General features: G+C 52.4%; 3 protein-coding genes across 9 annotated transcripts; 2 read left to right on the top strand and 1 right to left on the bottom strand.

Moving 5' to 3' along the window:
• Positions 1-34,010: 34,010 nt before the first annotated feature.
• On the top strand, positions 34,011-70,212 carry MTCL2 (microtubule crosslinking factor 2). Of its 4 annotated transcripts, none has more exons than XM_062588843.1 (15): positions 34,011-34,368; positions 44,440-44,664; positions 47,080-47,238; positions 51,268-51,330; positions 56,372-57,607; positions 58,839-58,964; positions 60,459-60,584; positions 61,022-61,252; positions 61,974-62,081; positions 62,524-62,691; positions 64,574-64,825; positions 65,007-65,078; positions 65,604-65,674; positions 66,095-67,538; positions 67,908-70,212. In XM_062588843.1, exons 1-15 carry the CDS (start codon positions 34,237-34,239, stop codon positions 68,055-68,057), a joined length of 4,563 nt encoding a protein of 1,520 aa, XP_062444827.1. In that variant the 5' UTR covers positions 34,011-34,236; the 3' UTR covers positions 68,058-70,212. The 4 variants fall into 4 exon arrangements, with proteins under 4 accessions (XP_062444827.1, XP_062444826.1, XP_062444829.1 ...); XM_062588842.1 differs by having other exon boundaries at positions 34,148-34,368; positions 58,842-58,964; XM_062588845.1 differs by lacking the exon at positions 58,839-58,964 and having other exon boundaries at positions 34,148-34,368.
• A 13,123-nt stretch (positions 70,213-83,335) lies between these two features.
• ACSS2 (acyl-CoA synthetase short chain family member 2) lies at positions 83,336-120,719 on the top strand. Of its 2 annotated transcripts, XM_062589451.1 has the most exons (19): positions 83,336-83,482; positions 83,729-83,924; positions 102,319-102,410; positions 103,211-103,314; positions 103,671-103,743; positions 104,552-104,627; positions 107,350-107,464; positions 109,066-109,104; positions 111,837-111,974; positions 112,232-112,402; positions 113,327-113,460; positions 114,035-114,167; positions 114,639-114,695; positions 115,026-115,106; positions 115,813-115,921; positions 116,065-116,133; positions 117,411-117,587; positions 118,604-118,678; positions 118,857-120,719. In XM_062589451.1, the coding sequence occupies exons 1-19, from the start codon at positions 83,359-83,361 to the stop codon at positions 118,982-118,984; spliced, it is 2,091 nt and encodes a 696-aa protein (XP_062445435.1). In that variant the 5' UTR covers positions 83,336-83,358; the 3' UTR covers positions 118,985-120,719. The 2 variants fall into 2 exon arrangements, with proteins under 2 accessions (XP_062445435.1, XP_062445436.1); XM_062589452.1 differs by lacking the exon at positions 109,066-109,104.
• Positions 120,720-122,526: 1,807 nt separating this feature from the next.
• Positions 122,527-138,703, bottom strand: GSS (glutathione synthetase). 3 transcript variants are annotated; one of them, XM_062589456.1, is made up of 13 exons: positions 138,666-138,703; positions 136,517-136,653; positions 135,485-135,630; positions 133,676-133,751; positions 132,923-133,062; positions 132,660-132,776; positions 132,063-132,143; positions 130,581-130,658; positions 128,699-128,765; positions 126,785-126,979; positions 126,447-126,528; positions 125,668-125,857; positions 122,527-124,898 (listed from the first exon to the last, which is right to left on the bottom strand). In XM_062589456.1, the coding sequence occupies exons 2-13, from the start codon at positions 136,643-136,645 to the stop codon at positions 124,775-124,777; spliced, it is 1,425 nt and encodes a 474-aa protein (XP_062445440.1). In that variant the 5' UTR covers positions 136,646-136,653; positions 138,666-138,703; the 3' UTR covers positions 122,527-124,774. The 3 variants fall into 3 exon arrangements, with proteins under 3 accessions (XP_062445440.1, XP_062445438.1, XP_062445439.1); XM_062589454.1 differs by having other exon boundaries at positions 138,651-138,697; XM_062589455.1 differs by lacking the exon at positions 138,666-138,703 and adding an exon at positions 137,914-138,086.
• Positions 138,704-139,381: the final 678 nt, after the last annotated feature.

Genomic DNA, 139,381 nt, shown 5'->3' with positions numbered 1-139,381 from the left:
GAGTGACAAATGCACTTGTAATTATAGCCTCACTTTTGCACCCACTCCTGGTCCTGAAATACTTTAATAGTAAAGGGCAGCCAGGAAATGCTGGTTTCGTTTAGCGATGATTAACCAAACCGGGTTAATCCCGCGGAGGCTGCGGCCTCCCGGCCGCTGTACGTTCGACACCAGTTTGGGTTTTTCAGCGAACTCGCAGAAATCGAACCCGCTCCCTAGCTAACGGGCGAGCCGCTCGCCCCGGGGTCCCGCGCCGCGGCTGCCGTATTTCCCGCAGCCCCCCCAAAACGGCTTCGCGCTTCGGCTGTGCCGCAGCCCTCTGCAGCGCTGTCGTTCTCGGGTGATGCTCGGGCCGCGCAGGATTCGGCCGCACGTTCTGCTGCTTTCGCTAGCAAAAGCATCTCTCAGCTCAGGCAGAGCGGTTCGTGCGCCATGATTCAGATCAGACGAACTAGCGTGGCCTTTTAGAGCAGCTCGGTCTTATCTGTGCTATATTTTGACCAGTTTCTAAGAGAGGGTGGAAAAGCATCCTCAGGTGTTACCGTCTTGGCTAAAAATAATTGACTGAGGATTTTAGGAGTGTATAAAGGATGCCTGATTTTAAGCATCTAATTTGGAAGACTTTATTCAGCCTTGTGGGTCTGTTAAACCATCCTGGAGATACATCAACAATGTATTTTTGGGGAGGGGGTTAGAAAATGCAGCTACCGGCTGCCTGTCCCCGCTGTCAGCCTGAACGGAAACGATCCTGCGGACAGCAGAACAGCAGCAGCTGCGGAAAGGCGCAGCTCGGATGTCTCCCCGCATCCCCGCAGAGATTTGCACCCCTCCCCCCCCATTTCACGTGGCCTTGCCTGGGTCGGCCCTCAGCCCCCAGCGCTTCGCCCCATCCCGCCCTCGTCGGCTGCGTTTTCGAACGCGCCGCGGAGGCTGCTGCCGCGGAGGCTCGTGCCGTGGAGGCTCGTGACGCGGAGGCTGCCGCCACGGAGGCTGCTGCCATGGAGGCTCGTGCCGCGGAGGCTCGCGCTCTGGAGGCTCGTGCCGCGGAGGCTCGTGCTGCGGAGGCAGCCGCCATGGAGTCTCACGCCGCAGAGGCTCGTGCCACGGATGCTCGTGCCACGGAGGCTCGTGCCGCGGAGGCTGCCGCCACGGAGGCTCATGCTGTGGAGGCTCGTGCCGCAGAGGCTCGTGCTGTGGAGGCTTGTGCTGCGGAGGCTGCTGCCGTGGAGGCTCGTGCTGCAGAGGCTGCCGCCACAGAGGCTGCCACCACGGAGGCTCGTGCCGCGGAGGCTCGTGCCGCGGAGGCTCGTGCTGCGGAGGCTGCCGCCGCAGAGGCTGCGCTGCGAGCCCGCCTCTCAGACGCGCAGCCGCGGGATCAGCACTGCCTCCTCCTCCCTCCCGAAAGCCTTCAAGAGCCATATAATACCCTCTTTAGAGCGGCTCATCACGAATGTATCACCTGAGGATCTATTTCTAACCAAGATTCACACTGAATAAGCATTATACTTGATAGAATTTTTCATGCATTAGATTGGAGGCGAGCATTGATCAACGCAAGTTAAAATAACACTGAGCTACATAAATATAGAGCTCTATTTTGTAGTTGTTTGCACCACTTGACTATAAGCTTGAAAATAACATTTCTTATCTCGTCAAGTGTGACCTTCTCTATCTGACAAACATGAAGTGACTTTTCTACAGGGGTTTCCCACTCCCCTGCAGGCAAGCAGCCCCAGCCATCGGCAGGAGAGGGCATGATTTGGGGCGCAGGCAATATAGCCACCACTTCTAGACTGCAGAAGAAAGGGGAGCTGCAGTAATTAGACACTGTACCCCCAATCAAAATAAATTTCAATCAGGTTTATAGCACTAGGTAAAATCTGGCTCACTCTCATCGTTGGTGGAGGGCCCAGAGCAAGGTACTCAAAGATCAGTGGTGGCAAATATAAGAGACATGCAACTTTTCCCATATCGGGGAGGGTTGGGGACAGCTCAGCTGCACATGGCCACCAGGAAAACCTCTTTAGCACCTCTGTCTTCAACTGCCCCGATCACAGCTCTGCGGTGGCTGAGGCGGTGACCCCAGCTGCTTTGCTATCGTTGAGGCTGACTTGGTATTATTCTAACGCTACTACCTAAAACATTTTGCACACTACCTCCTATACTGGTAATTGAGACATTCTTTTTCCTCTGTGGATTTACTTTTTCTTCAGCTGGCTCATGGCTAGCTGACAGATTCTCTCATCTTCCCAGGAAAACTTCCAGTTCATTAGAATCCTTTTTTTTTTTTTTCTTTTGCTTTTTGTAATTAATGTGAGTCAGGGAATATTTTATATTTGGAATGATGTTATTTGTAGACAGTAGTCAAACGTGTTTGGTTAGCAGCCAGATGCTAGGCATATGCAGCAGAGGCGTGAGATAAAAGGATGTAGGTAAACAGTGAAGACGCATGCTGATCGCTGGGAGAGCAGACCAACCCCCCCCAGCTCCTACACCGCTGTGCTTGCTAAAACAGATGCCAATGTTCAAGCAATCCGAAAGGTAAATGAAAGCCAAATTCGGATGGAAACCAGAAGTAATTTGGAGGATAAATTTTTAATTAAAAAAGCAGTGTGCAATAGCAAGTTTAGAAAGATTGGTCCGAAAAGCTTAGAGCTCTGTTTTCCAGCCCTCTGTGTTTAGCTTGTTTTATTGATGTAGAAATAGGAAAGAAAGAGGTCTTTTTTGGATGCCTTGTTGGAAAGCACTGTTCATGCCATGAGCATCTTTGTCATTTCTATCCAGTTATTATTGCCATGCTCCTTGAAAGACTATAAAAACTACAAATAGAGCAGAAAGCTATTTGTTTGCCAAATGATGTATTTTGAGCAGGGAGCACTTGGATCTGGAGCTGTAATAGTTTCTAATTATCTTGCAGGGGCAATTTAAATTAGTTTGATTCTTATTTATGGGTATGACATTTATTTCTTTGTATTGCAGCCATTCTTGAATGCCTTAAAAAGGATCAATATCGCTTTGTATCATGCCAGACCTGTGCAACCTGCTGCTCCCCAGAAATCATCTGTTTTGCTATCCAGGCCATTTTGCTTGACCCACCTGCAAGCAAAGAGAAGGCTTGGGCCCAGCAAGAAGGTCTTTGCTTCCCAGTCCACTGCTATTCACCTCCACGTGGCTCCTGGCTTCTGGTGACCCCGCAGGCAATCGCAGAATGGTGCCACCACCCCACACAGCCTGAGAGGACAAGAGCGTTACTGGGTACCCCAGCACGTAGGGTACGGAGAAAGTGGGGCGCTAGGAATACTGCTGTATATAAGCCAAAAAAAAATCCCTATGTTATGCAGTTTTTGCAAATTCACAAGGCATGTATATATGAGAGTCAGTGTGTTTCAAACACTTTCTTTCCCTTAAAGACAGGCTTGTTGTTCCAGTAAACCAGCCTAAGAGATAAAACCAGCCAAGAAGCATTTACACGGTGATCTGCATATTGTCTCTCTGGAGGGATCATTCTGCTTTGCAAACCACTTCTGCGCTTGGTTTGAAAAGTTTATGCCTTTGATTTGCTGTGTGTAGCCCCAAGTGGATGAGTTTAACAAAATGGAGGTAACTCCATGCCATCATCTGATAGAGGTACTGTATCTCAGCAAAGGCCAAAAGGAAGTGTAACTAAAGGTTATGGTAGGAGAATAATTTGAAATCTGGTGTTCCCTGATGTATGTGGTGTTGGAGACTGGAAGCCATTGGGTGTGTGAATCAGATACGTAGTGAAAAATCTTTTCGCAAGAGTTTGCTAGATCAAGGCATCACTCTGCAAAATGTTCAAGATTAGAAAGCTGTAATATAGCAATAATGTAATTAGTTGATGTTTTTAATCATTGGTATCTGTACAGGCAGAGTTGAAGCAGCCAGGGTCCACCACTTTGAACCAAAGAAGAGCTACAGCTTTATCCATTTTCCACTTATTTTCAAAGCACGCAGACCTAAGTGAATACATACATCACTGTTTGCATTATTTTTCTCCATCATTTGCCTCTGATTCAGTATATGGCCAGATATACACATGCTCATGAAACTTTTTGGACCAGATTCATGCTAAGGTATCTCCATTACCTTCCAAGAGGTTAGGTCAGAAGTGAGTTCAGACCGTCCTGTAGCAAACACTCAAGTCAAGACCATTACTATTGGAGAATACTTGTGAATGTACTTGATACTGCACAGAATATGCTCAACTTAACAGTGTGGAGTTCACAGTCTGTTCACAGGAAAACGTTGGGGATGGAAAAGATACAGCTCCAGCACAGAGGTTACTCAGTTTTGCTGAAACTGCCTTTAATTTTGCAAACTGGCCCACCAGTTACTGAATGCCAGGTTGGACCTATCTACAAACATCACTAGACAAGCAGGGAAGTATAGAAGTAGGATTAGGGCAACTGTGATCTCTTTAAAAAAGAATGACACAAGAAATAGAATAACTTTACTAATCCAGAATCTTTACAGACCCAGAGAAAAATATTAACTACTCCGTTCTCCTATTACAGTGCTAACTCTGGTTACACCAATGGAAATTTCTCTGCAGTTACGCTGTGGAACTGTCTGATAGAATGGAGATGCTCTTTTGAAACTTTGGGGTAGATATATCAAACGAGGAAGGCAAAATTAGTGGTTGAATTAGATCTGACTCTTACAGAAAAAAATGAATGAAGTTCCACCTAAGCCAATGGAAATGCACTGAAATCAATTCAGCAAGTCAGATAGGCAACAAGTCCAGAAAGTGTTCCTGAAGGCTGCTTCGCAACACCCACTGAAGCTGCTTCCCAGGGTCAGCCTGGAACACCCTGCAATAAAGGACTTTTTGGCATAGGCTAAGATATTATAGATACATGTAAACCTGGTTAGCTAAAACTGACTGCTCTTAATATTCACCCTCATTCGGTGCCTGACGAGGACAGCAAATAAGGCATATGGTTAGGCCTGGCAAGCTGAATCTCATTGAAGAACAAGCTGGTTGATAAAGGGCAAGTGAGCATTATATTTTCATAATACTATAAATTAACGTATCAAAATCTTGCTCCTTCTTTCAATAGCCTGTATTCAAGGAGAGGAGGGAAGGAGCTACAGAACAAGGCTCTTCTGCATTGTAACATACGCTTGTGTCTCTGTTAGGCAGGTTGAAGTTCTTAATCAGAACATTTATTTGAATTCACAAGTAGCTGTAGTTGAAGAAATGTTAATAGGCATGTGTGGAAGTCCTTCAAGCCTGAAGATGCAAACTTCATACAAGGTCTCTTCTTTCCATTTAATTGCAGGGTGTACACAATAGAGGCCACTCACTGCCAAGATGAACAACATATATTAGCAATTCCTCCTCGACATCACTGTGGAAACACCTCAGGCCTGTTTCACCGTGGCTATTTCAGAAGGGGAGCGCTCTCTGCTTCTCGAGTCCTACAGCATAAAGCAAATGCTGCTGGAAAAGAACAAAACCTGCTAACAAGTATTTTTGCAACTATCACCTTTGCTTTCAACTCCCAAGTGACGTTAATTACTTGTCCCCCCCAAAAAAAAGACGTGTGCAGAAGCAAAGGGAGCTCTGATGAGGATTTGCTCTGTGTCTTACGAATCCAGGTGACTTCACAGCTCAAAGTAAGATGTAAAAGACAGGCAAAAAGAGAGAAAAAAAGATCTTGCTTTTGTGACTTCTGCCTGCCAGAACAAGAAGGGAGGGAGGGTGAGTGGGTGGAGGGAAGTTATTGGTCCCATTAACTAATTTGCCCAAACTAGCTCCATTATATGTATTTTTTACCCCCTCACCTACTCAACAGACAAAACTACTGAAATGTGACTGATACAAGCTTCTATCTTGACAAAAGGCAACCTTGACATCCTACAGGTAATTTGCTGAAAAAAACTGTTTTGAATCAGGTTTGGTTTTATTTTTTTTTTTATTTTTAGGTTATCCATTTAAAAGAAAACAACTGTGAATTCACTGTATTCTCCAGGAGAGAAGGCTATTTGTTTCCAAGGTTAGATTTCTGAGGTCTTCACCTCAGCTATATCTTACTGATATTTTTTAATAAGAAATGGACACTCCAGTTTGACATAGAGCTATTGTTTGAGCCAGAGCCCAGAGACTATCACTGCTAAAAAGTATTTAGTTCCATCCACTTCCAGAAGCAATGGACACGAGAAACTGGCCCGTCTCACTAGCATATTACAAAATTTGTATTATATGCCTAACTGCTCCAGCATAAAGGTGGGCTCCAATATTATAGTCCTGTTTCTCTGGAGGAATGTCTTAAGGCAGACCTTAAAACAGAGGAATCAAGCACGAAGGCTGAATGTCTAGTTGGGTGTCAGCGATACTGTGGTGCCGACTGCTGCCCAAAGACGTGACAGAGGCAAGAGCTGCAGGGAGGTGCAATGTATCTTCTATTAGGCAAATAAACATTGATGTATGTGAACCAGACAACAGGAAATATGCAAACCACATACATCCCTTTCTAGCAAATTTGGATGGGCGAATAGGTGCACAACCATTTTGTTGTTTCATTCCAATACGGCCCCTTCCTTACGGTACTCTTTAAAAAAAAAGATCTGTCAAGCATACTTATCACAGGATGCTTAGCCTGCTTGCACCTCCCATAGCTGGTGCTTTAGGATGGTTTTGGATTTGCATGCACATGCTGATATTTGATACACTGATGAGGTTGCAAAAGAAAGCATTCTGGCTGCTCTGTTCAGAATTTAAATGTAAAGATCAAATGCATAGTGGGATGCACCAAGCAGGGGAACTTTGAACAAATCTTTGCAATTTTCCCTTAAACATGCTGGGAACATTTCTCTCCTTGGCCTTGAAAGAGTTAGCATTGTTCGAAGTCACACAAGTAAAGGTAAGTTGTTGATCAGCTTCCAGAGCAGACCTGCCTAGTAGAGGTTGCAAATGAAAAATGTCTTTATTAGAGACTGTCAAAGCCTAAACCTGATCCCATGCTGAAGACACTCCTTCACTGTCTGTGAAAAAGGACTCCCATGTAATGACAGGTTGAGCTCTGGTAGCAAGATAAATAGGCAGCTGAGCTTGGCTAGCTGTGCATTGCTGTCGATGCCAAATTGCATTGGCTACGTCCTCATTGGGAGCTGCTATGGGACACCCAGCAACTTCAAATCCTAAAGGAGCAGCTGAACAGGGCTTTGGATTAAGCTTATATGGACTCCTGTGGCATGAATTTCCCTCAGACCCCAAATACACTGATCTGTCTTTTGTCCTCATAGTTGCCTCCAGGATGGCCTGGTTGAGTATTTCAGGAGGCTGTGTGAATGTCCTGGCTGGGCCCAGGGATGCAGGGATTTTGAAAGGCTGCCTTCTGCTGCACCAGCACCATGTCCTACGTTCTGCTCAGCAAGCAAGTCTGGTTTTCAGACTGCTTCAGCATACGGTAGAGCTGCACCCACTAAGTTTTGGGCTATCACTCAGCATGGTCAATACAAGCTAGATGGCAAAGGGTCGTTTCACATTTCAGTGGGTTAGGAAAGGGCTGAAATGAAAACACAGACAGAATTTTCTGGAAGACACAGACTTCATTCATTGCAGAGGCTCTGAGGGCAGATTTTGCAGACCTCACTCAGGTAAAGCTGCCCCTGCACTCCCAAACAGTGCTTCCCAGAGAGATCAGCACAAGGATCTGCAGGATTTGATTTAAGAGCATATCCACCACTGAGACAGGTTCATGAGACTATATTAGTCTCTGTGTAAGCCAGGAACCTCTTCACTTCAGATAGGAAACGTGCACAAAAATCTCCAGGAAATTCAGTTACTCAGAACCTTGCAGAACACAAGTTGCAGTTCCTGGAATTGCTTCTTTATCCTTCCAAAAATTGCCCTCCTGAGTAGCTTTTCTATCATATGAAACATTTCAGGACAAGGGCAAGCTATGTCCTAGAAACACTCTACTTGCATTTTTCTTCTGACCCTTCAAGAAGTGAAAGTTCAAAGAGCTTGAACTTGGAGCACAGAGAAATGCAATTATCAAAGCATTGCTTTGCTTCTACTGGACACCAACACTGCGTAAGGTGAGGTTAGAGTCCTCATGGTATCCTTATGCTTGTTTCTATCCAGTAGTGGGTTTGGATGGTGTCATCAAATGGAGGGGGAGAGGAGCCTGGTGCAAACTGAAACCTATACCTGAAATGTAGGAGGTATGTCTTTCCTAAATGAGTATCCTCACTCACTCATAGTTGCTCCAGAGCCAGCGCAGATCAGATGTCACTGAAAAGGGCAGCTTGACTGAACAGATAAGAGATGCTTTTTTGGTACTTATCAGGGAGATAGACACATGAGAGGCCTGGGCAGGTGTACGCACCCATGGATGCACTCTCTGCTAGGTGCAGCGGCAAGGCTATATTGAGATCTTCTTACCCCCCCTTCAGATGTCAGCACACCCAAAGAGTCCCTCTCAAACTTGATGGACACAGACCTCCAGCATTAGATCAGACAGTCTGGGTGGACACCTGGACCTGACTTGTGTGGTCTAGGCCTCAGGTCAAGAACCAGGGTCAGATTGCACATCTCCAAAATGCTACATGGACCCTTCCATCCCAAACCAGCAGGGGCTTGTATGTTTGCCAACAACCCAGCTCCCATCAGCAATGTCTGCCAAGACAGAGGAAAGCAGGGCCAGTGCTGACGAGGTTAGGTCCCAGCCTAGCTCTTCATTGCTGAGCTCTTCTTATTACAGTAACAGAGTAAAATATAGTTCAGACTATGCTCAGTACAATTTGTAAAATTAGGAGAGGTCAGAAAGCTCTGTTCAACATCAGATGTGTCCAGCAGACAAATTGCATGACATGCTTCTGTTGAACCAAGAACAGGGAGTTTCAAAGTCAGAACGCTGAAAGGTACCAGCGTATTTCAGCAGGAAGCATTCTCTGGTTTCGGCTGGGAGGCATCCTTCAATCCGGTACTTCAGCACCCAAAATGCTGTTGGAGATGTTGTCATGCTCAAGGTATATCGGCATGAACGGATGCAGACAGATGCTTGTTATCATCACCTGTTCACCGAAGCCATCAGATAGGAGACAGCTCTAGGCCAGATAGTCCTCATAGATATGTTAGCGTGGCATGGAGCCCAAGGTAATACAAGGTAATATGCCAAGTCTTTTAATTTATTTATAAACTGTTTATATGTGTATTTATAATCTTTAAATCATAATTCTCTCACATATTAAAAGATCCCAAACAGATACAACAATAAACTGAAATTCAAGACACACATACAAACAGATTGTGAGGCAGATACACAGGGCAGAAAATAGAACTGGTGAATCACAGAATACTGAAACTAAATAAATGAATCAGTCCTAAATAGTCTAATTAATAAAGGTTAATTTATTTATCATGCTGGCTAACCTGACATCTTTGAACTTATCCAAATTAATGCAAAAGGAACAAAACACAAAAGGGGCAGCAGTAATTGGAAAGCCACTGTAAATACATTTTCCAGATGCTTCTTTTTCTGCTACATAAAAAGCATCCTGGATTCATTAGTACTTCAGTGTGGTCAACGTGCATCAAGACACTCACTTGCTTGCTCAATCCTGATTGGCAGTAGTATAATTAAAAGAGTATTTGTGGATTAACTCTTTACAAGTTAGAGCTAGGTCTTTATTCTCTTCCCTTTATCATAAAACACATCAAAGACACTCACCAAGACCAGTCATATCCATCTCCTAATACTTGGTAAAAATGCCTCCACCTTACCCAATACAGCCTACAGCAAGAACAACTTCATCGCTACTGGCAAAATAGCTCTGTAACTCTCACAGGCCAAGAAATAAGCTGTTTACAGAGCCTGATACAAGGTCATCCCACTACAACATGCTAGTAGTTTTCAATGTCCTTAATTACCCCTTAATTACATAATGGTCTGCAGTTGGGTAAGCAGCAAGAAATGCCGCTACACCTACTGCTTCACTGTGATCCTGTATGCAGTTTCCTAAGTATGTGCCAGTCCTCACCATGGCACACAGTCCCCCAGTCCTTATTTTTTCTAAAAATGTCCTAAAATTGTTCCTTAAGACTGAAAGCTTATGGAGGAGTCTAATGGTTACATCAGCAAGAATTTGATGTTAGCACTTCAATTCCAAATTGTTGGTGCAGGGAGTACTGAGGGCAGCTGGAGGCACCTCGTTCCATCTAAACATGGTCTTCTCTGCTATATGCATTTAACGTAGCAGGAATCCATCTCTAATACTTCAACAGCACAGGGAAAGTCTAAAATTTGCGTTACCTGTTGCACAATTTTATTGCTTTAATATGTGTTAGGTGATACCAAAGTTCTCACAAAGCAGTTGGCACATTTTAATTTGGAGACTCCGCTGGATTTTCTCTCTCCGTTTTGACCCGTTGGTATCTGAGCTATAAGACTGATTCCTAGCAGATTCAAAGTGAAAAAAGAATAGCCTGAAAGGTCTACAAAGACTGGCTCATGTGATGCCAATTTCTGAAGTTGTTACAGGTATCCTGATACTAACCCTTTGGCTCCTTTGAACTGCACATGCTATTATACTTTGTGACTTCCCCTTAAGATGTTCGTTTTGTCTTCAATCAGGAAGGGAAAACGTGGATCTCAGAGTCCTGAGCACCACAGAAAAGCTTTAATAACCTATGAAACATAGTTTGAAACACAGAGATTAAAAAAAAATCCACTTGAGAGGAAAAAAAAAGTAGAACCCGAGATTATACAATAGGGCTATGGTCAAAAAGTTGCTAATTTTCTATTTTTAGAGAGGCCTTCTGCATTGCTAAGTCCCTACAAAGTACACTGTAGGTGGCTGTATTTCATTTCTAAAGGGATAAGTGGCTGTCACTTAAGAAAAAAGTAACTGTGGGAAATGGTAGGGGAGCATGTCAAAATGTTCTGCTTAAGCTGGGCAAGTGTTCTTCATTACTTCTTACAATTTTGCAGATGTTAAGGAATGCTGTCCTCTTTTTGAAAAAAAAAACACAAAAACACTTAGGACTCTTTTTCTTTTTCTTTTTTCAAGGAGATAAGTGTAGTTTTGGAAGTAAAGATAGCTTCCCGTTTTGTCCGAGGAGACCTGGGAGCTCTGATGTGTCATCGGAGAAAAGAGCAGAGCAATTCTGGGAGGCTTTAAAGGTCAAGGCTTAACTGAACTGTAATTGACTTTCAAGTATTGATCTATTATTATTAGCGCTTGTTTAAAAATCAAAGGTTATTTGATTTTAAGATATTTTGCTGCTTTCAGAGTCTGGAAACACTCAACTTGGCTCCACCAAGTTTGGTCATTCCACCAAAACAAAGCCTAACTTTTGAAAGGCTTTTCTTCCAGAAACAGTCTCCTTATCTCTCGTTTCAGATTTAACTTCTCCATACCTACACCCACACACTTATACTTAGCTCTGGAGTGGTTTCTACTTGGTGTCTTTGGTGTTAGGCATATGCATCATCTTTCTTTTTATCAGGAGCACTATACATTAATATCTTCCAGCTTCCCCAGCTATGGAAGATGACCCTAGTTATGTATATTCTAGATGTGGACAGGAAGGAGAGCCACAGACTAAGAAGACTTTTCAGAAGTAGCTGTACAGTGAAAATGTGGATCATTTCAAGATAGTTTCTAGAGATAAAACCAGCTCCTTTTGTGCCTTCTGTGTTCAACTATATTGACTGTGAGAAGCAATCATGAGTTGTGGAAGTAGCTGTAAAAAGGTCCCGTGCTTCATTTCAGCTGGTCCAGATGATTATTACTGGCATCTCAAAAGAACAGCTGGCATGCTCAAATGGATTAATAAAAAAACCATTTCCTATAGTTTATTGACTGTTACAGGTAGGAAAGCTACAAATATTTCATTTGATGAACATCATTTAATCCCTTTTTCAATTACTGGGTAAATAAGAAAACAGACATCCTTAAAATTGTGAATAATTTCATTAGGAATTATTTGACAAACCTGCTCAGAAAAGAAACTTGGTTATTAGTCCCAGTTCTCATCTCAGCCTGCATCTGACAAAGTCAATGACTTCTTAACCTTCAGCTTATAAAAATCCATTCAATTTTCTATATCTGCTAGGTTTTGAGTCTTTAGGAGGTTATATTTTTGTTGTAAAAATGGAGATATGAACTTGAATTTCCTTTTTATAAAAGCAACAATCATCGTACAAGCACATGGTTCCAGGGCCTGGGACTTGAAGAAATTTTACCATGTGCTGGGGAAAATACAAATCACAATGATTGACGAGAGAAAGAGTATGAAGCTCCTTGGAAATTACCTAAAAACCACTGTCAGGTAAATGAGCATAGTTGGTACTTACAAACATTGTTCCCTGGTGCAGAGATTATTTTTTGTTCTGCTTCTGCACAGTAGCTAGCATAAAGAGACCTCGACTTGAGGCACAACAGTAGTATAAATAATATAAATAATTTGGGCACTGACCATATGGGACCAAACTCATAGCTCAAGCAAGATGAGTTGCTCTGCTGTGGAGAATGGAACTGTGCCAGCTTACACTGAGGAAACAGCCCAAGATCCAATCGTGTTTGTGGGAACCAGATGGTATTTTAAGTTTTTCTTTTTTCTTTCTTTTTTGAATTTAAAGTTCCTCAGACCAGTAAGGGGAAAAGAGGGGAATGGTACATTGCAGCAGGTTAGTGGGTGGTGACATGGAGAGGGGGAGGAAACTAGCATTTTTCATGTTTTGTGATGCAGGACGTAGAATGAAATAGCACTAAAGACTAGCCCTAGTGCTTGATACTCACCAGAATGGGACAGTTACTTTGAGGGACAAAGGGTTTACTGGCTACAAGTTTTTCTATTTTCCTTTCCACTGAAGCTAATGTGAGACCTAGCAGGTCTACAAGGGCTATGAATTGAGTTAAAGTCTCATCCACATCCATCCCAGGTGCCTCCTTATCAGAAATCAAAAGTGAATGTATTAGACTATCAATTCTTCTGCATGTTGCTTCACTTAAATCTGTACCCCCACTTCCTATGTGAAAAGAATGAGTAAGCTACTGCATTAGTTTATTCTTATTCTTCTGTTTTAAAAGGAACTTTAAGTTGAACTGTTGAAGAACAATGATTCCACAAAGCACAATGAGGAGGACAAGAGGCTATTTAAAACTTTCTCAATCTCACCTTTTGGAGAAAATTAATGAGCTACCAAGCACACAGTAGTGCGTGGCAGTAACTTTATGGAAGAGAAAAGCTTAGCAGCAGCTCTGCTGTGTGCTGCCTGGCAGAAGCTCCCCTGGAGGGCTTGCTAGATGGATGTACTGCAGGAGCCTTGTTGGAGCGGCTGTCAGATCCCTGACAGTCCCAGCGTGAATGCTCATTTGGACTTCTGCCTCTCTCTTGCCCCGTACATACCTACACACACGTGTATGTGTATATACAGTTATATGTGTATGTGTATATGCATACACAGATGCACATTTATAAAATTCCAGCAATGAGTGTTTTGGAATCTTCAACAATTATACGCAAAGATTTTGTCATAAAATAAAGCATCACTTCCAGTCAACCCATCTATATGTTGTAAAGTGATAATAGCCTACTGAGTGAGTGTAGCGCAGGCACGTGACTTAGCAGTCCCTTACAGCATAGACTACATGGATACTGTGATTCTTAGTCAGGCTGCAGCTTGAACTTGAAAGAGCAGCTAAGGTGGGCAAAACAGTCAGAAATTATACCAGGACACACCAAGTAGTAAGCCAGCCAACATATGGTAATGGACCCCTTCCTTGTAAGAACAGCTGATCCTCCAAATCACTTGGTTCTCATTGCTGGATTGGAGGTAGCTCCCGTGTCACCTCTCCTGCACTGAGGACTCCGGGGACGAGATCCAATTTCCACTTTAACACCCACAGCGCATATTCCTGACTGTAGAGATTTGGCTGGTGACAAAGGCACAACGGGAGCTGCGTTGTCAAAAGCAGGGAATGGCATCAGTAAATTCAGACAAGACCTGTCTGCTTGCAGGGAGGCAGTGATGAAGCCTCTGTTACTGCTTCTGATTGAAGCTTTTGCCTTTGGGAACCACAATCTTTATTAATGCAATTATGATGTAGCCAAAGGCAGTGAATGCTTCTGCCAACCTTGGTATGAGAACGGAGTCCTTTAGTCACCACAGGAAATTGCTTCCTCCCTTAGCAAATGCCTTTTCCTTCCATTGCAATGTCATTTGATGACAGAATCTGTAAATTGGTATTTGATTCCACCTTCTTCACTATGGTAAATCAGAAACAAAATCCTACAATTTTCAAATTAGTCATCTGGTGAAGGAAGAATCAACATAAAGTAACATTTAAGATTTTTTTTCTAGAAGTGGTCTTAAATCTTGATTTACCAAAAGTAATAACAATAACCCTTAAAGAGCCTTAACTACAACTATTTTTGAGTTCTGATTTAATTTTAATTTGATGCTTCAGTTCAATTAGCCCAAAGGCGTTCAACAAGAAGACCTGTGCTAAAAACAAACAAAACCAGAACAACAAAAAAACTTCCATAAATTGAAACTCAGTATCATGGCAAGAAGCTATCATTAGCAATAACAAAAAGGGTAATTTTGGAGATCATGTTTTAATCTTTCAAATAAGAAAGGTTTTTGGATATATTCTACAGACTTATAACTGAAGCAGGTTCTAATCTCAGAGCAACATTTACTCTTAGTTGAAAGAGGAGCTTTTAGTAAGATCACAATAATTGTGTGCAAACATAAAACTGAGAGAATTACCAGCTGCACTTGGATTTTAAAGGACTTAAAGAAAAAAAAAAAGTTCCTCTATGGACATTTGTCCAGGCATTTTACTCCTAGTAGTAGATGTAAAATTGCAGCCTAGCACCAAGCTTTGAATTTCCCTGTATAATAGATGAGTCACATAAAGAAGTAAAAGACCATCCTGAGACTGATCACCTCTATTTGGCTTCTCAAGATAAACAAAGAGCAGAAGAAAGAATTATTATTTTACATAAGAGACACCAAGATGTGGAGCAGTCAGGTGACTTGGCTAAGGTCATTCCAGAAGCTGTCCACACAATTACGGAATGTCCCACTGGCATCAGCCTACCTTCTCTGGTGCTAGCTTAGTATGCTGGTGGTAGCGGTCTCAGGACAGGCTATCTGCCAGCTGTGAGGTCTTTGGTTGGGTTTTACTGCAGTAGAAAGCAAAGCCTGTCTTCAGTACTTCCCATCTCTGAAGATCTCTGTGTATTCTGGGTATTGTAAGCCAACTAGAGGCTGCAAGGTCTTTTTTGTGAGACCTGCAAAAAGGACGGAAAGGTGTACCAGATCTTTGTGCAAAGGAGAATTGCTTGCAGCTAACCTGGCGAGCACTTATCCTTCATTCTGTTCATAGACACTGTGACAAGACACTGGAGAGGTATATCTCACCAACTGAAGTCCTAGGGAATAAAGAGGCTCCCAGAGTACGAGGAAGGGAATAAGAGGTGTACTTTTAGTCAGGTGACTCATGTTTAAGGAGTCTAAGGAACAGAGTGTCAAAAGACAGTATGTGCATTACTCAATCTGGAAGTAAAGGCATCTGTGGACCTCAACATCTTAAAACAAATTATGCCTTGCAATTATGACTTGCCTAAGGTTTCACAGAAAGTCTGTGACAGAGCAGGGAACTGAACGTGCCCCCTGAGCCCTTAACACCAGGCTGCCATTCCCAGATACTGAGTCACAAGCTCCCACTAATGAATAGAGAGGGATTTGCAGGAGTATATTTGACTATGCTGCTCACAGCTCATGATAGCTTTCCATTTTGCATGATGCTATAGTTTAGTCTCCTACTGTTCAGCATGAAAAACTGCCATAAAGCAACAGCTGGTGCTTGCAATGTCTGCTCAGCCCCTACCACCACCCAGCATGTACTTGAAGTGAATATTGATGAAATCCAAAACTTGCTACATCCTAACACAATTTGTTTGTCACCTATAGAGTCCCTTCAGATAGAGTTTTCGCTTTATAAGAATACTGCGATGCAAAATGAGGATCCAAGCTCAGTCTAGGTTCATAAACACATTTAACCCAATGTTTTGGGAAAGTCCCATGGAATTGTCTTGCTTGGCTCAAGGAAGGCATGGTTCATATAGCAGAAGTCTAACCTAGGTGCTGAGTGAATCCAAAGTTGGGAGAAGTCACGTCTGGATCTATCTCTACTTCACATTGCAAAGTGTGCTTTTTCTTATATGTCCTGAAAAAACAGCTTTCGTGCACAGAAAATCTTGACCTCTTTATGGAATCTAAAATGAACCCTCCTGTTTACTAACTTTAGGTTTGCATTTTGATGCCTTTTTCAAACTCAGAACTGAAAATGAAAAAATGTTATGAAAGCTGCATCAGTCCAGAAATAGAAATATAAATGCAAATTATAAGAGAATGCTGTTCCAAGATATTTGGATGGTACAAATACATTTTGGAGGAATATTAGGATTTTCTGGAAATGGACTAAAATTAAGAGATCTATGCCTAACCGATACATTCTTTGCTGGATGCCCAAATTATACCAAATTTACATATTAAATTCTTCTGCTGCTAAGACATTCTCTAAACAGAATGCCCATATTCACCCCCACAGCAAAAGAAATTTAGAGTAGAGTCAGCGTTTGAATAGCGGTCTGTTAGTAGAAGACAATTTATAAAAAACAGCAAAAGCCAGTGAAAGGACAACATGTATGTTGTTGCCCTCCAGCACCCAGATGTAGGACTGGCTCCTAACTGCTTGCAGTGACTCCCGGAAGTCACAGCTGAACAACTCTCTTTTCCTCTCTTACCAGACTAGAAACAAGGAGGGAAAAGACCTCAGCAGGTCATTTCTCCACCTTGGAGAAGGATCATCTTCATGCAAACTGTGTGTTGACCTATACATGCACAGCTTTCTTTTTTAAAGCACCCTTGCGTTGAGGCTTTCCCACTCTTTTGAGGCAGGCCTTGTTAGTGCTTAGTGCCTGAAAAACCATCCCTAGCCGCAACACAAGACCATGACTTCTCCCACAAAAGGTGGTCGTGGAAAGCAGTTTATCCCCTTCCTCCTTGCCCAAGATTTTTTAAAATCCTAATCTTTCCCTCATATATTTGCAGCTGAGACCTGTTTGGCCTCATTTGCAGATTTAATAAGAACAATCTCTACCTCATTCTACAGATCATTAATGAAAATACTGTTTGGCAATAAACTCAGGAAAAATCTTTGCAGAACCCCACTTAGTGCAACATTCTACTTCAAAAAGGAACAATTTTCTAGCAAGGTTTTCCAACTACCAAATTAAGATTTCTTCTAATTCAGGATTCTCTACCTTGATTATGAAAATATAATAGGAGGAAAAAGCCAAAAGCTTTACTAATGTCAAGTTTCATCTACTTTTCTTTTGTCCATAAAAGTTGATTATGTAGTGATAGGAAGAAATCAGAATGGTTTGGAAAGCATTTGTTCTAAGCATTCCTCACCTCCCCATTAGATGCTAATAGCTTCACGATTTATTCCAGTATTTCACTGGAAACTGAAATTAAACTGGCTGGTCCGTACCTTCCTGGAGCCTCCTTACCCCCATTATAAAGAAAATTATGTTTGATTTTTACTCCATGACACCACTCATTCTCCATAAGGTTTCAAATATAGTGGTGAATAGTTCTGAGGCTGTTTTTCCCTGAGCACCCTGTGGTGATTTTCACTGCACCTGGCTGATTGGAAGGCAGTTTTCCACGCACTAACTTGGTCTTGCATTCTTCTAGCCTGAAATGTTGCTATTTAGTCGCTAGTTCTGGCTGTGTTAGGTGCCTGGTTGTAGCTGAACTTTTTAGTTGAAGCTGAAGTAAATGCAACATGATACACTTTTACATGCTGGGCATCACCTATCCACAGCCTTCTCCCTGGGCAGAGGAGCAGATCAACAATTTTCTTATCTTCTTCTTACAGCCAGTATATAGTATGGTAGGTCTGCGGGGTTTTATCCTTTATGTGCTTAGTTCTCCCATCATTTGGGGCCTTGGCCTTTTTGTTCTGTCCTCACACACTCATACTATTCTTCTGATCTCCCCTCAGTAATTTGATCCAGTTTTCCTAGTCTGAACTGTTCTGCTTTACACTTATGGTCACCGAAGACATTATAACTCTGCGCTATTAAACAAAGCCTATTAGATGCACAAACAAGGCAAGCTGGAGAGATCTAGGCCACAGGCCTGCTATGCAGCACATCTGATTTCTCTTTGCATACTGATCTGGGACTTCTGCCTGCATAAACATAGGCGACAGCAAGTTTTCTCTGGGGTCCAATTAGCAATTTGCACTAACGTTTGTAAAATCTAGGCTGTGATATGGTAGACATCAACCGTACAGAACAATTCCTTACGAGTAAAAGGCATCAAACACAAAGGCAACGTGGTCACATGAGGATTTGGGGGCAGAGGTTCAGGTAGCATTGGGCGAGGAGCAGCTAGAGGCGAAGTGACTGCCATTCCACCCATGATCTACCACTGCCCCCAGAGAACAAGGCAAGAGGAATGTGGAGAGGGAAGCAATAAGGAGACGAGGCTGTGCAGCCCTCTGAGCAATAATCACACCATGTCCACGGTCTCCCCGCAAAGATGCTGGCCACGAGGACAGGTTGGCATCAGTGAAGGGAGACGCCTGAAGAGCCTTGAAGGGGAAGCCAACAGGGAGAGGGAAGGCAGCAGGGGTGCAGAGAGGGAGATGGGCAGGGCAACTGGTAGAAATAAGATTCTCTGAAAAACGTCTTAACTGATTAGATCAGGGCAGGAATGCATTTGTTGAGGCCAAAAACAAAGACAGTGCAGTAGGTGAGATCCAGCAAGATTCGTGGCGTTCTAGGATGTCTGGGTTTACTTCTCTATGTCCTTTTTCTGTGTGAATTAAAACCCTTGGGGGGGAGGGGGTAAAGGAGAGAAGAGATTTGTGGCATTTTTCCAGGATTTCTACCTCTCCAAAAGCCCAGGTAGAGAAGTAATGAGGATTGATTTAAAGATACCCACAAAGCTGTGTATGCACAAAAAGATCTCCAGCAAACCTGCAACAAATTGGTCAAGCTTCGACCCACTGTGAACATGAACATCTTCAACACCCCTCTCTTCACTGTGCGCACCTAGCAGCATCAGGCAAAAATATAAGAGCCTTAGACTGCCTAAAAAGAACAGACACCCCACCCGCATGGATGGATCAGGAAGATTGATTTTTATTTTTTGCATTAGGCAGAAAAACTGCAAAATTTAGAAGCAGCCTCAACATCAGGACCCAGAGGGATATTCTGACCTGAATGATAATCACAACAGCAGAGGCAGATCAAGAAGGATGGAGGGAGAGCTTGGGGGAAAAGACTGAGCGTGCTCTCAGCCATGTCGAGGTTGAGCTCCTGGTCAGCTCTCCAGAGGAGATTCAAAAGACAGGCTGAAATTTTACCCGGGAAAGAAGGAGACAGGACTGGACTGATGAGGCAAAGATAGAAATCATCAGTACAAAATCAGGAGCTGGACATTTCTTTGCAGAAGACATTATTCCCAGGTAAGGACCAAAGAGAGAAGAAGTGGCAAGTCAGAGGCGGGTGTCAATGCTATGGAAAACCGGAGCAGGCAATACCGCACCGTTGCAAAATAACCGGGAGCTGGGAACTGCAGCCCGGCACGGCTGTGTCACTCCACCGGCAGCACGTAGCGAACCACCCCGCTCGGAGAGCACGCGCGCGTAAAAGCTGCATAAGTTTATTAAATAAAGATCTGGGAGAGGTTTACACCTGAGTGCCTGAGTGGGATGACTAAGTAAGAGGAAATAATGCTTCAATTAGATATATATCTGATCTTACTACTGCTAAAGTGGAGCTTAAAATTGTTGTTTGGACAGTAACAGAGCACCCTGCTGATTGCCAGGTAGCAGGAGGGAAAAAACCAAATATAACTGTAGGGATTATTTCGATTTTTGGCATGTTACAGAAGAGGACTGCAGCTTGTGTTATACCTATTACCCGGCTGATCTATTCCTCAGACCAAAAACAAAACCCCAGATTCAGCCTACTTACACTAATTTCGCCAGCGCAATACAGTGAAGCCACCTCGCCTCCGACAGCCACCAGCGGCGCTGCGGGGGCACGGGGACAAGAGCATCTCTTAGCGAGAGCACAGGCCTCTGCTTTCTGTTTGCGTTGGGGCAGGAGAAATCTCACAACAGGATGGTTGGTCACGAAAAAAGCAGCTGCCACAGATGAGCATTTCAAGGACCCAGACAAGCTTGCACTGCATGAATGGACCATGCACCCGCCGGCTTCAGGTGCCACAAGACCACATCCCGTGTGCACAAAACGTTGAGGTGAATTCAGTATTTGTGGATGCCTTGGTTCATTCTCCAGCAAGCTAACAGAATAGCAATGGAGATTTTTCTTACTCTAAAATATTTAGCATCCCTCCATCCAGTATTAACTGTTACAGAATCACTTTGAGGAAAAGTCTTCCTTTGACTTCAGAGGACTTCAGATCAAACCCCAGTAACATTTGTATTTCTACATGGCAGCAATCTAAAATTAAAAATAAAATAAAACTCAGTTGATTTGATATTTGATTCCTGGATCTTTTATTTCTTATAGAATATCTTTTTAAAATTAGAATAATCCAGGTGTTTGCTTAACAAGAAAGACTGATTCCTTTGGCAAACACTATTCATTCATTCACTTTTTCGTATATTCTTTCCTTGTAAAAGACCAAGGAAATCTTCCAAGAATTGCCCACATTTCCATTATACTGATCACAAAAACCATTATTAATGGAGACCATTTTTTAAGAGAACATGTTCAGAAAAGGTATCTTTAACAAGCCTTGCAGAGACGAGGAACCTGGTGCCAGAAATGCCCTCGAACAACCCAGCAGTGGGTTTTGTAACTAGAGGGAAAATTCACCGAAAGAGGTGCAGGACAGAAGCCCACATCCATACCTCTGATGCCTCCGAGGTCGTCTTAACCATGTAGCCCTGTAATACAGTATTGCCATTGCCAGTAATAGGCCATAAGCACTGTGCTGAGTTTGCAAGGCCTCAGGACAGAGGCTTGCTCTGGCTAGAGTCTTCTGACCTGCCTGCAGCTTTGCCTTGCTTGGTTTAGCCATAATAGCAATTTCTCTAATTGACTAGGCAGCTAAGGCTGATTTTTTTCAACTTTTATCAGTGAGGAACAACCGTAGCTTTATACAGATAGCAGTGACAAGCACTTGGTCTGTGCAGAACAAGATATCTAGGGCTCTGACACAAGGATATTGTGGAGAGATTCAGGCCAGGTGTGAGAGCAGAGGCCCTGAGAAATGGAAGCGCAGGTGCCGTGTAGAGGAGCACAGCATGGGATGGTAAGAGACGGGCACAGGCTGCCGCTAGAGGTGCCAGAGCTGCAGATGACTTGCCAATCCTTGGTTAAAGAAAAGCAGACCTGGGCCTGGACAAAACTGGTCTTAGCAGTAACAGAGAACAAATTATCTAACGTGTTTACAGTAAGTTCAGATGCAACTTGGCACTGCAGACCAAAGAAAGAATAAAGTATAAAAGCATATAGCAAATAGAAAAATGACCCCAAGTGGATCCAAGAGCAAGGAAAAAGCCATCAATATGAACACCATATTCCAACGAAGGACTCCAGATGCCGACATAAACAACCTCCCCCGACAGCCACGCATGTGAAACTTCCAACCCCAAGAGCCAGAGGAGCAGGAGAAGGGTGAAAACAGCCCTCAGAAGAGGGGTAGAGACTAAGAAGTGTGTGTACAGCAATTTTAACTGCGTTACTATTCTTTCTTTTCCTGTAAGAATTTAATCTGCACTAATAATGATTAGACTCTTCAGATTTCAAATACACAAACAAAGAATTCCCAGCTTTACTTATAAGATGCGCTTCATCTTTGCCCATAAAGAGGGATTTGAGAAGAACATCAGCAACATTCACGTCTTTCTCTGGGTGGAAAGGGACTCAGCACAAAAACAATGTTGTCATTTTTCTATTGTTCAGGAGGATTTGGTGGATACATTGCTTCCGCTGCTGGGGTTTTGTGCCTAGGGAATCTCGTGGTTGCAGCGATGCTGCTCTGATTGTGGTGTGCTCACTCACCATCCGTGCTCCCTGAAGAGGTTTTTGCAAAGACGCTACTAAAAGTCCTTACTTCCTCTGCTGAAGCCACAGATTAATTTTCTGTTATATTCAGTACCACAGAACAGATCCTGTAGTCTTGTCTCCATGACAGCGTCCCCTATCCCGCAGCACCATCTCGTGGGAGACTGAAGCCAGAAGAAAAGGTTAGCAAAACCACTAGCCGATTAAATCTGTTTCCAAGAGTTCTGTCACTCTTGCCAAGGCTTCAGGTCAACACAAGAAGCTGCTACAGCACAGCAGGACCAGTGCTACATCTTCGCAGGCCTTCCACTGTCTCTTGGATATAATTAAAAGGCCAAGAAAGGAAAGAGTCTCATTAGCGCAGGACCTCACCATGCACTTGTTCTTCAGGAGGAAGCAAAGCATCCTGTGTTGTATTGTGAAAGCCAGGCTGTTCAACATACTGGAAAGGATTCAGGGGCTCAGAGGAGGAGCTGGAATTGTAGCAAGTATTTAGCCCACCTAAAGCATCCTATTGCAATTCTTTCTTCACAGCAAAATTCCCTGAAGGCTTGCGTGCTTGGTTCTCAGGACAGGAGTCAATGGGAGGAAGACTCCTCCTTCTCTACGCTCGGTTCCCCATGTCATATAGCTCAGCAGAGTCTCCAGCTGCTCAGGTACATCAGGAATTGCTTTCCACTTCCAATAACATATCCCTGGAAAGGCTCCCCAGACAAAGTTGTTTTATCTATCTTTGCTTCCAACTATCTCTAGACCAGCCAGGAGGTCAAAAAGTGGACCCAAAAGCTCAGGAATATAGAACAGTCAAAGTCTGGATCAGAGCAAAGGAATTTTTCCCACCAATTTCAAAAAAAAAAAAAAAATACAGTTGTAGTTCTGTTTCCTGGAGGCAGCGATTGAAAGGCTGCTTAACAACTCCATATTTAAGAGATTTCCCGTAACAGAACTGCCAAATGCCAAGGAAGAGGAAAACCAGATTCAGACTGGATTCAGGTATCCAGTATGTTGCTAAAAAAAAATCAACATGCCGCAAACATTTTTTTTCACTTGGGGATGAACCCACCTTTGCTGTGCCTGTTTTTAAACACACACTTCTGCTGCCAAATTAATCTTTGTGAAATCTGTCCGTGAAATAGAAGCCAGTCAAAGCCTAAACGTGAGCCATCCAACAGACAGGCAGAACTGACCATTTTTCAATAGAACTTCATCAATTTTGTCAAAAGCAGAACATTTTGTGAAAATACTAGTTTCAACAAAAATTGGATCTGAAAGGCTTCTAACATGCTGACCGCTCAGGGGAAAAGAAACGAGGAAGGGCAGCGGGCAGCTCGGTGGGGAGGGAGCCCAGAGGGCGGCCGAGGCCAGGCGCCCGGGCTGAGGGACCGGAGCAGGGCCCTGCGCCCGTCCCGCGGGCCAGGCAGGCTCCTACCCACAGGCTGTGCCGGGCTCGCTCGAGCGCTTGCCTTCCCGCCAGGATTTGCTGTGGAGCCTGCTGGCGGGTGTAATCACCGCTCTTCATCTGAGGACCGAACCGTCCCGATATCCAGATGCTTCCCCCTGCCCAATTCAACTTGGCTTATTTTCCACCTAGGTCTGTGGAAAAAAGTATAAATTCTCCCGTCTCAGGAGTCAGCCTGCATCTGCAGACCGCTCCCTGGGATTCAAAGGAAAAAAATAAACAAAATCAAAGGAAATGCGGTGCTCCAGGGCTCACGCGCTGCACGCTGCTGGCCACCAGCTGGATCCAGCTGCGAGGCACAGACACACGATGCTTTCCACCTTCCTGGAAAGCATCACCTGAGGTGACTTCAGCGGCACTGCTGTCCCTCATGGGCATCCACAACAACTCTCTCCCCAGAGAAACAATTTCTGCCTTGTTCCATAAACACATTGCCTTTCTCAGCTAGCACTGCAGAGAGAAAATAGGAGGAGTGGCAAACAGCTTATTGCCTTGCTATCCGCTACAAGCATTTGACATAAAGCATATCAAATCAGCTCGACAACTAATGCCTCATACCTCCACAAGCCAGCAATGCATAGCCCTTAGCCATGTGCTGGGAATCACATTTGATAAGCAGCCAATCGGTACGCAAAGGCAGGAGACCCAGATGTTTGGATACATCTCCCACACGCATATCAAAAACTAGAATTTAATCTCCAGCTTGCAATTGCAGGAGCTCAGTATTTCCAATTCCTTTAGATAGCAGCCCTGAAGTCTTATTAATGTGTTCAATTTATATTAGCAGATTGGAAACGTGGTGTATCATGCATTCATTAAGCACTCTGGCCTCCTGCTGAGGTACCATCCAGTCAGATTTATCTTCCAAAACAGAGCAAAGCATGCTAGAGCGACAGGCTTGGAGACAGGAAAGCACCGTTCGCTCTGGTCCCAGAACAGGCATCACATACAGGCAGCAAGGCAGGCGCCTTTGGTTTCCGTAGCTCTCCTCGACCTCTGAGGAGGTGGCCAGCAAAGAAAGGAACTTGGGCTGGGATTTATGCCTTCTCTCCGCATTTAAGTGCTCTTTGCAGCAGCTCCAGGCCACTGCAAATCTTGCCCTGTCGGATCAGTGTGATAGAAGGAAACGTTCATCCCGTTGCTCTGTCCATTCCCTTGGCTAACCAGGCCTTGCAGCAAGGTTCTCCCAGCTCAGATCCCAGGGCTGGACTTGAACAGCCACAAGCCCCCACACCTGCCCAGAGGGCTGGCTGCAAGGTTAAACCTCCTGAAACACGCTGGGAGGCAGCCTAGCAGAGAGGCTCCCCAAGATCCCTCTTCAGCTCTCCTGGGCTCTTCTCCAGTGGGTCACCTGCATGTCGTAGCGCAGGCACATCGGCCCCCAGGGCTGCCACACGTCAAACTTGCAGAATATTCAAGCCCAGCCTGGTTTACGCTTCGTTCTGTGGGAAATGCAGCTAAGGAGGAAAAAAATGGAAGGGATTTGTTATTGGCATCCAGACCTTTGAGATTCAAGCTCAACATGAAAAAACTTAAATCACGCTTCAACATTTCACTTCAACATGTGATCAGCTGGCAGACCAAAACTTCTAACTAGGCCATGGGACTTGTTTAGAGCTTTGTAGCTGAGACAAGATTAGAGATCAGATTCCCCATTCCAGAAGTATAAGTTCCTACCAATTAAATTGAAATAGGCTTTTCATCAACAATGAATAAGTAATACTGTTTCACAGAGCCAAGTAATTCCAATTCCATCTGAAGATGGTAGCTGTGCTCTTGTGCACCAGCCAACTCATTACAGTTGTCTTATTTGCCATCTTCAGTGCAGGTAGAATTGAAAGCACCTTACTTCACCCTCCTCTGTCACCAGCATCACCTAGTGAGAAGCATCAAGGCCTCATTGGCTTCCTGCTGAAGCAGAACATGAAAAAGAACATGGACACTCTAAGTGTAAGCAAGTGTGTGTGTGTATGCACATGTATATGTATACACACCTCACGCCAGCACAGGGAAAACCCTTGTAGAAATCTCAGCTCGACATCAACCCCAGCTCGAGAGCTGAAAGCAGAACCCACGGGAGGAAGACTCCTGTCTTCTCCCACAGAACATTTGGGCACCCACCACTGCATGTGCTCCAGTGCCAGCACCACCCGGCACATCTTCCAGAGTCCACATTTGCACAGAAATCAACATGTTGATGCTACACCAATACCACCTCTTGCCATAACATTTCCCACATCATACAGAAAGGGTGCCAGGTGCACAGGATAAAATAATACAGCCAAGACAAGGCAATCTAGGTTTCAGGCTAGAAATAAGTGAACTGTGATTATTTCTTGTGTGAAATATTTGTTTCTTATTCAAGATGATTTTTTCACAGCACCCACTACTTAAAACTTGGCTTCATTTGACTGAAATCATGTGCTCTGAAGGCTTTACGGTGTAAGAAATGCCTAAATCTTTTTTTAAAAAAACACATCAACAACAACCACACATACACACTTGCTTAGGTTCAGGAAAAAGTGACGCATGCAAGTTTTATTTCTTAAAAGCTTTTCAAAATGAATTCTAAATCCCTTCTTTAATACTGACCCAACACAATGCTGCTAAGCTTGGGTGAGCAAAGCTAAGACTACAGGCCAAAGAAATGCAGCTGCAGGGACAGCAGCATCCCTGACCACTGCAGTTACGGGTCTGTGGTACCCGCTGACAGGAGAGGGCAGGGAGCAGAGGCGATTGCTGGGAATCAGGACTCTGACTGCTAAAGGTGGGATCTCCTTATACTCTTCATACAAGCAGTTTTGGGCACAGAGGCTGTTCAAAACTTGAAATCACGGGGATTTTGTAATTGGACCATTCCCTTTTGGCTGAACTAAATTCCCCTGAATTTATAAGTGTTTAGTCTTCTGCAGTGGCTCCCCTGTGCTACCTAGAAATAGCCTTTAAGCAGCACATGAAAAGCAGAGAGATATGAAAGAAGAGAAAGAAATGGTAAATCTAGGGCAAAGCAGGTGAGGCGGTGAAAGGCTCCTTCACCTGATCAAAGAAGCCTTCTTACAGTGCAAGTTCATTTAAAATTGTTGGGTTGCTTCTCACAGGCCTCAGCTTTCCTCTTCTCCACACACAGTGCTCACTGCTTCTCCTCCTCCTTCTTTCATGAAGCTGCCACCACAGGCTTCTGCCACAGCCCTCACAGATCTTTCCCTTTGCCAGGAGAGGTTCATCCAACCTGACCAGCAATGAGTCCCCAAGCAGATGGCTTCACAGAGGAGGACTTGTCAGCCATCCCCAGGGCTCAAAACACGGGAGCAGCAGGACAGCAATGCCCAAAGCTTCACATCAGGGAATAGCTTTCCTCTAGGGGGAATGGTCTTTAGAGAGGGGGCCAAAATCTCCCTCCCTTCCCCAGCATCAGATGCTCGTGAGCTGCTGAGACCCTGCTGGTGGTCACTGCATACCTGGTCAGCAGTGGCAAAGCTTTGGGGACATGTAGGGTAACATACGCTCATTCTGCAGCAAAGGTGCTCAGAGACAGCTGCAAAGGCTGAAGCACACTTGGAAGCACCAGCACTCAGAGGAAAGCTTTGCACAAGAAGGGCAGTGCTGCAGTCAAAGCAGGCCTGAGCCCATGGAGCCAATTCCTGTCTTAGCTGTGGACTCTCCCAGGCCACAGCCAAGCAACTGGGTCCCAGCTCAAAGCCTGGCTGTGAAGGCAGTATTTCACCACTTGCTTTGCCTAGTCTCTTCCAAGGGAACCACTTCAGGTCCAGCCACCTCCAATCAGATGAAGGAGGGACCTTTGTGCAAGACAGGGACAGCATGGCCACACCAACCCTCACTTTCAGAGGAGTTTGGATAACACAGCTCTAAAGCTTCATGCTCAGTATGCTAAGATAAGCAAGCTACAGCAGCTTTGGACCATCTGCACTCAGCAGTACAGCCCTCACGCACCCAGCTGAAGTCAGCAGAAAGAAGTGATCCTTCTGAGCGTGTGTCCAGCTCCAGTTGGGATCCCCACAAAAGCCTTTTCCACTCAGCTCCTCTCTCAGGGAGCAATTGCCCCTGGGGCTTTCTACCCCTCAATAGATGAGGGCAGGCACAATGAGCTCCTGCTCACTTAGAGTAGTGGGCAGACACACAGCGCTTGGCAACTGAGAGCCTTTCCCCTATGTGGAAAGGTAATTGCTTCTGAGCTGGCTGCTAAATTCATGAGTTGCTACTACTAATCTCATGGCTACCACCTCCCAGGATGGTGGTAAAGATGCATCAGAGATCCAACACATAGACTTGCTACAGCAGCATTGCTGCTGAAAGAGGAGCAACCCCAAGAGAGAGATGAGATGAAAACTGAGGGGTACCCAAGTTGGAGCTTAAATAGAGCTCCTGGACCATGCATGGAGGGTGGAGGTTCCAGGTGAGGCTGGTTGGGACAATTAAGGCTTATTAATGCCCTTTGGGCTCTAATAGTTATTAATCAAACAGATATGCTGCTCAGATGTGCCAGACCTCAATGATAAGCTGCTTCTAGCTCAGCTGACAGATAAAGTCAGCTGAGATGCCCTCATAGGGAAGGTAAGCACTGACATTTTCTCCTCTCTGCATTAACCTGCTACCTGTGTCCCATGGCTCAATAGGATCTGTCTGCACAGCTACAGAGTAAAGCTTTCATGCCTTCCCCCACCCCCCAGGAGACCTCTTCTAAAAAAGTCGTTGGTGCTATCTGCATCCCCTTCCTGCCTGCTGTTCAGTCTCATGCTTCTGGCTACAAAGTCTTCTCCAAAAGGTGAGTATAAACATAGCTAAGCTTGTGTTTGTATCAGAGCTTCAAACCTCGAGTGCCAATGTGACCTCAGGTTTCGGCTGGTTTGCTTTCCTCCTATCTATTGGGTACAGTAAAAAAATGAACTTGGGTAGGACTCTGGGATTAACATGCTATATGAACATGTGGGAGGTTTCCTGAAAACCAGGATTCAGTTAGCTCATCAGTGCAAAAGTCAGACCCTGAAAACTGTCATATAGCAGGAGATAATATTCTCTTAGCAGCCAAGTTAGGAAAAGTGGAAGTACCTGGGCAGAGTTTTTGTTATATATTTTTGATCCTTTGGTTGAACCATGGATTTGCTGTCCCTTTACCCAACTCAGCTTGGCCCCCCTGCAGATTGTCCCCAGTCGTCTTTGGTAGCCACGAGGGGGATGGACTAGAGCCCACACATATGCTCTCAGCTCAGCCTTTTGTGCCTGTCCCAGCTAGAATTTTACATTTGCAACGTTTCTGGAGTGCCCTGCTGAAGAAGGGAGGAAAACGAAGACTTTTTGTCTTAGCAAAGTCTCTTATTGCTGCCATCCAGAGCGGGACAGGGCTGCTCATCCTCCGGGCAGCACATCTCTGCACCTTGCTCCTCCCGGGGAAAGGCACAAAAGCAAGCAAAGAGCAACAGGTGAGGACAGGACATACCTGTGAGGCAACCAGACGAAGACCAAAACAACATCGCGTTGTGCGTTTATGTATGAAACACCCACATAATCATACTCATGTCTATAACTACGGGTAAACCCTCCTGTCCCATTTCGTTTTGCTGAACAGGTAGAGAATCAAAAAGGAAGGAACAGAATATACAGAAAAGCATAGTTTTGATAACTTTCTTTAAGGAATTGTATGAAAACACAATGCATGCTGGTGTGTACTGAAGCTCAGAACATGTCCTCATTTTAATGTGAGGAAAGTCTGCAAATTTGTCGAAAAGAATTAAACAAGGTCAAGCTGTTTTACTAATCACTCTCTCTTACTCAGAGTGATTTAGTATACTATAAGTAATTTCAGTGTGAACAAATGGAAGAATTTCATTAAAAGAAAACACATGCACCCCAAAATGGAGAACTTATTATTTTCAGAGCCTTCTTTCTCTCCTAAGTCTTTTCTCCATAATCTAGATTTCTAGAAATTACCTGGCATCCTGCTTTCTGTAAACTGCCCGTCTGAACACACATCCCCTGAACCTCTTCGACCCACGCGGCGTATTTTGGGTAGTTCCTAATGAAACGCGGCGCGTTTGGCTTCGGCAGCGCCGCGCCGCGTTTCACGGCCGGTTTTCTGCAAGCGCCGCCGACAGAAACTCGAAGGCAACCGCGCAATTTCCAGCGGTCGCCAGATGGCAACACAGACAAATATTGCTGCCGGTCGGAGTCGGCGGGAGGAACGGGCGCAGGCGGCAGCGAGTCGGGGGCGTTTATCGGGGGAACGTGCAGCTCCGCTCCCGGGGATGCTGGAGCGGCAGCGCGCAGCCGGCCAGCGCCGCGCTGCGCCGCGTCCGGCCCCGTGGGCACCTCGCGGGCGGAGGGCGAGCGATCCGCCTTTCGGCAGCGAGCTTCTCGCCCGGGCTGTACCCTGCGTCTTTTGGAAAGACAACGCGAGCGAGCTGCGGGGGAGAGCGCGAGCGGAGAGGCCCTGCGGGGATGTAGTGGAGGGGAAGCAGGCGAGGGGGACGGGGACCATTAATCCATCCACTGAAGCCAGCTAGGAAAGCTAATTTTTGCAGTAGTGCATCTGTAATCTTTAGGGTCTCACTGTCAAAACATCAGAGCTAACCGGAGCTGGCGGCGGTGCCCGGCCCTGCAACACTGCCGGCGCATGGCGGTGGCACCGGCGGTGGGGACAGCCGGGCCAGGGGCTTGGCTTTTCCCGGCTCCTTCCTCCTCTTGTGTTTTCAGGGGGCTGAAGGCACCTAGCAAGTAGCAAACGCCTCCCAGGTGGCCGGTGCCGGGGGGCGTGAGGGGAGGAAGGATGTGGTGCTGGGGTCCAACCTGGGGCTCCATGTGGGCTGAGCCGCCGTCAGAGCTGCTCACAGAGAGACCCTGCCTGGCATGAAACACCATGACTTGCACACCTTCCCTGGGGCAGGCCATCAGGTCTCCTGCCTGGGCACCTGCAAATGTGGGAGGAAGCACTATCATCTCTGCCTGGGATGGTGGAAAAAACAGAACAGCCTCGCTGGCGTGGCTGCAGCTGAGCCACCCTCAGCCCAACGCTGTGTCAAGCATCTCCGCAGGCAATTTTTCCCTGTGCCAGGTGTTAGCACGGACCCAGCACGATGGCCCTTGCCGGGGCTGCCTGCATCCAGCAGGGCATCAGAGCCCAGTGCAGCACCAACCAACCACCTGACCGGGGAGGTGCCTCCTGGAGGCACCGCTGGGATCTTTCTGCCTCCTCTCCAAGGAGCCCTCTGCAAGATGAGAAGGTGTCCAGTCGGGCAGTAACCACCTCTGCAGAGCTGCGAGCCCCGGGGGCAAGCCCGGCGGCTGAGCCCGGCAGCGGGGTGATCTGCCTCCCGTCCATACTGAGTAGACGGGCTCTTCCCAGCTGAGTGCACGTCCCTGCCCTCACCCCGCAGCTGTCATTAAAATGGTGCATGTGTGAGTGCTTAACGTCAGATTCAAATATTGCCCGAACAAAGGGGATGCATTAAAAGCATTTGTAAATGTATGTTTGGGATTTCTTTTCCATCTGAAAAGTTTCATCTGGAACTTGGGGTTTTCCTGGCTCGGGGCCCGCGCATCGTGGCTCGGTCCTGAGCTCCCCGCGCGCTCTGGAGGTGCGGGGAGGCTCTGGAGGCCTCTGTCTGCTGCTGCTCCCACGCTCCTGTTGCTTGCCCAAGGCTCTCTGCTACGAGCTTTTTATCATCTTAACCCAAAACGAACCTGACAGCCTTACCAAAGGGCTGGAGCAGAGCCAGTAGCCACCAGTGAGAGCTAGCGGCAGGAAGGGCTGCTCCAGGTCTGGAGCAGAGCGCGCCTGGGGCCTGGTGCAGAGGGACGTTCAGGGGCCAAGACCTGCTTCTTCACTGCGTTTGCCTGGGCTCAGCTGTTTGTGCTAAGGACATAAGCTGGGAAGGAGCCGGCACTGGGTGCACGCGTCCAGCGCTGCTCCCCGGGCCGGCGCGGGCCCCACGGCGCCAGCCAGGCCGCCTGGCAGCGGCTCCACGGCCGGACAAAGAGGCCCTGAGTGGCGTCACCCTCTGGCCCTGACACCTCCGGCCCCTGTGCCCAGGGCCCCCCGGTCGGCCCCGGCCAAGCGCTGGCAGCGACCGGGGAAGAGCCGGCTGTGGGGCCAGTGAGGGCTCCTGCCCTGCAGAGCCTCCGCCGCGCCGGAGACGCTAATGAGCAGAGCTTGCCCGGTGCTCGGGGATGTGCCGGACCCGGGCGCTGGCTGGCTGCCATCCAGACTCCCCCGGGCCCGGGGGGGCTGGTTAACCTCATCGCTTTCCTTTCAGAGGCTTCGGAGAGCCACCCGCCTGCATTTAATTCAGATTTATTGAACAGTTCTCCTGGGAGCAGCTAGTTCACGACCAGCCGCTAGAGCAGCCAAGCAGGGCAATCAGGGAGCCGGGCCCCCGCTGCGGCTGGGGCACCATGGGTGCCGAGGTCCGGGCGCTCACCCCAGGGCGACGTCAGCGTGGTGCTAACACCGGCTGCCTTCAGCCTGGGGATGTTTCGCAGGCCGTTAATACGCCCCCGCCTCGCTGTGCAAGGTTGCGCGCTGGCCCTGCGCCCAGCTGGCTGGCGTTGCCCCATCTCAGCCGCCCTTTGCACCACCTCGTCCCACAAATGTCCCATCAGCCAAGCACCAGAGGTGGCATCAGAGGTCCTGGATGGGGTGCGTGCCACCCCGCGGCCCCCCAGGGCATCTAGGGAGCCTCCATCCCTGGGGAGCCCTTCCTGGACCTTGGACACCCAATTCTGAACCCCCGCCACCGGTCGGGGCGGATCTGGAAACGTGCCCCATCCCTACGGCACCTTTGGGGCTGTCCTGGAGGGCAAGGTGTCTCCTCCAGCTGCAGCTCGGTGTCCAGGGGACACGCTGCCTCCATCCCTCCTGCCCCGCCGCGGCCCATGGATTATGCAATTAATGGCTGCTCGGAGGAAAAATAATGATCTTCGTTAATGAGCAGAGCCCCCACGGGGCAGGGCCTGACCTCCCGGCGGAGGCGCGCTCAGCCGCGCAGCAGGACTTGGTGGCAGCTCCCTTGGCATGGCGAGGTTGGGCAAAAACTGCGAGGCAGAGCGGGCCCACGAACCCGACCCGCTCCGCTTCATTTTAAACAGCCTGGGAGGTGCCAGGACACCGCAGCGGACCCTCTTTAATGGCAAATTATGGGGGGGGGGGTGATGCTTTGCCTGCAGCGGGCTCTGCCTCTCCAAGAGCGCTGCAGCAGGATTGGAGCTATTCTTTCAAAAAAAAAAAAAAAAAAAAAAAAAAAAAAAAAAAAAAGCCTGCTGGGTTTGTTTTAAAATGACCATTTTCTTGGGGCTCCTTGCTGGGTTTGCGTTTTCCTACGGCGCAGACAAGCGGCTCCCCGCATGCCTGTGGCCATGGAGCTCTGCTCCTCGCTGCAAGAAGGCGCCCGCCTGCCGCGCTGCCCCAGGCGCGGGCCCCGAGGAGCGTTTTCAAACCCGGCCTTCGGATGTTCCCAGCAGGTTTCGGGTTGTGTTTTTAATGTCGGAGAACTCGCACGTGCAACGGGCCGCTTACAGCTTCCCACCCCGAGCAGCACCATGCAACAACCCTTCCACCCCGGGGGGCCCAGGGGCCCTCAGCCACCTAGGTGCCCCAGTGGACCCCCACCCACAGGGGACCCCAGGGATGCGCGCTGCAGAGGATGCCCTGGGGACCCCCACCCCCAGGGAGGTCCCAGGAGACGCAGGCCCGCAGTGGTGCCCTGGGGACCCTCCCGTATGGGGATGTCCCGGGGGACCCGCATCCATAGAGGGGTGCCCCAGGGGACCCTAGAGATGCTCCAGGGACCCCACCCCCAGGGAGGTCCCAGGGGACCTGCACCCATGGTGGTGCCCCGGGCACCCTCCCGTACGGGGAAGTCCCGGGGACCCCCCCCGAGAGGGGTGCGCCCAACCCCCGGGATGCTGCGGGAGCCGCCGCCGGGGCCGCGCGGCGCGGGCGCAGGGGTCGCTGTTGCCGCGAGCGCGGCCGCCCCCCCCCCCCCCCCCGGCTTTTGTTCGCCGCCCGCGCGCGGCTCCGCCCGGCGACGGGGCGGGCGGAGCCGGAGCCGCAGCCGCGGCCGGGGCCGGGGCCGGAGCCGGAGCGCCGCAGCAGCAGCAGCAGCAGCCGCCGCCCGGCAGCATGGAGGCCGAGCCGGGCCCGCCCGGGCCGCCGCCGCCGCTCCCGGAGAAGAAGAAGAAGCAGCTGCAGCGGGCGCCGTCGCCGGCCAGGCCCAGGGAGGTGCCGGGCTGGTCGCTGGCGCGGAGCCGGCGCGGCGGCGGCGCGCAGCCCGGCGCGGGCGCGGCGGCGCGGCGGGCGGGCGGCGCCAAGGAGGGCCGCGCCGAGAAGCGGCCGCGGGCGGCGGCGGCGGCGGTGCGCGGCGGCGGCGGCGGCGGCGGCAGGGGCCCGGCGGGCCGCGGCGCGGCGCGGGCCAAGGGGCGGTGCCGTGCGGCGGAGGCGGCGGCGGCGGCCGGGGCGCCGCGGCCGGGGCCGGGGCCGGGGCCGCCGTCGAGCCTGACGGACAGCAGCTCGGAGGTGTCGGACTGCAGCGCCTCCGAGGAGGCCAAGCTGCTCTCGCTGGAGCTCAGCGGCAGCGACAGCGAGTCGCCGGGCAGCGCCCCGCCGGCGCCCTCGGCCGGCGAGGCCTCGCCGCTGCCCGAGGAGCCCTCGGCCGCCTCCATGGCCAGCAGCCGCCTGCAGCTCAGCACCTCGCTCGCCTTCTCCGACCTCACCGAGGAGCTGCTGGACGCCGGCCACGACGGTCTGTTGCGCGAGCTGGAGGACCTGCGCTCCGAGAACGACTATCTCAAGGTGGGCACGGCGCGGCCGAGAGCGGCTCGGTTTGGCGTAGCATGGTGGGGCTCAGCCCAGCCTGGCCTGGCGTGACTTGGCTCGACCTGGCCTGGCATCACCAGGCACGGCCTGGTACGACTTTGTTTAACCCGGCCTGGCATGGCTTAGTTTGACCATGCCTGGCATCACCAGGTACATCCTAGCACAGCTTGGTTTGACCTAGCGTGACATGGCTTGGTTTGACCTGGCATGGCTTCACCAGACACGACCTGGCAGCACCTGGCAAGCCCTGGCATGGCACAGCTCAGCCCTGCCCAGCATGGCCCATCTGGGCCTGGTGTGGCTCAGCTCAGCCCAGCTTGGTATGGCTAGAAGCAGGCTGCTCTGCCACAGCTTGGCATGGCTGGGCTCAATCTAGCACAGCGGAACCCAGCTTGGCATGGCTGAGCACGCCATGGCTCGGCTTAGTCCAGCATGGTTGGGCATGGTTTGTTCTGGCACCTGGTGGGATGCTCCCAGCAGAGCTCCTTGCCCCGCTGCCGTCTCTGCCTGCTCACGCTGCCCTGGCTCTGGGGAAGAGATTTTCCAACTCATTTGCTTTCCCATCGGTTCTTGTGTATGCTGTCAGCGTGGTGCCTCCCTGCTCCCTGGGGCCTTTTTCCAGGCGTGCAGCTTGGCTGTGTAGTTCATAGGCATGTTTTGAAGGAAGGGCAGATGATGTGCTTGGGGACAGGGCTGCAGAGCCTTTCTGCACGTGGATGTGTTGACTCGGAGTGGCTCTGCGTGGAGGACAGTAGGGCGAGTGAGCAGCTGTGCTGCCCCTCATGGGGAGGGCTGGGTGAGATTTTGGGTCTTCGGAGGCTGCAGGTGTTTTGCATCCCATGCCGTTCGGTGGTGTGCCGCTCTGGAGGAAATGTTTGTGCAGTAATCTGGGCTGCAGAAACACCTGGGTGGGGATTCAAGAGTCATGTCATGCCTTGGCAGCTACTCTTTTGATACCACAGGTTGGAAAACTGGCCAGCTCTCAAATGCTGATGCCAAAGTTTGTAAATGCATTGGATTTTTAGCTATGAAGTGAACATTAGGCATTGGGTAACGGGCTCGAAGATGCTCAATCAGGCCCTTTGTCCATTAGCAAAGCCCTAGTTCACAGCTGGTGTCCAAACTCCTGCCAGAATTAGCAGCAAGAGCTTAAGGGCTTTGATTTACTGAGAGCTGGAAAAATACAGATGAGGCCCCTGCAGTTTCCAAGAATGCAGCTGAAAACGCTTCTGTTGCTGTGGATTGCATGATTGCTTGGTAGATTTTTCCCATGATCATCTTCATAGCAAACGGTGAGTGTAGTGGGGTTTGGGTGTTTTACCACGTAAGTAGTGAATCCCCTGACCAGGAGTAGTCATGAAGGGAAAACACCGCTGGATGCGCGTGCCCAAAAATCCGGTGATGTGCTTGGTACCTCTGCGCTTCGCTGCTATGTTGTTTGACAGATCCGAATTTCTGTAAAGATCCATTTTCTCCTTTGTTTGTGGGCTCGGGAAAGCCACGTTGTGCCAGGTAGTGCAGGGCCACGTTTGCTGGGGGGGGTTTGTGCAGCCCTGGCGGATGGGAGACCTGTGGTCAAACGGGAAAGCTTGTGTTCTGCAATCAGAGCTAAGGTGCTCCCAGCTCTGCCAGGACAGCTCGCTGCCTGCCACCGCGTGTCTTACCGTGCGTATTTCGAGCGTCGCGGACAGCGCGAACCTTGTGTTTCTGTAGTGGATTTTTTGCGGTGGGCGTAGAACGTAATGTTTTTCTGGAGTGAGGCGCAAAGCTTGAGCAGCCGGTGGGTAAGCGCGTTGGTGCTTCTGGTCCCACCTTCTCACTGCGCACGCCCTGCTGATGAACGCGTTTCGGTGTTTTAGCTTGCTGCTCCTGAAACTCGAGGAGGAGCCTGCTGGGAGTGGTGTGCTGCACTCCAGCTGGTCAGAAGCCACCGCTGGAGACAGACACACGCACCCTTTGTCCTCCCAAAAAAAGGAGGAAGCTACAGTACAATTTTTGCTCAGCTCCTCCAAGGAGGAGGAGAAAATCATGCTGGGCTGCAGCGGAGTGTGGGGAGTTGCTTGCTTGTGCTTGGGCTTTTCTGTAAATTCATGGGTTTGGCAGCCTTAAGGCAGCAAGGGGGTAGATAAAACCTGACCAGGTCCGCCCAGGTTGAAGCACCTCACCTGGGGACCCCAGTGCCAGAGCTCCAGGCCAGAGCTCCTCTGGCCTCAGAAGCTCATCACCCTCGGGATATTAATGAATCAGACTTGTCAGAGGTGACTGATTTTTTCTAAGGCTCAAAAATAGCTTCAGAGCAGGGTAAAACCTGGCATGTGTTTGGCAGGGGCGGGGGGGGGGAGGGCTTTGGGGAGGTGGGAGAGTTTTGGCATTCTGCCGTGTCTGTGGCTTCATCCCTTTTCAGGCTAGATGTGTGTAGTGCTACTACGCTTTTGTGATGTGCAGGGGATTTATGAGCTTCAAAACATAGCCTTTCTGAGCAAATCGTGGCGCTGTGTACTTGTGCCAGCTGGTATTGCCTCTTTCCTTGGCTGTGATAATAAAATGTACATATTTAAGCACACCTCACGCGCTTCATTTTGCAGCACAGATTTTCTAAGGCTTAAAGAGGGGAAATTTTTGACAAAGGCTTTTGGTGAAATGCTGGCAGTGCAGAGAGGGGCCTCGGGGCTGCAGCTTTGCAACCTCCCGATGGCTTTTGGGCCTGTGTTTTGCTTTTCTGTTGCATGATGAGTCAAAACGAGACTTCTGAGTTTCTCAGCCTCAAGTGGCTATATGCACAGATGACATCAGCAGGGTTGGATTGACTGATGTATTTATTTCTGAGGGTCTGTTTTCCTCCAGCTCAGTTCTGCGCCGGGGTGACCCTGGGGAGCAGGGGAGGTTGAGCACAAGCCGCGTGCTTGGGCATTCCCGTCGGTGCAGTGCCAGCCCTCAAACCCCGCGCAGCCTGCGTGTTGCAGGGCAGGAGAGGGACCCTGGAAATCCTGGGGCTGTTCTTTCTTCCTCTTTCCGATCAGGTTGGGCTGTGCCTCTTGCTTCTCCGTCAACGGGCGAGGGAGCTGTCTCGATTGCACCTGCCATAACCCACTGTAAATGATTTATTTAAAGCCTTTCCCCGAAGACGGGGCAATTCCTTGTGTGCAGGCAGGCAGCCCTGGAAGGGGACATGGTGGCTCTGGAGTCCTCTCCCCGTCTCGCCGCGTAGCAGAGAGGAGCTCCCATCCCTGCTCAGCGGGTCGGAAAATGTGAGATATGATACAGCAGCAGCTGCGGAGGGACAGGCAGACAAAGAGTGGGCACGGGGGAGAGTTTGGAGCGACGGGAGGGGAGGCCTTCGAGCCGTCTCCTCTCCGAAGCACGAGGCTTATGCCAGAGCCTCCTAGCAAATGGGGATGAGCCCAGCCACCGCCCTGGCGTCCAGCCTGACCTCGGTCCTGCTCTCTGTCCTCTGCCACCCTGCTTCCCTTGGGATTTGATCGTATTTCCCAGCTCCCTGGAGGCATACTCGAGGTGGGCTGGTGGCTTGTTTCCCCTGAAGCTGCCAGGGCCTGCCAGGATCTTTCTGAGAGCATCCTGCAGGTGTGCCGCAGCCCAGCGTGCTCTTCCTGGTGGTGCTGCCGGCGGCCCCGCTGCACGTGGGTCCAGCCCGCGGCGCGGGGCAACGCTGTGCATCGCCCGAGCAGAGGCGCGCTGGGTTGGCTTCGCAGCCCCTTTCCTTTTTGCATGTTGCACAACTTGTGTTGCACTGCAGCGAGCCCCCAGCTGTTTCCCAGTTAATTTATGGGGGCAGGTGTAAAGCTGAAAAATGCTGGGTTTTCTCTCCCTGGCTTCGCTTGCTGCTGGTTGGTGACGTGCTGGCGAGAGGCAGGGGCGCCGCGGGGTGCGGCGCTGGAGTTGGCGCGTGGCTTGCTGCGCCGACGTGGAGGGAAGGGTGGCCGGTATTGACTGACCCTTGGAGCTGGACTGGAGCTGTGCTCAATGCAAATTAAAGAAACCTGCACCCCTGACAGGCTGGTGGTCCCTTCTCGATACCAATGCCAGGCCTTTGCACCGGGGCATCCCTGCGGGAGAGGTGCCGGGAGCGACCGCCACCGAGCCCTGTGCGCCTAGCCCACCCCGGGCACGAGGGCAGCTGCATTTGCTGGGCTCTCCTGCGAGGGACGTGCGGCACAGCCCAGGGGCCGTGCGATTTTCCCGGGAAAATCCAGTCTGGTGTGTGGACTCCCCCCCCACCCCAGCATCCTCCTTTTCTCTTTCGCCTGGCAAATTATAGCATAATTCCCTCGTCTGTCAGGTGGGGGCTCAGCGTTAATTGAAAGCTGCTGCTTTTGTCCTGTAATCTCGGAGGGAGGTGTGCTTGTTGCTCCTGGACAGTAATCCCCGTCTTCCCGGGGGGATCGCAGGCACGCAGCGCTGCCCGACAGGCCCAGGGCTGCGTGGCGGTGCACCCCTGAGCATCCCAAAAAGGGGCCGATGCTAAAAACGCGTGCAGCTTCCAGCTCCGTCTTTAAAAATTACCTATTTATTTCTTTTCCTCCACTGTGCTGGGGGACGGTCACTGCCGCAGGGCTTGGCCCGCGTCGGGCCCCGCTCAGCGGGGCGGTGGCACCGCGCGCCGTGGCCGCGCTGTCCTGCGGGCTGTCCCCCGAAGGCAGGCGGTCGCTGCTTGGCCGTGCCCCAAGCCTGGTGTTGCCAAACCCCTGCAGTATTTTTACTCTCAGCAGCGTGACAGCCGGTGATGTCATCATTATTTGCCTGATCCTGTTTTGAGGCCGTTGCTGCTTTCTGCCTCCGAAAGATAGCGAATCCCACTGACAAAGTCTGAACGTTGCATAGAGCAAATTCCCTTGGCCTTTTCTTGGTTTGCTGCGTTCCTGCGAGCGCCTGAGCTGGCACGTGCCTTTCCTCGGGTGAGGAGATCCGCGCTGTTTAACTCTTCCCGGTGCTGCCCGCAGTGGCTCGCGGCTGCGGCCGTGCGGGGCTGTCACCGGAAAGACCTGCCTCTTCCAGGTCTTGCCCCTTACAGCCTAACGGATGCCTCTCTTGGAGGCTGTGGTCCTGCAAAAGCATGTGAGAACATGATCATTCTGCTCTGAAAATGGCTTTTTTTCTTTCCTTTTTTTTTTTCTTTCCCCCTGAACTGGAACTAGAGTGCTCGTACCCTGCCTTGCAATTTCTTCGTTTCCTTAGTAATCTCCTGGGAGGAGGCAGCGTTGTCTCTTGCCTTCCTCCATCAGGTGTTGAGTGGTTCCCACGCAGGTAAGCGGGGTGTGTTTGCTTCTGCAAGCCGGGACCCTTAGCTATTTAAACCAGTCCCTTTGGATGGCAAGTTTCCCGCATCTTTTCCAAGACAGCTGATTTCCCTGGCAACTACCGTGGAAACGTGAAGCCTTTGCTGCGCTGTGTGTGTGCAGGCGGCAGAGGAGGGGGGAAGCGTAGACACGGCGGTGGATAAAGGGGTGACGGCGTTGGTGCCGCAGGGTGGAGGCGCTGGGTGGTACATCCGCGCTGGGGTGCCGGCGCGGCGCCTCGTCCCACCCGGAGGGTGACCGGCGACGCGCTGCTGGGGTTTGTGCGGCCACAGTGCTGGGACCTGGCGGTCCCCAGGGCGGTGGAGCAGCGGTGAAACGAAACGCGGTGGTAGCAAACGCGCCCGGGTCCTCCGGCCGAGAGCCCTTCAGGTCCCGCCGGGGAGAGGCCGGGCGGCCCCCACCGCTGCTCCGGGGCAGCGTTTCCCTCCCCGGTGAAGTGGGGTCGGGTCTTGAGCTCCCTCCCCGTGCGAGGGGGCTCTTCCCCTGCCCCTCCGTGGCACCTTGCTCCGGGAGCGTCCTAGTCCCCGCAAGGAATAACGTTGGAAAGAAGTTGCTTCTCTCCTCCGGTGTGGCCCCCTGCGCAGGGAGGCCATGCTGCCTCAGGTCTGCTGTCTCTCAGCTGCTTCTCGTGGTGGGTATTCGTGGCCTTGCTGATTTGCTCTCCCAGGTCCCCCTTTGCCCTCCTCAGCTCCAGTTCGCGCTTGGTTTGTCGTCGTTCCCGATGCTCCCTGTTTGCAGCGCCCTGAGTTTGGGATGTTTCCGAAGGGTTCCTGCCCACTCCTGCCCCTGCTCGTGCGTTTACTTGGCTGATTTTTTTTTTTTAATTCTGCTTTTTGAAAAGATGCAGCTTGACTCCGCCAAAGGTGCGGTCGTGGCGCTCAGCTGCAGGCACGGCTGGCGGGGGCCCTTGGAGGGTCACCCGTCGCCGCCCTCAGTCCTGCTCTCGCAGGGAAGGTTTTCCTGCATTTTCCCAGTTGACAGCTTCCCCTCCTATTCCTCTTATCCGACACCTTTTGTCTGGGCAGCTTTCCTGGGGGAGTTCGTTACAGCCCCTATCTCTGGTCGCGTCCAGTGGTGCCGCTGAGCTTTCCTGCCTGCTGCAATCCAGCCTTACCAGCCCCGTGCGGAGTGTCAGCTTTTCCTTCTAAGCTCTCTTCCAATTTGCTGGCATCTTTCTGGCCTCCAATCCTAATCCATTTATTATGGCTCAGACGAACAGCTTGCCTCCGAGGGAACGGCCCCGTCCGCGGGTAACGTCTTGGGCCGTGGTTTGCAGTTGCAGGCTTGCAGCTGCACGCCGCTTGATGGATTTATTGGCGTTACGGGCCCGGGTGAATTCCTGCTGTCGGAGCGAAACGGGGAAAGCCCCGAGTGCGCGGGACGCCTGGCCCGGGGGGCTCGGAGCCGCGCGGGTTGCTCCCGCGCGCTGCGCCGCGCCGCTCGGGCCCGCGCTCGCTCGACGGAGCTGTCGCTCCCGCCGCGCGGAGAAGGCTGTTTCTTCTCGCTTAACCTCGAGTTGCAAACGGGAGCTGATGCTGTCAGCGCCTGAACGACGTCCGAGCAGCCCCTTGTGCCTCTGCGTCTGTGCCGAGGCTGCCGCTGAGGTTGGTCAGCGGGCGTTTACTGAGGCCGAGGAAGAGGTGGAAGGCGGACCCGGCCCTGCGATTGCTTCCTGGTGGCAAAATGAGCTGAAAGCTCTGGTGCCCTGGGAGATGAGGCCCCGGTTTTATCGCTGGGCTGGACGTGCTGGCAGCGCTGCAGCCTGCAAGGCTGCTGTCCGTGATCCCTTCTCCAGGGGCAGCCGAACGGGTGCTCCCCCATGCCAGGCTTCCCTTGGCTGGTCGCAGCTCACTGGGGGGGCAGCTCCTGCCCGGGGGGCTCCCGTGGGGGCCCAGAGCTGGCTGCACCGGGTCCCAAAGAAGTGAGTGCGGTGGGCTCTGACCCCCAGGGTGTCGCTCGCTCCCCACCAGGCTGCAGGGAGCTGCTGCACCCATCCTCTCCATCGCACCTCTGCTCCTGGAGAGCGCTTGTCCCACCAGCACCATGGCTCTGCGTGGCAGGACATGAGGCTCCCCGGAGGGGGAATGGGCCAGCACCCTCCTCCCCGTGCGCCCTCTCCTCTGCCCTCTGTAAGGGTCTGCCCCTATCTAGCAAAGCGGTGGCCAAGTTTCCAAGATGTCCCAGTGTGCAGTGACCTGTCTGTGGCACCTCTTGCCCGTCCAGGGCTGCTGCTGGTGGCAGCCTGCCCTCGCTGGGATGTACTGGTCTGGGGGCGCTCCACTGCGTCGGGCTCTCAGGATGCTCCGTGGCCCCGGGCCTGGCCGGTCCTTCACCGCTCTCGATATTCCTGATGTCCCCATATTGCCTCTTCTCGCCTCCCGTCTCCTCTCCGGGCTCCCTCCCTCGCCTGCCTAGCTCCCTCCTCTGACACATCTTTTCCAAGACGACCTACATTTTTTCTCGCTGTAGCTGCTGCTGCCTGCAGAGACTCCTCTCCCTGCCCCCATCTTTCTCTTTATTCCACTTCAAATATTTACGGGCGCTCGTGCCATCTCCCCCGGGCCGCCTGCCTCGCCGCTTCGGCTCAGCCGATGCCGCGGGAACGGATCAGCGCTGTGCCTCGGTGCTACTCAGCCACTCTGGCAACAGCACCGAGTTGCTAGCAGCCGTCTGCCTCCCCCAGCACGTGTAGCGGTCTCCTGGGGTCAGCATGGGATGGACCCGAGGCCACTGCCCTCTCCCAGATAGTGGCCACATTGCTCCGGGCTTAAATGCAAGCGGACCAGAAGACCTTATCGCTGGTGAGACTGAGGTCAAAGTGCTGAGCCCAACCTCGTGCTCCACGGGTGACGGCGTGCTCGTGGACGGATGTGTGTGGGAAAGCAGGCCCTGCCTGCTCCTCTGTGCTGCAGGATGGTGTCCCCTCCGTGGGAGTCGGAGACCACCTTTTGGCAGCGGGTCTGGTATTGGTGGCCTGGTTTTGCATCCAGATAGGATCGGTGGTTCAGGACTGGTGCCTGGAAGAGGCAGGAGGTGCCGAGGCTGCGTGTCTCGTGGCACCGCAGCAGCCCACCAAAGCCCTCCAGCTCCTCCGCTTGCCTGGTGCGCGGGCTGTCATGCCCAGCGCCAGCTCCGGGGCCAGGCACTGAAATGGTGCTGTGCTTCGGGCATGGGGATGATCTGACGTCCGCGTTGCTGGCAGGAGGTCGCTCCTGACCCGGAGGGGCTCGGTGCCACGGTGGCAGCACCGGGCTGGTTTTTGGCAGGGGCGCGAGCCTGCTGCGCTTTTACCTCCCGCCGCACGTGGGCTGTGTGGCACGGCGTCCCGGGGCCTCCCGGCGCTGGTTCGCAGGGCCGGCGTCCGCAGAGAGCCGCGGCGCGGCGCGGGGGCCTCGTCTCGGGGCGCCCCCCGCCAGCAGGGAGCTGGCGCCCCGCGTTGGGGAGCGGGGTCCCGTCCCCCCGCCGGGGGCTCAGCGGGTGTCCGCGCCGCTCCCGTTCTCCGCTCGCAGGACGCGAAGCTGCCGGAGGGGTTTGTCCGGCTCGCGCTGGGCGCTGGCGGCGGGGCGGCCGAAGGAGCGGGAGGCGCTGGAGCTGCAGGATCGCTGGTACCCAGCGGGCTCTGAACCCCTCCTGTGAAAAAAGAGCGGGGGTTGATTTGCTTTCTCCTTTGGTGTCTTTAGCCCAGAAATAGTTGGTCCCGCTCGGTTCCGGTGAGACATCTCCCCGCCGTTCCTGGGGGACTGGGAGCTTTCCCAGCGCTTAGCAAAAGGGAGCTCCCAGGGAGCTGGATCTTTTGCGGAGAAGGACCTTCTCCTGAAGGCTCGCAGCGCGCTGGAGTTAAACGCTGCCCGGAGGCAGCGCCTGGCCCCCGGCAGAGCGTGGGCTGGTGGCTTCTGGGGTGCGGTGCCCGTCGCATGGCCCTGCCGCGCTACGGGCTCCTCTGGAGCAGAGCAAAGAGCCTCGATCGTAACGGCAAACCTAGCTTCTCCCCCGGCCCCGGGTCTGCCCCGGGGCTCGCGGTGGCGCGGGCACCGCTTGACGCGCGGGGTGGCACGCCAGCCACCACAGCCCAGCTTCAGGCGCCTGCCCGGGCCCGTCACAAGAGGGACCATTCATCGGTGCCAGGAGGCAGCTGTGGTCTGGAGAAAGAGTCCTTTGCTGTGACCAGGCCGTGTCCCTTGGTACGGTGGGAGTCACCGTCCGGGGGCTCGCGGGCGCCGTGTTCCTGGGCCGGGAGGCGATGTGCGGGGTCAGCGCTGCCACACAGAGCCCCAGCGCTTTGGGGTCAGCTGTGGGGCAGCGTTTCCCGGCCCGGCGCTCCCCAGCCTCTTCCGCCCATGCCCTCTCGCAGCCTTCGCTCGGGGGCACCGAAGGCAGCGAGCTGTGGGAGTTTGGGCCATAGCACGAGGGTGGGGAAGGGGCTGCTCATTTTGAGGGTGGCAAAGAAGCCGATGCTGTGGCAGGGTCGGGAGCGCCGCGGCCGGGCAGCGCTCCGAGCTCCCGGGCTCTCGCTGCCACCTCCGGCCCGGGAGGCGGCAAGGTCTGAGCATCTGCAGGGTGGAGGAGGGAGCCGCAGCGCTGGGTGCCAGGGGTGTCCTGTCCTGGTGTGTGCCACGGGCACCTGGCGAGGCTGGGTGCAGGAGACAAGTCCTGGCAGTTAGGAATGGTGGCCAGGAGGTGGCTGTGGGGTGCCCACGTTGCACGGGCCTCTCTGATGCACGTCTCCCCTCAGGATGAGATCGAGGAGCTACGCGCGGAGATGCTGGAGATGAGGGATGTCTACATGGAGGAGGATGTCTACCAGCTGCAGGAGCTCCGGCAGCAGCTGGACCAGGCCAGCAAGACCTGCCGCATCCTGCAGTACCGGCTGCGCAAGGCAGAACGCCGCAGCCTGCGCGTGGCGCAGACGGGGCAGGTGGACGGCGAGCTCATCCACAGCCTCGAGCAGGACGTCAAGGTAAGGCTGGGCTGCCGAGGTGCCCCTCTTTGCTTTCTCTTGGGGCTCCTGCACCCTGATGGCAGGGGACGTCTTCGGAGAGAGGGCCCAAGCACCCCACGATTCAGCGTGCAGGAGAATTGGGCACAGGCACGTTGGTGGACACAAGGGCCCTGGAGGGGACAAGGGTGGCTATGCCCTAGGGGCTGGGTCCCATGAGATCCCCACCATTGCTGGGGGGCCACTGATGCTGAGAGGGGGCAGACGGGGCGGAGAGCCCTTCACAGCTCGAGGGCACCCATGCCTTGATGGGACCTTGTCGTTCCTGGTGGTGCAAGAAGGGAGGAGCAGCGTTTCAGCTCGCAGGCGGTGGAGGAGGAGGAGGAGGAGGGCTGGCCAGAGGGCTGGAGGCTGTGCCGAAGCAGCTGCCGGTGGAGTGCGGGAGGCGGCTCGGAGCGAGGGAGGGGGCTCGGCGCCGGCCGCGCTCGCTGGCTGGGCAGGTTTGAACGGCCCAATGGCTCCCTGCGCTGGCAGCACGGGGCCGGGCCGCCCTCCCTGGCCGGCCCCTCCTGCGGGCCTGGGGGGCCGCGATGGGGGCCGCGGGCCCTCTCCTGCCGGGGAGGCCCTGCGCCGCCTCTGCGTGAGCCCACGCGGAGCCGGGACTGGCAGCAGAGCCGCGGCTCGGCTGGTCCTGGAAGCGCTGCCGGCGGCTCCCGGCGCCGGCCGAGTGTTTGCCGAGCGGCGTTACGGTGGCGCCCGGGGACGGCTCTAAGGGCTGGAGAACAGCTCAAGGGGCAGCTTACGGGCTGTGTCGAGAGGTGGGAGCGTGCGGCGGGGAGGTGCTCGATGCTGTTTGCTGGGTGACCTGAGCGCCTCTTAAGCCCGCATCCGAGCTGCACGGTCCGTCCCCGCACGTACTTCTCCTGCGCGCTTGCTCACGCTGGGAGCCCAGGCGTGCAAATCTCCCGGGAGCTGGAGCCAGCATGGACGGCCGTGGGGTCCCAGGGCCCCTCGCTCGCCCGCTCTCGGTGGCAGCGTTTTGGGGGAGCAGAGCCGCTCCCCATGCCGAGGAGAAGGGATGGGCAGCGCCCAGGCGGCTGCTCCCTCCCGGCTGCTCTGTGCACGAAGCCGGGGCTGGAGCGGAGCATCGCGAGAGTTTGCGGGGCAGAGTTTGAACCGGAGCCAGCAGGGCCCTTGCGCAGAGCAGTGCTGGAGTTGCCAAGCGTGCTAGCAGCAAACAGCCCGTCCTGCAGCAGAAACGTGCCACGAGAGGAGCTGGAGAGGCTCCGTCGGCCGGGCTGGAGTGGGGCTGCGAGCCTGTCTCACGCCGCCCAGGCCCGCCTGGCCCTGAGGGCTGTGCGGGGCTTTCGGGACCCCCGGGCACTTGCTGTGGGGCTCTAGCACCTGGCTTTGCCCAGGCCGTACCCGGGACGCTCAGGCTCTGCCAGCCACGAGGCGATCGCTCCCCCTGGCCCTGCTTGAATAGCTGCAGGGGTTAGGCGGGGGGCACCCTCCGCTCCCGGGCAGCTGGGAGGTTTTTTCCGTAACCTGATGCAGTGGCTCCCCTTTCTCCCCGAGGTCCGCGTCGGGAAGCCCTCCTCCCCAGCTGTCGTGCCGTGGCTCTCCTGGCTCGGCACGCGCGGGGCTCCCTCCCTGCGTGCACCGCCTGCTCCTGTGCTGGGCACTGGCTTTTCCAGCCCGTGGTGGGCACTGGCCTCGCAGCTTTGCGGCGTGGCCGGCGTGCCAGGCTCGGGAAGTGCAAAAGGGCAAAGAGTATCCCACAGCACGGTGACGCTCTTGGGGAAAATGAGGTTTTGTCAGTCTGTCAGCAGAGGAGCAGGCCTCTTGGAGGAGAGCACAGGGCAGGCACGGGGCAACAGTGGTCGCTGCACGCAGTGGAGAGGGCACACGCCAAAAGTGCAGAGGGCCTCCCGCTTTCTGCGGTTTTGCTGCAGGCCTGCAATGGGCACACGGTACTGCTGATGCGGCTTGTAGATGCTGGAGGGATGATGCCCAGCGACCTTCTGGCTCCCACTGCCGCGGTGCCTGTGTGCTGCAGGCCAGGGAAGGGCTGCCACGTGTGCCGCTTGTCCCTGGCTCCGTCTCCGGTGGCGCTTGCTTTGGAGATGCTGGCCATCTGCTCTCCCTGCTGTTCCCAGCTCCCTGTGCTGTCCGACTAACTGCTTGCTCAGATGGCAGCCTGTAGCCCCATGGCAACAAGGATAGGTGATTGCGTGGAGGGTTGTGGTTCTTTAGCATGGGAAAGAGCCCATCTCTTGTCCTGGAGGACTCAGAGCCTGAGAAATGGCTTGAGGATCTCCCTGGGCACCATCCTGGGACCGGAGGTATATGCAGGGTTCTGCCCTGGTGCTCCAAGCTGCTGCAGTCTCAACCCTGAGCACGCTGTGCCTGGTCTGATAACGGCTGTGTCCCCAGGTGGCCAAGGACGTCTCTGTGCGGCTGCACAACGAGCTGGAGGCAGTGGAGAAGAAGAGGATCAGACTGGAGGAGGAGAATGAAGACCTGCGCCAGAGGCTCATTGAGACGGAGCTGGCCAAGCAGGTGGCGCAGAACGAGATGGACAAGCTCAGAGAGGTGAGGGGGACGTGGGGGAGCAGGGTCCCTGGGTGGAGGATGGTGGCACGGGGTGGGGAAGGGAGGGAGCGAGAAGCATCGCCGAGGCACGTGCCGAGTGGTGCAAACCAATGCCCGGCTGTTAGCGGCGTGCGGGGAAAGCCAGCGAGGCTCTGCCCGTGGCCGGCTTCGTGGCGTCCCACCGCAGGAGCCCCAGCCCTGCTTGCTTTGCAGAAACCCAAGCTGCCTGGCCGAGGTGCTTCTGAAACCCGAGCAGCACACACTTGCTGCTCTGCGTCCAGCCCTGCTGTGAAGGGGGCACCGAGAGCAGGGACGTAGCGTCTCTGACCACGGCAGGGCTCGGCACAGCCTCTCTTCACCCGTCCTCGGGACGAGCGGCTCTTCCTAAGCCCGACGACCCGGGTGGTGCCCGGCTCCCTCCGCCCGGAGGCGATGGGCAGACCAAGCTACTCCGGTGCTGCAGGCTCGCGTAGCTCTGGCTCTTTCGTCAGGAGACGAGTGGAGTCGGCCCCCTCCTGCACGCGCCTTGCGAGCTCGAACGGGGCGAGCGCGCAGGGGCTGCGGAGCAGCCTCGGCCTGGCGGTGCTGGGGCTCGCTCGCAGCCGGGGGCGATGCCGCTCCCCGCGTGGCAGCAGACCCCCCCCCACCCCGGCCACTTGCCCTGGGTCTCGCCTGCCCGCTGGCGCGGGCCGTTTGCCGGACGGGAGCCAGTCGGGATAGCCGGCCGGTGCCTGCCCAGTCAGTGTTCACTCATGTTGGTTCCCGCTCGGTCCTCGGTGACCAAAAGGCATCCTGGTGACAGCAAAGGCTTGCCATCCCTCGCGGTGCTCGTAACCCACTTCCCTACTGCCCGGGATGCCGTGTCCCCGGGGAGCCTCCAGAAGCGTCGCTGGCTGAGCTGTTGGGGCAGTGTGCTGCAGGAGAGGCCGCAGCCGAGCCTCGCTCCCTGCCCGCCGGGAGCTGAGCCCTCCGTGGGAGAAGGAGGCAGGGAGGCCGTGAGCCTGTCCGTCTGTGGTTCCTGCTGCCCCGCCTGGCAGTGAGCCGGGATGTAGCTTGGGGTGGCCGGGACTGCTTGTGCCCTGGCTGCAGTTGGCGTTGAACCGAGCTCTTGGCGGTCTGTGCATGGGGATGCTTGAGAGATACTTGTGTCTTGCCGTGGCCAAAGGTCACTCTTGCCCGTGGTCCCTGTGCATCCTGACGTGAGGTGCCAGGGTGCACAGGGCGGTATCTTTCTGTACGCTGGTTTCAACGTGCTAGCAAGGCAGAAGTGTCCAGCCAAGCTATTACTGATGCCTGGCAGCGCTTCGCCAAATCTTCCAGCAGCAAAGGAGAGCAGATTTGTATGCGAAGCTTCTGGGCCATTAACGCTGGCTCTGCTGACTCACAGAGCATGGGACATGAGATGTCTCCTCTCTGCAGGTACACAAAGCCAAAGGGGATGCAGCAAACCGGACCTGCTTAGAGCAAAGACCAGTGCCTTGAGGGGCTATGAGCTGGCCCTCTCTAGGGCTGGCCCAGCTCCAGCCCCTTCTTGTTCGGGAGCCCGGTGGAGAAGAGCGCTCGGGGCTAGCAGCCTTCCGTTTGAGTCTCTTGGGAGTTACCCATCTGTGCTGGTGGGATGTCCCTGGAGACAAACCTGACAGTCCCTACAGATGAGCATGTAGGGGCAAAGCCAGACTCTCTCAGGCATTACTGCAGTGAGTCTTAGCTTTCTGGCAGGTTGGTCAGGGCCCGCACAGGGCTGTGTGGGCACGCAGGAGCCAGCCTTGCCGAGCAGCGTGGATCTGGTGCGCAGGAGTGCCAGGTGTGGCATGGTCTGTCTGTGAAAGCTGGCAGGTATCCAGCTGGGATTTCACGTTGCTGACTTATGTATGCTTGTGCTCTTGGAAGGTGCCCCTGCTGTGGTGCTCCACGAGCCAGGTGCCAGCGGAGGCTGCGCTGCTGGCAGGGAGCCTGCATGGGTAAAGCGGGTCCTCCCCAGGAGAGCCCTACAATGGCATGGCCCCAGGCTGGCAAGGGCATTAGGGTTACTTGCTTATTCCGGAGCACTAATTAGACAAACACGTGAATTAACAGCCCTCGGGCACCTCCTTGCTTCTGCCTGGAGGGAGCAGAACAGCAGCAGAGCTTGTTAGGAGTGAAGCAAACAGGAACTGAGGCTGGGGCAGGGCTGGGCTTGCCCCGAAGGGCAGATTATTTCTCCCTTGCAAGTGGCTTTTCCCGTAATTGGATAATTGTGGGGATGGGCAGTTAATCACTAGACCTTAGGCATTTGCACCTCTGGCTCCACCTATGTGCAGTGGCACAGGGATCCTTCCCAGAGGCATCTCCCAAGAGCTTGGGGCTCTTGGTGCAGGAGGCAGGAGCAAAGTGGGACCAGTCCAGGTACCCTGCCGGGGCAGAAGGAAGTGCCAGCTGGATGTATGGAGCTGCCCGCCACGGGAGTCTGGGGCTCTGGGCACAGCCATGGTGATGACAGCCGGCGCTTGACCCGGGGCCCTGCTCTTGGGGTGCCTGAGGCCAGGGAATGCCTTCTGCCAGCTCCCCCCGGCTGTGGGGTGAGGGCAAGCTGGTCCCCAGCGCCTTTGGGACGAGGATGCCAACGTGGCACAGCCTGCCCTTGGAAGAGCATTTGCAGCGGCAGACCCAGCCTTAATAGGAAAGCTTGGATCTCAGTCCCTTGGCACAGGCAGCAGCTTGCATTTCACAGCTGCTTTCTTTGGCTGCTGGGCCTCAGCGCCAGTTTGGAAAGAGGTCGAGGGCAGCCGCGTGCGTAGGCTGGCATCCGAGGGGCCCTGCGCCGGCCCGCCGCTCGCGGGCGCAGACCCTGGCTGCGGGGTGCCTGGCGCTGGGCACGCGCCCCCTCTCCTGCGGAGCAGTCCCGCTGTGTCGCCCAGCCTTGCTCCTGCTCCTGTGCCCGGAGGCTGCCCTTTCCTCCCCGTGCCCACAAGCTCGGGAGCCCCCAGGGTGGGATGGAGTGGGAGTATGGCTGGGACAGCTTAGTGCTTGCATGCTTTCCCCCTACTTTTCCTTCCCAGGTAACTGGCCCTGCTTTCCCTCTACCTTGGCCCTGGATACCTGCTTTCCCCCCCCCCCTTCTCCCTTGTGGCTCTGCCTGATGGAGGTGCAAGAGGCTGATTGCTTGGGAACGCAGCTGGTCTCCAGGCTCGCCAGTGCCCTGCGCTCTGGGGATTTACAGCCCAGCGCAGAGATCCCGGAGCGTCAGATTCTTTCGCAGCGGCGTTGCTTGCCGGGATTTACGAGGCAGAGCTCCCCGGGCTGGGCCGAGGCTCCCGGCAGCTGCTTGGGAGCGCTTAGGCTTGGTGCGAGCTCTGCAGCAATGATTCATCTCTGCCTGGAGCCCATGTGATAAAGCCACAGCCTGGTGAATGAGATTTAATTGGTTTTATGAGTGCTTCAAAGGCTGTGTGCTCGAGGAGTGACGCATCCCCCAGCCAAAATCACTGGCTTCAGGGCTCAGCTGAGCACATACGGTTCAACAGGTAAAATGAAGTTCTTGGGTTGCCTTACCCAGCCCTGCTGCCAGGTCCTTCATCTGCACAGGGCTCTCCTGGGACCTTCTTCGCTGCCTGTGTGGAGGGAGGAGGTGATGAGGAACATCTTCATCTGCTGTTCGCAAATTGGCATGCCCCAAGAGCTGTCACTTGGCCTGGGAATGGGATTTCCTGCTTTATCCAGCTCTGACATGGTGACCCATGACTCAGCCTCTCCGTGTCTCGTTTCCTGCTCTCTCACTAGTTGTGGTGCTTGATGCCTATGAGGAAAATTTCTGGCTAAGCTCCATGACATAAAGCTTGGCAGTTCAGGTCCTTCAAAGCAAGGGGCTGCAGCCCACTGGGACCACACAGCTCTGGCATTTTCCTTGGTTTCACAAGCTCCTGGAGAAGCTGGCATCACTTTTCTTGGCTGACCCCAAGGGGCATTGCATAGTGGGACCCTGCGTGCAGCAAGCCACTCCTGCTACCCTGGGGATTTGCTGTGGGTAACAGCTCTCTCTTCTCTCTGCAGAATTCCTTGAAGAAAAGGGGGTCTCGTTCTGTTGGGAAGACTGAAAAGAAGCCATCGGTGCAGGTATTTGTACCGTGTGCATCCGGGGCGCGTGGTGTTGGCCTGCTTGTACCAGAGGTGGCAACACCAGCTGGGAGGCTGGGGGTTGCTGGTGGCTGTGCCTGGCACAGAAGTAAATCTTGGGCATGGCAGTGACATCCCTTTGCAGAGCTTTTCTGCCTTCCTCAGGCCCCTACACAGGGAAGGAATTGATGCACTGCAGCATCTCCATCGTCCTCAACCACCCTCTTGTCTCGTTTATAAACAGAGTGTCAGCGGCTAGTCCAGCGGCTTTAACCCTTTGCTTTTGTCATGACCCAGTACTGTAGCAATGGGTTGAAGGACTTGGCTTTTACAATGCAGAGCCGCTGCTGGTCTAGTTCGGAGCTCTTGCGCCCTCCATCCCTCCTATCTGTGCTGAGTGGTGCTCAAGGGATTGCCAGAGAGCCCTACTGGAGGGCAAAGAACCACTTGATGGGTGGCAGAGCTCCTGCAGGCTGGGGTGTCCGAGCTCAGCTCCTGCCACAGAGCAGAGGGGGAGTGCAGGAGAGGCAGCAGGTCATGAGGATCCAGCTGTCCTGCAGCCACAGCCTGGGGCAAGTGGTGATGCTGCACGAGATGTTTCCCATCTGTCTGGCCTGGGTGCGTGGAGGGTGCAGGTGTTGCCACGTGTGCCATGGTGGGTCCGGGGTGTTGAGGTGTCTGTGGGGAGCAGTTTGATACTGTTTATTTCCCATTTTCTTCTGGCCCTGTCATGCTACAGGCTGCTGGACAAATGCAGGAGATGGGTTTTTTGTCAACTGGGGGAAGGATTTCATCTGTCACTTGCTGATGAGATGAGCGGCTGTGACCTGCTAATTCTATTACTAGGACTCAAAGGGGCAGAGCTACTGTTCTGGTAGTAAATATGGAAGTGAGTGCATTATTGCTCGTAAAATCCACTTTCAAAGGCAAAAGATCTGAAAGACTTCCTTCTGAGATGGAAGAGGATCAATAAGTCAGAGCTTTCCATCTTGCCCCACGTGGAGCTCAGCCTCTTGTACACCCTCAGTGTGGAGCTCTGGGCTGGATGAGCCAAGCCTGGTGGCCACGGACTGCTCCCGGTGATGCCAGGACCTCCATTATCTGGGGGGCAAGAGCAGGAAATGCTGATGTGATGCTGTGTTGGCCTCAAGAGGCTGAAGCGAGGTACAGATGATGTTGCAATCGCGCGACAAACTCGTCTTAGCAGCCAGCACAGTCCCCTGGAAGTCGGTGGGGCAGATTGACCCCAGTGGAGGATCAAGGCTGGTAACCATAGGCAGGGCAGAGGGACACCTGCATATGCTGGCTGGCACTGGAAGAGCTGCTCTCTTGCAGAGTGAAGGGGGGAGTCAGCTGTCCTGCAGATGACGTGGTCCTCCCCTCCACAAAGCTTGAGTGAGGGGTAGGAAAAAAAAAACCACATAAACCAGTTCCTGCCATGCCATGTTAAGAGCATCTCAGAGCAGGGACTGCTCAGCACCCTGAGGGTTTCTAGGTTGTTGGGGTCAGCACATCTGTCCCTGTGCAGCTGTGGGAAAAAGCTCTCCGAGCGCTTAAGGCCTTTCTCCGTTAGCCTTTCATTTGTGATCCCTCTTGCATCTTTGTCCCTGCGGGGCTCTTTCAGGCTAGCTGATGTTCCCAGAGTTCAGTTCCCAATGGCAGACCATCACTTTGCAACTCTGGCTGCAGCTGGTCCAGGACATGCCTGGCCTGGAGACCATCCAGCGCTCCCGCAGCAGCCCCTTCCTGAGGCTGAAGCACAACCCAGCCTCTGCCTCTCTTGCTGAGAAGCCAAAGGGGACAGGAAACCAAACCCAGCCCTTGGCCGCAGTAACACAACCCTCTGCTTCTCCAGCTGTCACCTTTGCAGACAGCCCTGCTGCTGCCCAGCCTGGGAACGTGGGGTTGGATGTGGCCCAAGGTCTGTGGTAGGTCTGTCCCTCCAAGGAGAGCAGGAAGGAGCCGACCCTGGCTCAGAGCTGTGGGTAACACTGGAAAGAAAACCTCAAGCTTCCTGGGGCCCCTGTGAGCTTTCATTTTACTCGAGAAACTGCCATTTTCAGCTGGCATCTGTTGGGCTGTTCTCTGCGTGCTCTTGCAGTGCTGAACTCCCACCTGTGGGCCAAATACAAATAATCCTGAGAGCCCAGGGGTGGTTGGGGCTCTTGAGACACAAATCTGGCATAAATGCCATGACTTTCTGTCTGCTCCCCGGCCGCTGCGGCTGGGGCACGCGCGGGGCTGAGCAAGCTCGGCCGGGTGCCTCTCGCGGAGTGCAGCCCCTCGTGACTCGTTGGTGGCTTCCTGGGCCCGCTTCCTGCTCGGCCGGGCTGGGACAGCGTCTGCGCTCGAATACAGTGCGTGGTGGTGGGGCAGGCTTGAAGCTGAGGTCTGTTCTCTCTCCCCCAGACCACAGGAGTGCTCAAGGGGAGGAGGTTGGTCGTAGCCCAGGTGCGCGGCAGCCCCGTGCCTGCCCCTCTCGCTATGCACTGCCTGTTTCGAGGGCCAGTGAGAAAATGCAGCCAGCTGCCTTTCTCCTGGGAAAACAGGAACTGATGTCACGTCTGCTCCGGGCGGACAGCGGCGAGCACAAAGCTAGCCGTTGCCGCCGTTAATCTCCGTAGCCAATTACGAAGGACAGGCTTCTGAGGCAGAATATAGCTTTAATGCGCCTTAGCAAGGTCAGGTCTTTGTGCGAGCGCTGCGCGTACCTCGAGGGAGCCCTGTTTGCAAACCAGCACTGAAGAGGAGGCTGGCGTTTGGGACCTGCCGTTCCCACCGTCTTCTGCTCTCGCAGTCACGGCTCTGCGCTCTGGAAAAGGGCTCAGCACCCCAAACGCACTGGACATGCAGTGAGAAAATGCACCCCTTACTGAGGTCTCTGCGCATAAGCAGGTGCCAGGCTTGTTCCCGCAGGTCCAGGCACGACGTGCCGCTCTTGGCAGCGGGAGCTCTGTTTGCTCTGGTATCGGCCCCAGGGGAGGAGCACTGGGTGCTTGGTCCCTGGGCAGCAGCTTCTCGCAGTCTCCCAGGAGCTGCGTGCAGGAAAAGGGCAGCAGGCTGGATTTTCTCGTTCCAGCTCTTGCTGTATTGAGTGCTAGAGGAGCACGTGTGCAGCTGGTGACCTCCTGGACTAAGACCAAACCCACCTCCAGTGGTCCCATGAAAGAGACCTCACCCCTGACACCCGTTACCACCCTGGTGGGCTCATTAAGCAGCCCTGGAAGGCTGCAGAGTAAAGAGCAGCTCCTGGGCTTTGGGCAGTATGACCGTGGGCATGGCTGGTGGGTGCTGATGTGAGTGTGGATGGCCTGGTATCTGGAGGGGTCAGAGGTCTGGAGGTATCTGGAGGGGGGTCTGCAACCCCCCCGGGAGAGCCCTCACTGAAGCAGAGCAGTCCCAGGGAAGCTTGTTTCTCCCAGCCAAGAAAACAGGAAAGGAAATGAGCTCAGGGAGATCTGCAACCAAGAGGCTCTTTGTGCGAGCTCGTGTGCCTGGGAAGAAAGCGCCCCGGAGCGCCCGAGGGGCCACGAAGGAGATCGCCAGATCGCACAGCTTCCTAACGGTTCTGCTTGGGAAAGTCAGCTGCTGCTGCGCTTAACGGCCGAGCGCAGGGATGCCTCTGCTCCCTCCCGCGCCTGGACCGGCTCCAGCTCCCTCGGCGCTCCCGCGCGGGGCGCCGGCCCCTCTCCGGCCTGCGCTCGCTCCGAGGCAGGAGCCGAAGCAGGAGCGCGTCTCGCCGAGGGCCGACGCAGCCTCCCCTCGGCGCTCAGCGCGCCCGTGCTCGGAGCACTCGAATGACCTCGCGGCACGGGAAGCCGCAAGCTGGACGTCAGGAAATCCTTCTGCCTCCAGAAACCTTTCCGAAGCTGAGAAACGGTCTCCCTGGGCAAATAGCTGAAATCCTTGTTGCTAAATTTAAAATCAGGCTGAACAAAACCCTGGAAAACAGACTTGAGCATTAAAAGGGGCTTGGGAAGGGGCTGCCGAACCTTCTGGGGTTGTTTTGGCTCCGTTTCCCATCCTCTGACGTGCGGAGGCTGCGGCAGAAAGGGCAGCTGTTGGAAAAGCAGGGGCTGGGCCAGGGGTGGGACTTTGGGGATCTGCCAGCAGAAACCCCAGCCCTTCTTTTAAAACACGCTCCAGCCGTTTCATTTGTGGACGAGCGTGATACTCGTGCCTGTGGCCGTTAAGGATCCGTGCAGCTGCCCGGCGGCGCTGCGCGAGGCCCTGGGCCGCCTGTCCCGGCGCCCCGCGGGTCCCCGGCCGAACGCGGCAGACGTGGAGCAGACAGGATGCGTGCGCGGAGCCCCTGGGAGAGCGCAAATAGGATGTGCTGCTCCGTCCTCGGATAATTGCTTGGGGCTCGGGCGGGAGGAGCGAGCCCCTAGGAGGGGTTTGTCGTATCCGCAGTAACGCGAATCATTTCGGCGCTTGCCAGGTTTGGGGAGGAAACGTGTTTGAGGCTTTTATTTTCCTCCTTGGAGCCTGACAGCTTTCCCTCCCCTCGCTCCCCCCTCCCCACGTGCTTACGCCTTGCTGCAGTGACGAGGGAGGTGTAGTCAGAGTGCGCCATGAGGCTCGTGCCAGCACTGGGCTCTGTCCCTAGCTCGCCGGTGGCCCCTTGCCATGCTTTTGGGGCCTGGCTTTGGGCCTCTGGGCACTTCCACGCTGCTGCTTCTTTGGAAGCTTCTAGGATGAACTTCAAATTTGAGGGGGCAAATTCTGCCCCTCGGTTGGAGGCTGCAGTTCCCCCTGGCTTGACCAGTTTGCTGAGCTGTCAAGGGCCACTGGGGTGTAAGGGCAATGTCTCCAAGCAGAAGGTCCCATGGGTGCAGGGGCCATCAGCACCTGGGCAGAGCCTGGTTATGTGCTCCTGCCTCCTGGGCTCACTCAGCTGGCCAGGGCCGAAATAGCACTTGGGCTGTGTCAAGAGCTCATAGCTCTGGCACTGAGCAGAAGAGCACCCAACCTGCTAGGACTGAGCGGGTGTGGCCTGTCAGACTGTGTTTTTTAATGCCTGTGCCCTCTTCATTCCCAGGAGGACAGTGCAGACCTGAAGTGTCAGCTGCATTTCGCAAAGGAGGAGTCGGCCCTGATGTGCAAGAAGCTGACTAAGCTGGCCAAAGAGAACGATAGCATGAAGGAGGAGCTGGTTAAATACAGATCCTTGTACGGGGACCTTGACAGCTCCCTGTCCATAGAGGAGCTGGCCGACTCTCCCCACTCCCGGGAGGCTGAACTCAAAGTCCATCTGAAGCTTGTGGAGGAAGAAGCCAATATCTTGAGCCGGAGGATAGTTGAACTGGAGGTTGAAAACCGTGGGTTGCGGGCAGAGATGGATGACATGAAGGGCCAGGGGGACAAAGAGCTGATCGGGCAGGACATCCGGTTCTTGTCATCCTCCTTGAACTGCGGGGACTCTGGGGAGAGCCTTGTGGAGCTGAGACGGCACCTGCAGTTTGTGGAGGAGGAGGCCGACCTGCTGAGGCGGTCACTGATGGAGCTGGAGGATCAGAACAAGCTCCTCATGAACGAGCTGAACAAGTACAAGTCGGACCATGACCTGGACATCACGTTGTCAGAGGACAGCTGCTCAGTGATCAGCGAGCCATCCCAGGAGGAGCTGGCCACGGCCAAGGTGCAGATCAGTGAACTGAGCGGCAAGGTGAAGAAGCTTCAGTATGAGAACCGCGTGCTGCTTTCCAACCTCCAGCGCTGTGACCTAGCCTCCTGCCAGACCACCAGACCCATGCTGGAGACTGATGCCGAGGCTGGAGACTCTGCACAGTGTGTTCCCACTGAGCTCTGGAGGGATGGGCCCATTGGCGGGGAGAACGATACCCAGGAAAGGGCACCTGGCAGCGGGAAGGCTCCAGACAGCAGCCCCACCAAGCTGCTCAAGTCCAAGGACTTTGAGACCCTTCTGGGCATCCGGGATCAAGCAGCGGTTGTCAGCAAAGCGATTGATGTCTTGATTTCGGACGCTAATGGCTTCACGTCCAACCTCAAGTTGTACCTGGACAATGAGTGTGTGGGTGGGATGCTGAGTGAGACGGTGGATAACAGCAGTGAGAGCCCCAGCGACTCCAAGCTGATGAACGTTCTCATTATGAGGCTTGGTGTCCTGCAGCAAGACCTGGGCTGCTTCATGAGGAAGGTGGATCACCTCGCTGACTGCCTTAAAGAGCAGACAGACTCTTTCCCCTTCTCCGGCCCTAGCAGCCAGGACTCCACCAAAGAGGCACTGCAGAAGGAGCACAGCTCCGACTTCCAGGTACGATTTTTTTCCCATGTCACTGCAGTTCCCTTGCAGAAGTTATTGCTTTATTTGCCACACTGTTTCCCCTGCTTTGACAAAACAAAACCTGACCTGTAACATAACCTCCCTTGTGCCTCTCTAGAGCAAAACCCAAACTAACACTCAACTTGCTGCATGCTAGTGGAACCAAGGACAAGATAGGACTCTGCTCCAACAGAGTGTGCGTAGGACAGAAGGTGAAGGGCCTGAGCTGGGCCATGGGGAAGGCTGGATTGGGGCATTAGCGCTTCCAGACACAGAGCCTGTGTTGATTGCTGTGCCACAGCAATGGGTTCGCAAATGCAGTCCTACCTCAGCACTTGTGACCTTTCCAGGGGCCGGCGGTTTGGCTGCCCGCCCCAATCCGTGCGCCAGCAGGCACCAGGCTCCTAGCAGAACCAAACATCTCCAGGCAGGCTCTGAAGCTCTTCCCTTATCTTGGATTGACCACTGGTTCACAAGACCAGCTGGGAGAGAAGAGAGAAGCATGCAGGACCTGGAAGGCATCCCAGATTGCAAAGCCAAGGTAACAGCCCCAGGGGAAGGAAACTGCAGCCCCCTGCAATATATGCTGAGGAGAGAGTTCTCAGACAAAATAATTTGTAGAGCAAAGATACAAAAGCAAATTTGGGTCTAATGATGAGCATTTTTGAAGCAATGGAGAGCAGCTAGTGCCCCGCTTCCCAGCCTGCTCTCCTGAAGTGGCCAGCTCCTGCCTGGATATGCATCCTGTTTGGGACCTGGCCCTGGAGGAGAAAGCAAGGCTCAGTCCCTGGGCCAGGAGGTGCCGATGCGGGGCGCAGGGCACGCTCACGCTGCGGCACGGTTGGGGGCAGGCCCCTTTCTGGAGCACACTCGCTTGTTCAGAGTTCTATTTTTCTGCATGCTGCTGGACCACAGTCCCACCAGCCCCAGGTCCCAGTCTCCCCCAGTCACTGCATGGCACCATAACTGGTGTTTGCACATTTTTTCCCTCTCTCTCTCTTTTTTCCCCTCCCCAAACAACCCAGGCCACGTGTCTCCTCATCCTGTGTTTCCTTTTGGTTTCCACATTGTCTCCCGCCATGGTGATGAAGCTCCTTCTCCTCATCATCCTTTTTGTTGTCTTGTAGTTCTTTACTGTTTCAGAGACCCATTGTTTTGTTTTCTGGCTTTCTTTTTTTCCCGCTCTTTTGGTTTGTTCTCATTAACTTGCCCACGCATGCAGCAGCCTGATTTTAGGGACACCGACCCTTACCGCATCACCCACACCAAGGACATGGACCCCAGTGCCACACATCCCCGGAGCTACAAAACCTGCCGACCTGATGAGAATGACTCCTATGCCACCGAGGTATGTGGCTCCCAGGGTGGCTGGGGGGTGGCTGTGTCCTAGCTGGGCACAGGGCAATGCAGGAGCACATCTTCCCATGTGGGGCCAGCAGGGTATGGGGCAGCAGGGTTGGGGTCCCAAGTTAGTGCCATGGAAAGTAGCGAGTCCTCCTTGGACTGGGCTGGCTGGTGCTGTGGGAATGAGGCTTTCCCAGCATCCATGTGAGGTCTGTGCTCCCAGCAGAGGCTGAAAATGCCAGTGGGGCAACCAGCCTGAACAGTTCATGGCTGTTGCTTCTTGATTTATCACCTGGTACTGCTGAGAAGAGTTTAATTTCCTTTAAAGGAGTTGCAGGCTGCTAGACGTAGCCATCTCTTTTGTAAATTAAGTCAATCCAGCTCCATCTGCTTCTTATACTGTGCCCCAGGGCCCTGACCATCTCAATCACCTTTCTCCGAGTCCCCTCTAGTTTCTCTACATCCCTCTTGAAAGGAAGACACAAAACTGTACACAGCAGTCCAGGTGTAGCCCTACCAGCATCTGCTCTAAGTATTTGTCAAATGTTTTTTTCAGCTGCTGAGGGGGGTGGGGTGCAGGAGAGCTGGGGATAAGCCTTCAGACCCCAGTGTGGCTGCGAGCACAGTTTTTTTGAGATGTGTTTGGATTAAGGGTCAGCAAGGATCCATCTGACCATTCAATTGCCTGCTGCTAGCACCACGCGTTAGGTGGTTGGTGCTGGACCTGGCAGAGAGGTCTCTCATTTCACCTTGCCCTGCATTTCACAGCAGAGACAAGCAGGCAGTTGGCAGATCAGTTTTTGAAGAAGTCTCCTCTGTTTTGGTTGGAAAAATAATTTACTGCAGGCTTGCTTGGCAGAAGAAAACCATGGGCCTGTAGCTAAGGTATTCTGGCCCTTCTGCTTTGCCTCAGGCAGTCCAAGCCCTGACTCTTGGACCAAACAGACTCCTCAGAGAAAACTTTAGTGTTTGTCCCCTGGTGCTCCAGCCTAGTCCCTCTCAGGCTGGAGGCTTTGCAGTTCAACCCCATTATTTTATCTAATGAGCAGGAGGCCAGGCTCCCAGGTGATGGGTCATTCCCATATGGGTAGAATGGATTCTGCACAAAGCGGAGGGGAGAGGCACCCGTTGCCCACAGGCCCCATGGTGGGTAGGCTCAGGCTCCTGTGCACGAGAGCTTCCCCCAGGCCCAGTCCTGGGCTCCAGACTGCAGGAATGAGTCTTGATCTTTCCCTGAGCACTTGAAGCCCAAATTCTTCTTCTGGAAGCCATCTCACTTCAGCCTTAGCGTGATGGAGGGCCTGGCAGGAAAGTGGGCAGGCACACGACACTGCCTGCTCTGTGCTGCAGGCACGATGAGTGAGACATGGGGAAATGGACTAAACTCTTGTGGCACACACCCACCACCAACCTTCTGTGGCCTCCTGGCCCTGCCCTGTGGCCATGTGTGGGGTGGGAGGGTGAGTGCAAACTCACTGTGTCCTTCTTACTGTTGCAGATGAAGGAGCTACAATTGGTGCTGGCGGAAGCCAATGAGAGCCTGCGGGGCATGCAGGAGCAACTCTCTCAGGAGCGGCAGCTGAGGAAGGACGAGGTGGAAGACTTCTCCCAGAAAATCTGCCAGGTGAGTGGGCAGCAGCCCTAGCCCCTACAGCCCCGCAAGACAGGTCCCAGCAGGCATGGCCATGCCACCACCATGCACCTGAGCTCTGTGACTCCCTTGGGGATCCAGCCATCATCTAGGTTAACACTTGGCTTATCCCATCCCCAAGGCATGCAGGGGCCAAGGGCACCTCTCCTTGCATGGAGGCATGCAGCCATGCAATCTTCCCCCCACGATGTTGCCTTGATTGGCTTCAGGGCTCTGCTTTCCTTGGGTTAGAGCAGCTGCCAGGGCATAAAATATGGAGCACTGCTCCAGGCTCAGCCCTTGCCAGCCAAAATCCTTGGGAGGCAACAAACCATCCCTGCCCAAAGCGCCCTCCGCAAAGTCACGTCTCCTAGCAGCAGTTGCAAGTGATAGGCTGAGGCCCTGGCTGCTCAGTCACATCTCTCCTACAGCTGAAGGAAGACCATCAGAAAGCTCTCCTGAGGCGAGAGTTTGAGCTGCAGAGCCTGAACCTTCAGAGGCGGCTGGAGCAGAAGTTCTGGAGCCAGGAGAAGAACCTCCTGGTGCAGGAGTCACAGCAGTTCAAGCAGAACTTCCTCCTGCTCTTCATGAAGCTCAAGTGGTTCCTAAAGCGCTGGCGCCAGGGCAAGACTGTGCACAGCGAGGGCGATGACTTCCTGGAGGTACTGTGGGCAGAGCGAGCTCTGTGCTGTCCGGGTAGGGGCGGTTGGGCACGGCGGGGCAGGGGGCCGTGCGGTGCGCTCAGCTCCTGCCGAGGAGGGAATCTCGCTGCTTTTTCTCTGCGATGCTGCCGGGCATCCTTGGGGACCTGCCCAGCTCCGTGTTTGTGCCTTGTGCCAAGGCAGCTGCTTGGCACGTGTGCCAGTGCCATCCGTGCCCACCAGGGAAGCCTGCCCAGCACCTGCTTGCCCCGTGCCTGGGCTCCTACCAGCTCTCCTTTTGGCCGCAACCGAGCGTGGAGCTGGAGGGAGCAAACCTCCGCACAGCCCCTGCCGCGTCTGCGCAGCAGTGGCCTGTGTCTGAGGCCAGCAAACAACAACCCCTTTATGGGCTGCCCTTGGTTACAGCTAGGAGATGACTCCACTGCTGGCACATGACTGAGGTCTGCTGCTGGGTGCGGAGGAGCGGGGGGCACTAGGATGGGGGTAGGCAGTTGCTCTGCTGTCTGCCACGTCCCTGGCCCAAAGATTTAGCCCAGAACGTCCCCAGTCGGCTCCGAGCCCTACAGCCTGCTCGCTCCTGCTCTGTGCAGAGCCGGCCTTGGTGTCTGGTGTGGACCTCCCTGTCACCCTCCCACATGCTGCTGAGCCCCAGCGTGCCCCAGCGGGGCAGGACCGAGCTGGGGCTGTGCTCAGCGGCCTCGCTGGGCCGTCTGTCTTGCAGGTGAACAGCATGAAGGAGCTGTACCTGCTGATCGAGGAGGAAGAGCTCGCCCCGCAGCAGCAAGCGGATAACAAGACGTGCGCCAGAGACGCCTGGACCCCCAACACGGTGAGCGGGGGTCCCCACGGGCCTTGCCTGGCGGGGCACGCTGTGTCCCCAAGATGGAGCGGGGCAGGCGGGATCCTTTGCGCCTCCGCCACGGCTGCGTGGCACGTGGTGCCGCATGGCGTCTTCCCACCCGTGCCCTGGGGGCGGATGCGGCTGTGACGCACCGGTGCCGGGATGTGGCCCTTGGAAGAGGGCCACGAGTGTGGGCTGGGTGCAGAGCACCCTTTCTGGGTAGGCTGGGGGATCGAGCACCCAGCCCGGGGGCTGCGCTGCCCAGCGTGGGCCCCTCTCCGGGGGGGAGGCAGCGAGGGAGGCAGAGCCTCACACGGGGCCCCCGAGGTCCCGGCCGTGCCAGGGCGCCGGGTGCTGCTCCCCACCTGCCCCTCTCAGCGTTTGGGCCCAGTGTCCCGCGTTCACCCCCGCGTCCCCTCCCCGCCGGCAGCCCAACGAGTGCGTCAAGACGCTCGCGGACATGAAGGTGATCCTGAAGGAGCTGTGCACGGAGCTGCGCGAGGAGCGCCGGGGCGCCAACGAGCTGCAGCAGCAGTTCACCAAGGCCAAGGCCGCCTGGGAGATGGAGCGCGCCGAGCTCAAGTGTCACATCGCCCAAGTAAGAGCGAGCGGGACGGGGCTCGGGGTCGCCGTTGGCCGGGGGGCTGCCTGCGATGGGCGCCGAAGGGCGCGGGGGGGCCGAGGAGGAAGGGATGGCGTTGCGGGAATGGCGACGAGCCGCCGCGCTGCCGGGCGCGTTTCCGTAGCAACGGGGCTGCCTCGAAGATCTTGACTGCCGGAGCAGAGGACGCGCTTTGTCGCTGCGCGGGGCTGGGCCCGGCGGGAGAGCAGAGCGGCGAGGTGGGCGCCTCGGCCGATCCCTTTCCTTCCTGGCCAGCGGGGAACCGGACGGCCGCGCTGGCACCTCCGTGTGCCCCGGGCAGGCGCTTGGAGCTCGGCTCTCCGTGGGTCACAGCGGGGGTCGGTGGTCTGCACCCATCCAAAGGGGCCGTGGGGCTGCACCAAGCCACGGGAGACCTCTGAACGCAGAGGGGTGGCTCTGCCCTGCTGCTCAGGGCCGGAGGTGGCGATTGCTCAGCTGGCTGCGGGGGGCCTGCCCGGAGCTACAGCCCCATGGGATGGGCCCGTGCGGCCCCCGGGCCCTTTCAGCCCTGCCCTCGGCGTGCTGGGACTCGCGGGGGCTCCGAGTGCTTCCGGCTCCCTCGTGCCCCACTGGCGGCAGCGACCGGTGGGCATGCAGCGGCGACTCCCCAAGCCACTCGCCGCAGCGGGCGCCGGTGCTTCTGGAGGAGTTTATCTGGGGGCAGCTCAGCGGTGTCCTCGGTTCCCCTCCCTGCTTGCACCTGGAGGTTTCCTGGCTGGTCGTGGAGCAGCGTCCTCGCAGACGGCTCTGCCTTTCCTCGGAGAGACGAGCAGAAGGTCTCTGCCCCTCTCCGAGGGGCCCGGAGCAGGGCAGGGTGGGGTAGGAGGGCCCTTCAGCCGATGTCCAGCTGGGTGCCCATCTGTTGGGCCATCTGACACGTGCGTGGTGGCAGGACGGGCTAGATTGGGCTCAGATGTGCCCATGAGTGAGCTGTCCTGTGTGACAGGACCTCCTTGTTGGAGGTGCTATGAGAGCTCCTTGCTCCACCACACCTCTCTGTAATGCAGCCCACAGCTAGCAGTGCCAAACATGCTCTCCAGCTCCACTTCCCAGCACCACTGGAGGAAGTGGCATCCCCACAGCTGCTCAAACCTTCCACTCCTTTCTATAGTTGTTCTGAGAGAGTAGGACGTGAGCATGGCAGGGTATTGCTCTGCATTGGCATGTTGCCTTGCAGCTATGGCCAACTGCCTCTCCAGCCATCACAGGCTCCTGGCTTTGAGAAGCTGGAGTTGGTTTTTGGGCTGGCCTGAGGCCTCTCACACACCCCAGCTTGTTGGTATCCATGATGGCTGTTGAGGGCAGCTGCGGACGTCAGCACGGCCCCTTGGTGGAAATAATCTCTCCTTGCTATGGGAAGCTCAGAAGTAACTTCCCTGCACCTGCATTGCTGCTGGGCTGGCCAGAGGTTTAAGATGTCCCTTTCTTGCCTAGGCCCTGTCTCCATGCAGTGCCTCCTTAAAATGCTCCTGTCCTCTCCCATGCATGAGCCACTGCTTTGAGGGAACTTGGGTCATTTTGAGGGACCAGCCCTGGGAACTGGGATGTCCACAGCTGAAGCACAGTCTGCCCATTTGCCGTTGGTGTCCTGCGCAGTGCTTGAACTCTGAGTCCCTGATAGCCAACAACATGCCAAGGACAAGGTGGAACACAAGATGTGAGAGAACGTGTGCTGTGCCGGTTGCTAGCATCCCGCATTGGTGCTTGTCAGAGTGGGGACATGTTCCCAGCCTTCCACAATCCTTTCCTGGGAGCAGCAAGCCTGTTGCACAACCCCTGAGATCCCTGCATGGAAGCAGTCCTGGGGATTTATCTGCTCATCCTCATGTCCTTACAGCTGGAGTCAAAGGCAGGCAAAGGGATTGCAGAGCGAGCGCTGCCGGACTGGAAGGTGGCGTTGAAGAGGGAGCGAGAGGAGCACCAGCATCTCCTGGCTGAGTCCTACAGCGCTGTCATGGACCTCACCAAGCAGCTCCAGATCAGTGAGAAAAACTGGAACCAGGAGAAGGTGGAGCTGCTGGCCCGGTTCAAGGAAGAGCAACAGCAGGCAGAGCAGCAAGCTAAGGACCTGCAGAACAAAATCAACCAGGTATGGGATCTACTGCATACGCACACGTGCTCTAGCCTCTGCTGCTTAACCCCTATGCGTGCCCCAAGAGCATATAGATGGTCTTGGAGCATGCACAAGGTGCAAGTGGCAACTGCACTGCTCGCTCAGAGAGGCATGCAGCTGTGCCTTACACGTGTCAAGTGACCGGCACGTTCTCCAGTTGCAGAAAGGAGCCAACCCGTGGGCTTTGAAGCACTCTGAAATGGAGAAGCATGGCAGCAACTGGAAAGAGGTGGGCAAGAGAGGGCTGAGGGGTGGGCGAGAGCAGGCTGCCTGGCCCCATGGCTGCTTCTCGGGGTACAGCTCACCCTGTCTGCACTGGGGCGCAGTGCAGCCTGCTCAGGTGCCTTGTGTTACGCTAGCGTACAGAGCTTTGTTTGTATGTTTTGGTATGCTGAAAGGCAGGTGGAGCTGGCATGTGCCCAAATAATCACTGCTTTGAACAGCAAACAGTCTCCTGGCTGTGGTTGTAGGGGACATGCCAAGAATTAGAAGAAGATAGTAGAGAAGGTGGCTTATCCTGCCTTCCCAAGCGCTGGGGGCTTCAGTAGCATCCCTGGGCGTAAAAAGAGATGGTTTATAACAGTTGCAGACAAAGGGAGTTCCTTGTAGCCATGGGAATAGGTTGTAGGGCCATGGCATGCAGGGGAAGGAGCTACTGCTTGGAGAGGAGCAGGGTGCAGCCCCTGTTCTGGCACATCTGCGTATTTTGGTCCTGGGAGTGCTGATGCCAGAGCTTTCTTTTGTGTCCTCCTAGGCTCTCAATGAAAAAATCACAGACAAAGAGACAATCTCTGAAGCAGAAGCCAAGGGAACCAACTTAAAAAGGTGAGAGAGCTGTGCCTGTTGCAGAAAGCACCTAGTTGTTCTCCAGAGCCTGGAGCAGGCTCCGAGGGGCTGAGCCGGGATGTCCATGGGCTCAGCAGCTCTGCAAGCCTGGGCTGAGGTACCCACTTCTCACCATTGTAATGCAGAGAGGCCTGCAGGCCTGGCCAGGTGCAGGACCAGGGTGAGGATGGCTGACAGGGTGGAGAGAGGGAAGACTGCCATACTGGTCTGGACTGTGGTGCTCCTTGTGATGGAGAGCTCCTATTGCCCCCTGAGGGTGCCCAGGAGGGATCCCGTTGGGATAGTCATCAGCTCCTTGATGCCTTAAGCAGCACCTTACCCTGCCACCCTGTCCCGCAGCCAGCAGCCTAGCTGCCTTGCCAGGCATCTTGTGATCCCTGTCCTCTTTTCTCCTCTCAGGACAAAGTCTGTTTCCTCCATGTCAGAGTTTGAAAGCTTGCTCGACTGTTCTCCCTATCTCCCGGGAAAGACCACTCCAGGGCTAGTCGACCATTCCCGAGGCAAAAAGGCATCTCCAGCTGCACAGCTGCTGCCCAACAGCATCCGGGACAGCGCTGGCATTCCTCCCCCAAACTGTACATATGTGAATATTGAGCAACCTGCCCCCGACAGCCTGGCCAAAGAGAAGCTGGGCATCTCCTCTTGGGACTACTCCCGGGCAAGCAACCTCTCTGGGCATGACCCATCCCAGAAGCAAATGCAGAGGAGCTACACGGCACCTGACAAGACGGGCATCCGTATCTACTACAGCCCCCCTGTGGTCCGAAGGCTGGAGGCACCTCTGGTCCACAACAAGGAGGGGAAGATTATGATTGAACCTGGTTTCTTGTTTACAATGGCCAAGCCGAAAGAGCCAGAGGAGTCAGACAGCGCCGAGAACACTTACAGCCAGTGGCTGTGCAACTTCTCCAAGCAGCACCGAGAGCTGCTGGACAGTGGCGCCGTGGAGAGCACAGTGTCCCCTGTTCCCCGGTTCCCATCCTCCCTGCATGACCTGGAGATCTCTGGCAACATGAGCGATGACATGAAGGAGATCACCAACTGCGTGCGGCAGGCCATCCGCTCGAGCTCACTGGAGAGGAAGGTGAAAAGCACTTCCAGCCAAACAGTGGGGCTGGCAAACGTGGGGACCCAGACCATCCAGACGGTGAGTGTTGGCCTGCAGACGGACCTGCCCCGGAGCAGCATGCACAGCAAGAGCTGGTCCCCACGCAGCTCCTCCCTCATGTCTGTGCGCAGCAAGCAGATCTCGTCCTCTCTGGATAAGGTCCACTCCAGGATTGAGCGGCCATGCTGTTCCCCAAAATACGGTTCCCCAAAACTCCAGAGAAGGTCTTCCTCCAAGCTGGATGCCACCAAGGACAGGAGCCTCTGGAACCTCCACCAGAGCAAGCAAAATGGGTCTGCATGGGCTCGGTCCACAACGACTAGGGATAGCCCCGTCCTCAGCAACATCAACGATGGCTTGTCCAGCTTGTTCAGCGTGGTGGAGCACTCCGGCAGCACAGAGTCCATCTGGAAACCAGGCTGCCCGGAAAGCAGGACCAAGCCTGAACCCCCCAAGTATGGCATTGTGCAGGAGTTCTTCAGGAATGTCTGTGGGAGGGCGCAGAGCCCCACGGCCACTGCAGAGAAGAAAGAGACCAACAATGAGGAGGGCAACAAGAAACCAGAACACCCCATTGCTGCCACCTACCACCAGGCCGAAAACATCTCCCGCATCTTGAACAAGAAAGTCCTCAAGCAAAACAGCTGTGAGGACCCAAAGCCATTGTCTCCAGGCCAAGGGAGTAAGGACACAACCCCACGGGACCCAGACCTCATCTCGGCTATAGCCAGCGAGGTAACAGCTCTTACTTTGTCCTCACTGTGGCATCGTGTCCTAGGGCAGGGCTGGCATCTGGATGCCGCCTGAGACCCAGAGGATGTTACCTCCTGCCCAGGGCGAGATGTGGGCTGCTTTGGTGGACGGCTCGGTGCCTTGCTGGGGCAGCCTGGCAGTAACCGCAGCGCAGGCTCTGCTCCGTCGGGGGGACCTTGAGTCCCTCTGAGTGGCCAGAGGTGCAGCCTGGCTCCCAGAGCAGGATTAGGGCGCGCTGGCCACGCTCCAGGCTCTCCCGCAGTGCCGATGGGAGGCTCCCTGGACCCACCTGCCCTGGCGGTGGCTCCTGGCTGCGCAGCCCCTCTAATCCGCCCGCTTTTCTCTTCGCAGGACACAGCGTGTGACTGCAGCTCCCAGTCCCTCACCTCGTGCTTCTCCCGGCCATCCCGCTCCGCTGTCCGCCACTCGCCCTCCAAGTGCAAACTACACCCCTCCGAGCCCAGCAGGGCCGAGGAGAAGCTGGGGCCCTCCAGTGAGTGAGGGCGGAGGGACCGGGCTACGCAGTGCGTCTGCTTCCCGCTGTCCTGCCCGCAGAGCGCCCTTCCCGACTGCCGCTGCCGCCCGGGCACCGGCCGCGGCCCGAGAGCCCGCGCGCGGCCCCGCGGCCCCTCTCAGAGACAGGGGCGCCCACATCTGTCTCCTAACTGTTCCCTCGCCCGCGGGGATGCTTAAGAAGCAGATGTCGCGCTCTGGCGAGCCGGGCGACGGAGGCTCCCGGGCGCGGAGGGCTGTCGCGCCGGGGGAGCCGCTCGGGCTGAGGAGCCGCGCGGCGAGGCTCGCCGCTCCCGCCGGGGAGCGCGCGGGCAGCGGGGGAGAGCCGGCCCCGGGGCGCTGCGCCTCGGGGCCTCTGCCCGGGTGAGCGTGAGCCGTTCCCGGGTGCCGGCTGCGGGCTCCCGGGGAAGAGCCGCCCCGGAGCAGCCTGCGGAAAGCCAGCTGAGAACCCACCGCGCCGAGGACTCCCTAGCCCTGGCCCGCGGCTCGCGAGGGCCCCGCGGAGGGGGAGCAAACGGGGGCGGCTGTGCGAGAAAACGCCGCCGTGACACTGCTAACGTAGGTAGCGGCAGGGCCGGTGGGAAAAGCCCTGCGGGGCCTGCTGTATAAAGTGGATGGATGTCCGTGCGATGCCGCTGTCTGTGTCGCCTCCCGGGCCGGGCAGCGCGGCTGCGGGGGCGGAGGGCGCTGGCTCCACGCTCCGCCGGCTGCAGGCAGCGCCGGCTGCAGCCCCCGGCGCGTCCCTGCCCGGCCGCGATTGCCGCGCGGTTGCATCAGCCCGCTGCCGCTTGCCGCACGTGCTTCCTCGGGCCGGAAGGAGCAGCGGGGAGGATCCCCAAGATCACCCGGAGGCCGGGCTCCGTCCCGTCTCCTCCCCGGCCGGCGTCCTGCTCCAGCCGTGGCCTGGCCGGCTGGGGGGCTGCGGTCATCCTTCCCTGCCGGGGCAGCCCCCGGCTCCTCCGGCTCCAGCCCCAGAGAGCCGGCAGCGCCGGGGCAGGACGAGGCCAGAGCTCGGCTGGGGCAGGAGTGACAGCCGCTGGGTGCACGGGACGGGGCGCATGTGTGCGTGCCTGTGTGCGTGTGTGCACATCTGCACAGCTCGGGAGGGAGATCTGCGTGCGTGTGCTCACCACCCCGCCGTGCCAGCGCAGGGCTGGCACGCGCTCGCCCTGCCTGTGCACTGTAGCTCCCGCGCAGTGTTTCGGCATGCCCTCCGGGCTGCTCGCCTCCATGGGCTGTTACCCAGCTCCCGGGGCGCGTGCCGTGGCTAGCAGAGGCGTTCGTGCACGGTGCGGACGAGAGCTGGCCGGGGCTGGCCCGGGCGCGCACCGGGGTCCGCTCTACTGGGAGCAGCAGGGCACCCACCTCCCTTCCTGGAGCCACTTTTAATTACTTGCCCATCCAAGTGCTGCAGATACGTATTCCTCCCCTCTTTTCCCCTGTTTTTGGCCGTGCCCATCTCCAGACAGCCTGCAATGTAAAGCTAAGTGCATTTTAAAAATAACAAAAAGGAGCTAAATTGGAGAAACCAATTGGATTAAGAGATTACAGGCTGGGAGGCTGCAGCTTCAACCGCAGTCTCTGCCATGCAGCGTTTGGTAGCCACGAAAAACAAGCCTTACGGAGGGAGAGCCAGGAAGGGAGGAGGCGCAGCCCCCGCGGCGGTGCAGGGCTCGCCATCTGGAAACAACACACAGCTGTGAAAGGTGCTAGTGAAGCCCCGTTACCTGCCTGCAGCTCACCCAGCTGCTTCCCCTGCTCCGTTTCGGAGGGGTGCAAGGCACCTGGCAGCAGCATTGGACCTGGGGAAGGCCAAGCCCGCGGGGCTTGCAGTGGGACGGCTTGCTCTGGGGGGCTCTGGGCATTGCTGTCATTGCATCTTGCAGCTTCGCTTCAGGAGCGATCTTGCTGCTGAAGCTGCTGCCCCCTCCCGTCCGGCTGCACCGTGCCCGCAGCAGGCAGGCTGCACGCGAGCACCGCTGCCACGTCGCAGCCTCCGTCAGCGTCGCAGCGACGGCCGGTCGCTGCCGGGGGCTCGGGACGCGGCGGCGCTGGCCGGCGCCCGGCGGGCTCAGCACAAACTTGCCTTTTCCTCCGGCGGGCGCCTGGCCGACCCGGCGAGCCCCCGGGCGCGCGGGCCACGCGCTGCCCGCCCTCACCAGCAGCCCAGGCGGCAGACGGGGCCCGCGGGCGCCCGCGGGCGGCAGGCAGGTCGGGCTCCCCGTGCCCGGGGAGGCGCAGCGGTAACGCGGGCATCTCTCCTGCTGTACATAGTTCCTTTCGGGGTGCTTTTTAGCATTTTCATTGATAACTCGGGTTTGTTTGGGTTGTATTTTTTTTGTTTTGTTTTGTTTTTTGTTTTCTTAAGACTCTCTATTTTGGAATGTGGTTTCTCATTTTTACAACTGCCTTTTAATTATTTGTAATACCAGTCGGTTCTGTCTTACTCTGTAAATAGCGGTGCTGGGCGTTCGGCCGGGGAGCGGCGAGCGCTGCAGGGCTGGGGGACGGGGGCTGAGCCGGGCCAGAGGTGCCGCGAGCTGCTTTGGCCGAGCCCCGGGGCGGAAAGCGCGCCTGACCCGAGGGCGGCTCCTTCAGCCGAGCCCTGCCCTCCGCCGCAGCCCGGCTTGCCGTGGCCCCTCTCCGCTGGCGCAGCGCCCAGGTCGCATGACGGGCGCTCCCGCCCCGACGACGGGCCCCCGTCCCGCGCCGCGCCGCTGTGACGTGCCCTCCGGCCCCGGCGCTCCCCTATCGCCCGGCTTCCTTCCCTCGCCAGCCTGGCTGTCCTCGTCCCCGTTCCTCCTGTGCTGGCCCCCACGCTCCCTCCCCGCGCTGCACCGTGCCACCAGCCAGGCTCCCTTTCCTCACCCGCGGGTCCTCGGCCTTGTCTCCCTGGGCCGCAGGCCGTGCCGCCCTGCGTGGCACTGCTGTCGCTGCTCCTCGGTGCCCTTGGTGCTGCTGGTGCTTCTTGCTCCTCCCAGGTGCCACCGCCATCCCATCCCACTCGGCTGCACGTTCCCATCTCTCGCCCACCTCTCTGTCCTCATCGCTGCCCCTGCCGTCCTGCCCTTTTGCCCCTCACCAGTGGCAGATCTGAGCTGCCTCCAGGCTCTCTACATTAGACTCTCCCTCTGCCAGATCCTCCATCACCCACCGCCTCCCATCGCTCCTTTCTGAGTTCCTCCATTCCTCACGGTCTCCATCCCTCCTTCCTGTGCTGCTCTCTTGGTTGCTGTGTCCTATCCCTCCCTGACCTGCTCTTCCATCACCCACGTCCCATTCCTCCTTCCTCTGCTCCTCCAAGGTCCACCTTACATGGTTCCTTCCTGTGCTCTTCCATCACCCACCACCTCCCATCCCTCCTGAGTTCCACGCCCATATCTTCATTCCTCACTGTCTCCATCTCTCCTTTCTGTGCTCCTCCCTTGCTTGTCATGTCCCATCCCTCCCTGGCCTGCTCCTCCATCACCCATATCCCATCCGTCCTTCCTCTGCTCCTCCAAAGCCCACCTTCTCTGCTTCCTTTCTCTTTTACTCCATTGTCCGCCACCTCCCATCCCTCCTTCCTTTGTTCCTCCATCACCCACCAGCTCCCATTCCTCCTGAGTTCCTCCATCACCCTCCCTGTTTTCCTCTTCCATCATCACTCACCATCTCACATCCCTCCATCCTCTCCTCCTCCATTGCCCACTACATCCCATCCCTTCCTGCTCTCCCCCTCCATCACCCACCATGATTCATCCCTTCTTCCTGTGCTCCTCCATCACCCACTATGGCCCATCTCTCCTTCTGCTGCTCTATTGCCCAACACCACCCTACTGCCCACCACCTTCCATCCCGCCTATGCTCTTCCATCACCTACCATGACCCATACCCACTTCAGTGTGGTGGTTCAATGAAATGCTCTCCAGAGGTCCCTTCCAATCTCAGTCATTCTGTGTGATCCCTCCCTCCTGTGCTCTTTCATCACCCATCATGTTTTATCCCTCCTGTGCTCTTCCCTAGTCCACCATATCCCAGCCCTTCCTTCCCTACTTCCCCCTCTCTCACCATGTCTCTATCCCTTCCTCTTCTGCATCAGCCACCGCCTCCCATTCCTTCCTCCCTCCTCTCCTCCATCGTCCACCACCTCCTGTCCCTCCTTCCTGTGCTCCTCCCTTGCTTGTCACATCCCATCCCTCCCTGACCTGCTCCTCCATCACCACCATGTCCCACCCCTCCTCCATTGCTTACCATGTCCCATCTCTGCATCTCTTCCTCCTGTACCCACCCCTTCCATCCTTCTCTCCTGTGCTCTTCCATTACCCACTACCTCCCATCCCTCCTTCCTGTCTTCCACCATCACTCACCACCTCTCATCCCTCTTTTGTCTACTGCATGGCCCATGACCTATCTCTCTGTCTTCTTTTCCATTGCCTACCACATCCCATCCCTCCTTCTTGTGCTCCTCCATCACTCACAGCCTCCCATCTTTCCATCCTCTCCTCTTCTATCACCCACCACATCCCATTGCTCCTTCCTGTAGTCCTCTATCACCCACAACCTTCTGTCCTTCCTTCCTCTGCTCCTCCATGGCCCACCACCTCTCATCCCTCTGTCTTCTCCTCCTCCATGGCCCACCACCTCTCATCCCTCTGTCTTCTCCATTGCCCCCCCCACATCTCATTCCTCTTCCTTGTCTCCTCACTCACCACATTCTCTCTCTCCTTCCACTGCTCTTCCATCACCCACAAGGTCCAATCCCTCCATCCTCTCTTTCTCCAATGCCCACCACATCCCATCGCTCCCTCCTGCGCTCCTCCATCACCCATCTCTCCATTGCTCCATTCTTTCCTCCTCCATCACCCATCTCATCCCTCCCTCCTGTGCTCCTCCATCGCCCACCACATCCCATCCCTCTCCTGTGCTCCTCCATTGCCCATCACATCCCTCCCTCCCTCCTGTGCTCCTCCATCGCCCACCACATCCCATCTCTCTCCTGTGCTCCTCCATTGCCCATCACATCCCTCCCTCCCTCCTGTGCTCCTCCATCGCCCACCACATCCCATCTCTCTCCTGTGCTCCTCCATTGCCCATCACATCCCTCCCTCCCTCCTGTGCTCCTCCATCGCCCACCACATCCCATCTCTCTCCTGTGCTCCTCCATTGCCCATCACATCCCTCCCTCCCTCCTGTGCTCCTCCATCGCCCACCACATCCCATCTCTCTCCTGTGCTCCTCCATTGCCCATCACATCCCTCCCTCCCTTCTGTGCTCCTCCATCACCCACCACATCCTGTCTCCCTCCTGTGTTCCTGTATTTCCCGCTATGTCCCACTCCTCCTTATCCTTGTCCATCTCACCATCCCCTCATCTATTCCTCCTCCATCTCGATCCCATCCCTTCCATCCTCATCCTGCTTTATCTTCAGCTTTCTTTTCCTTCTTCTGTTCTTCCAGCTGTCATCTCACTATCCCTTCTCATCTTCCATCAGCTCCCACCATTCCCTCATCCCTCATCTTCCTCTACATTTTACACTCTCCCTATCTTTTCTCTTCCTCCAATCAACACTGCAACTCTGTAACCTCTACCACTTCTCATTTTCTCCCCGTTTTCTTCATCCTCTTCTATCTATTCTCTTTCTTACCCTCTTCATCCTTCTCTACTTCCCTCCATCTGAAAATCCATCCTCACCTCCCACCATTGCCCTGTCCCTCTAGCTGCAAACATCTTCAAATCTTTCTTCACCTTTGTCTCCCTCCCACCATTTCCAATCACTTCACGTCCTCATGCACTTCCCATCTCCCACCCATCTTCATCTTTTCCTGTCTACCATCTCATCTCTCCTCTTCTTTCTCCATTTCCCCATACCTTCTTGTCCTCCTTCACTTGCTGTCATCTCATATTTTATTATCATCCTCTTCCATCCACCCTGATTTCACCAAACTTCTTCATCCTCCGCCGTCTCCCACCATTCCTCATCCTTCCCTATGCCCCAGTATCTCTCACTATTGGGCTGTTCCTCATCATCATCCACTTCCCACCTTCTGCTCATTCTTCTTTTGCCTCCAAGCTTGCGCTGTCTCTCTTTTCATCCTCCTGCACTTTCCACCATTTTCCATCCCTCCTTGTCCTTCTCCGTCTCTTACCAACTCCTCATCCCTCCTTTTCTTCCTCCATTTCAGTCTCCTACTCCTTCTTGTCTTCTGCCACCTTCCATCATCTCCCCATCCCTCCTGTCATTGTCCTTCACTTGTCATCATTTCCCCAACATTCTTCAACCTTTTCCACCTCCCACCATTCCCCATCCCTCTTTATGCTCTATCACCTCTACCTCCTCATCTTTAGCCTCTCATGACCTTCCCAGCCCTCCTCAGTGTTCTCTGCCTCCCACCATCTCCCTGTTCCTCCTCATAATTCTCCCCATCCCTCCTTATCCTCCAAGTATCGCACCTACCTCCTATATTTCCTGCTCACCCCTTCTCCTTTTCTATCTTCCTGGTCTATAGCTGTCCTACCTCACCTCACATCTCCCTCTCTCACCTCTCTTTCATTCTCCTTCACCTCCCAACTTTATCCCTCACCTCCCATCTCCCAGCCTGCCCTCTTACTATCCTTCCTGTCCTCCATCCTCCCTGTACTCTCTTACTCCCAGCATGTCTGAATCCTGCTGTTATTATCTCCTTCTCCCCGTGCTTTGTATCTCATCTCTTACCAACCCAGTAAAGCCACCTCCAGCCCAACCATTTTGCAAGCTGAAAAGTCCCGATCTGTTGGAGATGAGACTATGAGGGCTAGGTTAGATAAAGAACCAGGCCCCCATCCCATCCCCATTGCTCAGGGCTCTTTTTTTAGCAGAAGCAATTGCCACAGTTTGCAAGTTGGGAGATTCATGTTGGAAACCAGGAAACACTTCTTGCTGGAGGTGGTGTAGCTGGAACTGGTCACCAGAGAAGTAGAAAGATCTCTGCCCTTGGAAGGTTTCAAAATTTGGCTAGACAAAGTCAACGGTACCCTGATCTAGCAACAGGTCTTTTGGAGCAAGGAGCTGGACCAGAGCCCCTGTGGTCCTTTCTAACATGCACATCTGTGCAAGCTCTGTGGAAGACTTCTCCAAGAAGTGGAGGATTTTGGAGTGGGGCAAGAAAGGCCAGACATGAAAGGCCATCCGGCAGCTGCTTGTGCAGCTTGAGCAGGACCATCCTGTGCTGCTCAAGCAGGACCATCCCATGCTACTCAAGTAGGACCATCCCATCCTGCTCAAGCAGGATCACCTATGCTACTGGAGCAGGATCAACCCGTGCTCTGTGAACAGGACCATCTCACGCTGCTTGAGAAGCATGAGCCAGGCCAAAGGGGTTTCCTGAAAGACTGCCACGTCACAGGCCTGAGCCATGAGGTATCCCTGAGATAACATCTCAGACCCTAGAGCAAGGACCTTTGCATCATCTTCATTTTGCTTCCCTTGGGCTGGGGCCGTGCAGGGACATGGCCATCCGCTTCCAACATCCTTATGGCTACACCAGGGCATGAGGCTACTGGTGCTACTGCCAAGGAGAGGATGAGCCTCCTCTCCATCCCACAAGAGCCTTGTGCCCTGAGGGACCTGCATGCAGGGCCCATTCAGAGCATTCCACATCAATGGCGCACAAGGGCCAGCTGGCCTCTTCTGAGTATTGGAGGCTCTCAGCCATCCCACAGAGGGTCTCCCGCCCCTTTCCGTGTTGGTTTATATAAGGGACTGTCCCACTGCAGTACCAGCAGGGACAGGGTGGCCTGTGTCTTGACAGGGTGTGTGGGGGGGGTGACATTTGTAAAGTGTTCCCATCTAAATGCCTTCCTGACTGGTGATTTTGGGGGAGGGGTCGAGGGAATTTGCTACCTGTGTTAGAAACTAGCTGAACTTAGGTGTCTCGCCAAGCTGGATTTCTTATTCCAAATGTTCAAACTGTTGTATATTGTACTGGGATTTTTACATTGAATTATTGTAGAAAACAAAAATCTAAACCAAGTCTGTTAAAAATAAACATTAAAAAAACTCTATGAAAAAAAAACAATCCAAGATTGTCTCTAAGTCCTCTTTTTTTACCGCAGACCTCGCCTCGCTGCTACCACAGACCCTGCCTTGCTGGCACCGCGGGCCTGCGCGGCTGGCAGCTCATCGGCAGAGGGCACGCCGGTCCCGTCTCCCCACGCGGGCTGCGGCCGGCCGCGCTGCCGGAGGCGTGAGCAGCGGGAGCCCGCCGAGCTCCGCTGCTCCGCAGGGACCGCGGCCCCTGGCCCGCCGGGGGTTTCTCCACCCCGGTTATCTGCTGCTGCTCAGTAAAATCAGGGACAAAAGGAGATGACTGTGTTTATGGATGTGCAAAGATACCTTCTGAAGCTTTGGGACACCCACAAAGCCGCACGCCAAAATCAGTTATTAAGACCTAAGTTCTCTAAGAAGCTGCTGATCAAGGTGCCATCTCTCATCCGCCTCCCAAGCCTTGTTTCCCTTTGCAGCCCAGGCCCCCGCTGAATGTCTTACCGCCCCTGCTTCTTCCTCCAGGAGGAGAGCAGCAGCAGCTGGTAGAGCCCAAGTAAACAAATGAGCTGCTGCGAGAGGCGAGTGCATCTTTATAAGGGTAATTGGCCTCATCTAGGAGACAGACAGGCGTTTTCTGGTGTCTAGATCACTCAAAAAACTCTGTCAAACAACAGTAATGTGTCTCTTGGGTTTGATTTGTAACGATGATTGCATTATTAGGTCCTCTAAATGTAAAATGATTTATGCATATACAGAGCGTGCTCTGTAGAGGTTTAAATTACCGGGCTCTGATATTCATTAGCTTCTCTTTGAAGATTCAAAAAGCCTGAAATTTAGCGGTCTTTCCCCCCCCCCCCCCCCCCTCTCTCCCAACACTCGCACAGGTGGGAATGAGATGGCTCTGGCTTGATCCATGCACTCAGGACAACCTGGCCTGTTTTAACTGCCCAGTGCCAGCACAGGGGCCGGGGGCATTCGACTGGGCAGAAGCGGGGCGGCTGCTTAAGCCAGAGGGTTGCAGAGCTGTGCGCGCTGAAGCTCGGATCTGGTATTTGGGCTGAACAGTTACATTTACAAACAAAGGCGCTGATAACTCCCAGCAGGGCTGAAAGGCTGTTATCGCGGCACTGATTAAAATTTCCTTTGCAGCCAGCGCGGGGGAGGAGTTTGATCTGTGGCGAGGTGTGTGTGTGCTCGGGTGTTTAACCCCCTAGCTGTGGTGTGCTGGTTCATGTGATGTGAGCAGGGAGCTGCCTGGACTGAGCTGAAAACCTGTGTAGGAGCCTCTGAGGTGCCCTGGCCAGGTGAGCTCTGGGCTTTGCCAAGAGCCGGACAGCGAATGGTGCCTGCCGCGAGCGTGCAGCGGCAGGGAGCCTCTTGGGCTGCCACATTCCCTTTTGTCTCTGCAAAGCAAATCAGAGCCTGCACCGCCAACCACGCTGGATTCACAGGCAGCCCCTGAGACCCACGTTCTGCTTGCTGGAAGTCATCAGTGCCACCTCTTGCACAAGTGCTGGTGTGGCAGGGGCCAACAAGGATGTATGCTAGGGGCGTGAGCCCATTTTAGTGCATCTAACCTTGAGCACATCCCTTTGGCAGTGATGCCCGGACTGTAAGCTGATCCTCACTGTTGAGTGTCCGAGCAGCTCTCGCACCTGCTCTGCAGGTCTCAGGAGCACTTGCCCATGTCACTTGGGATTCCTTCCAGTTCCTTTGCTCCTTTCTTCTTCACCTCAATTCTCTGCCATTTACATCACCTATAGTACAAGAAAACCTTTCTCTCTCGCTACAGTATGTCCTGATAAAGCCTTCTACTGCCTCTGGTATAAACATAAGCTTGTTTATCCTGTGATGTCTTCACTAGGGACTGGGTCCATTCTAAAAGATATCTTCTCTGATTACTATCCTCAGCAGCCATCTATCAACAAGCTGCTGAACCTGCCAGGCTGACCCTGTTACAGCTCACCAGGCCCAGGTCCAGGCGGGCCTGGCCAGGAGCTGCTCTGAGATAAGAGGATGGGCAATTGGAGAGGAGACCGTTTGTTGCCCTCCTCCCAGAGGCACAAGCACATGGGCTTCAGCTGTCTTGCTATCCCTGGTGATATGCAGATCAGACACTGCTGTACCTTCCCAGGTAGCTGCCTCCATGTTTGCCTGTTGTGCTGCATGCTGCTCTCTTTTAGGAAAAAAAAAAAAAGTCATTCAGCCAGATAGCAAACATGAAAGAATGACTATATCCAGCCCAGGCCACAGCTGCAAAGACCTGATTCTGCTCTTTCCCTCATCTGTTCACAGGCACCATCTGCCTTTTCTGCCCCCCCTGCTCCAGGCTCCCTGGAGTCATCACAGCACTCAGATCTCATCCTCACACTTTGCAAAAGAGCCCCTTCCACTGCTTTGGCTCAGTCCCAGCAGCACACCAGGCAGCTCACCAAAACCCTCCTCTGCACAGCAGAGCCTCGCTGCAGGCCAGCGGGGCACCTTGCCCTGCGCGCAGCCAGACGTGGTCTTGTGGGAGGACCGGGATGCAGCACACCCGGGCTGTGCCTCGGCAGGGTCCTCGCGCTGGCGGAGGTGGAGCGTACGGGGGCCCGCCAGGCACCTTGGCAGTAGGTGCTCAGCTGGGCAGTGAGGTTTTGATCATTCCTTGCTAACACGGACTTAGCAGAGCATATTTTAGAGCAAGGGAGAGTATTGATCAAGTGAGAGGATGAAGGGCAGGGGCACAGAGGAGATGGGCACAGGAGCATGGGGTGGGGAGCAAGGGCACACAGCGGGAGGAGAAATCTGCTTGCCTCAAGCTACCACATATCTGATATGCTCAGTTATTTGCCTGCACAAGGATGGGGTTCCCAGCTTTCAGCAAAAAGGCCAAGCAGACGGAAATGTCCAGTGATTCCCATCAGCATCATCTGGACGAGTAAGTCAGCTGCTCTGCTGGAGCATTCCTCTTTCCCAGACTAACACAAGTTTCGCATGCAAGGTGGCTCCCTGCTTGCAGAGTGAGCCACGTGCCTCCTGCCACGTGCACCTCTTGCAGGGCTGTGCCACGCTCACACCACTGCGCAGAGCGACGGGCCTGCAAAGGCTGGTCCTGATTTTCCAGTTCCTCTTTTCCCCACCCCCAACAGCCTAAGACTGAGGCTTTGGACGTAAGGGAATGTGCAGCGGAGAGTCCCGGAACAAGGGTGCTCCGCTCAGCATCGCTGCCCTGTAAGGCTGTTTCCAGAGCACCCCAAGCAGATTGTGTGGGCAAGGCACCACTTAACCTGGCCAGTATCATCCCCCGCTCCCCCCCGAGTTTCTACAAAGGACCTTAAGGTGCAGTAACGTGACCCCTTTATGTGTTTTCATTCCTTTACAGGAAGAGGAAATGAAGGGCCAGAAATGGAGTTGTTTTTCCGAGGCTGGCTGGTCAGTCAGGAAGAGAGCTAGGAGCTGAACTCTGAGCATGTCCTGCAGCACCCAGCCAAACCACACACTCCCTTCCAGTGCGGGACCCCCCTGGCTGGAGCCGAGCTGCTGTGGGACAGGAGGAGCTGGTGGAGCAAAGCACGGTCACGCGGTGTGGTAGGGACCATCTGTGTGGTTCCCAGCTCTGTCCATTGGGTGCCTGGACAGCTATCAAACTCCTGTGAGAGACGAGAGTGGTGCAGCATGGCAGAAGGCTGGCTAAATATTCCCGAGGCTATCCTGACTTTTTCTCCTTGTAGGTGCCGTGTGTGAGATGAAGCAATTGCTCCCCATCTGGTGGCTTCCTGGGTCACAGCTGTGGACAGCTGAAGCACAATAACAAAATCCCCTGGCTGCAGCCGCCCCTACTAGACAATGCTGGACCGAGGACAGCTGACGGGCTGCTGGGACCTGGTGCTGCCCCAGCCTCATGGCTCAGGATGTCCTGCCCACAGCAGGCAACAGTTGCTTGAGAGAAATCATGCTGTCACTGAGCCTGGAAAAGAATTTAAGCTGGACAAATCACTGAAAGCAAAAAAGCCAATGAGAAGGAAACCAGAGGGTGCCTCCCAGCTCTGCACCGCGGCACGAGGGGCACCCTGCCCATGGCAGGGAGAGCAGTGAAGTTCCTGTCCCAGGAATGAGGGACAGGAGGTTTGTTAGGGAACTAACGAGCCCTGCTTGCAAATGCAAAATCCTCTACACTGAAGCTGCTGAAACTAAGGGCTGGCAACTCACAATGGAAGATATTCAGTAAGGTGGCTTCTGAAAGACTTTAGAAGTGCTGGCTTTATCCGTCTTTGCAGGAGACAGATGATAAGGATCAGTGCACTTTCCAGTGGGGTAGTTGAAGGATGTGCCACATGTATCCCAAAACTCTTGATGTTGTTCTAGCCCAGGGCTCCAGCCCAGCCGTGCTGGAAGACCATAGCTCTCGTAGTTCTTTGGGTGCTTCAAAAATGCCTGGGCTAACGAGTCAAGACTGGAGGCCCAAATTCACTTTTTCTTCAAAGCCATTTTCTTGTTTCATGGAGCCTAGAGGTAGCAATAATGCTGGTTGTGGAGGGAAGCACCTTCCAGAGCTGCACTGTGTCCATACTGCATCTGCCCACCGAGCCAGCCCTGGGTCCCAGAGTCAGTGGGGCAGGCTGGCTTGCAACCCCTTCTGCTGCAGGTCAGCCATACCCCCTCTAGCTCCTCCTTGCAGAGGGTGTTGGTGTGCTCTGGCAATACTGGTAAATAAAGCAGGGCAGAGCCTGGGTTTTTTTTTTGTTTGTTTTTTGTTTTGTTTTGTTTTGTTTTGTTTTTGCTTAGATGACAATTGACACAGCTCACACCTTTACAAATATGCAATTTTTCCCCTTGACACAAGTGGCCTCATACACACTTCCTTCCTGGCCTATGCTACCCCCTAACCATGAAATGCGGGTTGGCCCAGTCCAAAACTGTAACAGAGACCATGGTAACAATTAAGCAGCCTGGATAAGTGTGAGCTTGTGCTGGAGACTTCATCTTCATCCACTGGTTTACTAGTAGAGATGTAGTCCTAGTCCCTGCACTCCAAGGCCACATTGCAGCTTTCTAGGACAGTGATTTTATAGTGTAAAGCTAAGAAAATGTCATTACCTGCCCTAGAGTGTAGTATGAAGGCATCTGACCTACTTGGGGGTGCAGAACCTGGTGAGGTAGTATTGGAGAACTGCAGCAGGCATGTTTGAGTGATGCTGCCAGTAGGATACAACCTGTGGAGTGGGGATCATCTGAGCTACTCCTAGGTTTCGTCTTGGAGGAAACTACTCCTTGTGTCCTAAACAGTGCCACAGAACATACTTGGCCCCTGAGCAGGGTGAACAGCCAGCAGACGATGGCCAAACCAGGGAGCTGCAGTATCTGATAGCACAGATATGCCCTTTGAAACAAGGGAGCATCTTCAGAGGGAAAAACCAACCACCAGCCACTTGTTTCTGGCCTCTTTGGTGGTGGGAAGATTGCACAGAGCAGAATTTGTCTGTAATGCTTTCTACCATCTCTGACCAGGTAGAAACTCCCTGACCTTGGCAAACGATGCTCACCAATCCACTGCTTTGCATCTCCCATTGTGTACAGCAATGCAGTGCTCCCAGGGAGTGCATTAAACCATGGAAAATATAAATGATCAGAGAATATACCGTACCTGATCGCTGACACCAGGCCTTGCTCCCTGGTCTGTACAACGCTGGGCAAGTTCAAGGTAATGGACTTTATCTTTTGAGTGTTCCTTGGCCCGAGCACAAAATACAGCACAGGTTGCCCACATGAACAGGGTGAGTGGCTCCTTGGACAGACCTGAAGTTCTCTCAAGAGGATGGTATTCCCCAGAGAAGTGCGTCAGCAATACAGTCAGGGCAGCCCTGCTCAGTGTGGCATTCCTTATTGCACGGAAACATTAGGAGTAAGTTGAGAACAGGTCCGTTATGGTAGGTACCCATGTAGGCAGCTGCTTTCTCTAAGATCAGAGCATCCCAAAACATGGCAGTCCCTCTGGAGGCCCCTGGTCCTGCCTCCAGCTCCAGGCAGGTCTGGTGAGAGCAGGTTACTCAGCATCTTGTCCAGTCAAGCTTTAAATATCTCCAAGAACTGAGACCCTGCAGCCACTTTGGTCCCCTGTTCCAGTGTTTGACTGTCCTCTTGGTGAAAAGTTTATTTAATTTCTCACAGACTGCACTGGATTCATAACATTTAGGAGAGGGAAAGGTGCACAGAGAACTGAAGTGACTTCACATGGCTGCTTGGTGTCAGAGAAGCAGAGTCTCCTGAACTAAAGTGCAAGGCCTGGTCTAATCCAGCTATGCTTTGCATCATGAATACTTGCAAAACGATGTCAGATGTTTATCTTATTTTTTTAGAATCTAATGCAATGCAGGAACGTCAGGTGAAGGAGTGACACATTTTTGTGTTTTGAGTTGCAGTCCTGAAGTTTGCCACGCTTGTTACTCGCCGTGCACCTGCATTTTCTCCTCTGTTGCAGAAATCCTATGTGCTCAGGGGTTTCCAGCCCCTTAACAGCTGTGGGACACAAGCTGCAGGCACCCAGCACCCCCACAGAGCTTGCATGGACCCCGTTGATGAAGCCTGGAGCTCAGGGGATCCGGTGGCAAAGAGCCTAACACTTTTTTTTCTCCCCCGAGCAGAAAATCCACCTCCATCTGCCTCGAGAGGACTCGGTGGATAACCCGTTTGGGGAGAATTAAAGTTTTCCCCGGAGATGCGGCGCAGCGTGTTAAATACCGCGGTGCCGAGGAGGGCCAGCGCGGGGTGGAGACGGGCTGGCCGCGGCCGCCGGGCCTTGGTGCGGGCGGCCGTCGTGGGGCGCCTCCGGCTGCTCGGCTCGTCGGGGCCGCTGGCCCTGCGGGGGACGTGGCCGGCTCAGGGGACGCTGCTGGCAGGGGGCCCGGCCGGCGGGGGGGGCCCGGCCGGCGGGGGGGGCCCGCTGATGGGGCCTGGTGCGCAGGGGGGCACGGCCGGTGTGGGGACACTGAGGGCAGGCCGCCGCCGCCACCAGGAGGGACGTGGCCGGCCGAGGGGCCCGGCTGGGGGGGGACGTGGCCGGCGGGGGGCCGCGGCTGACGGGGCGACTCCCGCCCTGGTGGGGGGCGGCAGCGGGGAGGCGGCGGCGGCCCGGCCGCTGCCAGGGCGGGCGGGCGGGCGGGGGAGGCCGGGCCTGGCGGGCGCGGCCGGGGCCTGGCGGGCGCGGCGCCTCCCCGCGGGGCGGGCCGGGCCGGGCCGCCGCCATGCCCGCCCCCGCCCGAGCCGAGCGGCCGCGGCGGCCGCCCGCCCGCCCAGAGCCGCGCCATGGTGCAGCCCGAGGAGCAGGCCGGCCTGTACCGGCCGCGGCCCGAGCTGCTGCCGGCGGCGCACGTCTCCTCGCTGCCGCACTACGAGCGCCTCTACCAGCGCTCCGTGGAGGCGCCGCACGGTGCGTGCCGGGCGCCGCGGAGCCGCCCGCGCCCTGCTGGGGCCTGCGGCGGCGGCTCCCCGCGGCCCCCCGCGGTCCCCCGCGCCGCGGAGCAGCCCCTCGCCGCCGCCGCCGGGCCCGGGCGCCCCCGGGCGCACCCCGCGAGCTGCCTCAGCTGCAGACCGCTGTGTTTGTTTATCTGACTATTTATTTCTTTATTTAAATTACCTGCTGCTTTATCCCGCGTCTGAACGTTGCTCTTTGCAGAGTTCTGGGGTGACATCGCCAAGGAGTTTTACTGGAAGACCCAGCACACGGGGCCGTTCCTGAGGTACAACTTCGACGTGACGAAGGGGAAGATCTTCACTGAATGGATGAAGGGGGCAAAGACCAACATCTGCTACAACCTGTTGGACAGGAACGTCAACGAGAAGAAGCTTGGGGACAAAATTGCTTTTTACTGGTAAAGTCCTGCTTTTATTATAATGTAGACGGTGTGTAAATGTACTGCCTGAGGGTGTGAACGATGCTGATTTCTGCTGAGGTGAAGTAAAGCACAGTAAAACCTGGGAGGCTTTAACCTTTTCGTAGGTGCAGCAGGTGTTTGGCTGCCGCGAAGGAGCCGCGTAACTGAGCTTCTTCGCCAGCCTTGGGATGCTCTCAGGCAGCACGGCAGGGCAGCACGGATCTCCCGACTTCTAGCTCCACCTGTGTCACTGCGCCCACTAAAGCTGAGAGCCGTCGTGCCGCTTTCCAGGCGTTGTTTAGGCAGGTGCCACAGTACCCTTGTGAGATAGGTAGGTGTGTGTATAGAGGAAATGGGATTGGGAGCAAGTAACATCTAAAATCAAAAAGTGAATTAAAGCCAGACCTTTCGTTTGCACTCCTGTGACAGAAAGGTACTAAAATCTGAAATTATGTATTGATTTCTTGCTTTTGAGCTTATATAGCTTTGTGAAACTCTCTAGAAAGCTGGCTTCTCTGACATTACCTTCAGGTACCTTCAGTTAACTTCCAGCCTTATCTTGAATTTGTTTGTTTGCCTGTTTGTTTTCAGAGTAGTTACTAGTCTGAAGTTACATGCAGCTGAAGCTTTCGTATTGATGTAAAGTGAGCTTCACTAGGGATTTCTGAAATCCACAACTAACGCTCTCCTGCACATCTGGCTCAGCTGCACCTTGCTTCTGTTCCCTGAGTTGAGGGCGCTGCCTTGTCCACTCTCATTCTCCTGCTTCACTCAACTGTCATGCATTTATCTTGCATCTGTGTTCCCATAACGGTATGTGGCAGTACAGAAGCAAAGCAAAACGCATGCAGCTTGCTAAGGTGCAGTTCTAGCTTAGGTTATTGTGATTCCCTTCAGAGGAGCAGCTGTATAAATCTTGACTGTCACTGCAATAAAAAAAAATACTTAGGCTTTTTAATGATGAACAACTGTGCTGCTTTAAATAAATTGGTGCAGTCAAAGAGTCCCCTCCCAAGTCACTGGCATAAAGGTGACTTGTGGCCAGCACCCTGCACAGAGGAGCACATTTATGGCAGTTTAATTCTCTCCATAGTTGCATAATTGGGGTCTCATAGCTGAGTTTTCAGCTGTGCACTTATTACTTCAGCAGAAGAATTGCCACCTAACAAATAATCATATTGACTAGCTTGTGCAGTTGAAATGATGGAAAATGATACCTCTCTACCAGCCAGCTACATTCTCCAACTCACTCGGATGTAAAATGACTTCAGCTTCTGAATGAAAACTCCTTTGTAAACTCATTCAGGTAAAGGTGTGTCGACAACAAACAAAAGCCATTTGGCAGGCTCCTGGGCTGCCAGGGCTGGAAGCTGTGTTGGGATTTACAAAGGGTGGGTGCTCATCATTGCCTCATCGTTCTTCTACATCAACACCTGTGTGTGACAGATAGCCAGCAGCCTGCAGCTTTAATTTGGCCTTAGTAAAGGCCAAAAGTAAAGTTCTCACTAGTTATTTTGGCAGGTTTTGTGGGGATGTTGTGATGCTACGCAGTACTCGCAGCGGATATTAAAAAGGTGTGTGTCAGTCTTGGTGTCTGTGGAGCTAAAAAGTAAGCTCCCTTTGCCCTTAGCAGGCAGTTTCTGCGGACATAGTTTTGGGGTAAATACTCCTTGCATGTTTCATTGCAAATGATTGATTCAGAAGTGGGCATTGAGGCTGTCTGAAGCTTAGTTGTGATACCATTTTCCAGTAACAAAACAGTTGTCTTAGCCTTGTTGTTGCACATTTGTGCAAAACACTTCATTGAGCAAGCCCAGTTTTCTAAAACCCTTGAAACTTGTAATACTTATGAAGGGCCAAAAAAGAAACGAGAGCCTCCAAAAGCCAAAGAGAATTCCTAGAGGGTGGAAAAATATAAATATCTTGGCAAATTTCTTTATTTTAGGAATGTTTATCCATATGGAGAGTTGGTTGGGAAGAGAGCTGAGATTATACTGAGGTACCAGTGACTAATCAATTGTGTGAGAGCTCTGAAAAAACAGGGTCATGGCCTTTGCTTTCTGAGAGGAGGAATTGGGGAAAAGCGACTAGTATTTCCAGGCATTGCAGAGCCTAAGAAGTGTATCCTGACGAAAATTAGAGTTGCTGTTACTGTGTTGTCTGTGGTTGCCTGAAGTTTTGCCTAGGAGCTAGTGGTTCATCGGAATCTGTTCTTGCCAAGCTGCTCTGAAAATTCCTGCAATGAAGCTAGTCATCTTGTATTGCAAAAACTGGCTGGGCTCAAAGGGTCTGAACCTGGGGGTGTGCCTCAGCCTACGGGCCCTTTGGGGCTCTGAGCAACGCTCTGATCAGATGCGCTGGCAAGCTCTGCGACCTACCCGTGGGGGATTGCTCCTTCAGCTCGAAGGGCAGTCTGTGGGATCGCTTCACACTGCATAACTGGTACATAGGTGACATTTACCATCACGGTATCATGTCCTGAGTGCTATTAGGACTGTGTAGTTCAGAACTACTCCCCTGAGTCGGTAGGAAATACTTGCAGTTCCTCTGTTGCCTGTTTTGCTATGATAGCTCTTGGTGCTCGTGAATGTTGTAAGTATTTCTGTCCCTGCTGCTTTTGATTCCTCTTTCTGTGTTTGGTGTTGCTGATGTGGCCTAAAATGTAACGGAAGAGCCAGGAAATGTTTCAGATAAAGTGCTTGTCTCAAAAGTGAAATCTCTTTCATATCTGTGTGGAAGACTGAAGTTAATGCTGTGGTAAATACCTACCTGAGCTGTCATGGACCTTGCAGGCATAACACACTGGGCACACCAGCGGAGACCCTGAGGGTGCTTGCATGAGACTTGAACTAGTCCTGAAGACTTTTTTCCTGTGGTTGTTGCTAGCACTAACTAAAGTTAGCGAATAGTAGGCTTTCAACATGCTATAAGCTCAGCTCTGTTGCATAGGCAAACTCTTAGTCGTGTGCTGAAATGCCTGTTAATAATCCAGGGTAAGTGTTTGACTGGTCAGCTTCTGGGGGTAAAAATATAACTAGATGGGAATTCAGGAAACAAGACAGTTATTACAAAACTCTCCCATATTCTCCATAATTAGACCCTTGTTTTTAAAGGTACTTTGATGAAAGATATTCCATTTCTTGATGTGTGTCTAGCAGAAGTGCTAATTGGTGAACTTCATTTCTCAAACCAGTTAGCCCATTTGTCGTACTGGTAGCTGCCCTGGGGGGACCTAGAGGCAGAATTTGGCACACTGTGGTTTCACCTCCCTTGAGGCCTAGCTGCACGGGCTTAGCAGAGTGTTGCTGGCTTCTGCCGGCTTCGGAAGAGCATATCAGTTTTCTACTTCTGTGTGTTTGCATGTGAAGTAACATATTTAGAAAGGAGAAGCAAAGATAAAGGCTGCCAGAAATTACTGCAGCTTTGTTTAAACAGAAGAGTAACAGCCACTTGTTCCAATTCTGGATCTGGAATAAACATGACATGCAATGATACAATGTATTTTTTTTTTAATCTAATAAAGGATTTAGAAGCTTGTAGCTGTAAGATTTCTTCAGGTAAATCATTCTGTAAGAAAGAAAGTGAAAGAGCATTGTTTTTTAAACAATCAACTGAAAAGCAAAGCACTACTCCGTGACTGCCACTAGAGGTTTTTAGCAGGAAACTAGAAATAAGTTTTTCTGACTTCTAGGGAGGATACAGATTTACCTTTGCACCTCAGCATTCCTCAGAGTCCAAATGCCCATTCAGTCTGAGCTCATGCCTGCAACAAAAAAGTAGAAAATATTACATGTGCTACTTCCTGAGGCCGCTACAGGCAGATGGTAGGTGTTGAACCCATTGCTGTTCTTATCAGAGTGGCAGCCACAGCTCAATCTGGAATGCTTTATTCTGGGATGTGTCGTCTCAGAGTTGAAATGAAGCCAGATGCCGGCTGTGTTACGGTTGAATTTCTGCTGTCAGAGTCTGGACCTTTTCTGTTTGCAGAAATACTCTTGCCTTAAACTGCTGAGAACAGTTGAAGTGTTTGACCTCCAGAATCTAGATCAGCAGTGTGCTTTTATCTTTAGATACCTTTACAGGTATCAGTCTTCCATTACTATCCCATAGATAGCACTGACAGTGGTGGCTGTTAACATCAAGATTTTTGGAAGAGTTTAATCATAACCAGCTTCTACACTATGCAGTGATGCAGCCTCTTTCAGTGCTGTTTTTCTAGTAGTGAAAGAACATCCCTAAATCACACAACTTCTTTAGAAGAAAGAAATTCCACCGGTGGGAGGGTTGCATTTACTAAGGCACTCGCTGATGCACATTTCCATGCATGTGTTTGCGAGCTGGTGAGAGCAGCCAAAGCTACTGGGCAGGTGCTACCAAAGAGCCCAATGCTGTTCCCCAGTTACTACTCTGAAGAACTTACTTAAAAGAAGGTAATTCCAGTAAGCTTTATAGCAAGAAGAAACATTTCTCATGGAAAACTTACCACATGTTTCATCAGTGTTTACAGCGCTACCCATGCTCAGCATAGTTCCCTTCTGCTGATGGGAATTCTGATTTGGAAAGGGAGTGATCTCTCACTCCTGCAAATCTGAGGGGTTTTCTAGAGTATGTCCCCAGTGATCCATGCAGCTTCCCCATGGTTTGGCTTGGTGCATCGTCCAGTTAACTGCATGCTTTGGAACAATGTTTGTCCTACCTTTAAAAGAGAACATTTCTGCTTTGCAGAGGTGCCTTCTGGTTCTGAGCTGCTTGGCTACTGCAACAGTGGGAATGGCAGGAGCATTAATAAAAACCTGGTATTAAGGTGAGGAGGGAAGAAGATAGCTGTAGTACCTCAGACATATCCAGGCCTTGAAGAGGGATGTGTTTGGCTAATTTATTTGGTGAAGTTCTTTCTGCCCCTCTGAAAAGAAGCAAGGTGGGAAGTGAGAACATCCTGAACAGTTTCCCTAAATTGACTGAAGAATCTTGAAGGAAAGTCTGGAAGAACTCCTAATATTTACTGGTATAGCCTAGGCACATAATGCAAACAGCCACGGGCACCAGCTGGTGATATCAGAGAAATACTAAGAAATTCAGCAAAAGCAGTAGTATGTTTTTATTTTCAGCCCCATGCCTCAGAGAAAAGATGCATAAGTGAAGACATAGAAGGCAGCATGTGCGCTGTCAGTAACTGCTGAGAACTGGAACATACAGGAACTGGTGAAGAGCTTGAGGATTAGCCATGGAAAGGCCAACCAAATTCATTTAAAGAGAGATGTAAGGAGGTAATGCTGTATCTAGCACCACCTGCTGAATGCTGAGGCGACATTCTGTCCGCTAAAGGAAGCGGTATCAGTTTGGCTCACCAGTGTCCACCTGAGCTTGGTCAGTAGGTTTGTTATGTAGCTCTGGAAGGTTTTCTCCAGTTCCTGAAGCTCTAACATATCTCGAAACATCTGATCCCAGCCCGAAAGGTACTGCTGGGCTTGCACAAAACCTCTTCCCAAAGCTTTGCTCTCAGGTGCTGCTGGTTAGGAGATGAATGCAGTATGGTTAGTGCTGTGGCAGTAGCATAGACAGTGCTGGGTGCTTATATGTAAGTGCAAAGTAGGACTGAAGGGATTTGTAGTTTGTTCTCAGGTGTAGCTCCCTGGCTTTTCTTCATCAGTAAATGGAGTCTCAATCTTTAGCTAGGCACTGTTTAGAGCAAGGCCATGCTGGACTGAGAATGAACCAGTCTTATTTAATCACACTGATTGCTCTACTGTGGGAACCATTGCAGATGGGATATGGGTAACGGGCTGCCTTGGGGCAGCATGGTGGTACCTGCTGAGGGTTTAGAGATGCTTGGCCTGGCCTAGGGGATGGCCCAGAAGACACAGTGGTCATGGCCTGGAGCTTGTTTGCACGGACTGTGTATGTATGTGTGTGCATGTTTGCTGAGATCTGACATTCAACGGTTTTCTCCTGTCATACCTTGAGGTCGATCTGTCCTGAGTGTGTTTGTGTTAACAGGCTTTTGCTCAGTGTTCTGCCTCCATCATTCTCTGATTTCCAGTGAAATCTCCATGACTGTGCCAATAAATAAAGGGCTTTGCCCAAGGGAAGAACTAAACAGGTGAGACCAGCAAAATACCTTCTTCAGGCTCATACCATTCCGTGCAGGTGCACTGGGGCTGCTTAGCTGGATGCTGTGAGTCAGTGTTTTAAGTGTCCTGTCACATTAGGAGCCATTCAGACAGCTGGCAGGCATGTAGTCACTTGAAATTGTTTTTCTTTTCTGAAGGCTGACTTGAAAACAGAGCTTGACTCGTCACTGTCATGTATGTGTGTGATTCCTAGGGAGATGCCAGGAAGGATTGCATGATGTTTCCGGGACTCTAGGCCCCATTCTTTGTCCTGCAGAGCCTTTTTGGTCTTGGGGTATGCTCCAGCTAACTGTTGGGCCAGGAGGACAAGTGGGAAGCTAGCTGCGACCATTACTGGTCCCACTGTGTTGTATTGAGTGAATGGAGGAGGCTAATGGAACAGCAATTCATGGCAGCCGTTCTCAGGCTGCAGCAACAGTACCAGCTTGAGGGGCCTGGGCCACCCTCTGCGTGGGGCGGATGTCCTGCCTGCAAAGCTCTTACTGCTGTTTGGCCCTTCTTTGCAACACAGGAGGAGGGCAAGTGTTAAAGGATGGTGTCTGCTTGAATACACATTGCCCATGGTCTCCTTAGTCTTGCCTGTTGTGATGTATTCCAGTACTCATGCCTCTGTTGGAGGACATTCAGCAGTATTGAAGATCTGTGCTGAAAGTAGCTTTTTTGGAACTCAGACAACCTGTAAACCTGCTCTCTACAGGCAAAATGGGCCTTTTCCCCATCTCACGATCCCTTCTAACGATTCCTGAGCCAAAATCTGCAAAGGAGGTGAGCCCTCAGCAGCACTTAGGTGATTGCTCCCAAGCTGAGCTGTAAGGAGAGCAGCGGTACAAAGAAGCCCTCCAGCTTGAGCACACATACCGGTAGCGGCGCAGAGTCAGGGAAGTAGCTTTCATTCGAGTTGTGTCAGAGCTGTTTGTTCCTGGCATTTTGCTCTGAAGCCCTTGGTAGCGGTTGCTGGCAGGGAAATAATATCTGCCTATATATATACAAGGGAATAGCCAGGAAGTATTTGACCAAATAAATAAGCTGATTGGCAATAGAAGAGTCCAAGATTAGATGGCGTCCACGGAAGATTAGATGGCATCCACGGTAGGAACTTGAATGTGAAATTGCAGAACTGCGGCCAGGGCATGCAATGTGCTGTTGCAAAGGGCCACTGTGCCAAGGGCTGGGAGGTTGCCAACCTGCCTTCAACTGCAGAGAGGGCTATAGAGAGGTCCTGGGAACTATGGACCGGTGAATCTGACTTGCATCCATAGTGGGTCCTGTGGTAAGAAATAAGGTCACTGTGTGCATAGAGCAGCGCAGCCTGGGGGGACAGAGTCAGCAGAGCTGCTGGAAGGAGAGATCCTGCCTCACAGACCTGCTAGAGCTACATGAGGGGAACAGTAAGCCCACAGATACAACTGTTTTCAGACAGACGTGGATGAGGTTTTCCATGAAAAGTTATCAAAAATTTACTGCCAAAGCCGGAGAGAGTGCCTGGTGCTTCAGCACATGGACCACGTCTATGGCTGTGACCGTCTTCCTCTTAGTGCGCTCCGTGTAGGTGATGGCATCACGAATCTCTGGGAAGATCTTCAGCAAATTACGTTCTTCAGGAATGGAAATGGTCTTTTTATGAATCTGTTAAAACCCCACCCTTTGCTTCCTCTCTTGTAATAGTAATTTTTCAGGATAAGCTGCAGGTTGCCTAGGGATCAGTGTTGAGACTAGTGTCTGGACTGCCAAAAGTGCTCAGCTAGCATGCCCCCATAAACATCTGCTGCTGTTGGGGATAAAACACTGGACCCTGGTTCTGACCCAGAGCAGGGTATTTCTTTTTGTTCTAGTCTAAGAGGCTGGTGGCTGAGCTGCTGTGAAATCCCATTCCTGAAGTGTAATACCTTTAGTGTAAGTGAAACCTGTATTTTCTTGTTCAACATGTTCTTACTTGGAATTTCTTCCTCATGCTGCTCACCGGACTGACAGAGGGCCTGGCTCTGTTGGTTCAGCACAGGGGATATGATATGTTTTCATGAATCACTTCTTGCACCACTGTCTTAAAAGGTTGGCTTATACCCTTTACAAAGCCTTCTTTCTCCATGCTTCTGTGGGCGTAGTTGCACAAAACCGCCTGGGAGAGGACAGGTGTGTGTGTGTATGAGCACACATAGTAGCTTCTGGATTTTCTCATAGCCTTTGAAATTTGCTCTTGTAGTTATATTTTGTAACATTGGCATAGATTACAGGCATCTCAGTATAATTTGGGGAATAGTTTGCTTACCGCTCGCAGGGGCTTTGTGATTATGCAGTGGTTGCATATGGGGAAGATTGGCAGGAGAGGTGAAACTGCAGGTCAATAAACATAGTTTATGGATAAAGAGGATGGCAAACTTTTGTGCAGATTAAGGATATGCCCTTCTCTACGGAGGATCCAAGCCTTCAGTTTTCTCTTCTGACTAGAAAACCCAATTATTTTGTTTTAGCTATCTGAATGGTTTGTATGTACTTCCCAAGCAACCTGGTGTGAAAGAAGCAGACATGGAGAAGGAATCGGGCCTGCAAGTGCGTGAGACTTACTCCAGTGGGGAGTGGGGCTACATTAGAGCCATTGCCTGTGTCTAGTGCAGAGTTTCAGTTCTGTATTTGCATTTCTGCATGTTGTTTGTTGAAAAGATAGCAGGCATTTTACAGTTTCGATGAGGTGAATGTTGAAATGGGGTGTGTTACAGAATCACGGATCTTGGCAGTCCTCTGTAAATTGACATTTTGTTGTAGACATTCAAAGCTGATTGTTTTGGCAGGTGTCAACCTTCCTTTAGGGAAATGCCTCCAGGAGAATTGCTGGCCTTCTAATTTATTTATTTTTTTTTCATATCTGACCTACCCAATAGTTAAGCATGTTCTGCATTCTTGTTGCCATTCACTTTCTTTTAAGATATTTCTAATATGGAATGAGATGACAGTTCAGCAAATGACATCTGGCCATCACCTCTGCAGGTCTCCAAGGCATGAAGTTGAAAGGTCTACCAAAAATCTGATTAAAGGTTTAGTTTGCTGTCACAGGCTTGATGGATATTCTTTGAGCCTCCATCGAAATAACCTTGCGTGGCATTCAGTGTTTGTGGAAAGTCTTGAAGAGTTGGCTGGATGCTCCGTGCAGAGATGCAGTATTCTCCAAAATGGGGCATTTACTATCTACAGGCAGCTTTTTTGACTATTTTACTTATAAAAGCTTCATCCAGGATTTTCTGTTTCATGGCCTGTTTGCAAAGTATTTAAACAAGGAGTCAGCTGTATCATACTTGAAGTAAGCTCTCCTCCCTTGAACTGGCAAAAGTAGTCTGTGCTTCTCTGACAGTATTACTTACGATAAACATCTAAGACATTTCATCCTATGTCAAATTGTCATACTCTGGTGCAATGTTCTATGGATTTAGCTTGCAAGATTAGAAGTGATGGCTGAGATTTCACTACACTAAGTTTATCCAATATTTGGGTTTCTTGTTGAAATACTACATGATCCGTAGACATTATATTTATAAAAAACCCAATAACTTAAATGGCATTTACTTCAGATAAAATAGGTAAAAGGCCATTATTTTTCTTTATTGGCTGTTTTTCTGTATTGTAAAATACTTCAGGAAGTAAGAGCATAATTAGAATTAGAATATATCCCCTCTATTTTATTGTTACTGAATATCAAACTAGTAAGAAAAACAGAAAAGCCACAGACGATGGACTAGCAGAATTCCCCTGGCTGATGCGTGTCAGCACTTAATGACTGTGACACAAGCACCAGGGTGATTTGCATGTGCTCTGTATTGCCTGTAAACTGTCTGTTTTGTTTTGTCAGGGAAATGCGAAAAAGCAATAAGAAGACTTTCCTTGAAGCAGGGCTTAGAGACTGCTGTCAATTCTATGTGACTGCTGACAGTCCTGTGTTCTCAGTAGTTATATTTCTACTGAGCATTTCTGCTCTCAGCTGTAAACATAAGCACCACAAACCCCATCTCATCCTCTTCATTTGCTTGTTTATGTTGGCTATTTAACCAACAGCAGTGTACGTTGTTAAGTGCTGATTCCTTTAGTGACATCTGAGCATCCTACAGTCTAGAAAAAGGGGCTTGGAGCAAATTTTGGGGCATAGCCTGCCAAATGAGTGGGAAGATTGGAGGGAATTCTAGAAGGTCATTAAATACAGCAGTGATTTTTGGACAGTGTCCACCTCTAGTTGGGTTCTGTGCTGTAGGCATGGCTCAGAGAACAGTGCTGTGAACAGTGGTTGAACAGCAAAAAACAAAAACAAAAACAAACTGGATACTGGGGCTGGACGTGGCACATCATACTGAACAGAGCACAGGGTAGGACGATGTGGTTCTGTACCCAGTTCTGACTATGCACAAGTAAGTTCCTGCCTCTGCAGTTTGGCTTTTTCAGCCATTGAGTGAAAAACAGGGATGCTGGCCTCCTTAAAGTGCTTTGAGATTCACCAAAGGAGGAACTGGGAGACCAGACTTCCACCATCATCTTCAATAGCTTTACGAATTTTTGTCCATGATGTTTTCCTCTTCCCTGGGCCTGGGCCCTGCTTTGGTGCACTGTTCAGAAGGCTTGCAAGTTTGACAGCAGGCAGCCTGCTTTGCTCGTACGTGGGCACAATGCCCAGGGCACTGTTTGCTGGTCTGGTTTGGGTTTCTTTGCAGCAATGAGAACTTGTTCATTCCAGGTACATGGTCTGGCTCAAACAGAGACAGACCTGAGAGCTTCGTTAGGTCCTACTTGTGTGTATGGGAGTAATGGAGAGGGAAGTCATAAGCTGATTTGAGTTGCTGCAGAAGAGCAGGGCTCCGAGTTAACTGTACTGGTTTAGAAGGTGATGTTCCTAAAGTGATTCTTCTTTTGCTCTGGCTTCCCGTTGCTTGGTTTACATCAGCAGTTTTCTCTCAAAGTACTCCCAAATATTTCTAAATGTACTGGTAATCCTTTTTTTTGCGAGCCCCTCTGAGGCTAAGCTCTGTTGTTATGCAACTTTCTCTTCTTACTTGATCTGTGTCATGATGAAACAGGGTTTGAGCAGGGCAGCCGGGAATGCAGAGGGTGATGTTTCTGGCAAAATCTTTTCACTCTTCCCAGAGCTCCTTTGGTTATTTGCTGCCCTGTGTTGTGGAGATGGGAGATTAGGAACTTAGGTGACAGTAAGCAAAGGCTATTGCAAAATGTTCTCATGAAGGTTTTTCACCTATTTTAGCCCTGTTAGCTTTCTCCTGGAGTTATCTGTGCAGAACTCCTGCTGCAAAATGTGTCCACTCTGGGCAGCCTGTGTATGAGCGCTTCCATATTGAACAATCCATGTGCCAGCAAATACATACACTTTAAAGTGGCATCTTTTGCTGAGTATTTTTTTACAGCTGGTCCCTCCAGACTTCACATTTCAACCTAAATCTGTTCCTTCCAGGACAGATTTTAAAGGGTGCTTTCTACTCAAATGCCCTTTTGGTGTCGGATTCAGATGGCATAAGCAAGACCAGGTGTAGAGGGAGAAGTTTTTTTTTTCTTTTTTTTTTTTTTTCTTTTTTCCCAGCAGCTGTAGTTACCAAACCTGCAAGCTGTCTCCACCCAAATCTGTCTTCAGGCTGCCTCATCTGAGAATAACAGAGGCCAAACGGTGCTGGAGAGCTGTGAGCTGTGTTAGCTGAGCACGCAGCCGGCGGGTGTTTGTGCAGGTGCCTAAGAGGCCTCAGGCTTTTATTACCCACATGGCAGGCGCGTGAACCCGCTCTGCAGATAGAAGGAGCTTGGCCCAGCTGAGCTCTGCCTGGCATTTCGGTCGCTCCTGCTCTGGACGCCGGCCGGAGCAGAAAGCCCCTGGGCTGGCCCGCCACCCGCGGCGACCTTGCACAGGTGCAGGGAGCACGCTGGCACCCAGCGCGGAGGGTGCTCGGCCCGCTGCAGGCGGAGGGCTCCTGCCGGCTCCGCGTATCCGTGCTCTGGGGACAAGCTGCTGGAGGAGCAGGGGCTGCTGACTCCATCCTGCACCTCTCGGGCACTGGCGTGGGCCCAGGCTTGGAAGGGGTTGGGGGCCCTGACTGCGTTTTATTTTGGATGGCACCTGCAACACTTAGGAGTCTGATTTTCCCCACGGTCCTGGTGGCTGCTCTACAGCTGCCCCTGAGGCTTTTCACAGCTCTCCACTGTGCAAGTTCTCCCCGTTATGTTGCTTACCTTAATCATCATCTGGGAAGGGACCCTTTAGCTCTTCCCCTGCGTGTTTCAGACTGGGAGCCTCTGTTTTCTTATGGGCTCTTTCCGCTGGCTCAAATGCAGAGCCTTTTCCCTGCATTAAACACTGCTGCTTCCTGGGCTGCCATGGCTTCTCTGCTCATAAACCCGATGGCTTTCGGGTTGTTTGCTGTGCTCCAAAAGCTCACCCATCTCGTCCCCAAGGAGACCGGCCGCTGCAGCTGCTGGGAGCGTCCCTGGGGCGTTTGCTTTGAGTTCAGCGCCGGGGGGACTTTGGAGCCAGGCTCAGCCACCTTTCTATTGCTCTCTCCTCTTGCAGCCGGCTATAAGGAGAGAAAAGAGGAGCTCTAGCAGTCTCCCTGCTGCACTCTGCTTGGTCCCAACACCCAGTTACCCTATGTGACTGACAGCTGTCAATCAAGGAAAGCTGGGAGACAGCCCTGCCGGGGAATGCTGGTACAGAGAAGCTTGTTAAATTTGGGTCAGTGCTTTTATCTGAGAGCAGTATGGTCGCAGGAGCTTAGAGGAGGAGGCTGAGCGATCTTCATTCAGTCCCTATCTTCCTCAGTGGGAGCGATCATAGGGGTCAGATAGTCTTTGGCTTTGTGCTGTAGGTTGTTCGCTTTGGTTTGTGTGATTTCTTTTTTCCCATTTAATATGCACTGATTTCCTGAGAATCTGAAGCTTCTCTTAGTACTATTACAACCCTTGTAAACAACAACTATCACTGACAATTACCCCGTAAACTGTAATTACCACTCATGCAACCTGTGTCTCCCGCACCTCTGCACAAGTGCTGAGAGCATTGCACAAGGAGGCTGTGTTCATCTGTTATTCAAACAGGTTATAATCTTTTTTTTTTCTCCTTCATTTTGGGGTCAGCTTGACCTGTTCAGTTTGGGTGCTCTGTGAAATGTTCATCTCCTTGGCCACTGAGCTGTAGCATTTTAAGAAGTTACTGCCTCTACCTACTTTTTATTGCGCAGTTGAGAAGTAGCAGTTAAAACGGACTGAACTGGCTTGAATGGGCAACACCAAATAAAACCAGGGCTGGCGTGGTTACGAAGAGCAGAACAGTGCTCGGGGAGGAAGTCCTGTAGCCGGTTACAGTGTTTGACAAAGCATGGTAACTTTTTAACCTGCTCTGGTGCAAATACCCAAGAGCACATCTGGCCACAGTTTTGCTCTTTCCCACCTTGCTTCTCCTCATCCTTCTTCCTCCTACCTCTTCCATCACCAGGCTTTTCAGTGCTGCTTCACGAGGTCAACATGCAAGTTAATGCAGCTCTCGAGAAATGCGTGCCTGCTGCTACAACCCATTTTCCCTGCTGCACAGTGTACGTGTGACATTTAAATGTTTTGCTAGCCTATTTGGTCGCTCTTGCAGGGAGGTTTGACTTTGATTTAGCCTTTGCTGTGCATGCATCAAGTGAAACATGGCTTCAGCTCTACATCTCTAAGGTCAAAGGTCTCTGCTGAGCAGGCAGTGTATCTATGAACCTTGTCTAGTTTTTTTTTTCCACGGGTGTGGTAAATGTTCAGATTTCCCGTCTGAAGTTTTCTTCCTCCCCTGCTCTTGTCGACTTCTCCCCATAGTTGTATCTTGCTAAGACACTGGTAGAGTCAGAGGAGGTCTGTGCTCTGAGTTTTGTGCGTGTCATGGCAGCTCTTTAGAACTGGGGAGGCCGTTATTTTGAGTACTGGCAGTAGTAGTCATAAGTGTTCTGCAGAGCCTGTTCCTCCGTTATTAAATTACGTGGGCTTTTGGTCTGTACAGAGCGTGGCACTCCCACCCTATACACCCTGGTGGTGGTGGTTCCTGAGGCTCTTTGGCTATCTGGTCCTAGTAGTGAATGGCTGAAGGCTGCAAAGAGAGTATCAACTTTGCATGATACTTGAATTTCTCAGCAAAGTATTGGATCTCAGAAGAAAATCTGCCTGTTCTCTCTCTGGCTTGAGTCCCTAGTGTTCGTTTGCATGGAGGACTTGCATTTACATAGTTGGTGGGTGGTCATCTGAGATCGTATGGTCACAAAACGCATTTCTCCAGCTGAGCATGCGTGCAACGTAGAACATGTAAAACATGAGCTTCTCAAGTGCTAAAAAACTCAAATATATCTCCCTCATTGCTAGGAAATACTGTAAAATTTGGATTACCAATTGTTACGTGCCAGATTCAGTTCGAGGAAGATGAGAAAAATGTCAGGCCCAAACTGTGTTTCACTGCATATTTCATCAACAGTGTATCTGGGATGCTGGAGGAGCTGAAATTTGTTTTTTACCCTGAAAAGAAGGCTTGCTGCTAGAACAAAGATGACACACTAGCGGTCACAGCAATACGGCTGCCTATTTTCATCTGCAGTTCCTAAAAAAAATATACTTGAGTGTGTTTGGATTCCATGGGGCACATTGTAGGTATTAAAGTGAGTACTTTGGTAATGTTTTCATGTTCTTTCTCTTCCTCCTCACCCCAAATTGAATGCGGACAAGTCGCTTAGTGCCTGTGAGACATTCAGCTCCGACAGCTCTCGCTTTTTCTCCGCTGTGCAGTGAAGGATAGATGCCTCTCACAAAACTTTGCTTGCAGGGATTTGCAAGCTCATTTTTGAAGGACAGAGTTCTTTTCTTTGAACAGTGCTTGTGGGCATTCCTCCGAGTACCCTGTCTAAAATGCTTTTTTTTTTTTCTTTTTTTTTTTTTTTTTGTGCCAGAGAAGAGGGCAGAGTAATCTGAGTGCTATTGTAATCTGAGTTTAGCTGTGGGCGCTGCAAACTATTTTCAGACATAGAGAGACTTAAAACAATCGCTTGCTCTTGAGAGTGCTCAGAGGTGCTTGCAGCAAAACTAGGCATCTTTTCTTTGAAAATATGGACATGACTCATTTTCCATTAAGGAAAAGATGTTGTTAAAATCTGAATTCTTTGCTTTGAAGCCTGAGGTGTCCTTTGTTGATGCTAGGGGAGTGCTTTTGGAGTCATGCAAATAAAGCTGTGAAAGGATTTTTAAAACTCTCTGAAAACCCTTGCAAGAGTTTTATCTTCCCTTTGGCTTTGCTTCCTGTTCTTCATTTTTCTGGCAGTGCCCTGTGCTCTCTGGCTTTATGGATGAGCCTGGGTGCATACCTTGCCTTGCATTTCCCTCCTGTTGCTAAGAGAGGATGAGGAGGATCTGGTGCATCGAGACCTGCTTCTTGCACCCTGCTCCTGGGAGAGCAGGGAGCAGAGTGGTGACTCTTGTCCGCATTGCTCAACCCCGGGCAGGTTTGTGCCCCTTGCAGGTACCGTGTGCGTGATCGCAACATGGCGAGACCCAGCAGAGCAAAGCAGCTCTCCCCAAAGCTGCCTGATGTTTCCTGAGCTGCTGCTGGGCGCCTGGCCGGGCCTCCTGGCCGCCGCGCGAGCGTGGGGTGAGCTCTCCCCATTGGCTCTCTCGCCATCCCACCATCGGCTCATTTTGCTGCAAGAGCCACAGCCCCAGCGTGAAGCAAATCAGCTCCCTCGGAGAGCTGTTTGCTGAGCAGGGCAGGGGCAGGCTCTGTTGCAATGTGGTACGGAGGCACTGATTAGAAATGCAGCCAATTAACGTTCAAGGCAGGGAGCCAAGCCGTCCTGGATAACTGCATTGCCAGCGGCTGGTGTCGGAGGATTCCCGACTCTAATGCACAAAGCGGAGCCTTCCTCTCCTTCCTCGGGAGGCATTACACTGCTGAGTTGATGGGCAAGCCTGATTTCACACTAACTGGATTAGCCTGGTGCCGGAGCAAACATGCTTTCAGTCGTGTCCTTGGTGAAGTCTGTGGCCAGGCAAAACAGCGCTTTACCTGCTGTGGCCCTCTGCAAACCCCACATGGCACAGCGCGGCGGAGGGCTGTCTGCGCGGCCGCCCGCCTCGCCTGGCGAGTCCGCCCTGCGGGACAGCCTGGGCGAGAGCCTGTCCTCCCAAAGCCTCCCTGCTTTAGCAAAGGCTGTAATCAGGTGCCCCTCTGAAGCAGGGGGGGGAATCCCTCTTCCCGGCCCTGCTCAGCACGCACGGTGCCGGCTGCGGGTTGCCCAAGGCCTGCAGGTGAGGGCTTGGTGGGCCCTGTGGCACAGAGCGGTGCACGTGCTCCAGCTTACGTTTGGCAGCGTTAGAATTGTATTGTACAGTTGTATTGTACAATTGTATGACGAGGTACTTCTGAACCCAAGTTGGTTTGCACGGCACTAGCACAGAGATTTTCTTGGTTTAAATTCACTAGTTGGGAGGCCTGCGGTAAGGAACCCCCTTTAATGGTTTTGCATGTCATTTGGCTCAAAGTGGTGCTCTTAGTAGTGAGGGGAAAAGAGAAGAAGCTGGTGAGAGGCCAGGGCTGAACCTCCTGCCCTAAGTGCTAGTTCTCATTTTACCTGTTTCTTTCTCTTTGCATTTTTTTCCCCTCTCTTTGCACTTACAAGGGGCCGAACCTGCGTAAAGGGTGAAGCAGGGAGTCACCTTTCAGGAGCCCTTGGTCAGAAGATACCAGCGCACATCAGCGCAGGTATCAGGGGACTGGCTACCTGACTGCCAGAAAGTGCCATGGAAACCAAAGTGTGAATAGGTATCAAAAAGGATGAGCCGAGTTTGTGAAGGGCAGATCCATCAGTGGGTTTTGAATGGGATGATGGAAGCGTAAGCCCCAGTCCTGCAGCCCCTGTCGCACAGGCCAGGGAGTGGACGGCGTGTATCGGCGGGTCTCCCACAACTCTTACCCTGTTTCCCGGAGGATCGCGTTGGTCCTGTCATTGGGACACATAATGGCTGTTCCTGGGGAACTGCGTGAGAAATGAGGGTGTTCATCCGTGCATTTCTGTTTCAGAAGAGCTCTCCTTCTGTCTGTGCTCTGGCTGAAAGGGGGAGCAGTGGTTAGTTTTAGATAAAATTCAGTCAATATTTTTGTATGCTCTGGCCTATGAGATCTTTAAGATACGAGATTTCTGTTCCCAAGTTAAGGCAGAGTCTTGCTGCAGTCCTAAGGTGGGAGACTGCATAGATGTACTACTGGCTTCTCCCCAGAAGTCGTGTAGTTTTTCATTTGGCTGCACATGCTCATGGAGACGCTTTTCTAGGGGGGCTATCAGCCGAGGATGATAGTCCCCGATTCTTTAATTGATCACTAATGTTTGTGTGCTGGCTGTCTTGAGGAGAGAGTAGGGAATGTATATGCCGGGCACTGGAGACTGCTCCTCTGCCTAGTTGAAATCATAAATTCTCTTTGTTAATCATCTAATTCCTTGCAAGTCCCACTACATCTGTTTTTCTGCAATGGCTGAAGCATTGTATCACATTAAATCTGGCTGACTTTTACTTCAGTAGCACGCTATTTCCCTGGGGATGTGCTGTTTCTCTTCCATCTCTGGGTGCAGCTCTTGGCTCTTCTCACCATCAGTGTGTGTCTAATGCCAGTGTCAAGGTCCCACTGAATTAGCACCTCACTTCCTGAAGCCCAGAGCTGGTTAGTGGAGGGCCACAGAGAGCGTGGCGCAAAGCAGGCATGACACTTACAAATGTACATGGGTATATTTATATATGACCTTGGAAAATAAGACAGCCCTTGGCATCCCATTCCAGTCCATCAGGCGGTAGGTATTTAAGGACTGGGTGTTGCTGCACAACAACATTGGCCAATCTTTCATGCAAACTTATCTGCAGGCATAAGTGTATGTGAGCAAGGGTACCGTACCATAAATCCAAGTTTGCTCTTGAGTGTGTGCACCTTTAGTTCTGGTTCTCTTAGCCCCTTCTTGCTTCTCTTTTTGCTCCCTAAAAATACTACGTGCTTCCACTGCATGAAGTCGATTGTTTTCTGATGTAGTATGGAGATGGGGACTTTGGACTAAAATTTCCTGCTATTGGGGGAAGCTTAATCCAAGGTGGAGCTCTGCGTTCTGGTTATTCTTTGCTCATAAGAGCAGATGAGGACACAAATGTTGTCCAACAACATTTGTCCATCTGAATATGCAGAGTCACTGTTACCTTGTAATGTTCTTATACTAACAGATATTACCTTGCTTTTCCAGGGAAGGGAATGAGCCTGGGGATTCTGCAAAAATCACATACAATGAGTTGCTGCACCAAGTCTGTCAGTTTGCCAATGTTCTCCGCAGCCAAGGTATGCAACTGGAGTTGTAGAAGTATTGTAGAGTTGGGATGAATTAGATCAGAGTTTTGGGACCACTTTTTGAACAGCAGCTAGTTTTTTGAATAATTCTGAGCAAAATGCTTCACTTCTGTTACACTTCCATGGTTGTAAAGCGGGGTAGATGCAGATTTCCTCTGTAAAGCACTTCTGCAGTTTCATATGTAGCTCCATCTGTGAAAGCTAGTCAATGCTGGCTGTGTATGCTGCACAGGAACCTGTGCTCAGGACTTCCTGCCCTAGGGTTTTCCAGGTTGCAGTGGTTACATTTCTGCTTCCCTCAGGGGCCCTGTCTGATCAGAACATACAGTTTTATTGAAGTTTTCCGACAAGTTATCTTTTTCAAGCTGTAGAGATTGAAAGGCAGAGTGTCTGGACAACCTGGAACTCTCTGTCTGTTCATTTTTTTTGCGCTTCGATTATTGGCATGATACTCCTCACATTGCCAGGTGCCAGAGTGCTCCCAGTCTGTCTGCCTTGGTCAAGTGGGCATTGCTGGGAAACAGTAGTGGAAGTTCATGCCCTATGGACATGTGCTGTTGCCTGGATTGCTGAGATGTTATGCCTGAGGCTTGTTCAGCTCTAACTCCAGCTGAATCTTTATTGTGTACATGTAATTGTTGAAATAAAATCATTAGCATCTCCTTGTGTTTTTCATTATTGTTATAGAGCCTTGGGTACTAGCCACCTGAGGGGCAGATAACACTTGCATTCACATTTGTTTTGACAGGTTATTAGCATGGAAAAATGACATTTTCATTTTCCCTCAAAAGGTGTGAGGAAAGGAGACCGCATTTCCATCTACATGCCAATGATCCTGGAGCTGGTTGTAGCCATGCTTGCCTGTGCCAGAATCGGGGCTCTTCATTCCATTGTGGTAGGAACAAGCATTGCACATTGCTCTCAATGCTGAGCTATTGTCGGGGATAGCAGCTGTGTTATCGCAAGAGCCAGGGGGAGGAACTGGGAGAGCTGGAAAGGTGGGTGCTGACTATGAGATGGTTGGAAACTAAATTAAGGTGCTGCTTCCTAGCCTTCTTCTGTCTTCTTTCATTCTGCGGAATGATATTTCAGGGGTTTTGCTCTCTCTCACTGATAGCTCCCTATGGAGTCTCCATCTCCTTTAGCTCTCTCTATCCATGCCTAGTGCTATCAGTTGACTTGGATGAACTACATAGCTGCTGTTGTTTTCTATTCTGTTGCTTCCTCACTTGGTTATGCGATGTCCCTCAGTTTGCAGGTTTCTCGGCAGAGTCTCTCTGTGAGCGGATTCTTGACTGTGGCTGTTCACTGCTTGTTACAGCAGGTAAAACATGCTTCCAGGCACCCAACCCTGGGCTGTTACTCTTGGCTGTCTGAAAGATCTTTATTTTAAAAGCTGAATGAACTTGGATCTGGAGGAGGAAGGGGAAGTGTTTCAGCTGAGCTTCTGTAAAGCAGATAAACTGCTTGTAGCTGTGCTTGAGTACTATTTTCCACTTTGAATGTGCACTCAAGTATTTAAGCAACCCTCCCACTTTGTTCTGTAAAGCATGTTGTCACCAGCTGCTAATAACATGTTTCTCAAAGTGTCTCATCCATGTTTGTCTTCAAAATAAGCCAGATGTTTCCAAGATGCATCGTTTACTGGGCAGTCTGAATATGAGAATTCCCTCCCTCACCAATTTCAAGGAAATATTTGTATTGTAACTCTCGGCCTTGTAAAGCAAAGGATTGAGAAAGTGGTAATATTTGTGTGCAAGTCTATTGCCTTTTCCCCAACTGTTTTCTGTGGTAGTGATGTAACTATTAATAGGGCCATGCTATGCAAAGGACTCATTAGACTTTGCAGTCTGTGTTCTGGCCATATCAGATTATTCCCCACAGAATATTCCCAAGAGACTCCTCGGGTCAAATTTGACCTCTTCCAAGGGAAGGAATTTCACCATTTCTCTTGGCATTTGCTTCTCTAGGCCAAAAGGGCTTATTAGGAAACCTTTCCCAGTGGCTGCCTGCCTACTTTCCCTCACTCTGGTCCATGAGTTCTCCTTGTGAAGCTGTGTTCTGTTTTTTCCAGTTGTCTCAGGCTGTCTCGCCTGAGGAGCCCTTCTAATATTTTCCTTGGGGTTTTACAGATGCCTTTTATCGAGGAGACAAGCTGATTAGCTTGAAGCAGATTGCAGATGAAGCTCTCCAGAAATGTAAAGACAAGTAAGTTCTGATCCTTCTGTACGAAGATCATTTCTGCTGGAACTGACTCCTGCAAAAATGGAAATGGAAATTGTTTTAGGGTGACAGGCTCTGCAGCAGGTCAGACATGAGCTGCTGTGCACTCGTAAGCCTTTCCAAAGTAATATACACATGGATTCCCTCATCTGAAAAATATTTTCTTTAAACTTTTTTCTTGTCCCTTCTGACCTGAAGGCACACATGCTGGATGACAAGATTTGCTGGAGCCACCACACTTGTAGCAGCCTCTCTGCAATGACCCATAGCAGTTCTCCCAGCACCTGCAGCAGCAGCTTTGCAGTGGGAGGGAATAACACACCTCTGTGCAAGCTGCGGCACCAGTGCCGTGGTACATGTTAAGATGGAGCTTAAAATCTTTCCCACGAGTTGCTTGTTAGTGAGAAACAGATATATAAACCAGAAATGCTTCAAGTTTGGGAAACAGCTTTGTGTCAGGAACAGGCACTTCAGCTGAAATACACCAGCATGTGCACGAGGAGATCGGTGCCTAGTTCGGTACAGGTATATGAATAAGAATATTCATAAGAATAAGAAGATTCTTTTAAGAATCTTCACTGAGATACTGGTAAACCATAAGGAGACGAGATTTTATCATCATGTCTTACAGAAAGGGATGATGACATTAAAGTGACTTCACTAGGCTTACACACAAAGCCATGGGTACCCATAGGACCACATCTGGATCCTTATGCTTCCATTCCTGAACTGTGTCCTCCAGTTGCTCTAGCTTCTGTATGGATAAAGAGAAACAGATCATAACAGTGGGTAATCTTCAGGGGAAAACCAGACAGATACTTGTCAGGATTTTTTGTAACCTTTTGAGCAGCAGGCAAAGTATTTTTTTGGTTTGGTAAGGTAGAATAAAAGCAGAAGATTCAAAGACAGGCATTGCTGATGTTCAGAAATGTAACCTAGACTTTTGCATTCAAATTTCCAAGTAACAGTGGAGGCTTTAAGATGTTCCCCAGAGTCAGAAGCCTCATTAATGAACGTTCATTATATTACAGATCAGATAGTGAGTAAACGCTCACTTGGGGTTCTTATCAGCATTAGTACAGAGAAGACCTTGGGAGGGACATTTTTAGCTTTGTGTTTCAGATTTGCATCCAGTTTTTGACAGACATCCGCTGTTACCTAATTTTCTGCTCAAACATGAGCCTTGCAAATGATGAGAGAAAAATGTGTAGCTTATGTGAGACTGATTTTTTTTTTTATATAAGTTAGGTCACCCATGCAAATTTAGGGCAAATACTCTGCACATTAGAAATTCAGACTCTTTCAAAGCATTTTAAACTCAAGCTTCTGGGTTTGTAGAAGTAGTTATGTGTCAGGACGTAGGCTATCCTGGAGCTGGGAATTAAAGCTGATGGAAACAATGTGTTGGTACCCTGACTGGGTTGAAAGGAGATGTGATCATTTTGCTTATGTCGTATGTGTGCTCTATTAATCCCTAATTAACGGGACGGAAAGCCATTGTTTTCCACATGTAGTTTGGCTTTGGAAGCCTTTCCTCTTTCTGAAGGTGGGTGGCTTGTCACTCCTCGAGATGGGAGCAGCCACCTGACATCTCATGGGTGCTGTGGGAGGTCTCCTTCCCACTCACAGACAGGCAGGCTTGGGATTTGTAAGGCATCTCCCAAAGAGAGGATTGTGAGAGACTCCTGTGGGGCACTTTCCTTCCTCCTTAGGGATTTTACCTCGTAAATCCTCAGTAGGCTGTGGACAGACCTCTCCTCTTTTCCAAGCTCTCTTCCTGTGCTGCACTGTTGCTAGGGCTCGTGTCCCTTGGCAATCCCTTTGTAGGCCTCAAGTCTGCATGGCCAAATCTGCAGGAGTGTGGAGTCTGAAGGGCCCCACGCAGAGATGTGGGGCTGATGTGAGCAGGGAGCCCGCACTGCTCATGAGTGCAGCCTAAGCTGAAGATCTACTTAGCAAGTTTATGTCACCTGTGAGACAAAGTACTGCTGGAGTGAGGGATGCTGGTCTTATAAGGCACTTTTTGTTGTATGCAAAGCCTGAGCAGTGTTTGAAAGGGGAATAGGACTATTGGGGAACTCCAGTAAGTGTCTGTTGGTGGATGCACTGGAAAAATACACAAAGATGCCTCCTCTTGTGAGTGGCTGCATCTGGTGGCAGGAGTGCATGCAACATCCACAGCATCGTCTTGGTGCTAGGGATCTGAACCGTGGCAGGACACACTGATAGGAGCTGATGAGCCTGATGTCCCCATCCCCTGTCTGGGGGCTTTGGTGAGCCCCAATAGCTCTTTCCCCTACTGACAAGAGAAGTTACTAGAGTAAAGCTGGCAGAAGCTGGGGGATTGAGCAAGGTATGGGGGTGGCAAATGGGAGGTTTGGGGAGGGAAAGATGATAGAAGTACCTGTGGATTGTTGGGGTGGTGCTGTAAGGCCTCCTGCACAGCTGTGGTCAGACCTCATCTGGTGTGCAGCTGAGCTGCTTGGCTGTGGGGGAATCCAGCCTCTTCCCTCCACGAGCTGCAGCCAGAGCAGCTCTTTCTGGTGAGTTAATGGCACAGACATGCAAGCAGCATTAGCTCTAGCTCAACAAATGCAGCTCAGCTGCCTCTTCTCTGCCTGCAGTGTATCTTGTAACACATGTGAGGGGCAGGCTTAGCCTGCTGTTGTCTGAAGAGCCTCATCTGACAGCTCTGTCCCCTCTACAGGGGCTCCCCTTTGAAAAAGTGCATTGTGGTCAAGCACCTGGGGAGGGAAGAATTAGCAGTGGATGGGACATGCAGCAAGTCTCCTCCTCTGAAAAGGCTCTGCCAGGATGTACAGGTATGTTCTTGGGGCTGATGGGAGGATGGTGTGGTTTTTGTATGGGTCTGAGCCCAGCAAATCAACCAATGTGAAACCACTGCAGTGCTTCCCTGGATGCTTCTGTTTTCTGACTTCTGTTACTGTTTCCTGCCGTCCCTGTTGTTGCATTGCAAGTGGTAAGAGAAGGGGTTCCTATCTCTTCCCAAGATCCTCTCCCTGCTACTTCTTTCAAAACACTGTCACTAGCCGCCAGCCCACAGGACCCCTGAAAGCACAGCCGGGTATGTCTTCTAAAGGCTGGAAGCCCCTAGAACTAGGACTAGTTACATGTTTTCATCTGCCTAGTGAAGGATTTTTCCTTATTCCATGTCTATCTTCACTGTTGTGCAAAGAGTGCACTGCAGCTGTGACAGTGGAAGTGGGAGGGAAAAAACAGGAGATTTCTACTTGTGGCCTGGATGCCACACAATCCCACAACATGATAATAGCTAATCATAAAATTGAAATCATGCAGCTACTATGTAGCTGACATTAGCAAGGCACAGTTTCTTGTTTTTATCTCTCAGGACTCTCCATCTGCCTCTGGACCAGCCAATGTACATGCCAGTGCCCCCACCTGATAGAAAATGGCTATTTTCAGGCTGTTTACAGTCTCCAGCAGAAAGTGTGTGCTCCCTTTACTGGTGGAATTGGGTGCCATGATGGCTAGTGAGAGCCAGTGATGGCACACGTGCTCTCCATTGGTTGAACTTGGACAGTTGCCCCGAGTCTTTGCAGAGAGGACTGAGGAGAGGGATGTTGGGGACCTCGCAGCAGTGTGTTGAGCTATTTCAGGTGCTGTGATGTGGCAAGCATAGGCTGGTGCTTGCCCAGAAATGGGTTTTATTCGGAGAGTGCATTCAACTGAGCTTTGGGCTGTGCTTTCGAAAGGGATGGCCTGTGCATATCCCTGGAACAAGTGCAGCAGATTATGTGTCTTTGAGTTGGTTTTGCTTGTGGAGCTGTATTAGTTTGATGGAGATGTTGTCCCTTGCTTGCCCGCCTCAGCTCCTGCTCTTGCTAGGATAGGGTAGCTGCAAAGGGGTGGGAAAACTGGACCAGGCCAGCGTTTTTATGCTATGTTCTTGGTCAGGAGGCTGTAGAGAAGCCTGACTCCACACTGGTTGCTGTTGGTGATGTGAGGCTGTCGTGCAGAATGTCCTAGGGGCTGGAGGGGGCCTGTGCGTTACCCTCTGGCTCTTGCTGCTGTATTTGTTCAGAGACTTTAATAAAGATGGCTTTCTCTCGTGAGTGCCTGCTCTCTGTGCTTGTGGCTTGCAGAGCGCTATCGGAGGCCAGCGGGCTGTCGGCCTGCTCCGTGCTTTTGTTCCCGAGCGGTTGTGTGTGTGCAGGGGGGTGACCTGCAGAGACCTGCCGCGGAGGTGGCACGTATCCAGGGAACATGATGGAAATGGTAAGGCTTTTGCTCGGAGGGCATCTCTTGGCCTGGGCCCTGGATTGGAGGGCTTTTCACCCTGCCAGGCCAATCTGCCAGGACTCTGTACAACTTCTTGCCCACAACGCCTGATGTGGATCCTCTGCTTCTCAACTTTCACACCCTGTTTGTGGATTTTTAACAGGAAAAAAAGACTGAGAGCTCACAGAGACTCCGTCCCAAGGTATTTACGTACAGCACTGCCTTCCTCCTCTCAGTGCCTCTCCCCCTGCTTCCCTGTAGTGCTCCGCCTTTCTAACCACTCTGACTCTGCACGGCCACACGTGTCTTCCTAATCAGGTTACCAGCAGTTGCATGTTAGTGATAGATCTCACTTGCTGCTTGACTGCATTCACTGGGGGTCTCTGTCCCTTTTGCCTAGCAGAGTGACAGCAGTGAGTGAATGTTGTTGAGGCTTCTGTGGTTGCTGTAAGGGCTGGAGGCCTCTTGAAGGAGAAGCAGATTGTGGAGAACATGGGGACATGTTCTGGGGCCTGCAAGGGCCTGTAGCCTGTCTTCTGCTTCCTCTTTGGAAGGATTGGTCTGAACTGCCTTGTTTTCTATGACAGCAAGAAGCTATGGAGCATAACCTGGAGTCATTGGCATGCTCTGCCTGTGCAGCCAGAGCTCTGTGCATTTTTGACAGTGAAAAATGTGACAAAGTGAAATGCAGAACCACTGGGATTCACTGCCCTGCTTTCAGGGTTACAATGACATTTCATCTGTTTCCCTTTAAAAGCGGTTCTCACAATATACTTCCCTTTGTAATGAGATCGGCAGGAATTGCATGCGACTTTCCAGTTGCTGTAGTGTGTTGTGAGCAGGAAGCCTGGAATTTCAGTGCCTGACCCAGTGGGTGGACTCCGCTAACACCTCCGGAGCTACAGCCACAGGAACCCGCATGAATAAAGCGATGGCCAGCCAACACCCATGCTCTACCAGAGCACCCAGAGAGTCAGGGCTTGCCCATCATCACCTGAGCAGGCTTCTGTCAGCAACAGCTGGATTTTGAGATTTAAGCTTTCTCTAGTCCTCTGACGTCAGCTGCCTGGGGGCTAGGGGCTTGGCAGAAAACAGCAGGGGGGCCTTCCTGAGTCCCTGGAGGAGGGTGTCTGGTGTTGGGCAGGAGCGTGCTAGCTCCTTGCATGGTTGCACCAAACTTTGTGCATGTTACTTGGAAGCCTAGAGCAGGGTGCCCAACTCAAGTGTGTGAGGCACATCTCAAAGAGTACAGGCAGCCCCCACCTTTGTCTCTGCTGCGTGTCTTTTTTAACCTCTTTGTTTAGCTGGGTTGGGAAAGGGCAACGTGTGCTCTTTGGCAGCCCCTGGCAGGTAGGTGAGCTGAAGGCAGGCCTGGCTTTGCTGGCTGTGTGCCAGACCAGGGCTCTGATCTGTTGTATAGGTTGGAGGAAGTTTGGTGCTAAAATTAAGAAATCTTTGAATGAGGGATGCAGGAAAGAGGTTGTTTGATGGGTTGGTTGGGGCCTTGCTTGGTCTCGTATTGTACCTTGCTGAGAGCTTGGTGGTGTGCCAGACATGGAAATCAGGGTCCAGGAGTTACATGGGAGAGCTGGGTGTTCCATGGGACCTTTCAAAACAGGCTCAGGTGTGCTGTGCTGTCAGCAAAGGGGCAGAGCTGTTGGTGTTCCCTGCATCATATGTACTGGGCTTCTGGCTGCTGCTGTACTGCAGGATCCCAGTGGCACTTTAACATCTTGAGGGATACAGAGAATCACTGTGCAATCCCTTGGCTGTTCTCCCCAACTTGAGATGTTTCTGCTGAGGGCATTTTGGTGTGCAGGACTTCCAGTAGTGGCATTTGCTTCCCTTCAGCTGCTTTGTACAGCCTGGAGCTAGGAGCTGTTGGGATCCAACTCATTGCTGGGGAGCTCACACACATAGGACAGACTTGAGCCTGGAGACTCGCTGACTTGGCAAGTGCCATGAGCTGAGCCGCAGCTAGGTGCTCTGGTGCCCAGATTTCCTTCCTGCTTCTCTGGGGTGGGCGTGTGGCCATTCGCATCTCTACCTCCTGGGCCACATTCTAATTCCAGTCCTGTTTGCTCATGAAACAGTCTTATCTGAGTGACTGCTGGAGCCTGAGTTGCAGCTTGGGGACTCTGTGTGCAAGCTGTGTTTGCATGATGGGCCTTAGCTCTGCAAGAAGATGTGCCCCAGCTGCAAGTTGACCTCCTGTACTGCAAGGCTTTGGGTCAGCGTGCCTAGTCTTGCAGAGACATAGAAAGCAGAGGTCTGCTCCCTGGCTGAGCAGTGTTGCCTGAACAGCTGTTCCCAAGTTAGTCTGAGGAAAGGGGAGAAGGTCAGGGGAAATTAGGCCTTGCACAGAGCTATGCCATCCTGGAGATGTAGCCAGCCAAGGTGACTTTCACGGTGACCTCTATTGACCAGTTGAAAGTGTTGGTAGTCCTGTTAGAGCTCTGGCATCTGCCATAGGGGTCTCCACAAGGTGTCTGGAGCCAGTAAATATCTGTCCGTGCTAAGGGGTGGTTGCTGCTCAGGTGCTTGATTGCTGCTAAGGGTAGCTCCAAGAAAGCAAGAGGGAGATCCATTTTGCCATGACAGTGCAGAGCAGCTGGTGCAGCCCCTCTCACAGCTGCTGGGGAGAGGGATTTATGAGCGTTACCAGTAGTTGGGAAAATGTGCTTCAGGTCTGGTAGTCAGACTTTGTTTTAAGGTTTTGCTGGTGGCTGTGGGCTGCGAAAGGAGCTTCTTGAATGGGAGCTGCAGCTCTGATGCATGGTTTGTGGTGAACAGCTGGCAAAAGGCTATAGGCAGAAGCCATGCTGTGAACACCTGCCTGGATGGGCCGTGAGCAGCAGAGAAATGTGGGCTGCAGCCTCTTGTCCCCTCTCTCTTCTTTTGGAGGTCTCATTTCTAATTTTCCACTTTTCTCAGATCCCCTGGGATCCAGCCACGAACATGTGGTGGCATGAGCTGATAAGCAGTGCCAGCACGGAGTGCGAACCTGAGTGGTGTGATGCGGAGGATGAACTCTTCATCCTCTACACTAGCGGCTCGACTGGGAAACCCAAGGTACTCTCCCCTGCCTGACTCGCTGCCCTGTGGGGACAGGGTCTGAACCGCAGTAGTACCTCAGAGATGTGAACCAGTGGGAGCTGCTTTGGGAGGCCTCAGTGGGAAGAGGAGCAATGGAGGCTTTGGGAGAGGGGGTGAGTGGGTCATTCCAGCTCCATTGCTGCTTGTGCTAAATGGACCAGTGAGGCTGAGCTTGGGCTGAGAAGGCTTTGGCTAGGAGCTTGTTCTGATGATCTCATGCCTTCTTCTTGCAGGGTGTACTGCATACAGTGGGTGGATACATGCTCTTTGCTGCCACCTCATTTAAATATGTATTTGATTACCACCCTGAGGATATCTACTGGTGCACAGCTGACATTGGATGGATAACAGGCCATTCCTACCTCACTTACGGACCCCTGGCAAATGGGGCAACTAGTGTACTGGTAAGTGCTGAGTGGCAGTTGGGTGCCTCTCCTCCAAGGTGGTGGTGATCATAATGCTGAGCTGCATCCCTGAATTTCTCAGTGCTAAGCGTGGCAGGACACACATTTCCCTTCTGTCCAAAGCCCCTTCAGGTTTTCTGCACTATTTGCAGTGTGTTATTCCCTGCAAGGAAGGATGACAGTCCCCAAGGAGGAGGCTTGGGTGACTGCTTAGTGCTGTAGAGGGAGGGGCTCGGTTGTGCATGTGGTTTTTATGTGGTTTTTCAAACGCTCCCCTGTCTCTTGCCCTTAGAAATACAAGCCTCGTGTATCATGGAGTCAGGGCTGCTGCAGGCTAGTATGAAAGCTGGATCATGAGCAAGGAGTGATGTTTGTACTGCTTAAGTTGGTCTGACAACCTGTATTTAACTCCTGTGCCTGCATCTCCCTTGATAGTGTATGCCAAAACAGGGAGCCAGAGGCCTTTCCCCAAGACTCCCATGAGGAAATGCAAGCAGGAAAATCACTTTCATGTTGAGAGAATCTTTTTAAGGTTCTTGATGCCTTTGGTTGTGGTTCTGTGACTCTCTGTTTGTTCTTATCACCTCATGCCTTGTGGGCAGTGCCTTGGGTTCATGTGACAACTTTTGCTGCAATAGCCACCTAGGTGCCCTCATTGCTAGGATGTTTGTGATGACATTGGCTAGAACATCTGGGGTCAGGGCGGGGGGTGATAAATCCATACCAAGGAGGGGGTAAGATGAGGCCATGGGCCAGACTGATTTCACACTGCACAGTGCCCCCTGCATGCCAACTGAGGACACACTGGGATCCAGCTGCTGTTCCCCGTTGCTCTCTCACTGCCTTTTGCTTGTGAACATGCTGCAGATGGTTGCAGCGAGGTAGTGCTAATGAACAGCTGTCGTTGCCCTGTTTCCCACTCAGTTTGAGGGTGTCCCCACCTACCCAGACATTGGGCGAATGTGGAGCATTGTCGACAAGTACAAGGTGACCAAGTTCTACACGGCACCCACAGCCATCCGGCTGCTGATGAAGCATGGGGAGGAGCCCGTCAAAAGGTGAGTGCTGCCCCCAATGGCATGGGGGCCCCTGGCTCTGGCTCGGCCCCAGGCTCCTGGTAGGGGACCAGGGGTCATAACTTCCCTCTCTGAACAACAGCTTTCTCACTGCATTTTCTGAACGAGCCAGGATCTTCTGCATTCAACCCAGGGATGAGCAGGCCCCCCATGCATTAGCTTCATTATGGCACTTCTGAACAGGTCCTTCTCTTTTACCATAAGCTGCAGCAAAGCTCTGAGATTGCAGGCTCTGCTCTGGCCTGCTTTTGAGTTGAAGCTTGCAGAGCTGTGCTGAGCAGAGAGCCTGTGTGTATGTTGTCCCAGGGAAGAGAAAGAGCAGAAATGAATGTGTCCTTGGCCTGCTGTGAGCTTGGAATGGGACATACCAAAACCGTGGAGGTCTCTCCTTTGCCTGCATGAGAATGCATTCAGAGGGACTAAACTGTGCCTGGAAACCCCAAGTGTATTTGGGTAGCCTAGAGATGCCTGCAGGCTCTGCAGCACAGGCGAGTTCATGAGTGGCTTCTCCCTGTGGCTTGCTGTGCCTCTGCAAGCCCCTGCCTCTGCTCTGCAGGCACAGCAGGAAGTCTCTGAAGGTGATGGGGACTGTCGGGGAGCCCATTAACCCTGAAGCCTGGCTGTGGTACTACCGTGTGGTGGGAGAAGAGAGGTGTCCCATTGTGGATACATTCTGGCAGACAGAGACGGTGAGTCCTTGCCTGCGTGGCTGTGGGACCTCTCTTTCCCTCATGCTCCTGGCAGGCAGCAGGGTTATTTTTGAAGGTTTGATATAATGCTGCTTTGGTGTTATGGGGTCTAGCTGTCTTGCTTGTCCAGAAGCCTCCCAACCTCCTGTGTGCCCCATGAATGAATCAGTTGGTTCCCCTTCGCCCCTCTCTTTCCTGGACCTCAAACACACTCCATGGGGAGATCTTCCTCTCAGATGATTGCTGCCACAGTTTGCTCTGATCCTGGCTTGCAGCTTCCCTTTCCCCTTCTTTCTTTCTCCAGCAGCTCCAGGACCTCATGCCTGAACACAACGCCCCATATCCTCCTTGAGGCTCTGTGCCTGTCTTAAGCAGCAGCATCTGACTGTGACACAAGATGACCGGAGCCAACATACAGCTGTGGGACAGGCTGGCATCGCCTAACCACATTTGCTTTGCCTCTCCCTGCAGGGTGGCCACATGCTGACGCCTCTCCCTGCCGCCACTCCCATGAAGCCAGGCTCTGCCGTGAGTAGTTAGTTTTGTGTTCCCCTGGCAGGGAGGGCTGTGACGAGGCCCAGTAGCCACGGCTGGGCTGGCACTGTGCGTGCCCCAGCCTGGGCGTCTGTGTGGAGGTGGTTTCAGGCTGGCTGGAATGGTCCGTGGGGAGGTGTTTTGCAGGGGGAGGTGGCCACAACGCAAAATCCCTGGCCTTCCCTGTGCAGTTGCACTGGCAGGCCCCGTGTGCCATGTCATCTCCAAATCTGCCCTTGTTCTGCTCCCTACTCTGTCTAGTTCACAGGATTTTAGTGTGGGGGCTCACCTTCATCTCTCCTTGCTCTCTGGTCCCTATGGCAGACGTTCCCCTTCTTCGGTGTGGTCCCTGCCATCTTGAACGAGTCGGGGGAAGAGCTGGAAGGAGAAGCAGAAGGCTACCTGGTAAAGAGGGGCTGATCGTCCTCCCAACGCTCCCCTTGTCTGTCCCCATGAGCTCTGGCACATTCCTGGTAGAGTACATGCATCTCCACCTACACTGGTTCCAGACAAGGGACCTTTTCAGTGGTAGAAACAAGCTTTACTGCCATAACTCTGAGTTTTGTGCCATGAACAAGCTGTGTAAGCAATTGCTGATGCAATTGCACAGATAAGCAACACAGAAGGAAGGCAACAGCTCTTCAAAAAAGCTCCTTCAACTATGCTAGGCATGGTGAGACTTCCCCAAAAGAGCAGCCCTGCAGTGAGAGCAGGGCCAGCAAGTCTCTGTGTGTCATCACCCACAATCATCTCTGTAGCATTTTTATTGCTACATACTGCTGCCCCTACTGGATTATTTCACTTCTCATCACACAGGAAATACAGTCTGTAAAATCCTGGAATGGGATAGGTAGAATAGCAGGCGTTATAGCTGCTGATACCCTGATCCCAGGAAGAGCTCTTCAGTGTGAGGTAGCTGCTTCTATATGCCTATCAGTTGCAAAAGGATAAATTATGCTAAGCTAGACAGGTTGTGGAGCAGTGTAGGAACTGCACCTGCTGGCCAGGGTTGTTTGGGTGAATAGAGGTGATTCAAAACAACTGACCAAAAGTTAACAGCGCTGGGTGGTTTTTGCTCCCACTGACTCATGTCTGCATTTTTCACTGTCAGGTATTTAAGCAGCCTTGGCCAGGAATAATGCGCACAGTGTATGGAAACCACCAGCAATTTGAAACCACCTACTTCAAGAAGTTCCCTGGGTACTATGTGACGGGTGATGGTAAGGCTGTCGGGGGAGTGTGTCGTTGCAGAGGCCTGGGGACAGCAGTTTAAATCTTGCTATGTCCTAGTCTCAGAATCCCTTATGAGCTTCTCTAAGGGCTGGCACTGCTTCCTCACACTGCCATTTCTGGCTATTTTTAGGTTGCAGGAGAGATAAAGATGGTTATTACTGGATCACAGGACGAATTGATGACATGTTGAATGTTTCTGGTAAGAAAAACAACTTTGGTCTTCAGTGGGAGCCAGTGTACTTTTTTGATACCAGTTAAAACCACAGCATTGCATTATGGGACACAGTTTTGTATCTGTGACTCTGTCCAGCAGCCTGTCCTTGAGCTGGATCTAATTGTAGAATCTTCTTTGTTTCCAAGTCGGTAGAGAATGTGATTTTGTGACTCTCTGGGATAATCACTCCATAGGAAACATGCTGGAGGGATGGAGCCTTCTGTAGCCTGTTCAAGGTTGTTGCGTGCTAAAGCATTTAGTGTCACAGGAGATCTTAGGATCATAAAAAGATTTATGATGGGCAGGACCTCTGGAGTCTCTAATCTAAGCTGCTGCTCCAGGTAGGCTAACCTCAAGGCCGGCTCAGGCTGCTCAGGGCTTTGTCCAGATGAGTTTTGAATGTCTCCAGGGATGGAGATTCTTCCATCTCTCTTGCCTGAGTCTTTTGAGATTCACCTTCATTCCACCCCACAATGCCTTCCATATATTGCATCAAATAGCTCCATTTCTTCTTTCCTGGAGGCTGTAGCCTACAGGTACTTGTCAGTGGTTTTGAGGTGTCTGCTGTGCTTGCCCCTGGATCAAACTAGATCCTGTCATCTGACTTCCCCAAAGGCAGTTCTTGTTCTTCATCATCATTTTGGGAGCTGACCACCTTCCCTTGGTTTTCTGTGCTAACAGTCCCAAGATAGAGTGGCAAAGTACAGGTACATTTGGAGCAGAGATGTACAAAAGTGAGTTGTGCCCCACTTCATGATGAGGAGCTTCTTTCTATCACCCTAAATTGATGAGCTCCAGCAGTGCACAATAGAGCCAGTTCTTGGCCTCTGCAGATTTAGGCTCTTTTCTCTCTGCATGTTCAAGGTGACCTTGTGGTAGGTCTCCTCTCACCAAGTCCAGCTCCTTTTCAGCCTTTGCTTTGTTTAATCTGATGGCTGTGAACAATTCACAAATCTCTTTAAGAAGCCTAAAGGTAAGAGGGATAATAACCAGAGGCACGTAGCCTTTGTCTGCGGCCCTTAGCTAATCCTGCGCTGATGGGAGCAATATTCGGCTGTGCTGCAGGACAGCCCAACCAGTGCACTGCTGAAGTGGGTTTATTTCTCAAGCTATTTTCTTTTCTCAAGTAGGTGGAATGGGTAGTCTCAAACCTTCAGTTTAGGGCTTTTTATACTTGCAGGCTTCTTCCTCACAGCTCCTGGGAGGCTTTAGGGCCCCAGCCCTGTATGGCTCTGTAACACATTGCCTCTCTCTGCTTCCAGGCCACTTGCTGAGCACCGCAGAGGTGGAGTCAGCCTTGTTGGAGCACGCAGCCATTTCTGAGGCCGCAGTGGTCAGCCATCCGCACCCCTTGAAAGGCGAGTGCCTCTACTGCTTTGTGACTCTGAGAGATGGCCATGAGTTCACCAAGAACCTGACAGATGAGCTGAAAAAACAAGGTATCAAGAGCCAAACATTTGGGAGCCTTCATGGCAGGAGGGTGGGGGTGTTAGGCGGGCAAAGGAGGGGTTAAGGGCTTTGGTGCTTACATGAGGGGATATGTAGTCTGGGGAATCCAGAGTGGACAACTGCGGCAAGGTGCCCTCTCTAATTGGAGACCACGGCTGGTGAAGACTAAAATTAGATCTCTCGGCCTTTGGCTGCTCATGTGATGCCACCTCTACCTCTTGGAAGCTGGCAGCTGAGCAAAGGACTCGGGTAGCCAGCAGGCATTTGTTTGCAACAGAATTCTCCTGCACGGGTATTGCTCCCACGACTCTCCCGGATAGACTTGCGGCAGAGTCTGTTTGGTTGCTCAGTTGCTTTGAGTAGAAGAAGGGAATATTTGCAGGCCCCTCTCCTAAAGCCAGAAGGTGCTGCCTGAGCAAGGACCTACAGACAGAGTTTGCAGAGAGAGTTTCAGCAGGAGATGGCCTTACCGCAGCCTTCATGCAGTCCATCTCTAGCCAGTGTGCTTCTGGCTTGGGAGTGACAAACCCCCAGCTTTGGTCCAATGCGAGTCAGACATTAGAACAGGGTAGGAATAATTGGGGCTGCAGTGTGTTTTCCCCTAATGTTTCATTGCTTGGGGTAATGTTTTGATTGTTTGTACCCTGGTCTCATGGGAGCCCTTTTATTGCCACAGAGGAATGCAGCATTGAATACAGAAAATTCATCCATGGCAGTTTTTCCTCTGCAGGAACCAAAGGGGAAATTGATCCTTGCTCTATGAAAATGGCAATAATGATTGGTAAAAACCATTATAAGAGTGTCTTGACAAGGGTGAGAATGAAACTGGGGGAGCTTTTGCCTTTGGGAAGGTGTGCTATGGCCACACAGGCACTGCAGGTGTGTCTCTCCATTTCCACAGCCTCGAGGCTCTGGTACAGCAGCACTGAGCAATGAATCACATGGGCACCAGGCTTTCCCCATGCGCTGGCACAATAAAAATCTGTTGTTTTTTTAATTTCTTTAGTCAGAGAAAAAATCGGACCGATAGCAACACCTGATTACATCCAGTATGCGCCTGGCCTGCCCAAAACTCGCTCAGGTAAGGAGTGTAGTTACAGTGCTGGAAGATGGAAATCCCTAAAGTGCTTGTCTGGGACCACTGAAGTCCAAGGAGACAACACCCAGGACCAGTGGGATGCAGCAGGTCTGGGCATTCCTCTGCCAGGGATGCTGAAACGATCCTGAGTCCTGCTTTCCTTTTGTGGTTGTCTTTACAGGAAAGATTACCAGAAGGATATTAAGGAAGATTGCCAAAAATGACCAAGATCTGGGGGACATCTCCACCCTGGCAGACCCGGGAATTATAAACCATCTTTTCAACAGCAGATGTGACACTAAACTGTAGCAGCATGACCTGTCCCTGCTGAACAGAACGGTAGCACCGGTGTCCTGATGAGCTGGTCCCTCAATAACTGCTGTCCGCCCTGGAAAAAAAAAATCCCTTCACCTGATGAATTGAATGTACCAATGCTATAAATGAGGGAAAGGCTGGCTCTGGAGACGCCTCATCTCACTAGTACGTCCATGCCTCGGAGGAGTGTGCGCATCTTATTGCAGATTGGTATCATGCACCTGAGGTTCCAGCCTCATTCACTTGCAACAGAAGGACTCGTGCTCTTCCCTTTTCATCACCTTGTTCATGATTTTGTAGGGGGGAGGTTGGATAATTTTATGTAATTGAGGGGCCCTGGTGTCTTGCCCGCAGCAGGAAGGATCTGGGGGCTTGGAGGGGAAGTGGTACTTTACTGCCAAAGCTGGCAACACAGAAGTACTGGAATTACTCAATGCAGGCAGGCAAGGGAGGTGCATCTGCCATTATCTGTGCCCCAGCCAAGCTTCCTCTTCTACTCAGTGCTGTAGACTGGGAGGAGACAATACTCCCCCCTCATAGCTGTATAAGTGGGTTTTAGTCTTGCGTCCACTGTCTAAGCTGTTAGCAGAGGCCCCTAGCTTGAAAGGGAATGGTGCCAGGCTCAAGGGAGCTCTGTTCTTTAGACAGGTTTTTATACCACTCTTTGTTACCAAGGTTTGTTATTTTCTAGCTGTGTGATGCCAGCTATTGCATTTTTCCCCAATCTAGAGTCGTTTGCTGGCTGTGGACGGAACAGAGAACCTGAGGCTGAAAGGAAACAGTTTTGCTCTGGTGGGCTCTGTAGAGCGCTGCCCCTACCTGCTCTCCGATGCCACCAGTTAAGTTTAGCAGAGGCAGGGCAGCTGGCTGCCTCTTTCAAGGGCTGGGGGGGTAGGAGTGCGTGTTACTGATACCAAAGGAAAGTGGAGAGGAAGAACAAAAAAAAAAAGAAAGAAAGAAAAAGAAAGAAAGAAAAAGAAAAAAAGAAAACCCACCAGTATGGAGAGGCACTTTTCCCATTACAGGTAAACCCTGTGTTAGAGGGCAGAAAGGCCATTGCTACAATGAAGAAACCAAGGCAGGCAGGGCTGTTATTCCAAGATATTTTTCTCATCAGATATAAAATAGTGAAAGGCATTTAAAGCTAGCTTTTGGTTAATCTGACATGGCTTCTTTGATGATGAGGGGAAGAAAAAAAAAATCTTAATTCTAGCCAAAGGGTACTGCCAAAGCCAATACTACTTCCACAAGTCAACTGAATTTAGCTCTGGGTTGAGCTGGGAAAGATACCTCCTTTGTCACGTATGTATTGGAAATACAGAGGAGCTGCTTGAGTTTACACTTCAACCAAAGGAGAAATGGGCTTTAAAACTTGCTACAACTGCTGTTTTGTGAACCCTAACGTACAGGCTCTACCTGTAAAATAAGAAAGGAAGCAGCAGCTGTCTCAAAGGCAGATTGCTCCTGTTAGAGGTGCTCTGATGGGCTGTTGTCCAAGTCTCATTTCTTACCTGCTACTCTCATTTGCACAGTACTTGCCTGTGATATATAACCTGAGTGTGTGCCTGTCATATGCTCCACCCACAGCTCTGTACCACTTCTCCACCCTGTTAGAAGAACTCCTACACCTGCTCTCCTCCTATTTTACTCCCAGTCTGCTATGTAATTTTGGCTGGAGACAGCTAGAATTCTGTGCAAAAAGGGAATAAAAAAAATCAAGGAAACAAAATGGAAAGAGGAGTGGCATTTGTGCATTAGTTGTAGGTACTTGTCTGGTGTTCAAGTCCAGAGGGAGACTTGGAAGCTCAGCAGTTGCCATTAGACCTGCTTTGCCCTATCCTGAGTTTGCTACGGAAACCGTGAGCTCCTCAGGACAGAAGTGTGTTCCTGCAAACGCACAGCACAGGCACTGCATGATGACAGCACTTTAGCAGGTGCAGCAGTCAGCTCTGCTGTACCAGGCTTCTGTGTCCAGTGCAAACCAGTAGGTTTGTGGTCAAGCAGCAACGGCAGGATCATTCTTTGTTTTGGGGATGGAGAAAGGTAGATTACTGCAAGTGCAATGCTTTTTCACAGACTGGAATTGCTTGATTTGCAGGTGGGAGGTGTTTTGTTTCTTTCTCTCCCCCCCCCCTCACTTTTTTTTCCTTACCTAAAGGACCTTACTCAAACTGTGCTGCCCTCCCTGCACTGGGGAGGGGGCAGAACAGCTGGGCTGCAGCGTCACAGCCTGTGCTTCAGTTTTTCTCCAGTCTCAAGGTGGTATCATTCCACAAAGTCTCAGGGAAAGAGTGAGATAATCCAGCCTGTGCCAAGGGAAACATAACCTTGGTCCCATGAAGCCCTAAATGTGCAGGACAGATGCAGAAACAATGCCAGGGAGAACAACAAGCACATACAGAGCAACTGAGGAACCTCAGGGCTGTTGGTACCTGCCTCTCCGCCACACTCATCTTGGTCCCAAAGCCAGCAAGGGTATTGGAGCCAGGCCTGATCCTCACCTAGATGCTGTCCTGGATACCAGCTTCCATGCATCCACTGCTCCTCCACTCCTTGGTCTTGCCTTCCACATCACCATCAGCTCGGACATCACAGGCAGCTCTCTCCAGCAGCTCAAGCCCCTCCTATAATGCTCTTCGCAGCTGGATCTAACCTTGTGGTCTTGCTGCTTATTGCTCCAGCAAAACGCACAGCGACAGATACAGGCCTAGGATGGTTTCTCTAAGAGTCTATCCTACCCAAAATTCTTACTGGTCATCTTTGGCAAGCCTCACAGCGCTAGCTCTCCATAAGCTGTGTGTGATGCCAGAGCTGCTGAGCCACGTGCTCAAAGCATGTGAATCCAGCACAGATCTGCAGAGACTTACGTGATCCAAACCAGAAACTGCCAGTTTGTTTTTAATTCGCTCCTGGTGCACTATGGGCAAGTTGTGCAAAGGTAAGCAAAAGGTCCATGCAAAAACTTAAAACACTGCCCAAAGAAAATGCAGGGATAGAGCTGTGCTTCTAAGGCTACCTCGGATCCTGCCAGGCTGTTCCAGAAGGCTGTGGTGAGGAGACAGTCCAGAAGGTTGCAGGAGAGCATAGCATTGCTGGGCTTGGCTTTCCTTCCTGAAGTCCTACATTTAAAAAAAAAACATACAAAAAAAAAAAACCCCAAAAAGAACAATCTGTTCATGGGGACAGAGAGCGAGAGAGAGAGAGAGCGCGAGACTGTCAGCACTCGTGCTGCCTGCAAAGCCTGCAGGTTTCTTTCCAGTTAAGTACATAGAAAAAAAAAAAAAAATATTTCAGTGCAGCTACAAGGGAGATGAGCAAGGAAACAGATCAAAAGGGAAAGGAACGATGACAGCTCTGACTCAGCCCGACAGCCACAAACTTTGACAGCACTGCAATACCTGGTATGGTGATAATTGATATCCATAGTCAAAGGGTCTATCACTGTAAGAAAGAGATGCTCTTGGCACAGAGCAAGGGAACACGAACAAATCTTACTTGCACATATATTCCTCCACAAAACTGACACAAAAACAGCATTCGGATTGCATGAACATTTTAATAAATCTCTGCATGGGGTTAATTAGCCCCTCTCCCCAGTTAAAGAACAACCCAGGAATTGTAAGTCCAGTTACATTAAAAAAAAAAACTGAAAGACTGCCAAGTTCAAAGATTTGTGATTAAAGCACCTAGCCTGAACGTTGCCCAAGGGGGCTGCTGCACAGCTCCAGAGCAGCGATGCACATGGCAGCGTGTAGGCACAGATTCAATCAGCAAATTCACTTAAGAAATGCTGCGTTAAAGATCCATCTCTCAGGCGTCACTAAAAGGAAGGCAGAGCTAAGGCTACGTGAGTGCTTTACCAGGCCACTTCTGAAAGGTTCATCGCATATGTTTCACTATGAATTGCTTGGCTGAGCCAAGGGCTGGCTGGAGGAAGGTCACACCAGTAGAACACGCAAAAGCCCACAGGAATTAGAGCACGTTTTTTTTCCAGGGCACGGAGTAGAGCCCAATTCCTCCCTGCACTGTTCCCACCAATTCATGAAACCTCGAGGGAGACAGCTCTTGCCATCCACTTGCACTGGGACCAGTGTGGCGGCAGTGGCAAAGCCACGGAGGCAGTAACGGGCTGCCACAGCTCTGTCTAGGAACTACCAAACAAACTCCTGTGTCAGAACGCAGCAGGCAGCAACGCCAATCACCTAGCAGCTTGGGCTAGGGTTTCTCCCCTCAGTCTCACCTCTGAGCACTCCTGCTTCCCACCCACAAAGCTACCTGTCTCATCACACCACAAGTCCTGGGGAGGATGATTAAAGAGGTCGGGCCTCCCTGCTGCCATCCTGCCCCCTGCCATGGTTCGTGCTTCCTACTGTAGTGGCAGATCAGGCTGGAGATGTTCAGCGCACAATTCAGCAGGATGCACTGGCATAAGCCCTCATGGATTCAGGAAATATCAACACACTGGCTGATAAAAGACTCCAGTTCACTCTTGCTTTGGGATTTGCCACTATAGTTGAGGGAATCTTGTGCCAAATGGTGCGTGGGGGGTCAGTCACTGCCTCAGCTTGAGCCCAAGGGATGAGGAATACAACAGCAGCCAGCACAAGGCAGCACGAGAGATTTTCTGCCTTTGCACATAAGACCCAACATGGGGAAGCCAGCGTTGTCACTGCAGCCCCTCCTGCCTTTGGGGGTGGCAGCATTATCCTGAAGCGCTCAACTTTCCAACCTGAGGATCCTCATGGAGTGCCACCTCTGGGACGGGAGGATGCTTCTGTTCTCCTTCATCACGAGGCAGGACAGAGGGAGTGGGCAGCGATGTCACCTTCTGTTCAGAGCATGTTACACTACCAGCAGCTAGACGTCCCATTCTTATTGTAGAAAGAGTTGAACGTGGTCCTGAACAGCGAGACAGTTCAACACAGGTAGATAGGCTGCAAGAGGCAACTGGAGCAGAGCTAGCCCCCCTGCCATGGAGAAGGCATAGAGCTCAGGATGGATTCTGCACTGCTGCCTTCCTTGTGTAGCGTAGAAGCACTGCTTGGGATGAACATCCAGTCCAACAAAACCTCCTGAAGGAATTGGGCAAAGCAAGAGTGGGCCAGGTGCCCTTGGATGAATTACACCACAGCAGCTGCCTCTTGCATAGGAGCTGATGATCCTCCAGCATTGGGAAAGGTAGGAATTAGAGTAATAGCCCCTAAGCAAGGGCTGGATCGGCCATGGACATATTGAGCTGGGCTCCCACCTACAGTCTGAAAAGCACTGAGACAGATGGGAAGCACAAGGGGCACTGGGCCACAAAGCCCACAGATGAAGGCTGACACTTTCACAGCCTCCATCTCCTTCCTTTCTCTGGGCTTTGGGTTTCCTCTTCATCTCTGGAAACAAATGTAGCATCAAGGAGCTTAGAACTGGGAACAGCACAAGTGCCTGGTGTAGCACCTTACCCTTCAGCTTTGCAATACATAGCACCGCCTGCAGGCTAGCCCCAAAGAAACATCCAAATCAGTGCAGTGCTGGGAGGTCAGGGCTGGGACATGCACCTGGGGCAAGAACTGGAACCACTGAGCAGGTAGAGGAAGGGAATCTCTTCTCACAGGAGGAATTGCAGATGAGAAGCTGGGGCTGGTCCGCAGCACTTTTGGAATGATTATGTTCATACAGTCCCTTATGATCTCAAACACTCAAGGCCTTGGTAACCACACCCTAAGGAAAACACCCCTGTGGTAGATCAGCAATTCGGGCAGCAGAGTAAGGCAGGCAGGATGGGGTATCACCTCCTCACACCAAGTAGGGAGTGTCCAACACTGCCACACCAGCTGCTACCCCACCGTCCGCATGCTCAATTGCCTTGGTCCGCAGGAGGTGGCCAGCAGACTTGTTCATCACCATCTCCTTACCTCGTCTGCAAAGAAAAGGGCAAATGAACACCTGCAGAGCAAAAAGCTTCTGGCATTTCTACTGACTTGGAGAATTTGACTGACATTCCCCATCAAAGCCACAACCCAGGGCAGTTAATTTGCATGTAAAGCCCCTCTGGTCTAGCGGAGAGGCCTCTGCTAATAACAAAGTTGTGCTTGTTTTCTGCATAGCAAAGACAGTCGTGTGCTCAGCTGGGCCATTTCTGTCAGGTTTCTCTGCTTACAAGCAGTACCAGGTTGTGAATGCTGCCAGAGTACATTTCTTTCTAAAACTGTATGAAAAGGACTTCAATTTATAAATTATGGAAACATCTCCATGGATCTAAGATGGTTTTAAACAAAAACAGCAGTTATTTTTCATTGAGCACAACCACGTTATGCCCTGAGATATTTCTGAGACCTCCAAGGGCTTCAGCAAAGCACTGCTGCTTCACCCAGATCCTGAGAGGCAGCACCCCAAAAAATAAGCAGTGAGATGCTCGTATTTCAGGTGGCCATTACACCAACCTGTTGGCACTGGCTCTGCTGTTTTTAAACAACTTATTTGGCAACAGGTACAGAGCAGCAGTTCAGCACCTGAACCTAGTGCTCAGGAAGTAGCGGACAGGGACAGTGACTGAATGACATCTGTCCCCTCTGCATTCACCTACACAGAGACATCTGCCCTGATACTACGCTCAGACAGTGCAAAGCAGCAAATGTTCCCAAAGCCAGTGCTGGCTACAGCAGGTATCCACCTCAAATGTTTCTTACCTGACATAGACGCCAAAAATCCCAAGCTCAGAGATACACTCTGAAACTTTCAAAGGACTATGTGCCCGCAGCAAGCAATTCTTTGATGGCTGTGGTTTGATCTTATCCATTAGAATGTAAGAGGTTCTCTCAGGGCTGTCTTTGATCTTCTCCAGAACTTGCCTGAGCTCTTCACCATAGAGATTGTTCCCTGAAAACAAAACTAGCAGGTCAAGCACATCCCAACACAGTGGCAGAAGCTGTTTGCCCCAGCTATACAGTTGGCCCAGACAGCCCAAATAGGTGCAGCCTTTGCCATGTGCTGTCTGGGTTCCCCATGGCTCCAGCTCTAGGGGCTGGGGAAGCTTCTTCAGGAGCAGCCCTGTGTTACTACCGTGACTAGCTCCCACTGCATCTGCAGTCAGCAGGAGAGCCAGGCCAGCACCTCAGGAAGGGGCCAACAAGCTGCCTGCTCCACGCCAGCCGAGAACACCTTGCTCTTGCTGTTGAGGCCCATAACAAGCCTTACGGGCTTCCATGTGAGATGCTGGACAGCTCATCCTCAGCTCCGCCACAACACCTTACCAAAGCCAGTAAGGCCACATGAGGTGATGCAAAGAGCTGATGAAGACAGCTGTTTCTAAGCCATAGGCAGGACCTAAATAGCTTTTAAACATGTCAGTGAAGTTCTGTGTGGTACCTATTACGGGAACATAAGAAAGGGGTAGCTACAAGTCATCTGTTTATCCCTCAGCACAGGACCATGACAAAAACCCCCCAGGACCCACTCCAGCTCATACCTCCACCCTCTCGCTGTGGCTTCAGCACAAACCAGTCAGGGTCAGCAATAGCTGTAGCAGCCATCTTGTCACCCTCTTCTCCCTGGCAAGAAAAGATGGCAACATCAAAGCATCATGGAAAAGCAGGGTCTCTTCCACAGCCCCCTCTGAGCAGGATTACCAGGGTCCCTATCAAGGCCACAAAGCCCTCTAAGGAGGTCAGATTTTATAAGGCGCTTCCAAGATCAGTATTAACTGCCACTTGGCAGTTTTCTTAACTGAACAGAAACATTACGCAGGCCAAACACATTCCTGCATGTTCATTCCTGCTCCAGACATGCTCCACTCAGCCCACTCACCAAGTCAAGGGAATAGAGCCCAGCAAATGTTGCTCTTATCCGAGCAACAGATTCTGCATGGCCAGGCAGTAATCTCTCCAGTGTCCCTGGTCGGCTCAGCTCCTGCTGGACCTTCTTGGTCCCAGCAAGTTGGGTAGCAATGTCAGGGCACTTCACTGCCTTTGACCTCTCCAGCAGCAATCGTGCCTCCCAGTTCTAAGACAAAGAGAGAGCAACCATCCCATTAGCAAAAGGGAAAAAAAAGATATATATTCACTCTCTTCTAATTCATTTACTGACATAAAATTCATCTCCTCCCTCTCTGCCTAGCGGAGCTGGGAAGCATGGCACGCTGGAGACAAGCAGACAAATGCACCTGTGGACCTCCTACTGCCTCTGGAAGCAGCACAGCCAGGTTAGTTGAATGCTTCAATTGCATCCCTTCTCTAGCTTGCGCAGTGCTGGTACTTCCAGACAACAGAAAGATCTGATCTGCAACATTATCTCCTCCAGCCTGGTAGTCCTAACACATAATCAGGGGCAGAAAATTATCTACAGTTCAGGTCTTAACTCTTTAAGCAGGTGCTAATATCTGCATTGGACTGTATTGTACAGAAGCAGTTCAGTGCTGCAGGTAAGGCCAGTCCTCAGGAATCCCAGATCCTTGAAGACAAGAGAAAGTCTGGAGAAAGGAAGATCTTCCCTTGGTCGACGAGGATCGGATTAGAGATCATTTAGGCAAGCTTGACAAATTTGTGGGCCCTTATAGGAGGCACCCACGAGTGCTGAGAGAGTTTGCAAATATTATTGCTAGGCCACTGTCCATCATCTTTGAAAGGTCATGGAGAACAGAAGAGGTGCCTGAGGACTGGCAAAAAGCCTGTGTCACTCCAGTCTTCAAGAAGAGCAAGAAGAAGGACCCAGGAAATTCCAGGCCAGTCAGCCTCACCTCCATCCCTGGACAGGGTAATGGAACAGCTCATCCTGGATGTCATCTCTAAGCATATGGAGGAAAAGGAGGTGATCGGGGTAGCCAGCATGGATTCACCACAGGGAGATCATGCTTAACCAACCTGATAGCCTTCTATGATGGAATATCTAGCTGGGTAGATAAGGGAAGAGCAGCAGATGTTGTCTGCTTTGACTTCAGCAAGGCTTTTGACACTGTCTCCTGTAACAGGAAGTGCGGTCTAGATAACTGCACTCGAGTATGGCATCCAGTTCTGGGCTCCCCAGGACAAGAGAGACATGGAGCTACTGGAAAGAGTTCAGCACAGGGCTACAAAGATGATCAGAGGACTGAAGCATCTGCCCTACGAGGAACAGCTGCGAGAGCTGGGCCTGTTTAGCCTGGAGAAGAGAAGACTGAGAGGGAATCTTGTCAATGTTTGTAAGTATCTGAAGGGAGGGTGTCAAGGGGATGGGGACAAACTATTTCCAGTGGTGCTCAATGACAGGACAACATGCAATGGGTTCAAACCGAACACAGGAAGTTCCAACTGAGTACAAGGAAGAACTTCTTTACTGTCAGAGTGACAGAACACTGGAATAGGGTGCCCAGAGAGGCTCTAGTCTCCTTCTCTGGAGATATCCTGCTAACATGCTGTAGGTGACGCTGCTTGAGTAGGCGGGTTGGACTAGATGATTTCCAGAGGTCCCTTCCAGGCTCAACCATTCTGTGCTTCTGCGATAAGTGAACCACATGAATAGTTCCTGGAGGAGAAAACTGTTCATTTTTCTTATCGCCTGTGAGGAAGCATTACGAGTATGCCAGGGGCACTTGTACATATTGCAGAGTTACAGCTTCCCAGTGCAATCAGCCATGCTGGACAGCACTTATCCTACCCAGAAAAGGGCTGATCCCATCTGGGGTCATGAGAAGTTTCAGACCTGCCGGGCACTGCAGCTTCTCAGATCACAGCAGTCAGTACTAACCTGCAGATCATAGTTTTTTGGCACGTAGCCCTCTCTGTAGTACACCACTGCTACCTCCTGGCCATCTCTGGAACAGAAGTCAAAAACAATCACCAAATCAGGCCAGCCCCTTCACACCTCTACCTTAGACCTCCAACACCCCAGGGGCCACGTAGACTGCTCTGGGACATGATGGTGTCTGACAGACAAAGTGTTATGGGACTGGGCCTAGCAGCTGGCTGGGCTGCAGCAGCCAGAGCTTCTCCCACACCAACAGAGCAGGTCTAAGCCTCCATACGGAAATGTCCACGCTTTTAATAAGGTGCTTGAGACAGACACTTCAATACTTTCCTCCAAGAAAGGCCCACTCCAATATTTTGAGGTCCACATTTGTATGCGACTCCCATGGCAACCACAGTTACTGCTTACATCAAAAAGTATCACTGAACAACCATCTAGTTCAGTTACAGCGGGTCCCGCCTGTGTTTTCCTACGCAGGCATTGCCCCCAGACTGTCTCACTGCAAAGTCAGCATGACAGGGCTTCAGTGAAGCCAAAACTCCCTTTTAAGCTCATCTTTGTTTTTCTCTCCACATCCCTGCCCTCTTCACATTTGCCTCTTCTCCTTGGCATCCTGAGCATGCTGTTCTGTTCTTCCTCATGCGGGGGATCAGCCTGGCTGAACTCCCAGAGGAAGCTCTCTTCTCTGCAAGAGAAAGCTGATGCTACAAACCCCTTTGCTCCTCTCCATGGAGCTCCAGCTGGCTTGCCCTGCCCCGAGACACAGGGAGCTGGCATCAGGCCTCTATGCGACTAAGTGATGTCTTGATAATTCACATACTCAGCCCAGAAGGGAGGTAAGAATCTAATTTTTTAAATAGCTTTTGCTACTAGGAGCCAGGCCTAAGACATTCTTGGAGCTGAGAGGTCCTTCTCCAATGGCAGCTCAGGGGCATGACACCAACTCAACATCCTGCCCAGGCACCAAAATATCCTGTGAACTGCTGCCCGCATACCTGCAGCACCACACACTCAAGCTTTGGCCATATAAACTGTGCATGGTCAGGGAATAACGACGAAGAAGCTGGGTAGCAGCTAGGGACTGTAATTTAAAGGCAGTCATCAGTAAAGACAGAGGAAGCTCTGGAGGAAGCACGGTGGAGACTCTCTCCCCTTAAGACATCTGTCATACCCAAGCAGTTAATCAGTTAAATGTGGCAAAAACACCAAATGTGCATTGAAAAATTAATCTAAACAGAAATAACAAACAGAAATAACACTAGCATGAAACCATCTCTTCTTTTAGGTTTGTGTAGCTCCAAGTACATTACCCTGGAAAAGAGGATAAATACCACACCTGAAATCAACTGCCTTGCTGTAAGAGAAGTCTGTAAGTCCACGTCCCACTCTTTGCAGGGAACGGATGAGAAGCTGAATGCATTCAAAACTAACAAATCCTGTAAGGACACGTAATACTTTCTCCTCTACTAATAACGCAGTCCAATTCCCACTAGCAGAGCATCACGTGAATGGTAAACAGGAAACATCTCTGGGGAAACTTCTGAAATAGCCAGTACTTTTCATAGCAGCTGTATGTGACGGAAGCAAAAATCCTGAAGAGCTCTGAAGATTGTAACTTGAAGGTGGGAAAATATGTCTCCATGTGTAAGGGGCTAAAATGTATATGCAAAATTGCACCAACACAGAAAACAAAATAATTTGCGCTGCACAAGAAACAGCAGCAGCCCTGAAACACAGAAGACAACAGCATTCTCAGAGAGCCACTATTAACACTCAAAAACATACCACTGAAAATTCCCATTTAAAGGCCATAAAATTGTCGTACAGCCAACTGTGCGTACCTAACAGACAGCCATGAATGCGCACCTTGGCTCATACTCACATATACAGCCTCCTGGCATCATCTAGAGACCCCTTTTCAAACACGTCTCTGAACTGCTTCCTGATGACCCGAATATTCCTGTAAGAGAGGAACAGGAGAGTCTGTGCATAGAGTTAATTGTGATAGAAGTCAGAAGTGGAACCACTGAACCCATCAAGGAGGATGCGTAGGCTCTTTCAGAAGTAACTTCATGCTTTCCACTATGGAGCAGGTCAAACCAGTCCCTGTTTTCAGCATTCATCCTCTGTCTCCAGCCTGAACACTGTAGGAAGCAGAATGTGCTTAAACACGCTGGATTTTTCCATATTCACCTCTCACCTTCTAAAGTATTTCTAAGAGAATTCAGTATTCTGCTTCTTTTATCCGTACATGACAGATTTATTCACTGTTGGCTTCAAAGCCAAAACATGCAGATAGAAGTTTTACTTCCCAGATGCTTCCCTACTTCATGCTTTACAGTCTTTTCTCCTCAAAGAGGCAGTGTGGTCTTGCTGATGTAGAGACACAAACAGCAGCACAAACAGCAGCCAGTATTTTTCCTACAAAGCTGTGACCTTTGTAGGTCTCCTGCTGCACCAACAGTCTGGAGGGGCTCAGGGCTAGATGACATCAAAACACTCCCCTCCCCAGTGCCCTTTAATCCACATCACATTGCTTACTTTGCACAGATCTTTCACAAAGGTCCTTGAAGCTTCCTTAATTAAGCTTTTGTGAAACATCATGTGCCTAGTCCTGAGCAGGAGAACAAGTAGGACTCATTAACCCAGCTCTGCTCCTGACTGTCCTGTTGGAGAGACCTGTCTCACATGAAAGTCACCATTGCTGCAGCTCCCAGGAATACACAGGCACAAAGTCCACAAGAAATTGGCCCAGCAGACCAGAGGCTTTGATCACTGCAGTTATTTCCAGCAAAGAGCAAGTCTGCGGCACTGGGAGGTGGGTGGGAAGATTAAGATAGGTGTGCTGAGGCTAGGCAGAAGGCCACTGAAGGAACGCTGAAGAAAGCTGCCTAACAGATCTCAGCAATAAGTCTAAGATAAAGGTTGTCCCATTACATATCATGACATATCCTCTCCCAGTAGAGAAAATATATATATATTCTTTTGCTTTATTATTCACAGCAGCTGACAGAGTAAAAAGCAAATGGACTCTGCACATCCTCATCTTGAGGGGGAGGTTTAGTTCCGTTGGTTAGAGCATGGTACTGCTAATGCCAAGGTCACAGGTTCAATCCTCTTATGGGCTCCACTGAGGGTTGGACTGGATGATCTCCAGAGGTCCCTTCCAATCTTATCATTCTATGATCTTTCCATGACCTGCTCTTACACTCTCAAAGCCTTGTCTGCTTGAAAGGAGAGCCTAGAGAACAAGTGGGCCTGACAAGCTGCCTTGAGGGAAACCTTTATCAGTCACTCTGCTTCTCTTTCCCTGCCAAAACTGTACCATCTCCTTCCTTCCTTATCCCAAGAAATTAACCATTACCTGTTCCAAAGTTCATTTTCTACACACCGCTGATCAAAAATATTCCTTTGGACTTCCTCCACCAGGAACATCACCACAGCGCTGGAAACAATATCAAGAGCATAATTAAACTCAGAAACACTACACACGCATCCAGAATCACATGCTTTTGATCTCTTTGAGGTCCAGCCTTCCTGCAGTGCTCCTGCTATGTTTCTTCAGCATTTCTAAGGGTGAGCATGCAAATGGAGAGCAGTATGGATGCTACATCATTAACAAGCTACTGCAGGGCATAAGCACAAAGGGAAAAGGACAAGACGAGAACTGAGCACCATGCAGCAATCTTGAACCACACTACTCCTCTAGAGTCACTCTGCAGCACATCGAGGATTGACTGGACACCCTGTGCACAAAGAGGCCCAAAACAGCAGCCCTGCAGGCTAAGACAACAGTATTGCTCTTCACAGGATGGCCACAACCTTTTCAAGAGCAGCTTGTCTATCAAACAGGCATCTTACAAAAAGTGCAATTTAAGGGGAAAAAAAAGAAAAAAGAAAAAAAGCATGCAACCCAAGGGAAACAAGATCACACAGCCTCCAGCAGCTTTTCTCTCCTTACCTTTGTGACCCATACAGCTCCCAGGCTTTAGCAATACCCAAGGCAAGCCCTTCTGATGGATTGTTGGGCAGCAGACGCGATGCCTCCTCAGATTTTCCCAGCACCTTTAACACCCGCCTGTGGCACAAAAGAAGCTCTGAATCTCATGACAGCCACTGCCCAGACTTGTAGAGCAGGTCTTTGGAGATCATGCAAGGACAGATGGTAACAGGCCCCACCACACAGCTACCACAATGCCTTGGTGGCAGAGCTGGCTTCCTTACCGATGAACAGCTAGAGTTCGGGAGGTGAGGCCTCCGAAGCTGGCAGCAATGGTGTTTATTTCGATCTGCTTCAGAGCCGGTGTCCCATCCACATCACAGTCAAACATGTAATCAGAGCGGTTTATGCCTAAAAACACAGACTGAAACAGAGAGGAAGTGAGGTGAAGTGAGGGCAAGTTTCCGTTTTCCTACATGCCTGGAATAACAGAAAAGTTCTCTTGTTGCCTTTTACTGCAAATATCTTTGATGACCTCACTTCAAAATTCTCCTGGGGGCAGATTCAGTCACTCTCACTTTGATAAATACCTATGTACGACCTGCCTGTGAGTCCTTTGGCCCTTGTTCAGATCCCGCAAACCTCCTCAGTACTCCAGAGGAGCTAACACCTGAGAGAAAATGAGCTTCCGCAAGGACAAGCCCTCCAGAGAAGGTCCTGACAGAGCACGTAGAAGGCATCCCTGATTCTCCCAAGACTCACAGAAGACAAGACAAGCAGGTATTAAACCTTCCCGGTCGAGACCTGGCTGTTTCCAGCAGCACTATCCAAAAGGCATGCCTGCCAAATGGGACAAAATACTGAGCTCGCAGGTTGGAACTGACCGAGATATCGTAAACTAAGGAGCAACCTGCTAGGACAATTCAAAGCCAAGAGCAGCAACGAAGCTTGCAGACACAGATAAAAGGCAATCGCACTGCAAAGCAAAATGGCAAGGCTGCTAATGGCTGCTTTGATGGGGTCTTCTGCTAAGGTACCTGAGCCAATCCTTCTTCCAAAACTTGCGTGTAGATTCTGAAGAGTCGAGCTGTAAAGTCATCTACCTTGATGGTGCTAGAGAGAAAGAACGAACAAATAAGACCCCATAGAGTGTCGGAGAGAAACAAGAGAATTCCTTCTTCTCTCAGGAAACAAACAAACAAAAAAACCCTCCAAAATCCCCACCCCTACCAGGAACATTTTCCAGCAGAAATTTCAGATCTGTGGCCAGATCAAGTCCTGCAGCACTATTAAGCATCACACCATGAAAGCCTCCTCCTTCAAGGGCCACAGTGCATAACCCAAATCCAGTTTGCTCAGTACAGCTATACTACTAAAAGCACCTTTGTGCAGAGATAACTAATTTGCAGGTAAGCAAAGGCAAAGAAACACAGAAAAACTCCCTAGACAGAGAAAAGAAATCAGGAATCTCTCTGTGCCACTACAAAGTTCACAGAAGAAACTTCAGGAGTTTCAACAAATTCCTCTGCCTGTTGGGCTCCAAATCCTGTGCATTGTGGTGCCAAGCACTTTGTGGGCCTGCTAGCAGAGTCTAGTTTTCCCCCAGAGTCCAAAATTCCTGAGCTAATTATGAGCAGCACCTCCAAAGTACAGCCCTGGGGCACAGCGGAGGAGTGGGCACAGGGCAGGGAGCAGAACCCGAAGCTCTGCGTTCCTTAACCACAGGTATAAACATGCCTCCAGCCACAGCTCTACTTGCAGGTAGCTATGGAGCAGGCACAAGGGCTCAAGCAGCTCCAAGGGGTTAGGCTTTAGCAAAACATGGACTTTGCTGGTAAGCAATCTCATTTTGTCTGTCCCTGCAGCAAGGTGCCAGAGGGCCAGCATCTGTGCAGCCAGGCAGCAGAGAACAAGCAGCACAAAGGAAAATGGGTTTTGTGGAAGCATCAACCCTCCGGATTACAAGGACCACAATCACGGCCATCTCCTAGAGGGGAAGAAGCCCTGAAGGGGATCATCCTGCCTGCTCCTGCAGGTGTTTAACTCCTGTATTAGCTCAGTCCCATCCAAGGCCTTGGCTCCATCTCTGTGCATTCAGCCAGAGCACCACGGCCACATGCCCCATGCCTGCCCCTCCTCAGCCCCTCGAAGGGCTCAGACTCCTGTCTGCCCCTCTACTCCAGGGAGGGTTACTCCTGCAAAGGGCAACAGCCACAGATAAATCCAGGAGAGCCCATAAGCCAGAGCCTGGCTGACCTGCCAGCACCCAGAGCACCACTGCAAAGGCAGGGGACGGGGCAATTCGATCAGGGGTAAGGGTGAGGAAGGAACAAACACCTTCTCTTAGCAACTGTGGCAGGCAGCAGAACTGTTGATTATCAGACAGTAACGGCCACACAGCAGATGTAAAACAAGACCAAAACAGACTACCAAATCTGGGACTCAAAGACACCTCCAGCAACTCGAATTTAAAGCCTAGGGGCCAGCAAGCTCACAAGTGAGAAGCCACTGGCCTAGAAAGCTGGCTAAACTGAAGATCATTGCATGGGTCCGTTCTTGGCCAGACCTTGCATCTTTGGTGAGGCCCACGGAGACCTTGGAGCACAAAGAGTTGATGAAAATTAATCTTAGGACAAGTAATACTGCAAAGAATAGGCGATTCTTGCAGAGGATAAGCATGCCTATGCTCTAACACACTCAGCATGAAAGACGTATGTATGGAAGCTGGGAATGCCTGAAAGCAGTATAAGAAACATCAGGGAAAGGCATAAGCTGAAGAGCAATAAATGCTTTACATTTAAAATATTTCTTTAAAAGGCATCATCAAAAATTATGTATCTATATACCTAGCAAGAGTACGCTCCAGGAACTCTTTGTTTTGGCTAATGGCATCCACAAGCAGGTTAAAATCTTGCTGAACAGCATATGCTTGTTCAAACAGGGCACTTGGTACAGCTGATGGGAGCAATGTGAAGGGAGCATAATTCACCACCTGAAAACAAGGATCCAGCGAAAGAGAAGTTAGGTCTCTCCCCAAAATGCTACAATATTGGAAACCCACCCCAGATTATGCCGCAGTCTTTAAAAGCAGATGCTTCCTCTGCTTGTTTGAAGGTTCAAGCCATCTTATCTCCCCAGCTCTTTCAGCGCGCCACAGACAGGACACACGGCCTGAAACCTGCTGACTGCTAACTTTGGACGGCTTTGTTTTTTAGGTCATTCATGGGGGACTGTGGAGGTAGAAGCAGCTGCTTCAGAGCTAAAGCTGGGCTGAGTCCTTCCACCTAAAGGAAACTACTTCCACCTTGATGGGAGAATGCCTCCCCAACTCCTCTGTTTCAGAGGAAAAGTGAATCTGCCAGTTCTAGGTTTTGGCCATCAGTGCATCTTATTCTGAGCTCTGCTCATTTAGTCACAGGTCCCATTTACCCCGGGCCCCTGGCTCTACAGCTCCCGGCTCACCCCACTGCTCAGGCACAAGGCCACTCTCAAAGCCAAAATATTACACTGGACAGAAGATCTCCTCTTTCACCACAATTTTTATGAGCTAAGAGACACTGGCAGTGAATCTGGCCTCTCCTCCCATGCCCTCCCCTCCTCTGCCTCACACCTCTCGAGATTCCCTTGAGCCCCTTCAGCAACCGAGCAGAGCCTGGGCTTGGCACAAAGAGCAATCCCATGGAGAAGACCTTCCTCCATGAACCTCAGCTAGCTCTGAGGGCAGCTGGCTGCCTGCCACTGGCCTCTGTAGGAGGCCACCACCAAAACATTTCATTTCCTTGGATAGGGAAGTGCATTTCCCTCCTCTGCAGTGACGCCTCTTGCACTTTGCTGACTCACTCTGACCACGATCAAACGCACTTTGTTCTGGCACTTACGTCTGAAGCATTGGGCTCTTTCTCGGTCCGCATCAGCACGCCTTCGAGGAGCGCGGCATCCACAGCGAGCGCTGCTGCCTCCCGGATGACCGGCTCGTTATACAGGACATCTTCCCACAGGGCAGCCATTGCCAGTACTGAGGAGACGGAACAGAAGTCACCTGCCTGGCCCCAAGTCTCACAACCTTTCCCATTTCACAGCAGCAGGCAGGAGGGTTGGTGGTGGGCCAGAGGAAACTCAGGCAGGTAATTTGGGGAGACGTCACTCTGTAGGAGCTCAGGTACACATGTGAGGAGGGTGCAGACAGCGCAGACGCCTCGGGCAACGTTGTTGCTGGAGAGCTACCACAACCTTTTTCAAACACGGCTCTCCCCGGCTTCCCATGCTGAAGGGAAAACGCCAGTCAAATTTGGGTCCAGCCCTGATCCCTCCACTTCAGGGAGGAGGGTTGTCTTTAGACTCACACTGGCAAACATGGAAATAATGTCCAGAGAGCGAGACTGACGCGCGGAGTGCAGTTTGACGGCGCAGAGGCACCCGGCTAGCTCCGTACGAACGGCACGGCTGCAGAGCTGCGCTCCACGTCAACGCACCCTGCTCCTGCAGCCCACGGCAACCCAGGCGTGTGCCACAGTGCACCAGCACCTCCGGGCGACAGCGCTGCAACACTGGCTCGCTCCTGATCCGGGTGGTAGTACAGGACACTAATTAAGGCGTAATTAGCGTTTTGTCACAGCAGTCAGCAGAGGGGCATTCCCAGAGCAAACTGTGGTGTTCACGGCCCAAGCCTGCTCAGCTTAGAAGGGCAACACGGCTGTTTTATGCGTGGGCTACGGCAATACTCGGACGCATGCGCGCGCTGGATGAAGGCGCCTCCTCATCACGGGTGCTGCGCACACCCCAGCCCGGGATCCATTCCTCCGGGGCAAGCGGAGGACCCACGGAGCGGCGAGGCCGTGCACGCAGCTTAGCAGTCAGCACCGCGAGTCCTGGGGCTGGAGACGGCGGTTCGTCACGACTCTTAGAAAACCCTTATTCGAAACTTTTACGGCACTGCATGACCAGGAGAGCTGCTGACCCAGCTCCAGGCAGGATGCGACTCCCGCAGCGAGAGGTCAGGGCTGAAGCAGCGATCAGAAGTCAAAAAGGGGGCGGCAGCAGCGGCAAAACCAGCACCGCTCGCCCCCTCCAGCACTTCTGTTCACAGCTGAATTTACCGCTGCGTCGTCGCTGTTACAAAGCGGCTTGGGGAAGAGTGACCCCTCTTATCCTCGTAAGGGAGGTCTGCGGCCTCTTAACCCAAGTATTGCTCCTTCTCAGGCGAGGAGCTGCCTTTGGTGGTGCAGAAACGAGCGTGTAGGGCCGAGGCAGCTCCGCACCCCAGCACCCTCCTCACCTCGCAGCACGCTCCTGCGCCCGCCTGAACCTGTCGCTGCCCCGCGAGTCAGGGGCTCGGTTTCTCGTGCCCCAGGAGGGTGCTGAGCGCTGCCAGCCCGGCCGGGGACGCCGGCCTGGCTCCCAGCGACCCCCAGTCCCTCGCCTGGGCCTCGACCCCGGTGCCCGCGGAGGGGCGGCAGCCCTGTCCCGGCGCCCAGGCTCAGCTGCACCATCCTCTGCCAGCCCTGACCCCCAAGGAGAACTGCCCGGAGCACAGCCCCCCGCACCCAGCACCCCACAACCCTCTGCACCCAGCACCCCGCCTGTGCCCAGCACCCCACAGCCCCCTGCACCCAGCACCCCGCCTGCGCCCAGCACCCCACACCCCCCTGCACCCAGCCCCTTACACCCAGCCCCTTGCTTGCACCCAGCACCCCACAGGTACCTGCACCCAGCCCCTTGCACCCAGCCCCTTGCCTGCACCCAGCACCCCACAGCGCTCTGCACTCAGACCCCTGCACCCTGCCTGCGCCCAGCACCCCACAGCTCCCTGCACCCAGCACCCTGCCTGCGCCCAGCACCCCACAGCCCCCTCCACCCGGCGCCCTGTGTTCAGCACCCCACTCACTGACTGACCGACCGACCGACCGACCGACCGACCGACCTGCCCGCCCGCCCGCCCGCCCCCAGCCCCCTACTCCCCGCCCTGAGTCCCGCACCGCACAGCCCCCCGGCGCCCCCGCGCCCCGACCCTACCTGCCGCCTCCGCACCTCGCCCGCTGCGCGCCGCCGCGCCGCGCCGCCCCAGACGATTGGCCAAGCCGCTGCTTCCGCCCCACCTCGGCGGCCGACTGGCAGCGCCGTGGGCCTATCAGCGCGGGGCAGGACGGTACCACTCCGCGCCGCCATAGCTGGGGGGGAGCTGCGGCTCAGTGACCGGCTGCGCATGCGCGGCCGCAACAGGGGCGGGGCGCCCTGCAGGGTGGAGCAGGCCGGGCGCCCGAGGGCGGGGACGGACGGGCCGCGATCCCGGGGCGGGAGTGCGTCACAGCGCGGCATGACGTCATGCTGTGACGTCAGGCGGGGGACCCCGGACGGCGGCGGAAGTAGGGGCGGGGAAAGGCAGGAGGGGTGGAGCTGGCAGGTGAGAGGGGCCTCGACGGGGGGAGGGGTGCCCGGGCACCCCATGGGGTGGGGTGATGGGGGGCTGCCCATGGGGTGGGGGTGTGGGAGGACACCCCATGGGGCGAGTGATGGGGGGGCTCCCCATGGGGTGTGAGGGTGTAGGAGGACACCCCATGGGGCAAGTGATGGAGGGGGCTCCCCATGAGGTGTGGGGGTGTAGGAGGACACCCCATGGGGCAAGTGATGAGGGGGCTCCCCATGGGGTGGGGGTGTGGGAGGACACCCCATGGGGCGAGGTGGTGGTGGGGGCTCCCCATGGGGTGTGGGGGTGTAGGAGGACACCCCATGGGGCAAGTGATGTA

This window comes from Rhea pennata, chromosome 16 (genome assembly GCF_028389875.1).
Source record: "Rhea pennata isolate bPtePen1 chromosome 16, bPtePen1.pri, whole genome shotgun sequence".
Classification (NCBI taxonomy): Eukaryota; Metazoa; Chordata; class Aves; order Rheiformes; family Rheidae; genus Rhea; species Rhea pennata.
Note: the sequence above shows the minus strand (reverse complement) of the source record. Positions and strands in the feature narration are given on the sequence as shown.

Coding starts and splice junctions, on each gene's coding strand:
- MTCL2 (XM_062588843.1), top strand. CDS start 34,237: ATGGCCAGCAGCCGCCTGCAGCTCAGCACCTCGCTCGCCTTCTCCGAC. Junction 51,331..56,371: donor AAAAGAAGCCATCGGTGCAG/GTATTTGTACCG, acceptor CTTCATTCCCAG/GAGGACAGTGCAGACCTGAA. Junction 65,079..65,603: donor ATGGCAGCAACTGGAAAGAG/GTGGGCAAGAGA, acceptor GTGTCCTCCTAG/GCTCTCAATGAAAAAATCAC.
- ACSS2 (XM_062589451.1), top strand. CDS start 83,359: ATGGTGCAGCCCGAGGAGCAGGCCGGCCTGTACCGGCCGCGGCCCGAG. Junction 109,105..111,836: donor CACAGAGACTCCGTCCCAAG/GTATTTACGTAC, acceptor CACTTTTCTCAG/ATCCCCTGGGATCCAGCCAC. Junction 117,588..118,603: donor AGATGAGCTGAAAAAACAAG/GTATCAAGAGCC, acceptor TAATTTCTTTAG/TCAGAGAAAAAATCGGACCG.
- GSS (XM_062589456.1), bottom strand. CDS start 136,645: ATGGCTGCCCTGTGGGAAGATGTCCTGTATAACGAGCCGGTCATCCGG. Junction 126,980..128,698: donor CAAAAAACTATGATCTGCAG/GTTAGTACTGAC, acceptor TCTTTGTCTTAG/AACTGGGAGGCACGATTGCT. Junction 125,858..126,446: donor GCCACAGCGAGAGGGTGGAG/GTATGAGCTGGA, acceptor TTTTGTTTTCAG/GGAACAATCTCTATGGTGAA.